General features: G+C 44.3%; 1 protein-coding gene across 1 annotated transcript; it reads right to left on the bottom strand.

Moving 5' to 3' along the window:
• Positions 1 to 46,570: 46,570 nt before the first annotated feature.
• STAT2 (signal transducer and activator of transcription 2) lies at positions 46,571 to 137,251 on the bottom strand. Its single transcript, XM_030196707.1, has 24 exons — positions 137,038 to 137,251; positions 108,713 to 108,899; positions 107,829 to 107,973; positions 105,099 to 105,197; positions 95,360 to 95,452; positions 94,310 to 94,388; positions 94,041 to 94,114; positions 89,293 to 89,441; positions 88,796 to 88,954; positions 83,938 to 84,030; positions 82,893 to 82,952; positions 82,595 to 82,615; positions 82,052 to 82,145; positions 81,906 to 81,962; positions 81,215 to 81,298; positions 77,642 to 77,740; positions 77,371 to 77,506; positions 74,464 to 74,501; positions 74,133 to 74,227; positions 68,819 to 68,958; positions 66,877 to 67,062; positions 57,452 to 57,506; positions 51,903 to 51,979; positions 46,571 to 47,947 (listed from the first exon to the last, which is right to left on the bottom strand). Exons 2-24 carry the CDS (start codon positions 108,859 to 108,861, stop codon positions 47,868 to 47,870), a joined length of 2,262 nt encoding a protein of 753 aa, XP_030052567.1. The 5' UTR covers positions 108,862 to 108,899; positions 137,038 to 137,251; the 3' UTR covers positions 46,571 to 47,867.
• Between the last annotated feature and the right edge of the window lie 1,946 nt (positions 137,252 to 139,197).

The following is a 139,197-nucleotide window of genomic DNA, read 5'->3' as shown; positions in this document are numbered from 1 at the left end:
CATGCTGCAGGTTCCATAATGCGTCATGATAGTAGTTGGTAAAAAGCTAGGATTGACCTCAAATCTCCCTCTTGTAACTTGGAAACTGTGCCTTTAAAAATAAATAAAAACATAATAGAAGACTGAACAACAGAAGAAAAATACCAAAAATCTAAATTAGGGGTCCTTTTACCAAGCTGCGGGGAAAAGGCCCTGCGCTGGCAGCGGGAGCCATTTTTCCCACGCGGCAGGGCCCTTTTTACCACAGATGGTAAAAAAGACCCCAGCACACATGGCCATGCAGTAAGAGAACTCGAACCGCACGGCCATGCGTCAGGGAACCCTTACCGCCATCCATTGAGGTGGATTATCGCCATGCAAGCCATTTCCGGTTGGGTTTCTTTTTCCCCCAGAAATGGTGGGCTGGCGGTAGTCCCAAAAGGGGCTTACCACTGCTCTATAAAAGGGCCCTTTAGATTTTGAGCCCTCCAGGGACAGGGAAATACCCAGTGTACCTGAATGTAACTCACCTTGAGCTACTACTTAAAAAGGTTCGAGCAGCATCTAAATAAAAATAAAATACTGCATTGCAAAAAGCACCAGTGCGCTCTAATCCTGTGCATTTTTCAGCACGGGAAGCCTGACTATGGGTGGGAGAGTATACATGCCCTGCTAGAGATGCCCACATATTCCTGTGATTCACTCAAGTCTGTCCCAAACAATCCCAACTCTTGTCATTCACACAGTCCAGAATCACATAACCTTTAAATCTTCACATTAACCTTGCTACTTTACTAACGGGGATCATCAGAGTAACTGACAGCATATACCATTTGGGAACAGTGTCCCATGTGCTCATGGTGCTGTACACATCGTCATCGATGTGTACAGCAGCTCTTGAATACTTTTTCTTTTTTGAACTTTTTTTAATGCAATCCTTAACAATCATATTCTAAAAAGCTTATATCTTTGACTTTTGAGATGCGTGTTAATACTACTTAACTTTGGCAGCGATTTTTCACCCGAGTCAAACCTCCGCCGATACGGCCAGGTTTCGTAATCCTTCAGGGAAGAGGTTCGCATCTCATAGTTTGCTCCTGCAAATGCAAAAAATGGGCATCTCTAGTGTTTAGCGCGATCTAATCATTAGCATGCGCTAAAAACACTAGTGCACCTTTTTGGAAAAGACCCCCTTCAATAGCAAAAATGAATGTGTGAAATGTGCAAAGGCTATACTGTTGGGGACATTTGCTCCTGCCTTGGTGGCTGCCATTTTCAAAATAGTACTGGCCATCCTGTACTGGTAGTAATGTGAGACTTAATTCCCAACTACCTGGAGATGTTTTATGTCCCTTACTTATCTGGCTAGTTAGTTGTATTCTGCTGATCACTGAGTTCTCATTAGATAACACACAATAAACATCGATATCAAGTCAAAAAAATAACACACACAAACAGTATCCACAGATTTCCCGTAAAATTAAACACCACCAACCTTTGACTCTAGAGGCTTCCACTTTCTAGCCACAGCCAATCTGGTTAGATTGATGTAGCTGACGAAGGCACCACTAGACAGAAAAGATTTCTTTTTCTCACAAAGGATCATGGTATTGGATTCTAATCTGATGTGAATTGATAAGAGTGTTTCAATACCACAGATCCGTCGTTGAAAGAGTGCTGCTGTTAGCAGGTGACAAGGAAATTTTGACAGTGAAGGACCTTTTTGGATGATAAAAACATCAATGAGTACAAAAGATGTAAAGATACAGGAAGACACAGGGGCTCTTTCACAAAAGGGTGGTAGGGATAGCGCTGGCTCGGCACATGACAATTTGGCCCTACTGCCGGGCTCCTGGGAGAGTCCAGTGGTAGTTCTGACTCCTGCCACATGCCAGTTCCGGCGCTAGAAAATATTTTTAATTTTCTAGTGCTGGGGGCGTGCGCTGCCCAGTTACAGCCGGGCTACTGCAGGAGCCCTTACTGCCTCCTAAATAGGAGATGGTCAGGGCTCAGCCAAGATATGGCTGTGTGGTCACCAGGGGCGTCGCTGCTATGGGGCCACGGGGGCCTGGGCCCCCGTAGATTTGGCCCTGGACCCCCCTACCAACAACCCTCTCGACCCCCTCCTGCCCGCTCGCCTGCCCGCTCGCTCGCCGTCGCCTACCTGTGCTGGCGGGGACCCCATCCCCCGCCAGCCGAAGTCTTCTTCCTTCCTTTCAGGTTTCTGAGTGACGCCCTGCACATCAGACTCAGAAACCTGAAAGGAAGGAAGACGACTTCGGCTGCCGGGGGATGGGGTCAACGTGCAGGACGTCAGACTCAGAAACCTGAAAGGAAGGAAGAAGACTTTGGCTGGCGGGGGATGGGGTCCCCCGCCAGCACAGGTAGGTGATGGCGAGCGGGCGGGCGGGGGGGGGGGGGGCAGCGATGATGGTGGCAGCGGGGGGTGTGGGCGATGATGATGGCGGCGGCAGGGGGGTGGTGGCTGTAGGGGGGGCTAAAATGTGCCCCCTCACCTCAGCTCTGGCCCCCCCTACCGCTGAAGGTCAGATACGCCCCTGGCGGTCACTAGCAGCGGTAAAAGGGGGCCTCGTGCGTGGCAAACCCGCACATTAATGCCACCGCAGGCCCACCGTTTGGTAAAAGCACCCCACATACAGTGAAACCTCGGTTTTCGTCGGTTTCGGTTTTCATTGATTTTTTTCAGTGAAAAATTTGTCTCAGATTTCGTTGGTTGCCTCAGTTTTCGCTGCTAATTTTGCGAAAACAAAGGGCAACCCATGCGTTCTCCTGCTCATTGGATTACATTGATTCATATGGAAATAATTGCCTCGGTTTTCGTCTGTTTCGGTTTTCATTGATTGTTTTCGGACGGATTATCAACGAAAACCGAGGTATCACTGTAGTTTTATGCATTTGAACAAAAATATTTACTTTTATCCAGTATCCTATTGGAAGCCAGTGTAAAGCAGATAATCTGAAGAAATGTGATCATGCAATTAAATACCTGCCCCTAAATGGGCAGTCATGTTGTATGATAACTGTAAAGCCTTTATCGAGGAGGATAGTTCATCGAAGAAAAGACCAACTGTTGCAAAACAGAGTGAAGATTGCTCATGGGAAGATAAGACTTTAGTTTATGAATCAATTAAAACATTTAAAAAGGTGTTCTTAACTAGCTGTCTGATACGTGAATTAAATATCAAAATAGCATCCAAGAAAATATCTAAATAGCAATCTTCCTGTCATACTAGCATACTTGGGCAGTGACAGAAGTTGTAGTGAGGATTTCAACAGAGACATCCTGATGGATGACTAATGCTTCTGTTTCTAACACATTTGGGTTCAGGCCATTTGCTCTAAACTGTTCTGACACTAACCCAATTTGCTCTGCTGGTTGTGAAAGTCACATTTGTCTCGTCATTTGTCTATTTTTCTATTTGTCTATTTTTATTCCAGTTTAACATACCGCCCTTTCAGGCAAGCGAAGCAAGGCAGTTTACATAAAATCATTATTTTAAAAAAGGAAAGGAATGGTAATCAAATATAAGACAGAAGAAAATAGGAAGCAATGTAGAAGGGAGAAAAAGCATATCATTGGCATAAAGATGAAATTACAAACCCAAGTCCCTGATTACATTACATAAAGGAGGCAGATTTAAGATTAAACAGAAATGCCAACAGAGCTGAACCCTGATGGACCCTCCTAGTCAAACCAAACCAGCTAGAAACTCCATCAGCAGCTGCTTTCGATTAACCAAATAGTATCTGAACCATGTGGCGTTAGTTCTTGGATCCACCCTAAAACCATATCAAAAATCATCAAGAACATTTTTTTTCCTTTCATGATATTCTTGGGCTTGTTGAAAAAAGTGCTTGCTCTATGATCCTTGCCAAATTAAGTAGACTTGAAACGGAGTGATAATTACTGGGATCGTGACAATCCACCATAGATTTCTTCAACACAGGACGAACATAACCTTCCAACAGAGAGGCATACTCACCTGGGTTAAGACTCTGAGCACGTTAAATTCTTTTGGCATTGAAGGACTTTTGAACTCAACATAAGCAGGCAGGATCCCCAGTAGGGCTAAGGACACATTGTTATCAAGAACTTTCTGTAAACACTGCTGATATATACAACATACACGTCATAGTAGGTGAAAGGCTGCAGTTTTTAAAAAAATCATAACATCCATGCTTAACAAGAGCCATATATGCCCCTACCTTATCAGGAATAGGTAGATGGGCCAGTCATTGCAGACGCATGGGTGACCCATTATACCTCTAGAAAAAAAACTGTGGGGTACGTCTTGTTGTCTGGGGCAGGACTGGTTCCCCTCTACTCCTACTTCCTTGTCTTCCATGTTCAAAATGATGATACCCCTAGCAGTAGTCTTGTGGAACTACCACAAGAGGTAAATCCGTCCAAAAAGGGCAATCCCCAGGCAAGTCCTGCAGGGGGTGGGGTGGGGAGAGGGGAAGGTATGAATTTGGTGCTTAAAGGGTGCCTTGGTCGAGAGGTTCATGGGGCAGGGGAAATCTTGAGGGAGGTCTTGATTGAGAGGACTGTCCGGGGAGCTGAATTGTTAGGGAGGTATTGTCTGAGGGGGTCAGATTCCAGTGTGCACCGAGGCCATTGTTACATGCCTTGGCAGATATTGTGGGTGCATCTGTACTGGCTGCCGAGGCGTGTAATGCAGGGTTCATGCAGTAAGTGTCTGCCCTTTGTGGTAAATGCAGGGCAAATGTTGCCCTCCCCCCCTGCATTTACCACTCAAATTTAAGGGGAAAGGGAATGGGACTTGATATACCACCTTTGTGCAACTGCATTCAAAGCGGTTTACATAACATACGCAGGTACTTATTTGTACCTGGGGCAGTGGAGGAATAAGTGACTTACCAGCTGCAGTGGGAATCAAACCCAGTTTCCCAGGATCAAAGTCTACTGCACTCACTACTAGGCTACTTATAGGAGCAAAAACATAGCTTGCTTTAGTAAACTGACCCCTTAATTAGCTCCCTTAACTCTCACACGTCGATAATGCTGATTTATAAGCCTCAAGATCATTCAGATTTTTGCCACCTGCATCCAACTTGTCATAAAAGGCAGTTCTCAAGTGGAGGAGTGGCCTAGTGGTTAAAGCACTGGTCTTGCAATCCAGAGGTGGCTGGTTCAAATCCCACTGCTGCTCCTTGTGATCTTGGGCAAGTCACTTAACCCGCCATTGCCTCAGGTACAAACTTAGATCTTGAGCCCTCCTGGGACAGAGAAATATCCAGAGTACCTGAATGTAACTCACCTTGAGCTCCTACTGAAAAAGATGTGAGCAAAATCCAAACAAATTATTTGAGATTCTGTTGCTACTATTGGAGATTCTACATGGAATGTTGCTATTCCACTATCAACATTCCATGTAGAAGCCTGCCCTTGCAGATCAGCAACGCAGTCACGCAGGCTTGTTTCTGTGAGTCTGACGCATAGGCGCCCCGTATAAGAGGCTTGGGGAGGCTAAGCCTCCCCAGCCCAACCGTAACCTTCCCCTTGCTGCTACCCCCCACCCCGCCCCCCAAACGCGAGGCTGCCTGGCACTGCAGCCAAGCAGTTCTCGGAAGTTTCCTCCGATCCTTCCCGCCCTCAGCTGAGCTTCCCGATGACAGCCGTCCTCTCTCCGTTCCCCCCCCCCCCCCCCCCGGCGCGTGTTTACCTGTTTTACTTTTAGTGGCAGCGAGTGGCGATGGCAGTGATAAAGAAGAAAGCACTGCGGGATCCTCCAGCTTCTCCCTTCCCTTCCCTCACATGTGTCCCGCCTTCTGCGATGACGTATTTCCTGTTTCCGCGAGGGTGGATGGAGGAGAGGGCAGGGGAGAATGGAGAGTTGCTGGAAGGACGGATGGATGGATGGGAGGGAAGTCAGGAAGGAGATGGACATGGACGGAGGGGAGGGAAGAGAGGAGAAATGCTGGACATGGATGGAGGGAAAACTGCTGAATTTAAGGGCTGGCTCAGAACACTTTGAGGGCAGACACTGAAACTGGAGGAAGGATAGGGATAGGGCTACAGATAGTAGACAGGACGCATAAGGACACAGGAGGATGGTGGACATGGTAAGAGAAAAAATATCAAATGGAAAGAAGACACTGCATAAAACAGAAGACACTGGGACCAAAGCGAATAGAAAAACTAAATGATCAGACAACAAAGGTAGAAAAGGGTATTTTATTCAGAATTTATTAATTGGAATATGTCAGCTTTTGGAAATGTGCATCTGTGATATCTTGCATGTAAGTTTCAATTTTTCTAGTATTGCTGCATGCTGAGTCTGAGTTCTTGAGGTAACTTTCCAGTTCAGTATTTTGCCTTCATATCTGTGTCATATGTTTTTCATGTGTGATCAAGGTGTTTTTCATGTGTGATCTAGCATGTAGTACTTGCAGCCCTTTTTGGGTTTTTTTTTCACTAGGTAGTGTACTGGTGTTTTAGAGCCTGGTGTAATTATAGTGCTGCCTTTCCATGTATAAAGTTGTAGCTCGTCCTATTCTTGGAATTAGTGCTGTAATGGTTTGGTAAGGTTATGAGTGTGTGTTTGCACAAGTTTGTGTATAGTATTTTGCAGTGGAGAGATTGTGTGTTGGCCTTACTGAGGTGGCACCAAAACATCAGAAAGGGTGTAGAGCCTAAATCATGACACACTACCTCTTGAAGGATCTACATATGGTCGCTAATAAAAGGAGCTCATTGTGAACACTATCCACCCTAAAAGGGTGTTTTGTGGCTCTACATGAGAATTGTGATATTATGATCCCTTGTTTCATATTGTTGAAGGTCTGCATTTTCCGTATGGGTGGTATATTGGTGTATTAGGGTCTGCCCAGTGTAATATTTATGCTACAGTAAAGGTTCTGAGTGTGTTTTTGCACAAATTTGTGCATAGTAACATAACATACATATAACATAACATACATAGAGGCATATTTTCAAAGCACTTTGGGAGGCTAAGTTCCATAGGTTTCTATGGAACTTTGGAGGCTAAGTGCTTTGAAAATGAGCTTTATAGTAGGTGACGGCAGAAAAAGACCTGTACGGTTCATCCAGTCTGCCCAACAAGATAAACTCATATGCGCTACTTTATATGTATACCTGACATTGATGTTTTGCAGTTGAGAGATTGTGGTTAGTATATGCTTTGAGCAACCACTTTATTCTTTGACATGTGATACATATCTAATATCTACATTTAATAAAAGGTATTAATTGTGACTTTTATTTTTACTTATTTTTTTTCTGTGTTGTCAGACAATTATGGATGTAAGCTCCACCCCTAACCCCACCCCCTTTAGCCTCCCCAAACAGTTGGGCCACCGACCGCCTATGGTCTGACGTCCTGCACGTATGTGCAGGACGTCAGACTCACAGAAACAGAAGCCTGCGCAGCCGCATTGCTGATCTGCAAGGGCAGGCCTCTACATGGAATGTTGCTAGTGGAGGAGTAGCCTAGTGGTCAGTGCAGTGGAACATTGAACATTGCTACTATTTGAGATTCCGTTGCTACTATCTGAGATTCTACATGGAATGTTGCTATTCCACTAGCAACATTCCATGTAGAAGCCTGCCCTTGCAGATTAGCAATGCAGCTGCGCAGGCTTCTGTTTCTGTGAGTCTGACCTCCTGCACATATGCTAGAAAGCCAAGCTAAGAACACAACCAAGACGCATTGAGCCTGCCATGAGTGGGAAAGCGCGGGGTACAAATGTAACAAAACAAAAAACAAAAATGTTCCACGCTATGTGAAAATGATTTCCATCAAAAAGCAAAAATCCTTGGGGAACGTTTGGAGCAAAGGGGGTACCCTAAAAAAGTCGTAAAACAAGCTTATCGACGAGCTAAATACAATCACCGTGACCACCTGTTACTACCTAGGGTTAGACCAAATTCGGAAGAGAACAACATGTTGACCTGTGTTTTAAGATTTACTCCTAATGCCACCAGGGTTACAGGATAATTAGGAACCACTGGAGCATCTTACAAACTTTACCAGCTTTTTCGGATATTCAAGTCCGTTTTGCCTACAGTTGTTCTAGAAATTTGAAAGAGCTGCTTTGTCCCTCTATCTTACCTGCTCAGATTGAAGATGTACAGATGTGGAATGGACACAAAAAAATGTAATAACTGTAATATGTGCCCCATTATGCAGGAACTGAGGAGTTTTAAACGTCCACAAACAGCTCAAGAATTTTCATTGAAGGTGAACACTGACTGTAGATCCAGCTATGTTGTATACTGTACTGTCTGTCCATGTGATAAGCTCTATGTGGGACAGACAACCCGCTCTCTATATATTTGTTTGACAGAGCATAAGAGCATCATCACTACTAAGAAGATTACATCACCGTTGCTCGGCCATTGCAACTTGTTGGGCCACTCTTTTGATCAGCTAAAATGTTTTGTGCTGCAACACATTAAGTTCTCCCAGAATCGAATTGGTGACAATAGAAAACATTGGCTTTTGCAGAACGAGCAGCGATGGATCTTTCGTCCGAACTCGCTAAGTCCGGAGAGTTTAAATGGCAGACTAGAATGGTGCCATTTTTTCTGAGGGTAAGACAGTCTGATGAAATAAACTTTTCTAAATTAGAAGAGTTTTCCTAAGATATTAGCCGAAATTGGGTGGCGGAGCCGGTGGGGGAAGAGGGGTTGGTGGTTGGGAGGCGAAGATAGTGGTGGGCAGACTTATACGGTCTGTGCCAGAGCCGGTGGTGGGAGGCGGGGCTGGTGGTTGGGAGGAGGGGATAGTGCTGGGCAGACTTATACGGTCTGTGCCCTGAAAAAGACAGGTACAAATCAAGGTAAGGTATACACATGAGTTCATCTTGTTGGACAGACTGGATGGACCGTGCAGGTCTTTTTCTGCCGTCATCTACTATGTTACTATGTATTATATTCTGAGGTTCTCTATGGAAAATTGTGGTGATGTCATGATACACACCCCCATACTGCCCTGTTTTGATTGGCCAGACTCTAGCACGGCGTCTGACGTAGCCGTCTATAAAGGATGGCCATTTTCTGCTTAGTTTTCTTCTTTGAATGTTTATGCAGTGCAGAGGTGAGATGACAATGTATTGTTATTTTAGATTCTGATAAGATGAACAGATAATGATCTATTTTCTCTGCTCCCTAGATTGTACACGGACCACAGAACACTGAGGCAGGTCTTCGAAACGGCGGCCATCGTTGGTCCTGGTCAGCGTGTAATAAGGACCCCGCACGCTAGAACACCTGAAAAAGCTAAGTACTATCGGGTGTGGATTAAATGTACTAAGCGGTTCAGTAAAAATTTAGAAAATATATAAAAAAATATGAATGAACTGAAAACTTTCAAGGAGGTTTTATGGCCGATGATGATGAAGTCCAGCCCCCCCCCCCCCCACCCCCGATGCTTTAAGTAACACTGGGGGCTTCTCGAGGCCTTTCCTCCAAGCAGTTTTACTGTTTCAGTTAATATTTTGACAAACAGACATTTTTGATGCTTATTCTTGTATTATCTCCTCACTTTTCTAAATAAAACTACCTGCAAGACCTGAGGGATATGCCCAACTGATCCTGAGATTTCTGTCCTCTTCCCCAAGGCATCAGGAGGAAGGCAAAGGTTGAAATGATGCCTACACTGGAAAATCACAGTGATTACACCACAGCGCACACCTTGAGGGCTGCCATACTGCTTTTGTAAAAAAAAAAAAACACACACAACAGACGGCTGGAAATGTTGACCTATTTCCGGGACAGAAGGAAGCTTTTCTTAATCTCTTTAGTGATGCCACTTTCCCTCTCTGCTGGATCCTGCAGTGGGGAATTTACGGGTCCTGTTGACTCCAGAGATTCCACGTGTGATGTCAGTGCAGGGGAGCGACAGGCTCTGCTGGCTACTTCCTGATGGGCCGAGAGGCGACAGCTGCTGGAATTTCACCGGGTGCTGCCCCTCCCCTGCACATGGTAATGCCGAGAGCCGGAGGGCAGAGAAACACAGCCTGTTCTCGCCACGGCTCTCACAATCCAGGGAGAGGGAGAGAGGGAGGATCGTGTTTGATGCGGAATTGCAACCTGTCTCGTGACCTCATGACGTATTAGAGGCAAATGGTAAACAGGGATCTCCGGGATCCTTAGAAAACCTCGAAAAGTTCACCTTTTTCTTACATAATGGTTGCCATTCGGACTTTTAACATATAATGTCCTTTCAAAAAAATCCCATTAGACCAGTCCTTATTTACAACTCCCATCCCAGTACATTCTGCAGAAAGTAGGGACTAGGACGTCAAACAGATAGCCAGGATTGGGCTCACAGCCTGGAAGATCTCTTGTGATGATCAGATGGAGATATGTAGGTAACTTTGGTATATGCGCGGTAGAATAGTCAAGATTTCCATGTCTGAAAGGGCAGGCTGATCCAGTCTCGTTGCATGCCTGCAGTTGAGGTCACACACCCCCTTCCCCCATTTTCTGTGGTGGGTTTGTTATGATTCTGCTTCAGAATTTGTAAATTCTGTCACATCTTCATAAATGTGACTTTACATTGCATTATGTACATTCTATTTTTAATTTTATAAAAATAACGTTTCTTGCTCATCCTGGTAATTTATTGCCCCTTTTTGTTCCACTTCTCTCCACCCGTGACCCTAGTGGCAGCTGCTCCTGTTCATAGTAATATAGTAGATGACGGTAGAAAAAGACCTGCACGGTCCATCCAGTCTGCCCAACAAGATAAACTCATATGTTCCTCCTCCTCGTTTTTTTTGGTAAGAGCCAGGTGCTCCTCACACAATTTCCCTTGATTCCCTAATTCACAGCATAGGCCAATGGTTCCCAACTCTGGTCCTGGAGGCACCCCAGCCAGTCAGGTTTTCAGGATATCCACAATGAATATTCATCAGATAGATTTGCATGAAGTGAGGGCAGCGCATGCAAATCTCTCATGAACATTCATTGTGGGTATTCTGAAAACCTGACTTGCTGGTGTGCCTCCAGGACCAGGTTTGGAAACCACTGCCATAGCCTCTCTCCCCACTCACCAACTCCATTCCCCATTCTCACAATCTTCTCACCCACTGTCCACTCTCCCATAGGGGCCAGCTCAGTGGGTGCTTGAGTACCCCCCCAACACTGAAACAAATCTCTTTACTATAACCAGGGAGCATCGCCTTGTGGTTCCTACATGCTCATTCCAGTGTCGTAGCTATGTGGGGCCTGGGCCCCCCAAAATTCCCTCTGAGCCCCTGGTTTTGCTGGCGAGGATCCCCAACCCCCATCAGCTGAAGCGTTGTCCAGCGCCAGTCTCTGGCACCACTGCTTTGCCTGCCCCGCTCTGTCTTCCCCTCACATCTGGCACGCTCCTTTCAGTGAAACTGAGCATGCTCAATTTCACTAAAAGGAGCATGCAGGATGTGAGGGGACGACAGAGCAGGGCAGGCAATGCAGCGGTGCCGGAGACTGGCGCTGGACAATGCTTCAGCTGGCGGGAGTTGGGGACCCCCGCCAGCCAAGGTATTTGCTGCAGCAGTGGGTGGGGAGCTGTGGGGGGGGGCAAGGTGGCAGAACAAAATATGTCCCCCTCCCACTGCAGTCTGGCTACACCCCTGGCTCATTCAAATCCTACATCCCCCTCCCTCCATATTTACTGTGTTCCCACATCACCCACACACAACCCAATCCCTTCAGTCTTCACCCTAAGGCTTGCCCCCCCACCATTTCCACATTCAGGCTTCCTCTTTCCCCACTCCTTCTCTTGAGCTCCATACAGTCCTTTGGTCCCCCTCCCCCAACACATATTTTCTTGTCCCTGCACTCACCTTCCCATCTGTTAAAAAATGTATTTTATATATTTATCTATTCATTCATTTAATTGTATTTATTTGATTATTTGCTATATATTTAAACAAAAGTTAGATATCATGGTGGCTGACAAATCCTAACAGTGATCAGGAAATTTCAGAGAGCACAGAACAAAGAAGAAGGAACACACACACACACACACACACACACACACACACACACACACACACACACACACACACACACACACACACACACACACACACACACACACACACACACACACACACACACACACACACACACACACACACACACACACACACACACACACACACACACACACACACACACACACACACCACACACACACACACACACACACACACACACACACACACACACACACACACACACACACACACACACACACACACACACACACACAAACAAAAAGACTGAATGAACAAAATGGAGAAGATACGAAAGGAAAGGGAGTGAATAGGATAAGTTCAGCAGCCTAAAGACAATGACGACAGAAGTCGGTGAAGGGAGGGATGGAGACAGATTCACCCAACCATTTTAAACAAGATAATTAATCCATAGGAAAGGAACAATGAAACAGATTTTGAATGTGGCATATGTCTATTAGATTGTAAGCTCTTTGAGCAGGGACTGTCTTTCTTCTATGTTTGTGCAGCGCTGTGTATGCCTTGTAGCGCTATAGAAATGCTAAATAGTAGTAGTAGTAGTAGCAGTGAGTTCCATCCAGAGTGAGGGAGCCAAAACATTTAGGAGCATAGTTATCAACCTGGGCTACTATTAAGACATGTTATTTTACCACAAACTTGTAATACTTTAGCACAGGTTCCATTTGATACACTGAGACTTAGATATGAAATTCATTTTATTTATTTATTTATTTATTTATTGCATTTGTATCCCACATTTTCCCACCGTATGGCAGATTCAATGTGGCTTACATATTGCTGAAAAGGCGGTTACAAAATTGAGATTTGTAGAAGTCTAGAATATAATACAGAAGTACAATAAACGCTTAGGTTGATATATTAGCATATTGTGAGAGAGGTTAATATTATTGTTTTCCATTTCTGAATGTTTCGTGATGTATGGTGGTGTGGGATTAGGCAGATGCAGGGGGGAAAGACTTCTTGAAAAGATGTGTTTTCAGTTTTTTTCTGAATCGTAGGTAGTTTTCTTTGAGTTTCAGGTCTTTGGGTAGTGAGTTCCAAAGTTGTGTGCCTATAAACAAGAGGCTGGCGGCATGTGAAAATTTGTATTTTATACCTTTGGAATTGAGGTAGTGAAGGGTTAGGTAGGTTCTTGCTGTTCTCGTCACGTTTCTTAATGGTAGATCGATAAGTTCCGTCATGTAATCTGGTGCGAGTCCGTATATGATTCTGTGGACTATTGTGCATATTTTGAAAGTTATATGAGCATTAATAGGAAGCCAATGTAAGCTTCTTAGGAGGGGTTTCGTGCTTTTGAAGCATGTTTTTCCGAAGATGAGTCTGGCAGCCGTGTTTTGTTCTGTCTGTAGTTTTCTTATGATTTGATCTTTGCAGCCTACGTAGATACTATTGCAGTAGTCTACATGTGGTAGCACCATGGTTTGGATCATGTTGCAGAATGAATCCGTGGGAAAGTAAGGTTTTATACGTTTGAGCTTCCACATAGCGTGGAACATTTTCTTGGTCAAGTTCTTAGCTTGGCTTTCTAGCATTAGGTTGTGGTCAGTTGTTATGCCTAAGATTTTCAAGTGGTCTGAGATTGGGAGGGATTGCCGAGGGGAGAACATTATTGTATTGGGACGACAGAATGAGACATTGGGTTTTATCTCTATTGAGTTTTAACTTGAATGCCAATGCCCAGGATTCCATGATGGTCATGCTGTTTATTATTTCCTTGGTGATTTCTGTGGGGTTCTGTTTGAAGAGAATATAGATGGTGATGTCATCTGCGTAGAGAAATGGATTGAGGCCTTGTTTGGATAGAGATTTAGCCAGTGGTGTCATCATTAGGTTGAATAATTTAGGTGAGAGCGGTGATCCTTCAGGTACTCCACATTCCGCTTTCCAAGGTGGAGATATATCTGAGTTTGATTTGACTTGGTATGTTCTGGATGCCAGAAATCCCTTGATCCAGGAGAGTACTTTTCCTGTAATTCCTATCTTGTCGAGGATTCTCAGTAGTATGTGGTGGTCGACCATATGGAATGCGCTTGATAGGTCAAATTGGAGTAGGAGGATGTTTTTACCCCTTGTTATTTCCTGCTTGAATCTGGTCAGGAGGGTGGTTAGTATTGTTTCTGTATTGTGGTGAGGTCTGAAGCCAGATTGAGATTCGTGCAGTATGTTGAAATCAGTGAGGTATTCTGTTAGTTGTTTGGCGACTATGCCTTTTGTCAATTTGGTTGTTAGGGGTATGGATGCTATCGTTTTGTAATTCGAGGTGTCTTCTGCTTTTTTTGTGTGTGTGTCTTTTGGGATGGGAGTTAGTAGGATATTTCCTCTGTCCTGTGGGAATAGGCCTTTTTTGAATAGATAATTAAGGTGGTCTGTGAGTTCTGTGACGTATTGATTAGGGGGGGGGGGGGTTCATTATATAGTTGGGCAGGTGTCTAGTTGGCAGTGGGCGGAGTAGAATTTTCTGAGTGCGTGAGCTATTATTTTAGTGCTTAGATGAGTGAAGTTATTCCAAATACGGTCTGCCAGGTATTCCCTTGGGTTTGGATCTAGTTCGTTTATGAATGTTTCTGGATTAATATTTCCCTGATGCAGATTCTTGCATAGATTGGTAATATTTTCTTCAAAGTATTTGGCAAGTTTGTCTGCATGTGGGAGGTTTGCATTCTGTGTAGTTACCATTTTGGTGTTAAGTTGTTTAATAGTTTGTATAATTTCTTTGTGTCTTTGTAATCTGTGCCTATTTGTTCTCTATAGAAGTTTCTTTTGGATTGTCTTATTTTATATTTGTATTTTGTTTTTCTTTCTAGGCATTTAATGATTGTTCGTTTTTGTTTTTTTTCCAGTTTCGTTCTAATGTTCTAGTTTGCATTTTTAGAATTTTTAGTTCTTCGTTAAACCAGAGTATTTTATTGGGTTTTGTGCTGATTTTGTATGTATGGGTGCTATTTTGTTGAGGCTTTCGTTGCATCGTTTGTCCCAAACAGTGAAGAAGTCAGTTGAATCGGTTTTTGGTGCCTGTTGTTATCGTATATTTCTTGCCAAAATGTTTTGAGGTCTATTTTACTTCTTTGTTTTATATAAGACCCGTTGATGTGTTTGGGGAAGACCTTCCTTCTTCCAGCATAAGGTCATAGTTAATTTAAAGTGGTCGGACCAAGGTACGCTTTTCCATTGTTGTTCCATTACCGAAAAGGTTCAGTCACTGGATAGTTTGTATGTTAATAGATCCAGTGCATGGCCATTTATGTGTGTGGGGTTGACTTGTGGCCAGTGGAAGTTCCACATTTGTAAGAACTCTTTGCATTCTAGTGTGTCATTTGAGGTTGTGTCCTCTAGGTGAAAGTTTATATCTCCTATTATTATTACGTTAGGATTTGCGAGGCATGTGTTTGATATAAAGTCCATGAGAATTGGTTGAGCATCTTTCCAATTTCCTGGTGGTCGATATAATATGATGCAAGTCAGGTGAGCTGGGAGGGATTTGTTTTGTAACCTGATTGCGTCGATTTCAAGTTGTGTATTAATGGATTCTGCAATGGGTTCTGAAATGAATTCGTCTTTGTAGATTAGGGGTATGCCTCCTCCTCTTTTACCTGTTCTGGTCCAATGGTTGATTTTGTATCCTGGAGGGCAGATGTCAAGGATTATGGTGTCATCTTGGTTATGAATCCAAGTTTCACTGATGAATATTAGGTCTAGGTTGTCCTGAGTAATCCAGTCTGTTAAGGTTTCCGTTTTGTTTATTACTGATCTAGCATTTATATATCCTATTTGGATCTGTTTAAAGGTTTTGTCTAAGGCTGGTATTAATGGAATATTTATTAGTTGACGTGTGATTGATGTGTAGGGTGTGTATGGGTTCTTTTCTCCTGTTTTCTGTTTTTGTTTGTGTGATGATGATTTTCCATGGTAAGGTCTGGTTTCGATCTGATGACAGTAGTTTAATCTGTTTGTGTATTATGGGGATGATATTCTGTTCTTCTTGGGATAGGGCATCTATTGTATGTACTAGGGCCATGATGTGTAATCCTAGGATTAGTTACATTTTTCAGCGCATCTGCAAAAAAGGCCTTTTTTTTTGCCGAAAATGGACGCATGTCCATTTTGGCCTGAGACCATACCATCACCCATTGTCTTAGTGGTAAGATCTCACGTGTTAACCGGGTGGTAATTGTCAGTGTTCATATACTGTTGACTACCACCCGGTTAGTGCCACGTAGTAGAAAATAAAAAATATTTTCTGCCCGCGCTTAGACATGCATAAAAAATGGAATTACCACCCAGGGCTCATGGTAGTTCCAAATTGATGCACGTTAGACGCGAATAGGCGCCTACACACTTTAGTAAAAGGGCCCCTTAGATTCTTTTATTAGTTCTGACCTGGAAATTTTGGTTTGCTAAGTGTCTGATTGCCATTGATTTTCCTTCCTTACATGTTTTGTGTTTAATTGCCCTCCTGGAAGTTGGTCCTTAGCAAAGGAAGATCGTTATGACTTTATTGCTAGGAATTCTTAACATTCAACGTGTAATTTGATTTTAGGAGATATAAATTCTGGAGAATTACACTGATTCTAAGGTTAAAGATCATGTTTTATCTTTGGATGCATTTAATTATTATTTACCTCCATCACAAACTACTCATGAGAAGGGTCACCATTTAGACATATGGTTCATCTGGCCTTAAATTAGGCGACACTATCTTCTCAGAGGCAGTTTGGTCAAAGGTGATTTGGTCTGACCATGTTATACTCCAGTTTAAAACCTGTTGGGCACGCCCTAAGGGGAAAATAGTTAAGCCTAAAGTACAATTCTCCTGTAGAGGGAAAATAGATGAGATTTTATTTTGGAATAAGTTTGATCAATCTTGGATTGCTGTGGATCCTTTCAGTTTTGAAGAAAGCTGGAGACAATTTAGTCAGATAATATTAGATGACTTTGCTCCAATCCATATTAAAACTAAGGGGTCCTTTTACTAAGATGCACTGAACAATGTCCTGCGGTAATGTAGGCGTGTGTTTTGGACGCACACAGAATCATTTTTCAACACGCCTGTAAAAATGCCTTTATTTACTTTGACTGAAAATGGAGGTATGGCAAAATGAAAATTGGCATGTGTCCATTTTGGGTCTGAGACCTTACCGCCACCCATTCACTTAGTGGTAAGGTCTCACGCGTTAACTGGGCAGTAAAAGTCTATGTGCATAGAATGCCTTTTACCGCCTGGTAGCGCTGTGCGCCAGAAAATACGTATTTTCTGGTGCGCGTAGGGGACATACGTCAAAAATGAAATTACCGTCTAGGTCACGCAGTAGCCGGCGGAAATCCCAAATTGGAGCGCATTGGGCACACATAGGCGCCCACGCAGCTTAGTAAAACTAGTAGATAGAGCAATGATTGGTTTGATGAAGAACTCTCTAGTTTTAAAAGAAGATGTAAACAGAGCTTAAATGGATTAAAAGTGGGACTTTAGAAGATAGATCCAATTGGAGATCAGCTGGTCACACCTGTAAAACTATGCTTATATCCAAAAGATGTGTCTTTTAAGAAAGTTGGACTGGATATAACTGATACTAAATATATTTTTCAGTTAGTTAACAAGTTAACTGATGCGGCTCGTTATCATTAATCTAATCTGGATACTCCCCCTACAGTTTTACAACTGGCTACTTTTTCCAATCAAAAATTTAGGTGGTAAGATCTACATTTTCAAATCAGTTAACAGAGCTTAATAGAAGTATTGCTGATATTGATGTAAAGGGCACCCCTGGTGATAGATTATGGGTTGATTTTTCTCCAATCAACTGGAAGACCTTTAATTCCTTCTTTTTACGATATTCTAAATCACATGGAGGTGTATTTTCAAAGCACTTAGACTTACCAAGTTTCATAGGAACCTATGGAACTTTGTTAGTCTAAGTGCTTTGTAAATGAGCTCCTGTTGGTTTTGGAGTGGGTGCCATATATGCTAATGGTCTTTTTTCAGAAAATTTAGGAGGTATTATTATTACTCCTATATTGAAAAACCTGAAGGATTCTATTGAATAGGTTTGAAGCTATAGACCAGTTGCATCCATACCAATGTTCGTTAAGATTTTGGAAAGTTTACTTGGGTTCAGTTAAACAATTTTTTATGGCACCATAATATTCTACACCAGTCTGTGCGGTTTTTGAGTGGGCTATAGCACAGAAACAGCGTAGGGGCTAGTACTCTCTCTCTCTCTCTCTTAATTCTCATATCCATACTGTAGTTAAAGCCTTGTTTTTCTTATTAAGAAAACTGAGACTGGTGAGATGCTGTTTTGAAATTGACAAATTCAGACTTGTAGTCCAATCGCTGCTATTGTCGAAGCTAGATGGGAGTGCAAAGTATAAGTTAAGAAAGCTTCGGACTACACAGTACACAGCGGTGCATTTAAGTTTTTCTTTAAAAACAATCAGACAAGGTCTCGAGGTATTTTGTAAAATTACACTGGTTGCCAACAGAGGCCAGGGTTGTGTTCAAGTTTGCTTGTCTTTTATTTAAGTTTAGAGGTGGAGCTATTCCAGTTTATACGTTGGAGAACTTTCAGTTCACATCTCCACTTAGATCCTGAAAAACCATAAACAGACAGTTCTCCTTTTCGCTGTCCTTCAGTCACAGGTTGTAGGGACATAAAAAACTCATGAACTATTGTTGGCTTATCAAGCCCCTAAATTTTGGCAAGAATTCTCACTATGTTTTACTCAATCTGACTCCTATGTTTTATTTAGGAGGAATCTTAAAACTTATTTTTCAAGACGTTTGTTTTTTCTACTAATTACAATTATTTGTTTTTTTTTATGATTTCAGTGTTGTAATTCCTGGGAGATTGCCTGGTTTCTTAGCGGATATTGGGGCACACTAAAAATAAGCTTGCGCTAAACGCTAGACACCCATACACTCCTATGAGTGTCTCTAGCATTTAGCACACGATAATAATTAGTGCACACTAAAATCGCTAATGTGCCTTTATAAAAGGCCACCATTGCAGTTATAGCAGTATACAAATACCACTGTTATGTTATACATATAGGTGTAAGTACATAAGTAATGCCACACTGGGAAAAGACCAAGGGTCCATCGAGCCCAGCATCCTGTCCACGACAGCGGCCAATCCAGGCCAAGGGCACCTGGAAAGCTTCCCAAATGTACAAACATTCTATACATGTTATTCCTGGAATTGTGGATTTTTCCCAAGTCCATTTAGTAGTAGTTTTTGGACTTGTCCTTTAGGAAACCGTCTAACCCCTTTTTAAACTCTGCCAAGCTAACTGCCTTCACCACGTTCTCCAGCAATGAATTCCAGAGTTTAATTATGCGTTGGGTGAAGAAACATTTTCTCCGATTTGTTTTAAATTTACTACACTGTAGTTTCATCACATGCCCCCTAGTCCTAGTATTTTTTGAAAGCGTGAACAGACGCTTCACATCCACCTGTTCCACTCCACTCATTATTTTATATACCTCTATCATGTCTCCCCTCAGCCGTCTCTTCTCCAAGCTGAAAAGCCCTAGCCTCCTTAGTCTTTCTTTATAGGGAAGTCGTCCCATCCCTGCTATCATTTTAGTCGCCCTTCGCTGTACCTTTTCCACTCAATGTTTTCTTCACTAGTAGAATTAATTAATCATTTAATCCCCATTTGTTACCATGACTTTTCAGTTCTTTCACAGTCCTCTAGGTCCTAAATAGCATCTTTCAACGTCCCCAGGTTTTTGACAGGAGGCCAAATAAATTAATCATTGGCCCCACCCCCAACTCTCTAGCTGCTGAGGGTGTGTTGGAAAAAATATTGGTCAGCAAATGACTTAACTAGTCATTCATCACCCAAGTTAGTTCTGTAATTATTTGTTTTCAAAGAACTCAGGGGTCCTTTTACTAAGCAGCTCAAAAAGTGGCCTGTGGTAGTGTGGGTTCATGTTTGTGGCACACACAGGGCCAGTTTTTACTGCATCTGGGAAAAAGGTTTTTTTTTTTTCAATGGGCCGGGAAAAGGGCCTGCGGTAAAATTGAAACCAGCAAGCGCCTCTTTATGGCCTGAGCCCGTAATGCCACCCATTGATCTAGCGGTAAGGGCTCACGCGCTACACGCGCAGTGACTAGTCAGCACACGCCAACTGACGATTAACGCCGGAAAGGCCGCGCATGGTAGGAAGTAAAAAAACATAATTTGTCCCAGCGGTATGGGCACATGCCAAATCTAAAATTACTGCCAGGGAGGTGCACTAGCCTGGTGGTAGTCTCATTTTGGCACATGCTGCACACGTGTAGAGCCTATCGCACCTTTGCAAAAGGACCCCTCAGTGAAACATATCAAGAACAATAGTGTCACTGGAAAGTAAAGGAATGCTAGTCAATGGAAATCACAGAAGGATCAAGTACGAAATGATCTGCCTAGACTTTCTCAAGTGACATTTAGTGCTCCTTTTACAAAACAGTTCTACCGATTAGCGTGTGCTGAATTTGAAGAAGCTGATGTGAATTGAATGGGCTTCTTCGCATTCAGTGCATGCTAATTGGTAGTGCCACTTTGTAAAAGGTGCCCTTAGTATTTTTGGCAAGTTCACAGTAGACAGAACTGGCTGTTCTTGAATTATAAGTGAACATAGAGGCACACACTTCAGTTTGTACACACATAAATTCATGCAGACACTCTCTCTGTGCTCCTTAATACTTGACTTCAGACTGTGACACATCGCATGCAGGCCAGAGAGCACTGATAACCTTCTAAAAGCTGTTTGAGGAACTGAGAATTTTTAAAAAAATATATAAAAAAAGCACTTAAAAATTATAAGCTAGAAAAACTTTCACAAGATTGCATCATCTGGATCTACCCACAGCTTTTGCATATTCATATTTTCTCAAGGGAGTTAACTTTTTTTTTCAGAAAGGTTCAAATTATTCTATAAGACAAGAATTGGCTCATTGGAAAACAAAACTTTTTTCCTCAGGAGAGAAGATGGTGGGTAGTGAGGTGGGGGTAGGGAAGAGGGGTGATCACATCTGTAAAAATCTCCCACACCACAACTTGCAAACGGGGATGTCCCCTCAACTCAATACCATCAAAGAACAAGGTAAAAAATACATATTAATAACAAAACTCCAAGCTCTGTACAGAATCTAGCCACAGGGATAGACCAGCTTCTCTATTTTTCGGCTACAGTTCAAGCACAGGGTTTGAGCTAGGAGGTGAGGACAGCTCTTTCTTGGTCTTGTGGCTGGGATTGGAAATCTGTACAAGCGCGGGAAAAGGGTTAATGTTCCTGCCACCCAACTCCACTGAGGATAAGATAATGCAAGAATTATTTATATTTCCTACTTACAAATATCTTAGCAAGTCAGGGGAAATTCAGAGACTCATAAAGCTTAAAGCCACAATCTAGAGTGTAACTACAATGCAATATTCCCAGTGCCTATTGTTATACGTTTACTTATTTATTTATTTATTATTATTTATTGCATTTGTATCCCACATTTTCCCACCTATTTGCAGGCTCAGTGTGGCTTACATAGTTTAGTAATGATATTGTCATTCGAGGATATCAGATACAATTAGTAATATGTAGAGATTAAGTAAGGGGAAGAAGAAGGAAGTGATTGGGCGGGTAAGTTTAGAAGGTGGACTTTCATAACTGGATGGATTGGTGAGGTGTATTGTTGGGCTATATTTTATTTGTTGCATTTGTATCCCACATTTTTCCGCTCAATGTGGCTTACATAGTACCGTAAACGGTGTTAACCGATTCTAGTGTGAACAATTACAAGGTGTGAACAATATCAAGGTGATATTATGGTAGCATGAGGTACATGTATGGTAAAGACAATTGGGGAGAACTTAGGGAGGGAGAGGAAGAGTTAGGATATGTCTTTGGTTACGTTGTGTCGCAAATGTCCAGGTTTTTTATGTTGGGTCGGTGGGGTATGCCCTTCTGAACAGATCTGTTTTTAGTGCTTTCCGGAAGTCCAAGTGGTCAAGTGTAGTTTTTACTGCTTTTGGTAGTGCGTTCCACAGTTGTGCGCTCAGGTAGGAAAAGCTGGATGCATAAATGGATTTGTATTTGAGTCCTTTGCTGCTTGGGTAGTGGAGGTTTAGGTATGATCGTGCTGATTTTATGGTGTTTCTGGGTGGCAGGTCGATGAGGTCTGTCATGTATCCCGGTGCCTCGCCGTAAATGATTTTATGAACTGTCATGCAGATTTTGAAAGTGATACGTTCCTTAATTGCTGTATGTGTTATTTTATTTTATTTTATTTTTATATTTATTGAAATGTTTCAACATAATACAAGCCAAGAATCTTCTTATACAGAAAATAAGGAAAAAGAACTTCTTCAAAACATAAATATAGGTTAAACAATAACCCAGAATTCATTAACCCTATCCTAGTCCACGACACTGTGGGGAGGAAACCAAGCAGAAAAACAAAGGAAATAAAAGCATTCAACATGCAACACAATGAAGGGAAAACGTCTTGTAACACAAGCTGCTTCTCTTACCAGCAAGCTAGAGATGACCTCCTGCTGTTAATAAAGGCCGAAACTGGTGAAGGTTCAAAAAACACATACTTCAATGACTACAACTTTAACAGTGTTCCTAACTGTAGAACACCTGCTTTAAGTAGTAGAAAACACTCGGGGGTCCTTATACAAAGGCGTGTTGGTGTTTTTCGCACATACTAAATGCTAGAGACACCCTTAGGAATATATGGGCGTCTCCAGCGTTTTGCCTACGCTAAAAACGTTAGCGTGCCTTTGTAAAAGACCCCCTTCTCTTCTGGGTTTCCTTAGTAAGGTCATGAAAAATCCTGACCCGGTATCCCAGAAACAAGACGTCCCTCTTTTTAAAGAAAAGGCAAAGAAGCCAATCACGGTCAGCAGGTAAAAGCAAGAGTAACTATCAAATGTGCAAAAGTCACCGATTCAGAATCAGAAGTCTACAAAATCTCTGTATGCGAGTGTTAGATGTGTTTTCTTTTAATTCCTAACTTACTACTTGCACCTTGAGGTAAATGCTGTGGCGTCTGATATCAAGACCTTGGGTAAACAGCACTCGGCAAGTGTCTGAAACACAAAAGGGTCCTTTTACTAAGGCGTGTAGGCGACTACTTGCGTCCAACATGCGTCAATAACTATTGCCCGGTTACCATGTTCCCAGGCGGTAATTCCATTTTTTACATGTGTCCAAAACATGCGGTAGAAAAAGTGGGAAGTGGACCAATGGACTCCAGGAAGATGAGACTCTGATGATGTAGTATAAAAAACTTTATTGTAGACTCGACACAGTACTGTGTTTCGGCCACAGGCCTGCCTCAGGAGTCTTGATTGATGTGAAATAAGTATTCAATTACAAGTAAGGAGTAGAATAGAAATCCCTGATTGTAACACTATGCGTCGGCTGTGCTTATTGAGGGAGCCTTCTGTTTTCAATTGTTGATTAATACTATGTAAATATTTCCTTGCTCTTGGATCATTTTGAGGCATATTTTCAAAGCACTTTGGGAGGCTAAGTTCCATAGGTTTCTATGGAACTTTGGGAGGCTAAGTGCTTTGAAAATGAGCCTCAATGTGGACTAAATATTGAAATAGTTTTCTTCATTTAATATTATAAGAGAATAATATTCCAGAATTACTATATGTTTATGTTATCACATGAATGTAAAATGAAAAATTCATAAATAAAAATATAAAAAAAGAAATAAGTATTCAATAGTAGTTGGTCTCGTTAAAAACCAGTCTAGTGGAGCAAATCTGCTTTCACCTTAGATTTGCTCCTCTAGACTGTTGTTCAAAAACATGAAGGTTTTTAACGAGACCAACTACTATTGAATACTTATTTCATATCAATCAAGACTCCTGAGGCAGGCCTGTGGCCGAAACACAGTACTGTGTTGATTCTACAATAAAGTTTTTTATACTACATCATCATAGTCTCATCTTCCTGGAGTCATTGGTCCACTTTCCACTTTGTTTATCTGAATTTTGACCTCGTGGGATTTTGTGTTCATCCACTCAGGTGGAGAGCCTATCCAAAACATGCAGTAAATGGGTGGTAATCGGCAGTGTACGCGCATTGATGCTTACCACCTGGTTAGCGTGTGAGACCTTACTGCCAAGTCAAGGTAGTAAAGTTCCAGGCTGAAAAACGGACGCATGGTCATTTAAATTCTGCCGTACGTCCATTTCCAGCCACAAAAAAAGGCCTTTTTTCCAGGCGCTCTGGAAAATGGACCTGCGCGTGTCCAAAACATGTGCCTACACCAGCGCAGGCCATTTTCAGCGGGCCTTAGTAAAAAGGACCCCAGAGAGCATAGCAGGAACTCTGGAGGGAGAACCCAGCACCAGCCGACTAAAGAGCATTACACCAGAAAACACGCCATGCTGGTACATCAGATCAACTCAGCATCCTCGTTCTATAAACTTGTGCACACAATTTGACGCTTACCCCCAATTCTGTAAAAGTCACCAAAAATTGCATGCGCAATGTAATCAAATAACAAGCCAATTAGCACCAACAATTGGCTTTTAAACAAGCAATTATTGACACCAGTGGCGTAGCTACTTGGGGCCATGGGGGCCTGGGCCCCCGTAGATTTGGCCCTGGACCCCCCTCCTGCCGCCACCGTGGCTACCTTTGCTGGCGGGGGACCCCAATCCTCGCCAGCCGAGGTCCTCTTCTTCCGGCACAAGGCTTCGTTCTGTTTCTGTGAGTCTGACGTCCTGCACGTTCAACGTCCCCCACCAGCAAAGGTAGGCGACGGTGGCAGCAGGGGAGGGTTGGCGGCGGGAGGGGGTCGAGAGGGTCGTCGGCAGGGGGGTCAAAGTTGGTGGCGGTGGGAGGGGGGGTCGGTGGTGCCAGGGGGGGGCTAAAATGTGCCCCCTCACCTTGGGATCTGGACCCCCCTCCCGCCAAAGTCTGGCTACGCCCCTGATTGACACTAATTTAAATTGAGTTTTATGTGCGATTTGAAAAAGGGGGTGCGCAAATGGGAGAGTCATGGACGGAACAGGGGCGTTCCTAAATTTAATGTGCGTGTTACTATGTTACTATGTTTGTTATAGAATAACGAGGCTACAGCCTAATGTAGGTGCATAGATTTGCAGCACATTTCAGCTGGTGAAAATGGCCACGCCTAAAGTTAGGGGCGATTCCCAGGCATAAGCGCTATTCTATAAATTGTGCCTAACTTTAAGTGAGACGTATGGAATAGCTCTTTCTTTGGTGGCAATTTTTTGGCCCCATATATAGAATCTAGCCCTTAGCGTGCAAAATTATGTGCACAAGCAGTGGTGTACCAAGGGTGGGGCGGTGGGGGTGGTCCGCCCCGGGTGCACGCTGATGGAGGGTGCAGAGAGCAGCCGCACGCCTGTTGGCTCCACTGGTTCCCTGCTCCCTCTGCCCCGGAACAGGTTTCCAGACAGGAAACAAGCAATGACATCAGCAAGGATGGGACATGGCAGATAGAAGCCTGCGGGGCCGGTGCAAGCAGCGGAAATGAATTGCTGCAGGTGCCGAGAACGCCTGTACCGACATCGGGGAGGGATGGAGTTCAGAGATGGGGGTGCAGCACAGGAGGAGTGAGTGGCGTTTAGTGACATACTGTGCAGTGGGGAGCGGGGGAGGAGAAGAGAGAGTGAGTACAGCTACTGCCGTGGCTGAAAATGAGAAGGGGCTAGAAAAAAAGGTGAGGGTGCAATGGGGGATTGGGGGCAGAGTAAAAGGGTGAATGTTCCATGGGGGGGGGGGTTGGTGGCAGACAAAAGGGGTGAGTGTGCCTTGAGGGGTGGGTTGGGGCAGACAGGGGTATGTGCCATGGGGGTGGGTTGAGGACAGACAAAAAGGGTGAGTGTGCCACAGAGGGTGGGTTGGGGGCAGACTAAAGGAGAAAGTATGCCACAGGGAGGGGGTTTGGGGCAGCCAAAAGGGGTGTGTGCCATGGGAGTTGGTTTGGGGGCAGCCAAAAGGGGTGAGAGTGCCATGGGGAGGGGGTTTGGGGACCGACAAAAGGATGTGTGCCACGGGGAGGGTCTTGGGGGCAGACAAAAGGGGTGAGTGTGCCATAGGGGAGGTTGGGGGCAGAGTAAAAGGGTGAATGTGCTATGGGGTGGTCCTTCCTGCTGAGCAAAGTAAGGGAAGGGCAGTGACATTCTGGGTGCGCCAGTTGGGGTTTGTGTGTGGTTTTTTTTTGAGAGGCCATTATTAAACATTTATCAGCACACCACTGGGTATGGGCATTCCAACTATTTCAGCACAGGCTTTAATGAATACTCTCAGGGCCTCACTGCTGCATTTAGGTACATCCATTTACACCTGCTACAGAGCAAGGGAAAGTCATGGCACCTCGTTGCTAACTTATGTCAGTGTTCCATAATGCATGAGGTGCACAAATTTGTGCCTGGATTTTGGGCACCTAACAATGCCCATTACAGAATCACCCCCTAATTAAACTTACCACCCCACTGCTCTCAGAAGAAGCTTCTACAACCTCACAATTGATCGTCAGATTTATGGATTCTTATATTTGGAGAGTAATAGGTTGAGAGGGTAAGAAGGCACCTATTTAAAAAAATGCTGGGGGTTCAGCCAAACTCAGTCCCAGAAGAGACCTACACGCAGGTCTTGTACAAGTAAGCAACATCTTTGGCACTACACTTATTTTCATGTGCGTAAGGGGGTAATTTTATAAATGTTATTTCATAAGTGAAAATAGGTTATAACAATACCCTCTTAATGAGGATGATTCCTAAATCCATTCTCCATATAGACCCTGCTGTTTGAAAATTGTTCACTCTGGCTGCAGGTAGAAGCACTTGATGATGGTGACTGTCAGGATCTTTTGCTTTGACTGCACTGCTGCTTAGGACCGCTGACATATCCGGCCGTGGGGCAGGACCGTCCCCCCCAACCCGGGCACTTCCGTGCACTGAGCGCCTACCTTTAATGTGCAAAATTTTCGGGCAGGTCTGGAGCTGTCAGTGTATGGGGACGACCTGGTGGAGCAGTCTGCTTGCACTACAGTTTGCTGGATGTAGAGTACTTGTGTTAAATTGCCAGCCCTTGGCAGACAATATGGGAAGCCATATTGTAGAAAATCCTTAGCCAAGAGTAGAACACAGCGAAGGCGAGAAGATGGATGATGCCAAACAAACTTTCACTGGACTCAGAAAAAGTTCACAGCAAGAGTTTATTCTTAAAAACTGGACTTGACACGAGTCGTGTTTTGGCCACTCAGGCCTGCCTCAGGAGTCCCTGTATGGCAAAGTGTTGTTGGTTCTCTAGGAAAAGTCTTGTCCAAATATTGAAGTTTACTAACAAGACCTTGAAAATGTTGAGAAAAGATCATCTCAACTGCTTTATACCAGTATGAGCGACACTGTTCGTAAAACATAGAAGCCTGTACAACGGATTGTGGGATTTATGTGCACCAAAATCTTTAGCATCATATCTCTGTCAGTTGAATGTTCTAATGCATGCTTATTAGGTGTATCATTAGTATTATGCTAACATTGTATTATATCTCTGGTATTTGAATTCCAGTGCTGTTAAATGTGTATATTTATTTTATGCTGTTTCACTGTAGTTCTATTATTAGGTTTCAATTTACTGGTTTCAAGTTTACCTCATTTAGGGTTTTTTTTTACAAAGGAACGCTGAAAAATGGTTTGCGGTAGTGTAAACACGGGTTTTGGGCGCGTGCAGAGTAATTTTTCAGTGCACCTGTAAAAAAAAAGCCTCGTTTTTTTTTTCACCCTGAAAATGGACGCACGGCAAAATCAAAATTGCCGCATGTCCATTTTGGGTCTCAGACCTTACTGCCAGCCATAGACCTAGCGGTAAAGAATGATCTGTGCGTGTCCGCTACACGCGCCAGAATATAAAAAATATTTTTCAGACGCGCCTAGCGGACAGACGCCGAAATTGAAATTACCTCAAAGGCCACGCGGTAACGGGGTGGTAGCTCCAATTTGGCGCACGTTGGGTGCACATAGGCTCCTACGCAACATAGTAAAAGGGACCCTTAGGGCCTTGTTTACTAAGGTGCACTAGCGTTTTTAGTGTGAGTCAACACTAGAGACACCCATAGGAATATATGGGTGTCTCTAATGTTAGTGCATGCTAAAAACACTAGTGCGCCTACAGCGCGGCTTAGTAAACAGGGTCTTTATTGTATTTAATGCTTATTCTTGGTTATTTTACTATTGTTACGCTGTTAAGAAAATCCGCCTTGGGTGAATCTCTTCATAAAGGTGGGTAACAAATCCCAATAAATATAAACAAAGGAAAAAACAACCCCCCCTCCATTATAATGCAGGGGCGTAGCTACGTGGGGCCACGGGGGCCTGGGCCCCCGTAGATTTGGCCTTGGACCCCCTGCCGATGACCCTCTAGACCCCCCTGCCGCCGCCAACCCACCGTCACCGTCCTTTGCTGGCGGGGACCCCAACCCCTGCCAGCCAAGGTCCTCTTCTTCCCACGCAAGGCTTCGTTCAGTTTCTGAGTCTGACGTCCTGTGCAGGATGTCAGACTCAGAAACTGAACAAAGCCTTGCGCGGGAAGAAGAGGACCTCAGCTGGCGGGGGTTGCAGTCCCCTGCCAGCAAAGGTAGGCAATGGCGATGGCAGGGGACAGTTGGCAGCGGGAGGGGGGGGGTCAAGAGGGTCATCGGTAGGGGGGATCAAAGCTGGTCGGGGGGGGGGTCATGGCACCGGGGGGGCTAAAATGTGCCCCCTCATCTCGGGCTCTGGACCCCCCCTCCTGCCGAAGTCTGGCTACGCCTGTTTCAATGGAGTAAGCGATTCGCGGACAAAGCACTTTCCCCACCCCACATTCTTAAGATACCACAACTGTTTTGCAATTGCCTTTTAAATGAAATAAACATGGTTAAACACACAAACACATTTTATGTTTTGGCTGGATGTGTGCCATAGGAGTGGAAAGCCGAGCTTTGAAGTTGGAAGGGCATGCACAGAGCATCAACGCTTACCAAGGGACTGGTCTGCCCATGTGCTAGGCGCTTTCCCTACTGAGCCGCTTGTAGATTTTTCTGTGCATCTCATTTGCATGCAATTTCCTTTATGTAGCGGTCACTGTTTCAAAATCGCTAAGTTCACCGGCAGATATAAACGTGCACATTGTTTACTAGTGACTTTTTGACATCGGGGCCTGACTGTCTATTTAGTCCTACCCTTTAGCCAGTTCCCAGTCCAGAGCAGGGTACTGCCCTCCTGTCCCTTGACTTTTTCATTTCCTCGGGAGTGTCTCATAAAGGGCTTTATCGAAAGCTTTCTGAAAATCCAGATATGGTACTATTAGCTGACTCACCCTTATCTGAATGTTATTTACCCCTTTCAAGAATTCTAACAGATTAGTAAGCCAAGGGCTTCCTCTGCTAAATCCCCATGGCCTCCCCTCATTAAGTCATATCTATCCACATGCCCGGTAATCAGTTTTTAACCATTGCTTCTACTATCTAGCCTTTATTAACATCACGTTTATTGGGCTCTAGTTTCCTGGATCACCCCTGTAGTTCCTTTTTATTAACATTATCAAGGTTAGCAAACAAAAGAAAAATGGAAAAAAGTACCCACACAACAGAGAAAAAGATGTTCCCCCTTCCCCCCGAAGCCACTGCTGTAGCTAAAGTTATTTTAAAAAAAACCTAACATTTTTAAAAACGATACACACACACACACCCTATTTTAATATTCCCTTGTCTCTTGTTTCTCCTGTTTGTCTGTCCTAATTAGATTGTAAGCTGTGTTGAGCAGGGACTGTCTCTTCGTGTTCAAGTGTACAGCGCTGCGTACGTCTAATAGCGCTTTAGAAATAATAAGTAGTAGTAGTAGTATTTTGAAAGGTGGCAGCAGTAGGCTGGAAGAAGAGGGGCATAGGGGGGAAGAAGAGGTCTAAAGAGAGAGTGGGGGGGAGGAGGGTTCATTTTTAAATAACTTTAGCAGCAGAAGCCGCTTTGGGGGAGGATGTCTAGACATCAGATGGCCAAGATGAAACAGAATGAAACAAAAAATTAATTTTTCTTCTTTGGTTTTGTTTGGAAACCAAATGACATGAAATAGGAAATACCAATGATGTGCCCTTGACGGCCAATCTCTTTCTGTTCCAGAACCACCGTTCAGCTTTCATCATCAATGTACAGTTCTGATCTCTAGATAATCTGAAGCAGACTCAGGATCCATTACATTAACACTGCATTCTCAGACTCTAACCATCAGTTCTGTTCTGCTACATTTGCAAGATTACCAGCTTGTTTTAGATAAAGTATGGACTCACTGAGCACTTAAAACACGGGCCGCCCAATATTGAACGGGAAATGACTGCCAAAATGGCACCTAACTGGCTATCTGGGGCTGAATATCACCGGTTTGTGGCTTAAAGATAGCCGGTTAGATCACACTAGTAAAAAAGGCCCGTTTCTTAACCGGGCGCTAGCAATGTAATGAGTTCCTGCCATTAATGTTTCCACGGTTGTATTCTGAATATAATTGTTGTTTACATGTGTAAGATTTCTTTATATACAATATTTTTTGTGTAAACTGTGTTACAATGTGGTAAAAGTTTTCCTTGTTCAGGCCCTTCAATCAGTTTAACAATCACATCAGAAGAGCTCCTTACGGGCCAGTCAAGATGAAACCGGCCAAGTTAAACCAGACAGTCATTGCTGGTCACTAGAAACGATCCGGCACTGAATATCCAGGTTCAGCGCAGAGCACGGGAGACAGCCCTACTACCTGCCGTGGTCTGAATACTGGGACCAGGGAGAATAAATTTGTACAGGTCATCTATCCAGTTTAAAAGTACTTTTATTAAGGGCTTAGCAAGTGCTGAGTCTTTTAGAGATTTGGTGTATCATACTGCTGGAGACACATTCCCCTGGATTCTATGTAGGGCACCCAAAGTTGGATGCAGATCCCACATACACATGCCAAGGGGGGGGGGGGCAGGATTACCCAGGCCTGGCCTCCCAGGGGGGCGCAGCGCTGGGGTCTGTCTCTCTGCTGCTCCTGTGTGTCGAGACCCATGTGATTGCTTTTAACATGATAACCCGGGTCCTGGCACAAGGGAGCAGCAAGAGTGACAGATTGAGGGAGGAGAAGAGAAGACACAGGAAGGTAAGGGGGTGGACCATTTCTTGAAAAAAACCCCCAAAGACCTGCTTTTACCCGCTGCGGTAAAAGGGGGCCTCAGAGCGCGTCAAAAACACACGCCAATGCCAATACAGGCCCCCTTTTGCCGCAGCTTTGTGAAAGGACCTCTTAGTGGTTTGCATACTGGGCTTGGCTGACTACCAAGGAAGCCCAGTTCATATCCCACTGCAGCTCTTAGGCAAGTCACTTAGGGGCCCCTTTTTACAAAATGGCAGTAGGGCCTACTGTGCACCAAATCGATACTACTTGTATCTCTCACTCTGGAAATGGCGATCGCCATGAGGAAACAATGTAAGCCACATTGAGCCTGTAAATAGGTGGGGAAATGTGGGATACAAATGCAACAAATAAATAAACACTACTACCCAGTTAGTGAGCCCACCTGGCAGTAATTTTGACGTTCGCACGTGCTGTTTCCCACGGTGGAAAATATTTTTCTATTTGAGGGCATCCTCGGCGGTAACGGCAGCGTGGCCACATTGGCGCATGCTGCATGAGTACCGCGCGTGAGCCGTTATCGCTAGGTCAATGGGTAGCTGTAAGGGCTCAGGCAGTACAGCACACAGACATTCACTGTACTTATTTTGAAAAGACCTTTTTTCTCAACCACGGTAAAAAATGGCCCAGCACGTGCCAAAAACATGTGCCCACACTACTGCAGGCCACTTTTCACCGTGGCTTAGTAAAGGGACCCTTTAATCTTCCACTGCCTCAGGTACAAAATTAGATTCTAAGTCCTCCAGGAATAAGAAAATATCTACTACAACTACATCTGAATGTAACTCACCTTCAGCTATTGCTGAAAAAGGTGAGTTAAATCCAAAATCCAACTCAGCATAGGGAATTTCTCAAACACTTTAAAAATGTGTGAAGTCCATTGACCTGGAACACATCTCTACCACTGAGAGGCCCAGAGCTGATGTGTCAGGGACCAGTCACACCAGTGTATTCCAAACACCCTATTCAGGCAGCATTTTGAGCCTTTCTCAATTTATTCTCTTGGGAGAGGAATAAATTTCCCTATTTTTAAAATGTCAGCAGGACAATAATGTACAAGAATGAATTCAGCATAGTAACGTGGAGGGGCATAATCTATATGGGCAGCCATCTCTAATGACGGCCCCGTTAAACAGCGTACCCGACTGTATTATCGAAACAAGATGGCCGGCCATCTTTCGTCTCGATAATACAGTTGGGGCCAGCCAAATCTCAACATTTGGGCTGCCCTTAGAGATCGCTGGCGTTAGAGATGGCCGCCATTGGTTTTCGCCGATAATGGAAACTAATGGTGGCCATCTCAAACCCAGCTAAATCAAATCCATTTGGTCATGGGAGGAGCCAGCATTTGTAGTGCACTGGTCCCCCTCACATGCCAGGACACCAACCGGGCACCCTAGGGGGCACTGCAGTGGACGTCACAAAATGATCCCAGGTGCGTAGCTCCCTTACCTTGGGTGCTGAGCCCCCCCCCCCCAGAAAACCCACTCCCCACAACTGTACAACACTTCCATAGCCCTTAGGGATGAAGGGGGGCACCTACATCTGGGTACAGTGGGTTTCGGGTGGGTTTTGGAGGGCTCCCATTTAGCACCAAAAGTGTAACATGTAGGGGAGGATGGGCCTGGGTCCACCTGCCTGAAGTGCACTGCACCCACTAAAAACTGCTCCAGAGGCTGGCAAAAAAATGTTTTTTAATTTTTTTTTTTTTTGGGTGGGAGGGGGTTGGTGACCACTGGGGGAGTAAGGGGAGATGATCCCTGAATCCCTCTGGTGGTCATCTGGTCAGTTTGGGCACCTTTTCAAGGCTTGGTCGTGAACAAAAAGAGACCAAGTAAAGCCGGCCAAATGCTCGTCAGAGTCAGCCTTCTTATTCCCATTATCGGCCGAGAACGGCCATCTCTTAACCACGCCCCCGTCCCGCCTTCGGTACACTGCCGACATGCCCCCTTGAACTTTGGCTGGCCCTGCGACGGAAAGCAGTTGAAGCTGGCCAAAATCGGCTTTTGATTATACCGATTTGGCCGGCTTTAGGAGAAGGCCGGCCATCTCCCGATTTGTGTCGGAAGATGGCCGCCCTTTTCCCTCCAAAATAAGCAGGATAGTAACATAGTAGATGACGGCAGAAAAAGACCTGCACGGTCCATCCAGTCTGCCCAACAAGATAAACTCATATGTGCTACTTTTTGTGTATACCTTACCTTGATTTGTATCTGCCATTTTCAGGGCACAGACCGTAGAAGTCTGCCCAGCACTAGCACCACCTCCCAACCACCAGCCCCGTCTCCCACCACCGTTCTGCCACCCAATCTTGGTTAAGCTTCTGAGGATCCATTCCTTCTGAACAGGATTCCTTTATGTTTATCCCACGCATGTTTGAATTCTGTTCCATTTTAATCTCCACCACCTCCCGTGGGAGGGCATTCCAAGTATCCACCACTCTCCGTGAAAAAATACTTCATGACATTTTTCTTCAGTCTGCCTCCCTTCAAGCTCATTTCATCTCCTCTAGTTCTGCCGCCTTCCCAGCTCCGGAAAAGGTTCATTTGCAGATTAATACCTTTCAAATGTTTGAACGTCTGTATCATATCACCCCTGTTTCTCCTTTCCTCCAGGATATACATGTTCAGGTCCGCAAGTCTCTCCTCATACATCTTGTAACGCAAATCCCATACCATTCTCATAGATTTTCTTTGCACCGCTTCAATTTTTTTACATCCTTAGCAAGATACAGCCTCCAAAACTGAACACAATACTCCAGGTGGGGCCTCACCAACGACTTATACAGGGGCATTAAAACCTCTTTTCTTCTGCTGGTCACACCTCTCTCTGTATAGCCTAGCAACCTTCTAGCTATGGCCACCGCCTTGTCACACTGTTTCGTCGCCTTCATATCCTCAGATACTATCACCCCAAGATCCCTCTCCCCATCTGTACATATCAGACTCTCACCACCTAACACATACGTCTCCCATGGATTTCTACTCCCTAAGTGCATCACTTTGCATTTCTTCGCATTGAATTTTAATTGCCAAACCTTAGACCATTCTTCTAGCTTCCGCAGATCCTTTTTCATGTTTTCCACTCCCGGGTGTCCACTCTGTTATAAATCTTAGTATCATCCGCAAAAAGGCAAACTTTACCTTCTAACCCTTCGGCAATGTCACTCACAAAAATATCCTCTCTCAGTGACTTTGACGCCTGGCTTGCCTTCTTCCATGATCCTTCCTCCCCCTCTCTCATCCTTGGTGACTTTAATATTCCTGCTAATGATCCTTCCAACTCTTATATTTCCAAGTTACTCGCTTTAACATCCTCCTTTAATCTCCAACTATGCTCCACCTCCCCACTCATCAAAATGGTCACTGTCTTGATCTCATCTTCTCCTCCAACTGTTCACCCTCTAGTTTCCTTGCCTCTGATCTTCCCTCCTCTGATCACCATCTTATAACTTTCACACTTAAATCTCCTCCCTCCCAGTCCCGTCCTATCTTATCTAATTTATCTAGGAATCATCACGATATTGACCCTTCATCTCTATCCTCCCATGTTTCAAACCTCCTCTCTACTGTGGCACCATCCACGTCTGTCAACAAGGCTGTTTCTTCTTACAACAATACTCTATCCTCTGCCTTAGACACTCTTGCACCTTTGATGACCTGCCCTGTAAGGCGTACAAAACCCCAACCTTGGCTGACTTCTAATATCCGCTACCTACGTTCCTGTACCCGCTCCGCCGAACGCCTCTGGCGGAAATCTCGGACCCTTGCTGATTTCTTACACTTTAGGTTCATGCTGACCTCCTTCCAATCTGCTCTTTTACATGCCAAACAGGATTATTATATCCAACTGACCAACTCTCTTGGCTCTAATCCTCGACTTCTCTTCACCACATTGAACTCTCTCCTCAAGGTGCCCCCTCCCCCAACTCCCCCTTCATTATCTCCTCAGACCCTTGCTGAAGTCTTTCACAACAAGGTTGAAAAGATAAACCTTGCTTTCTCTACCTCACCACCTCTCCCTCCACTAGTCCGTTCCCCTCTTTCTCCTTCCCCTCATTCCCTTTCCTCCTTTCCTGAAGTTACTATTGAGGAAACTACACTTCTCCTTTCTTCCTCAAAATGTACCACCTGTTCCTCTGATCCCATTCCCACCCACCTTCTTAATGCCATCTCTCCTGCTCTTATTCCTTTTATCTGTCACATTCTCAACCTCTCACTTTCCACTGCGACTGTCCCTGCTGCCTTTAAACATGCTGTGGTCACACCTCTCCTTAAGAAGCCTTCACTCGACCCTACTTGTCCCTCTAATTACCGACCCATCTCCCTCCTTCCTTTTCTCTCCAAATTACTTGAGCGTGCTGTTCACCGCCGCTGCCTTGATTTTCTCTCTTCACATGCTATTCTTGACCCACTACAATCTGGTTTTCGCCCTCTCCACTCAACCGAAACTGCGCTTACTAAAGTCTCCAATGACCTATTACTGGCTAAATCCAGAGGTCAATATTCCATCCTCATTCTTCTTGATCTTTCCACTGCTTTTGACACTGTCGATCACAGCATACTTCTCGATACCCTGTCCTCACTTGGATTCCAGGGCTCTGTCCTTTCCTGGTTCTCTTCCTACCTCTTCCTCCGCACCTTTAGTGTTCACTCTGGTGGATCCTCTTCTACTTCTATCCCTCTGCCTGTCGGCGTACCTCAGGGTTCTGTTCTTGGTCCCCTCCTCTTTTCTATCTACACTTCTTCCCTTGGTTCATTAATCTCATCCCATGGCTTTTCCTACCATCTCTATGCTGACGACTCCCAAATCTACCTTTCTACCCCTGATATCTCACCTTGCATCCAAACCAAAGTTTCAGCGTGCTTGTCTGACATTGCTGTCTGGATGTCTCAACGCCACCTGAAATTAAATATGACCAAAACCGAGCTTCTCATTTTCCCCCCCAAACCCACCTCCCCACTCCCCCCGTTTTCTATTTCTGTTGATGGCTCTCTCATTCTCCCTGTCTCCTCAGCTCGAAACCTTGGGGTCATCTTTGACTCTTCTCTCTCCTTCTCTGCTCATATCCAGCAGATTGCCAAGACCTGTCGTTTCTTTCTTTACAACATCCGTAAAATCCGCCCCTTTCTTTCCGAGCACTCTACCAAAACCCTCATCCACACCCTTGTCACCTCTCGTTTAGACTACTGCAATCTGCTTCTTGCTGGCCTCCCACTTAGTCACCTCTCCCCTCTCCAGTCGGTTCAAAACTCTGCTGCCCGTCTCATCTTCCGCCAGGGTCGCTTTACTCATACTACCCCTCTCCTCAAGACCCTTCACTGGCTCCCTATCCGTTTTCGCATCCTGTTCAAACTTCTTCTACTAACCTATAAATGTACTCACTCTGCTGCTCCCCAGTATCTTTCCACACTCGTCCTTCCCTACACCCCTTCCCGTGCACTCCGCTCCATGGATAAATCCTTCTTATCTGTTCACTTCTCCACTACTGCCCACTCCAGACTTCGCGCCTTCTGTCTCGCTGCACCCTACGCCTGGAATAAACTTCCTGAGCCCCTACGTCTTGCTCCATCCTTGGCCACCTTTAAATCTAGACTGAAAGCCCACCTCTTTAACATTGCTTTTGACTCATAACCACTTGTAACCACTCGCCTCCACCTACCCTCCTCTCTTCCTTCCCGTTCACATTAATTGATTCACATTAATCATTTGACACAATTAACCTTTGGTAAAACCATGTTGTCTCAGATCTTGATACCAGGAAATTCACTATCCTTTCCTTCAGTATCGCTTCCATTACTTTTCTAATAATGGAAGTGAGGCTTACCGGCCTGTAGTTTCCAGCTTCTTCTCTGTCACCACTATGACAAGGGACCACATGTGGTCTTCTCCAATCCCATGGAACCTCCCCCGTTTCCAAGGATTTATTAAACAAATCTTTAAGAGGACCCACCAGAACCTCTCTTCCCTCAGTATCCTGGGATGGATCCCTTCCAGTCCTGTGGCTTTGTTCACCTTTAGATTTTCAAGTTGTTCATAAACACTCTGTTCCGCGAATGGTGCTATATCCATTCCATTCTCATATGTACTTCCGCCAGTCAATCGTGGTCCTTCTCCAGGATTTTCTTCCATGAAAATGGAACCGAAATATTTGTTTAGCACAATTGCTTTTTCTTCATTTTCCACATAGCGGTTCGCAGCATCTTTCAGTCTCATAATTCCATTTTTAGTCTTCCTTCTTTCTCTAGTATACCTGAAAAAATTCTTGTCGCCTCTCCTTACATTTGTATCCATTTGTTCTTCTTTTTGCGCTTTCGCCAGATGTATATCTCTCTTGGCTTCTTTCAATTTCATTCAGTATTCCTCTCTGTGTTCCTCTTCTTGACTTTTTCCGTATTTCATGAATGCCAACTCTTTAGCCTTTGTTTTCTCAGCCACTTGCTTGCTTAATGGTTATTGTGAGATGGGAAACATATAGTAACATATAGTAGATGACGGCAGAAAAAGACCTGCGCGGTTCATCCAGTCTGCCCAACAAGATAAACTCACATGTGCTACTTTTTGTGTATACCTTACCTTGATTTGTACCTGTCCTTTTCCGGGCACAGACAGTATAAGTCTGCCCAGCACTATCCCCGCCTCCCAACCACCAGTCCTGCCTCCCATCATCGGCTCTGGCACAGACCGTATAAGTCTGCCCAGCACCATCTCCGTCTCCCGCCACCGGCTTTGCCACCCAATCTCGTCTAAGCTCCTTAGGATCCATTCCTTCTGAGCAGAATTCATGTTTATCCCACACATGTTTCTTCTCCTAGTCAGCGGTAAATGTGTCATTTATAAACTGCTTTTAGCTGTGGATTATATAACGTGACCAAGGTTCCTATATATTTAAACTTTATCTTAAATATTTTCTGTATATTTTAAATATTTAAATATTATCTTGTGGACATTATTATGGGTCCATATATGTTTTCTGTTTTCACTTATGAAAATTGTGACTCCTGCCCTCTCTATATTGTTTCTATTTAAATAACCAAGGACCGGTGTTTCATGCCGCTGATTCTGCAATGAGAATTGATCATTTATGTGACCCAGGCTGATAAGCGTATTGCTACTTAGTTAATCTCTTTTTATCTTTCCACATAAAATTTTTTTAAAGGTTTCGTGTGCCCTTGTTCTCGTTGCTTAGTGACAACAGCTATATAGTTTGTAGCATTTTTATGCCAGTTTTCATCGTGCTGAAGTTTTATAGGTATGCATTTCATATTTTTGTTATTATTATATATCGGAGTAAATCAATTAATATCTATTTTAGACAATTTTTTATCAGGTTGCATTTACTTTTATCTTTTCTTTGGTTTTATAGTAACATAGTGATGGCAGATAAAAACCTAAATGGTCCATCCAGTCTGCCAGTTTCATTCATTCTCAATTCTACATTAAATCAACAATGAATGTGATATTATATACTTGATCAAGGTCTTTCTTTGTTGTTTCTGGGGCACAGACTGTTCAAGTCCACCCGGCTTCATCCTTATGTTCCAACTACTGGAGTTACTGTTAAATGCAGGGAGTGGCCTAGTGGTTAGAGTGGTGGACTTTGGTCCTGGGGAACTGGGTTCGATGCCCACTTCAGGCACAGGCAGCTCCTTGTGACTCTGGGCAAGTCACTTAACCCTCCATTGCCCAAGGTACAAATAAGTACCTGTATATAATATGTAAGCTGCATTGAGCCTGCCATGAGTGGGAAAGCGCGGGGTACAAATGTAAGAATAAAATAAAGTCTATCCAAATCTGTCTTCTCATTTATGGGACACAGACCATAAGTCTATTCGGCACTATCCTCACGTTTATAGTTCCTGTAAATCCACATTAGGATTACTTTTTACAGTAGCTCACTCTGAGTATATATTTTTTTCATATATTTTTCTATTTAAATGTATTTCATCTTTCTCATGTATACTTTTATATTCAATTGCATTTTATCTTTATTGTATTTTGAGAGACACTCATTTTCTATGAAGTGATTGATTTTGTTTCTAATGTGGTTGCATTCATATTATCTACATGCTTTTTATAGGTCTCTTTTGTGTAGACCACATGACTCCTGAAGCAAGTGATTGTTCACAGAAACACAGGGCCAGATGCACTAAACTTAATGAGCCATTAACCAAGTAGTAAACCCTGGCATGCACTAAAGGCCATTTTCCGATGACGGTAGCAGCTAACGAAATGGAATGCAGATGAGCAAATTGTGTAGAAACCCCATTGTAATGAGATGCACTAACCTTTTCTGATTGCCTTAACGCTGGAAAATCTAACGAGAGGTCTGTACCTGTCGTTGGGGCTGTGCGGGATTGAAATGTTACAAAAAAAATCGGGGGAAAAAGTGCTTGTCAGGGTCGTCCTTTATGGATGTGCTTCAACCAGCTGAGAGACCTGGAAGTCTCTCACAGCGCATTTAGCTCAGCCACCCCCCCCCCCCCCCGAGGTCGTCCTTCACTATATATTAAAAAAAAGATGATCTGTGCCTATGGACGTCCTTGAAGGACATCCTTCGCCTCCCCCAAGAGCGCCGCCACTCGAGATAGCCGCCCATCCCCCTCCCCCTGCATTGAAATGACAGCTTCCCAAAACTCCGGCCTCCCCACCATCCGAGGCACCCCAGAGGTGCCACCCCCCCTTGAGGTCATCGCCACCGCCGCTCCCCCTCCCACCGGGCCGGGCCCTCACAGCGCCTCTTGGTGTGAAGGCGCTGCAGCAGGTAACAGCTGATCACCTCCCTTCAGACTTCCCTCCTTTCCTCCCTGGCCCACCGCGGGGGCGGTGCCTCTGGGGTGCCACAGATGGCGGGGAGGCCGGGGCTGCAGGAAGCTCTCATTTCAATGCCGGGGGAGGGGGATGGGCGGCGATCTTGGGGGGGGGGAGAACGACGTTCATAAAGGATGTCCTTGGCATGCGCAGATCAGCCATCATAATGCTTGGCTGCTCTGCGCATGCTCAACCGGCCGACTGTTTAACGATGGAATAGAGAATGCAAGTGAGCTACAACGAGCAGCTCATTTGCATTCCTATTCCTTGATGCATGCCCATTCCTTACCGATTCGCTAAGTGAATCGGTAAGGGAAGGGCTCTAACGATTGTTTAGTGTATCTAGCCCACAGTCCTGTGTTGAGTTCTTGTACTCTGTCTTCAATAAATTTTGAGATCATCACAGTGCACCTGGACTCCTCCTTTGGATTACCATTGTTCTACCCCAACTCTGTTTTTTTTTTTTTTTTTTGGGGGGGGGGGAGGGAAACACACAGAGGAGATGCTGAATGGCTTGGGGGGGGGGAGAAACCATGGAGCAAAATAGGACAAAACAACCCTACCTGTAAAGTCACTGCAAAAAAAAAGTAAAGATGGATGAACAGCTTTCAAATAAAATCCAAAGAGGACTTAGAGGTAGCCGGAATGAATACTTTATTTGTAGCTTCTACTGTGTCAGGATTGTACAAACATCAAAATGCAAATGCACTCAATACAGAACCATGTTTCAGCACAGCAACACCTATGTCAGGAGTCATGCGATCTTGAGAAGCTTCCTTTATGGATGTACATCAGAGTGGGTGCTTCAAACAGCACCAATTATAACAGCAAAATTGTAAGCTCGTACTATCAGACTTACAACCACTTTGAACACAAAGACACACACACAGAGGAGATGGTGCATGGCTAGGGCAGAGAGAAATTGTAGAAATGTGAATTGGACAGGAGACCCTAGCAAATGAGTGAAGAGAAGACTGAGTAAAGCAGAAACCAAAGACTGGGACAAACATAAATAAAATGACCAGACAACAAAAGTAGAAAAATAATTTTATTTTCTATTTCAAGATAAAAATATGACAGTTTTTGGAATGTGTGTGTGCCAGAGCTGATCAGAGCTTGGGGGGTATTCAGTTAAATTTTGTTCAATTTAGGGAGCACTTGACTTGAAGTTGGGAAAAACTTCTACATTACTTGCTGTGCTGACTTTTCATAGGCATGATTTTGTGTAGTTTGAGTTTTTAGTGCTGATTCTGAGTATTTGTAAGCAAAGCAGAGGTGGACTGTCAGTGATCTGGCCCCTAATCACATATCAAAAATGTTTAAAAATAGACATTAGAGGAGATTGGGGCCCCCTACTGTTGTGAGCCATTGGGCACTTCCCTATTGTCTCAATGGTCAATTTGGCCCCTGAAGCAAAGTTTTGTTACTTCACACAGTATTTGGAAGTAGAGGGTGTTTGTGTTGCTGTCACTGATGGAAAACCAGAATTGGAAAATAATTTGTTGGGATGTTGGGTTGTAAAGTCAAAGATAGATAGATAATACAGGGCTAATTCAATTTCTGAAACAACCATACTATTTGTGGGTCAGGTTAGGGGAGGAGCGAGGATGGGCCAAAAAATGATCTCCATAGTGGCGATATTCAGCTGCCCAAAAAGACAAGTCTATACTAAACAGATAATGCCAGCCCAGTCACTGCCTATCCATATATTTAGTGCTGCTACCTATCTAGACAGTGGTACTGAATATATGGAGTTTGTTAAAACAGTGACACTGCTTTGCCTAGGAGAGAGAGGTACATGCCTCATACCACAAAATTCAGCCATGGATGGGGATGCAAAATGAAAAAAATTGGCTCATAGCACTACAAGCCCTTGAGCGAGGCCTGGCATTTCTGAATAACCTTTCTAGTGTTTCACACCACCATAAAGAGCAGCCAGCTTTCTTCTTTCAGAAAGCTGGATATTTAGGAAATCTAAGGTTCATCTGCTAGTTATCCAAAGTTGCAGAGTTGAAGCGAGCCACCACTCAGTCCGATAATGCATTCTAGGAGTCTGAGCCAGTCAGGCCTAACTGCCGTGCTAGACCCTTAGTTCCTGGCTGGTTGCTGCTCTTCAGCATTTAAGTCCAAACCTTTTCAAACTCCAATTTCCCCATTCACTATCTATCTTTTCACTACCACCTCCATATGGATGAATTGCAGGACTGTGGAGTCAGTACACCAAACCTTCAACTCCTACTATGTACAGTAACTCTAAGACAGGAGAAAGTAGAGGTAGGCCAAAAAGACCATCCACCACAGGAGATGTAGCTTAAACACACTTTATTATTTGACCAGTGCGGATTTATTTCCTTGCTTTCCTGTTTCACAAGAAGTTTTGTACCAGCATCAGCATTTTATATACGTCCCTTGCCTACAGAAAATTTAATTATGACCCCTGAGGCAGGCAGGTTGTTCCATCGAAACACAGACCGTGTTGGGTCCTTCTTCTGGTCCTGTGAATAAAGCACGACTAAGCTACATCTCCAGTGGTGGATCATCTTTTTGGCCTGCCTCTACTTTCTTCCCGGATCTGCTGCCAATAAGTACCTGAATATATGTAAACCGCTTTGAATGTAGTTGCAAAAACCTCAGAAAGGTGGTATATCAAGTCACATTTCCCTTCCCTTCCCTCCTAGAGGTTATTTTTGTTTGCTGTGCCTACTAACTCTAAGAGAAACTGATTAATTAGGATATTTCATTATGCATAAAATTAGGACTAATAAAAACTGACTAGTTGGGGGGGGGGGGGGGGGAGAGAGAGATTCCAGGGGACAGGGTCAGCATTTGGCTAGTTAAATACTGATATTCAGCAGGTAACTGGCCAGTGTAACCACATAAAACACAGTCAACTTAACCAGCTATATGTTATCCGGTGCCACATAAACCAGATATTCAATGCTGAAGACTGGATATGACCCAACACTGACTATTCAGGAATAATGCCAGCGGTGCTCAGCAAAACACTCACTGTCACTGGCTGAATATTTACCCCTATCAGTATAAAATAATAAATTTACCATATACTGTATTATAATATTGTACATTTTTATTTTAAAGCTGGATTCAGTACATTTTTACCAACTCCAACTCTGCCGCCACTCAAATTGCTTCTGACTCTGGGCCTGATGCACAAAGGCAGCCGTAAAATAGGGCTGCCTCGGTAAAACTTAGTGAATCGCAAACAGTGTGCCATGCACAAAGGGGTTCACATGCACATCCGCTGCACGGATCCCCCTTTGTGTATCGCTCGCTGTTTGCGAGTCCGAGCTGTCAAATGCATTTGACAGCTCTGATGCACTGACCCCACACTTTTTAAATTTCCCTGAACCGGCCCTCTCCCCCCCCCCCCTTGTACCTTTAGAAGGTGGAGGCACTGGGTGGGGCTAAACACCATATAAGGAGATTTTTTTCCTTATATGGTGCATAGTCCTGCCCAGTACATCCCATAATGCTCTGGGCAGGGCCTGGGTTCCAACATTTTGTTCTGGGCAGGTCTGGGGGGAGCTGTTGCTCCTGCTTCACCTTCTAAAGGTACGAGGGCTGCGGTTCACTCAACTACCAGGGGAAGAAAATGATTCGAGGAGGGCCTGGAGGGGAGGAATCAGGGTCCACTGGACCACCAGGGAAATTTAAAAAAAAAATTCACAGAGGGAGGGGTTGTTCAGGTCCACTGGACCACCAGAGAAATTAAAATAAATTTGGAGGGGGGGGGGGGGCAGGAGCACACAATGGGGCTTGGCTGGGGGATGCTAGGAGGTGAGAGGTAGGAAGCACAAGCAGGAAGCCTCTTGCAGCTGCTTGCTTGTGCTTCCCTCATCTCCAACAGCTCTAGAGCAGCCATAAAATTTTGTTAAATTACGCTGCTCTGGAGCTGTGCATCCCATGAAATAGCCATTAGAATACTAATAAGTTCTTTAGAATACATTTGCATGGGGTTCTCAGTGGCTGCTCTCATTAGAGCCATGGAAAACCCCTTTGTGCATTACTAGCTTGCTGATTGATTGCCTTAGACTGGCTAGAATTAATAGCATGATAAGCTTTGTGCATCTGGCCCTCTGACTCTACAGCCCTGACGACTTGAGCCCTATGTGCTTTACTTCCAAGGTTCCATGTTAGGCAGGCCTGGGAGGAGAGTTTGTCCCTGCTACAGGGGTGGGGAAGGGTTGGAGATGACATACAGTGGGTAGCTACTGTACCTAAGCTTAGGGCCTAATCCTATGTGAGCAGAGCCCCCTAGAAGAAGCAGAACTGGATGGTCTGGGATAATATGTCAGCAATGGCTCAGTAATGAAATCCTGTTACCATGACTGGGTTAAGGAACTACAGAAACCAAGACAATATTCCAGATTTAAATTACCCAATACTGCAACATCATAACCAGAATTTCTGTAGCTTGTAAAATTTTATTTTACCAACAAACTTAATGGCTTTAAATATGAGTTACTTTCGTATTTACATGTAATGCAACAGCGCAGGATGAAGGCGCAGAGCACGAAATTACAAGCGATGACAAAATTTGTGAGCAGATGGGTTGGTTCGGCAGGCAACAAATACAGTAACAGTTAGAAGCTCTGGTGAAAGTACAGGCTATGTGCTCACTCCTTGTGCTGACCAGGTCAAAGCAACAGGCTGGTGGTGATTAAGGTTAAGGCCTTTGAAAAGGCCACTTGACCCCAGAAGGCTTAATTTTAAAATGAAAGCCATGTTGCTTTTGCTGGCAATTTGGATAATCGGGGCACCATGTGACTGGACACAGAAGGTGAGGGGGGCTGGGTGTGAGCACAGGCGTGTGGAGTATAATGGAAGGAGAGAAAGAGAAAGGCCTTGCATAAAGAGGTAGCCATGCTCTAGGGCTAGCCAAGTTGTGTGCACAAGAATAGATGAGCCAACTGGTCTTGTTCTACCATCATCTACCATGTTACAGACAGGAAAATGAACACAGAGACTTCGCCCAGAGGCTCCATGAGCATCTAAAAGGCAGTAATAGTAGATTTTTGTTTTAAATTTAGCTCACACCTTTTCAGTAATAATTTAAAGCGAAATAGGTTCAGGTGCAGTATATAACTTGTTTGCTCCTGAGGCAGCATATGGTTAAGTGACTTGCCCAAGGTCTCGAGGATCATCAGTCGGATTTAACCCTGGCTTCCCTGGTTCTCAGCTTGCTGCTCTGACCACTAGAGGTTACTCCTCCATTCCCTATTACTTTCTGCTTCGACCGTCATTAATAAAACTAATGAGTCAATATTCAGCCTGCAGAAGTCAGCATTTTTTTTTAAACAATGGAAGCCACAAGCTCAATTAAGACTCATATTTGGCACTGGAATATATCAAGGCTTCTGAAGCTGTCTGAGTACCAATATTCAGTGCTGGTACCTGGACAGCTACCTGGCCAAGTTAGGACTACCATGTACGCAGGCTTCCTTGTCCAGCCAGTTCAGGGTTTCCTAAACCTGTCCTGGGGGAAAACCCAGCCAGTCAGGTTTTCTACAATGAATATGCATGAGATAGATCTGTATACCAAAGAGACAGTGTAGGCAAATTGATCTTGCGAATATTCATTGTGGATATCCTGAAAACCTGACTGGCTGGGATTGCCCCAGGACAAGTTATGCAGGCCTTGGAACTGAATTGCTCAGATACCTCCTGGCTCTGCCTTTACACCACTTCCTAGAGCATCCCGGCACTAACCGGAGAGAGCTGGGGTGGTCTGTGCTGATATTAACTGGAGATTGTTGCTGGAATATCAGTGCCAGACTCGTCAGCATGATTTCACTGGGTAGGAGTCCTCCTGGCCGGTTAATACTAATATTGACCCCCCCCCCCCCCCCTATGCTTTATGCAGCGGCAACTGGTGAGAGATATAATTATATTAGAGACTTGGAAGAAAGACTTATATATTACGTACAAAGTAGGATACACCTAATACAAGAAATAAAAGGGAAAGGCCGGCAGGGCCCTTCTTCAGACACAGGCTTTAATGGCTCAATGGTTCTCGTTTGGTCACAGGCTGTGCGTCACAAAAACACAGATGAGCTCACGCAGGGTGCTTCAGTTTCTTTCCAAAGTAAGTGATTATTTCAGTTGTAGAAACACGTTGTCTTTCTTTGAGTTCTACTGCACTTGGATTTGGGGGGTTGGTTTGGTTCTGAAAGAGGGCAGAAGGCTACAGCTTTACACTATGTAACTGAATCAGTGGGCACCGGAGAATGAAGCTGCGAAAGACAAGTTGCTCTTGCCAGCAGATTGCAGACGTTTACCAAAAACTGATGCTGAAAATTCAGGCTCTGGGTCAAATGTATGTTACAGAAAAAAAAAAAAAACATGATCATGGTAGTTTAAAATAAAAAAAGTGATGACAATTCCTTAAATCTGAATTTTTCTTTCTTGCTAATGAGTAAACTTGGGTACGAGAAAAAGGTCAGGATTGTTGATAGTGCTGGTATCATGAATATTCATGACATTGCAATATTGCTACACCTAAAAACAAGGATCCCCCCCCCCCCCCCCCCCCCCCCCCCCCCCCCCCCCCCCCCCCCGGAACCAGCGCACCACTACTATATTTCAGCACACAAGGGAAGTCTCCTTTCAGTCTGGTGTTTGGCACTGCTCTGGAACCAGCAGGAGTCACTAGAATAGCAGCAGCTGGCCCAGCATGGACTGGAGTGTACTCCCTCACTGCTGCAGTCAGAGCACATAGTCTACAAACAGCACTGGGGCAGGCCTATAACACTAAACATGAGCACATGTGTGACCATCTCTGAGAAAAGGTGACTAGAAGTCACCAGAAACAAAACAAAAATGACATTTTAATGAATTCTGCTAGAACCAACAATTTGTAATAAAAACTGGCAATTCTCAACGTTTTGGATTAGTTAGTCATTTTTTTCCCAGAGATGGTCCCATTGTCACTTAACTAGGGACAGAAACATTTTCCCTCAGAGAGTAGTTCTGGCTTTTTGGATAGAAAACTAGACATTGAAAATTCCAGTATTAACTACAGGCACTTAAAAAAACAACAACATTTGAATCCCTTTTCAACACTAGCCTTGTTTTAGTGGCTGCAGGGAACAGGGGGAGGCTGCTTACTCTTGGATGCAAAGCCCCTTGAAGACCTGTCTAGCTGTGGCCATGTTCATCCACTATTAAAAGCTCAATGTTCACAGACTTAAGACATATTAATTCAAGGCTTCCTTCAATCCTTATCTTCTTACACAGGCAGTTAATTCTTTACTCTGTTCTTAATCCTTTTAGAGAAGATGGGAAAGGATTGTTTAAGGAAATTTAGATTACGCAGAACAGCAATTTACATTTAGCTAAGCTTTTAGAGCGATAACGGTTGCAGTTACTAAGCTTGTCCCTACAGCAGAAAGAATGTGCGATTTTCAAACAGCTCATAAATTTTCACTCTTGTCACTTGGTTAGCGTTTTCATATTCAACCTTCTACCCTGCTCCTGCTTTTAATGAAAAGAGCCTGCACTAGTGAGAAGAATCTGGAGAGTAGCAGGACACAGGGGGGGGGGGGGATCTTTCTTTAGAGAATGTTATTACATCACTGCCCTCATTCTCCTGGGCCCAGAACTATGAACGTCACATCCTCCTTGCAAGAAGAAACAGAAGCAGTCTCCTGTGCCACAGTACATGGCACTCTTAACCAAGGCCCCAGGCCACCTGCTACTGCCCTCTCTTAGTTTCAAGCAGGGCTAGGCAATGGCAACTCATCAGTTTGCTGGAATAGTATAGGAGCCAGAAGGGTAATGGTTGAGGAGCAGAGCTCCCAGGCTTGGTCAAAGATGGTGGCAGGGGGCAGGCTTTTCCACCGTCCCTCACTTCAGTCTTCTAAAGAGTCAAATGGGATCATAGGCATCATGGGGTCACAATCATGTATCAAAAGAGGCTCCAAGCTCGGCACTGCAAAAAAGAAAAGAGATGACCAAAATGGTGGGAAAGAGGGCTACAAGTTGCTCAGACACATATATACATACACCAATGGAGTCTGCATGGCTACCAGCAAAGATGAGCAGTAACAAAGTACTTGTACTTCATTACAGTACTTAAGAACAATTGTCAGTACTTGGAACGAGTTATATTGTAACTTGTTACAAATAAGCAGAACTTTTGTAATTTACAACGAAGTAGAATTTAAGAAAGTACTTTTTTAAAAGTATTTTCCATGTCTCTGCTTGCACCTGATTGGATACCATGGGAATGGAGGCCACGATTACTTTATAGGGATAAAAGGCATGCTAGCTGGCCCACCCTGCTTGCCTGCCATAATGTGCCCTGATGGGCTAGTGTCCTCTTTGGGGCAGGAAAGAGCCCCAGTCTTTCCTACCCACTGTAATGATGAAAGGATGGCTACCCCTCCCCTGCCCCTTCACGGTGTCCTCCCCAAGCCTACCTTTACGTGCCCTGGTGGTCTAGTGGCCTCTTCAGGGCAGGAAAGAACCCCACTCTTTCCTGCCTGCTGCTCTCCTCGATACCACCACACATTCAAAATGGCTGCCAAGACTTCAAACGGCAGTCTCGCCAACCATATTGAAAAAGTGGCGGTATTGAGGAGAGCAGAGGTAGCGGGCAGCAGAGTGGGGTTCCTTCTTGCCCTGGAGGCCAGCCAAGCTTAGCCGGCCAGCGAGTGTGTGTGTGTGGGGGGGGGGGGGGGGGGGGGGAAGGGGGAGGCCAGGGGTCTGAAAAAAAAGGTGGATGGAGTATAGGTTCACGGAGGTAGGGGCTGAAACATTAAGGGGAGGCCTGGGGCCTGTAAAAAATTATTGATGAGGTAAGGCTGTGATGTGTGTGTAGGGAGGGGGGGTTCTATAAAAAGTGTATGGAGTGTGGGTGCAGGGAGGCTGAAACATTAAGGGGAGGGCTGGGGCCTGTAAAAAAATTATTGATGAGGCAAGTAGGGCTGTGATATGTGTGTAGGAAGGGGGGGGTTCTATAAAAAGTGGATGGAGTGTGGGTGCAGGGGGGCTGAAACATTATGGGGAGGCCTGGGGCTTGTAAAAAAAAACAATAAGACATGGGATGGGGGGGCTGTGGTACATATAAAGGGAGGGGGGACTATAAAAAATGTGGATGGAGTGGGTGAGGGAGGAGGCTGAAACATTATAGAGAGGCCTGGGCCCTATAAGAAACAATGGATGAGACAGGGGAGGCTGTGGTATATGTGAAGGAAGGGGGCTGTAAAAAAGGTGGATTGAGCATGTGTGCAGGGAGGGAGCTGAAACATTATGTGGAGGCCTGGGGCCTGTAAAAAAAATGATGATGAGACATTGGGGGGGGGGGGGGGGGGGGGCTGGAAAAGGTGGATTGAAGTCCCTTAATTAGAGATTCTTTTACACAAGTTAGCTAATGTAGATTAATTTTACTTTTATAAATATTTTGCCTTTTAATTTTAGACAAAATAAACTGGATTAGTACAGATTAGTCCTGCACAGACATTTGACGCTAACAGAATATTCGGCCTCTTTCACACATGGACAGAGGTAGACTCTCATGAACTACAGAATAAGTAACCACAAACTGAAAATACAAATACGTAAACAAAAATTAAACTGAACCAAGAGGAGGAGCAAGATGGCGGCTTGAAGGGAGAGCTGTGAAGTTGCTCCGATCCTACCTTCATTTTCTTCGAACTTGGAAGTATTGTTTTCTTTCCCTATGCCTAAAAGTAGAGGCGTTGGCCCCACTGCGCTACTCATGCTGATGGTGGGGGCCTATGGCCCGCTTCGCTGTAGCAGGAGCAATATTGGGACCTGTATCTTCACTGCTGGAGGGAGAGGGGAGAGGTGAGCCGCTCCCCCAGCTTGAATCAGAAACAACTCTAAGCCCTGAATTAGGGACACCGCCACCCATGCCGGCGGACGAGCAGAGACGGGAGCAGGGAACTCTGTGATCCCAAGAGGTTGTGGAGCAGGGTCAGTCTCTAGCGATGCACCGCCGAGCACTTCCGCACAGATGGGTGGACAGATAGATTCAGTGGTCCAACATGTTAAGAATACTTTGTAGTTAAAAAAAAAAAAAGTAGTTTTAAGAGCTGTACTTTATTACTTTTACTTGAGTATTTTTTTGGATGACTTTCTACTTTTACTTCACTACTTTTGAAGCCAGTACTTTTACTTTTTACTTAAGTACTTTTAAAAAAATAACAACCTATCTTTGGCTACCAGCACCCTCAGGCAGGCATAAGGAGTGGTATTCTAGAGTGCCAACTCCATACACAAGACTACACAAGGCAAACATCCCACAAGCCAACAGAGGTATATAAAGAATAGCACATGCCCCATAGCCATGATACATCAAGAGAGAATTTATATGCTACATCAGTTTCATAAAGGCAACTGGTATTCTATGCCTGTTCCAGTATATTTTATAAAATACACCACAACTCTACCTTCGTTCCATCCCAAACTACGCCCCGAGGAATGCCTATGAGCAGACTGCATAAAATCAGGCACACAGTGGCTGTGATTTTTTTTTTCATACGTATGCAGTCGTGCAGTTTTACAAAAGCTCTTCTGCATGTGTAGAACAGGCTTAACACACCAAAAAGCTGCATAAAATTACTCCGCACTCCTCTTAATTCTAGAAAGTTCTGCACCAGATTTCTGACTAGCATAAAAATTTGTGCGCACAAGTTATATAGAATAAGGCCAGTTACCTGCCTAACTTAATAAATTAATTCACTTTTAATTGGCCTTAACCACTACTTATGGGCTATAATTGGTGTTAATTGGAACAGATTATCACTAATTGGCAGTTAGATGTGTTAACTCTCCTTAGTCGGTATTCTATAAGTTGTGCGCTCAAATTCCAGAGTGCGCAACTTCAAGGGGGGAACGGACCTGGGAGAGGCATGAGTGGATTGAGGACGTATCAGGCAGTTATGTGTGTGGATTATAGAATACTAGCATTTATGCACCTAACTGTCTATAGCTGGGCATGAGCTTTTACGCCATTCACTGAGCTAATGTAAGTGCCTGCAATTAAAGTCAGGTGTATAAATGAAGACTTTTGGTAATATTTTATAACAGCAGTCGTGCACACAACTGTTACAGAACCCATCTTGGCACATAAACTTAGACAACCTATAAAGAATTATCCCTACTGTGTATAAACCTGGGAGGCACAAGGTCCAAATCCATGCAGAGTGGACACCATCATTCAATCCTCCCTCCTCCTCCTCCTCCCCCCCCCCCCCCCCCCCCCCCCCCCCCCCGGTTTAACTGGACACCTGCAGAGCAGATTGTGAAACTTGCCTGTAAATTGCTCTATGGGCTGCTCCACCTGTAAGGAGCTATTTGTAAAATTTGCATAATTTCTACCAGCTGTCCCTTTTTTGGTACAAACATTGTTTTACCACAGCTGGGTTTAATTAATTCGTCTAGCATTTCTGGGTGGTCTGAGGAAATTTAAAAAAAAAAAAAGAGGAAGACGAGCAAAACAACCAGAGCAAAGAAACAAGATGATAAGAGTTTCAACGTGAATGAGGGATCACCCTGGTGCAGGTGAGAGCCACCATCCAGATTTGCAGGGTGAATTGCCTCAATATTTGACATGTTCATTAGGGATTTGCTTACTATCGAGGCAGTATACACACAAATCTCTCATATGCATATTCATTAGGATATCCATAAATTCAATCATTTGGTGGACATTGAGGGCCCAAATTGCCAATTTATGCCGTAGAGGACCACAGATGGCTCAGAAAGGATGGATATGCAGTGAAATGTATATGCAGAGATTTACATGCATGTGGGCACATGCAAGATGCTAACCCAGTTCTGTAGGGTTATCTTACAGGGATCCCTGCTTTCATGCCCTCTCCCCACTAAGTAGAGAGACCCTCTGAAGCAATACTCACAGTTTACAGTACCAAAATCAGGCTGGTCAAGACCCCATTCGTTATCCACCTGGGGCATTTGGTTATTGTCTGTTTGTCTAGAGGAAATGAGAAGTTATATATTGTGAGTTGTCTTAAGTTCCCTTGTGGAAGAGAAGAGACTGTATAGATATTATGGGCCCAATATTCAGCTAGCGTTGTGCCGATTGCTGCTGCTGTTATCTCTGGAAATTCAACGCCAGGCATTGTCTGGGCTCCAGCATTGAATTTACAGGTTTGCAGAGCCAGTGAAAACATAGCCGGCTAAGTGCGATAGCACAACTGGCTATGATAGGGCACCACAAGAAGGTAAGACTAACTTGTGGTCCTATGTATATGGTGACCTTTGCCGGTATCAGCACTTAACCAGCCAAGTGATGACTCCACTTCCAGAACGCCCCCAAAATAGCTGGTTCTGTGACTAACTGGACATTTTCAGAAGCACTAACCAGTTAAGTGCTGCTGAATATGATGACCAGTTAGCTCCGAACAAATGTTTAACCAGCCAGGAGCCATTTCTGGCAGTTTAAATCACTTTGAATATTGACCCCTTCATTCCTAAACAGCAAATGCAGACTGACTGCTATCCCCAACTGTACTGAAATCCTAACGCAGAAAAAAAAAACTTAGAATGCTTGAATGTGCTGTGACTATATTTTATTTATTTATTGCATTTGTATCCCACATTTTTGCGGGTTCAGTGTGGCTTACAATATGAGTTAAATGTTGGAAATACAATTTGTTACAGATTGGTTATGGATTACATTTTGCAGAATTATGCAAAACAATTGAAGTGTCGTTAAGGAATGTAACACTGGAGCATAAACATTGAAACATTGGAAGGAAACAATGGGAGCTTAGAGGGCGATAAAAAGGCATAAAGACATATGATATATATCTTTCTGTGATTGAAGGTATGAATGATGTGATGTTACAGGAATGAGAGTTCAGAGGTGAATGTGTGATGCATTCGTGAACAGTAGGTGTGGACTTTATGTGTTTTGGTTCTTTCCGTAAATCTTTTTGAAAAGATGGGTCTTCAATGATCTGCGGAAGAAAGCTTGCTCGTTGATTGTTCTTAAGTTGCGTGGCAGTGTATTCCAATACTGCGTGCTCATGTGAGAAAAGGTAGATGCATGTAGCGCTTTGTATTTCACGCCTTTGCAGTTGGGGAAGTGGAGGTTTAGGAAGGTTCGGGATGATCTTTTGGCGTTTCTGGGTGGTAAGTCTATTAACTCAGACATGTAGGCTGGGGCTTCGCCGTGAATGATTTTGTGGACTAATGTGCATACTTTAAAAGTGATGCGTTCCTTTAGTGGAAGCCAGTGCAGTTTCTCTCGTAATAGTTTTGCACTCTCATATTTTGGCTTTCCAAAGATGAGTCTGGCTGCCGTATTCTGGGCTGTTTGAAGTTCTCTCAGTGTTTGTTCTTTGCAACCTGCGTATAGTGAGTTGCAGTAATCCAGATGGCTGAGCACGAGGGATTGCACTAGGCTGCGAAAGACGGATCTTGGGAAGTATGGTCTTATCCTTTTCAGTTTCCACATGCTGTAGAACATCTTTTTAGTTGTGTTGTTAGCATGAGTTTCGAGCATTAGGTGGCGGTCGATAGTGATTCCAAGGATTTTTAGCGTTTGAGATTTGAAGGTTCAGGTTTGGTGTGTTTATAGCTGTGAATTCTTTTGTGTTGTATTGGGAGGTGAGTATTAGGCATTGAGTTTTTTCTGCGTTTAATTTCAGACGGAATGCATTTGCCCATGTGTTCATGATGTGTAGACTTTGATTGATTTCATTGAAGATTTCGTTAATGTCTTGTTTGAAGGGGATGTATATTGTCACATCATCAGCGTATATATATGGGTTGAGGTTATGGTTTGATAGGAGTTTTGCCAGAGGGATCATCATTAGGTTGAAGATGGTTGGTGAGAGAGGTGATCCTTGTGGTACTCCACATTCAGGTGTCCATGCCTTAGACGTGGTCGAATTTGATGTGACTTGATACGAACGTTGGGTTAGGAACCCTTCGAACCAATTCAGGACATTTCCTCCAATGCCAAAGTATTCAAGTATGTGTAATAGGATTCCGTGATCAACCATATCGAAGGCACTTGACATGTCAAATTGTAGGAGGAGTATATTGTTGCCGGTTGCAATATCAAAGCATATCTCTAATGATCTATAAAATATTTTAAAGACCACTGTGGCAAATTGTTTCACATGAGATCATGGCTCACCAAAATCTTCACTGGTCAAAAGATTTTTTATATATTTTTTAAACAAACATGACTTATATAATAAAGTCTCTTATGCAGTTTTAATTTTGTAAGAAAAATTATAGTACTTGGCTTTCACAAAGCAGGACCCATGTGCCAACATAGGCTATGTTTCGTGATAATTTGCGCTGCATCAGGGCAAGGTCCCGAAAAAGAATAAAAAAATATAAAACAATGCATTACAAAAAACATTATCCCAATGTGCTCAAACAAATCTTACATGCTACTCCACCCCTAATTGTAAACATTTCCAAAATGGCACCTGTTACATCAGATGCTTAGCTTTATAGTCACATGTCTCGATCAGTCCAATAGAAGTTGAAACAAAGAACCAATCAAATGAGGGAGTTCCACTCTAACTCCAAACTGAGGTGCTACTGTATTCAATGTAAAAATCCACCGCTGTTCTTTATAATTTAACAATGTAGTAGGATCGCTGCCTTAATGAACAAGAGATCAATGACAAACATTGCTTCACAGGTCGCGATGTCCTGCCCATCAAACATATAAATGGCAAGTGACCGACTCACCTGTAAATGCGCAGTAGAGACTTCCCTCTCTGTCCCGCCCTCGTGTCAAGATGTGATGACGTCAGAGGGCGGAACAGAGAGGGAAACGGAGTCGGACGCTGCTGCTGGAGCCTGGAAACAAACATTGCTCGCACTAACCTCCACCCTCCCCCCCATTGCCGCCGCTCCTGCCCCCCTCTGTATCGGGCCCCCTGCACTGACCTGACAGTGCCTCTCACCTCCGTGTGGAAGCGCTGCAGGCAGCAGCAGAGCGATCTGCTGCTGCCTGCAGCGCTTCCACACGGAGGTGAGAGGCGCTGTCAGGTCAGTGCAGGGGGCCCGGCACGGAGGGGGGAGGGAGCGGCGGCGAGGAGGGTAGCTGGACATGGGGGGAGGGCAGGGGGGAGAGGGCATGGTTGCTGGACATGGGGGGAGGCCAGGGATACAGGACGGCTGCTGGACATGGGGGGGGAGGGCAGGGGAGAGAGCAGGGTTGCTGGACATGGATCGGGGGAGGGGAGGGGAGAGAGGAGGTTTGCTGCACATGGATGGATGGAGGTGAGAATTATTACATTTTGCAAAACACAAATCTCGCCCGTTTTAACGGGCTTAACAGCTAGTGTAATATAAATTACAGGGGCACGGAATCAAATAGATAACATTGGCAGAATCATAAGTGATCTTAGCTCTTGAATCTCACATTTCATCTGGAAAGCAAACTGCCCCTTTGGTAGCGCATTGGGTGACAAGAATAATTCTGTCCAAGATATTCAATGGCGATGCTACTAAATTGTTAAATTATAAAGAGCAGCGGTGGATTTTTACATTGAATACAGTAGCACCTGCCTGTCTCAATTTGGAGTTAGATTGGAACTCCCTCATTTGATTGGTTGTTTCACCTTCTATTGGACTGATTGGGACATGTGACTATAAAGCTAAGTGTCTGACATAACAGGCACAGTTTTGGAAATGTTTACAATTAGAAGTGGAATAATCCAGAACTAGCATGTAGGATTTTTTTGAGCGCACTGGGATAATGTTTTTTGTAATATCTTTTATTCTTTTTTATCAGGACCTTGCCCCGATGCAGCGCGAACTGTTGCAAAACATAGAATATGTTTGCACACAGGTCCTGCTTTGTGAAAGCTAAGTACTAAGTTTTTTGTTACAAAATTAAAACTGCATAAGAGACTTTTTTTTTTTTTAATTTAAATCATGTTTCTTACAAGAAATAAAAAAAAAAAAAAAATCTTTTGACAGATTTTATTTGTTACATTTGTAGCCCATATTTTCCCACCTATTTGCAGGCTCAATGTGGCTTACATAGTACCGTAAAGGCGTTCGCCAACTCTGGTATGAACAAATACAGTAATGTTGTGGTAGAATAAGGTTCGTGTGTACAGACACATTAGGGAATCGTAGAGAGGAAGAGTTATTATATGTCCATTACAAGCTTTGGTTTCGTTGTGTTGCAGGGTACAGGCATTTAAGTTGGGTTGGTAGGGTATCCTTTTTGAACAGGTTAGTTTTTAATGATTACCGGAAGTTTAGGTGATCATAAGTTGTTTTCACGGCTTTTGGTAATGCGTTCCAAAGTTGTGTGCTTATGTAGGAAAAGCTGGATGCATATTGATTTGTATTTGAGTCCTTTGCAGCTTGGGTAGTGGAGCTTTAGGTATGTTCGCGTTGATCCTGTTGCGTTTCTGGTTGGTAGGTCTATGAGGTCTGTCATGTATCCCGGGGCTTCGCCGTACATAATTTTATGAACCAGGGTGCAGATTTTGAAAGCAATATGTTCTTTGATTGGGAGCCAGTGCAGTTTTTCTTGGAAGGGTTTGGCGCTTTCGAATCGCATTTTCCCAAATATAAGCCTGGCTGCTGTGTTTTGAGCGGTCTGAAGTTTCTTTATAATTTGTTCTTTGCATTCCGCATAAATTCCGTTGCAGTAGTCTACATGGCTTAGTACCATTGATTGTATCAAATTGTGAAATGTTTCCCTCGGGAAGAATGGTTTCACACGTTTGAGTTTCCACATTGAATGGAACATTTTCTTTGTTGTAGATTTCACTTGGTTCTCTAGTGCGAGGTTACGGTCCATTGTAACACCAAGAATTTTCAGGCTGTCTGAGATAGGGAGGGTATAATCTGGGGTGTTTATGTTTGTGGGTTTGTTCGTATTGTATTGGGATGACAGAGTGTGTTTTTTTTGTGTTGAGTTTTAGTTGAAATGCGTTTGCCCATGAGCCCATGATATTCAAGCTGAGCTTGATTTCATTGGTGATTTCTGTCAGATCACGTTTGTAAGGAATGTATATTGTGACATCGTCTGTTTAGATGAAAGATTGAAGATTTTGGTGAGCCATAAGACGTAATCTCATGTGAAACAAGTTGGCACAGATGTCTTTAAAAGATTTTATAGATTATCAATATACTTTGATATAGTCACAGTACATTGCAAGTGCTTTGTTTGTGTGTTGGGGATTTCAATTGTTGTAACATTGTATTACCACTGCTAGTAGACTTGACCTTTAATTTGAAGTATCCTCAATTGTACTGGGCAAGTGCTCTGTAATACTCCTGTCTATTTTGATTTGTGTCACTTCAGTTGCAGGATGCTACTGTAGAAAGGATAGGTTCTGGTTACCTTCTCCCTAACATGAGTTAGAGCAGTGGGGTTAGGGGGTACCTGCAGTAGAAAGGACTGAACTGGAGCGTAAGATGGAAGAAGGTGCCTCTAAGCCAGCCTCACCTGGCAGAGACCATGATCAAACGGCGTTCCAAATACTTCTTATATTCGTTGGTCACTACCAAAGCAAACAAAAAACATAAGGCACAGCTGGTTAACAAAGCATTTTCAGTGGTGGGACTTCATCCTCAAGGCTTAAGTTTCCTAACACTGCATCACAGAAAAAAAAAAAAAGCTAAGAAAAATTATTGATTTCTGTTTTCCCGGTATGGCAATAAATTACCAAGTGACTTTTTCTGCATAGTGTATCCTGTACGTAACCAGCCTTCTGTCTTACCCTAGGCAAAGGCAGAATACTAAAACGAATATTAATAAATTCTTTGCACAATGGAGCTATCTGTTGACAGAAAAGAGTGCAGTCTTCCTTCCAGTACATTGCGCTGGAATCCCAAACATGTTGATCTAGTGGGTGCTAATCCCACTGAAAAATCAACTATAACATCCTAACGCCCTGAGCACAGCAACTTGCTACACTGCTGGAGAGAAGATGCAACCGCTCTTTTCCATATCCTACTGAGGAGACACTACTTTCTAAGGAGGCAGACAGGATAGGAAGAGACAGGGAATTTTAGAAGAGTGAGTAGGAAGAGAGAACTGGCTGCAGAGGTAGAAGAAAGGCAGAGACTGCAGAATGGTGGAGGGAGACAGAACTGCAAAAAAGTGGGCGCGGGAAGGGGAAAGAGGGTTCCATTGACAGAACAGAGTGTGGAGAGAACAGAGGAGTTCAGAGGCAAAGAAAAAAATTTAGGGGGTTAGGAAGGAGAAAAACAAGATTACAGATAAGTGGTGTATCAGGAAGGGGGAAGGGGAAAAGAAGAAAAGACCGAGCAAGAAACTGGGGGGGGGGGGGGGGGGTAAGATGGAAAACATGGGCTTAGGAGAAATGATAAGGGAGCAGAACTGGTTTGGGGAACAGTAAAAGCAAGGACAAGCAAGCATTTCAAACTTAAAGAAGAAAAAAATGTGTCAGCCTTCTGCATGTGTTGATGCGATATGGGATGCTGCAGGGAGAGTGTCATGGATATTGTGACACCTGACGGCTAGATTTAGAGCTATGATACAGGGTTCCAGATGGCCTCACAACTATGCTAGTATTGTGCAGAGAATCCTTATCACATTCCAGATTGGGGCTCACCTTCACCTCCACTACAAGTTCCTCGGTGATTCCAAAATCTACTTGTTTCACAATATTTGTTCATGTTTTATGAAGAGAGAGATGTAGGAGCCAATGTTTCAAAATGATTGGGGGAGCTGAAAACAACCCAATATTCTCCCTCTGCCTGCCACCACCAAAAAAGAAATGGTCTTTGATTGCATTCAACTTTCTGTTTATTGCTAGAATGAAGCACAAATGGGCCTTCAAGACTGGAACAATAGAGAGTCCTTTAATTAGATGGACCCAATACAAGCTGTTTTTTGGCAAAACTACGTCTGCCTCAATGGTCAAAAATGAACTCAGCAAAAGCAAAGAAAATACGACAAAATCCTTCAAACAGCACTGCTAGGCAGGTTGAAACAAATTGTAAAAGGGTCAAAAGCACCTATGAGTGTCTGGTCCAACACGGGAAATTAATCCAAATGTAAGGTAAGCTGGAAGACAAAACGTGTTCTTGAGCAACTGTGATTTCCGTTTGTTGGAAATCACAATTGCTCATGAATGCGCTTTGTTGGAAGGATTTTGTTGCATTTTCTTTGCTTTTCCTTGCTAAACTCCTAACTTCTTTTCCCTGTTTTAAATCCGCCCCTGTTGTCACTCACATTTTATGCTCCTAAATTTGGATATTGGGCACTTTGTATTATGTATTCTTCTTGTCTAGGCATTATGCTAATTGACTTTCCTTCAGTCCCTCTAGACCGGCACAGATGGGTTATGCACTCTGACCAGCAGATGGAGACTGAGAACAAACTGAGCTTCAAGTGAATCTATAAGTGGGCTGTGAAGTCCTCAGGAAACCAGTCTATGCCTATCAAAGCGGATGACCCACAGGACTAAACAACAAAGAGAAAACACTCCAAAAGTAAATTAAAATCTCCATCCAATTTCTCCACCTCGATCCCCTGACCCAGGCTGTTTGCACTGACTCGGTGAGGTCTGGAGCTGAGCAGAGGCCACAATCCCCTGCCGCATCCACCCCCAGCGCTAGCAAACTGCGCAGCGCTTAATGCGCTGAGACATCACTGACAAGAAATAAAAAACCCACGGGAACTCCACGGCTCCCCAGAGAAGAATCTGGCCAGCAGGTAAACAACTGCCGAAGGGAAAAAAAAGCAAAAAAAATAAAGTCTGCTACTCTGTTTGTTTCTTTTTCTTATACATGGCTTCCCCGCGGTAAATCACTGGTGACACTTGTTACTTGTTTTACTGACACTCAGGCCAGAAAGGGCAGACCCCCCCCCCCCCCCCCCCCACAGAACTCCAAACTGCCGGACTGCCCAAAGACAGAGCCAGACAGGTGAGGCTGACAAACCAAAGGTACCCACAGCAGGATCCAAGTGGGGAGAAGGACCCGACCACCCGGGTTTAACACCCCCAGGGCAAGAGAGACCCCCGCAGGACTCAACCCCTATCCAGCAGGCAGACAAGAGGGAAGCAAAACCCAAAGCTACCTCTGGTGTTTTTAGTTCCCTGTTTTTGTTTTTTTAAATAAAGAGAGAGTGTTTTCTCTTATCCAGTAGCCCCAGGAAGAAAACTCAAGACAAAAAAGAAATCCCAGGGCCCACAAGTAATCAACTGCACAGGTTTACCACTCCATCTGCTGAGACTGAGAACAGACTAGTTTCCTGAGGCCTGCACAGCCCACTTATAGGTTCACTTGAAGCTCAGTTTGTTCTCAGTCTCCATCCGCTAGTCGGAGTGCATAACCCATCTGTGCTGGTCTAGAGGAACGCCATGGAAACAAACTTTTCAGCTAATCTCCTGAATAGTTCACAAAATCATAGGAGACCCAAGGATATTAACTCCTTTTGCATCTGCAACAACCACCTGAGCAGGAGACAGTTTGGGCAGTCACTTTTTAATCACATAGCAAAATATAGTACATGCTCAAAAATATATTTGACATCCTTGAAGTTGATTATACATTTACAATATTCTAAACAGAACTGAAGATTGGTCCCAACTTTGGTTTCTTCTTTCTTCTACCTTCTTCTCCAGGGTCTCTTGCTTGCCCATTTATCATTTCTTCTTTTTCCTCTTATCTTCTTCCTTTCCTACACTGACATTGATTTTTCTCTGTCTTGCTTCTTGTCTCTCTATACCCTTTAGCCCCATGATCTTTCAGTTCACATCACTTACTTACACCTTTTCCACTACTTCCATCATGGTTGTTTAATCTCTTTCCGCAAATTTCCAGTCTTTATTCACTCCTGCTTTTCCCAACTCTACTTTCCTCTGCCCACCAGCGCCTCACCTCCTCTCCCCAGGCCTTGTCCTTTTGTTTTGTCTTATTTCCTCCCCAGACTTCCTTTCCATCAGCTCTAACCCCTTTCATGGCCTTACAGACCCTTAAGACCACCACTTATCTTTCAGCAGCCCCTTTATACCCATCCATAGCTCATTTCAAGGCACTTATTTATTATATGCTCTTAGCCCCCCCCCCCCCATTACCATCACACACACAAACCCTGTGTCCACTCAAGTCCTCACTCACCCTTAGTACCTCTCCGAGTCTTCACATTTAAACCCTCCTGACCGAAACTGGTACCCCACCCCCTGTCCCCTCACCTTCTCTGCTCCCTGAAAAACAAATGTCACCTGGAATTTCCTATAATAGTCAGGAGTGGATAAAGGAGGAGGAGCAGTCTATCAGTGAATCAGGAGGCTAGGATGCTGGCTGCTGCTGCACTGCACTTGTGTTTAGCTTTCTGGGCCCCGGTGTGAAGCAGCCAGGAAACTGTTTTGGCTCAGAACTTCCAGCTCTCAGTGTCACCAACCTGCCCTGACACACGAGTTTTCCTTGTGCAGCAGTGCAACCAAGAAACAGTTCCTGCTCTCTTTCTATTGGCTGCAGACATCACATTTGCCTCACTTTCAGCTGAGCTGCATATAGAGTGCTCTGGGATTTATTTTTTTATTAGCTTCGGGTCAAGCGGGGGAACTCAGAAGGAGCAAGCAACAACATTGCCGGGTGGTGCTATTGCCGGGTCGGCATATACACATTAACAGAGGTAGAGCAGAGCTCCGTTCTGAGTTTTCCCATTTTGGATGACTGCAGGCTGGCAGTGGTCTGAGGTTCTAAATATTGGGGGTGCTCGAGTACCCAAAGAGCCGATGCCTATGGAGAGAGAAAACCAAGAAACTGGACTGCTACACACGGGTCTATACCATATCTTCTACCTCCACAAGCTTTGGTCACACCTCCCACCTCCAATGCTACATACGACCAGGACATGGATCCTACAGACCAACATCCTGCTTTCACATGCCTGTGCCGGTACCTGGTCAAAACAAACCCAACAAAAAACAACCACCACCAAAAAAAAGCTTCTGACAAAAGGGCCCACCCCCAAATATTTTACCTGCGCCTGCTATAACCAAGGAGGTTTGATTGACAACAGAAAGTTGAAGCCACTTAGGTTAGTCCATGTTTCCCTTTCCCCGTGCAGGTGTCGTTCTGCGTGCACTCAAAGCAAACAAACCTGCATCTACGCTGTCATTCTTTAATGTTGGCAGCATTTTTATTTATGTGCCATGATTCTTTTTTCAAATGACATTTTACTGACAAGAAATGGGGAAATGGGGGGGGCAGCATAAAAGTAATGGCGACTTACCATAGGCGGTCGGTGGCCCAACTGTTTGGGGAGGCTAAAGGGGGCGGGGTTAGGGGTGGGGCCAGGGGTGGCGCTTAAATCCATAATTGTCTGATCACACACAGAAAAAAAAAAATAAATGTCACAATTAATACCTTTTATTAAATTTAGATATTAGCTATGTATCATATGTCAAAGAATAAAGTGGTTGCTCAAAGCATATACTAACCACAATCGCTCAACTGCAAAACACTATGCACAACTTTGTGCAAAAACACACTCTGAACCTTACTGTACCATAAATATTACACTGGGCAGAACCTAATACACCAATATACGGAAAATGCAGACCGTCAACAATATTGAAACAAGGGATCATAATATCACAATTCTCATGTAGAGCCACAAAACATCCTAATTCATGTTTAATGTGGGATAAAATGTCATAAATAAGTAAATAAACTTTTAATGTTGAACACCTAATTCTCAAAGTGGACATATTCCAAACACTATAATGAAAATAAAATGATCTTTTCTACCTTTGTTGTCTGGTGACTTTGTTTTTCTGATTGTGCTGGCCCAGTATCCGATTCTGCTGCTATCTGTCCTCTTAACTCCGTTTCCAGGGCTTCCTTTCCATTTACTTGTTTACTTTCCGCCTTTCTTCTTCATTTCTTGTCCTACATCCATAAGTAAAAGCTGGGTCCTCCGCAAACTTGACTGTCCAGTGGATCCAGCTTTTGCCTATTTTCTTCATCCATGTGCAGTTTTTCTACTCTCTTCCTTTTCTGTTATCTCATCTCCTTCCTCACTCCCCCTCCATGTCCAGCAACCCTCCTCTCCCTCCTACCCTCCCCCTCCATCCACCCATGTCCAGCAACTCTCCTCTCCCCTGCCCTCTCCCCTTCTTCCACCATGTCCAGCAACCCTCCTCTCCCCTTCCCTCCATCCAGCAACCCTCCTCTCCCCTGCCCTCTCCTCTCCCCTTCTTCCACCATGTCCAGCAACCCTCCTCTCCTCTTCCCTCCATCCAGCAACCCTCCTCTCCCCTTCTTCCACCATATCCAGCAACCCTCCTCTCCCCTTCTTCCACCATATCCAGCAACCCTCCTCTCCCCTTCCCTCCATCCAGCAACCCTCCTCTCCCCTTCTTCCACCATGTGCAGCAACCCTCCTCTCCTCTCCCGTCTGCCCTGTTTCCTTCCTGCCCCCCCCCCCCGCCGTACCTTTAAATATTATAGTTTTGCTGGAGTCGCGGGCAGCCAGCATTGAAGACATCGGCAGGCTTACGCCGGTTCCAGCAGCCTTCCCTTCCCTTGTTGCAAGTCGGATGATGGCTCCGCCCTCGTAGAAACAGGAAATTCGTCAGAAGAGGGCGGAGCCATCATCCAACTTGCAACAAGGGAAGGGAAGGCTGCTGGAACCGGCGTAAGCCTGCCGATGTCTTCAATGCCAGCTGCCCGCGACTCCAGCAAAACTATAATATTTAAAGGTACGGTGGGCGGCGGGGCGGGGCAGTGGCGGGCTGGGGAGGCTTAGCCTCCCCAAGCCTCTTATACGGGGCGCCTATGTGACTTACCAAAAATGCAAGGAACACAAGGGTCAAACAGCTTCTGCTGTGAAACAGCATCCCCCGTGCTAGAAGCACAACAGAGAGGGGCTAAACCAATTGAACAGTGTCAGCCTGGGATGTCCCACCCATTCACTACTGGAGGGGGACACCAGGAAGTTTGGATCCAATCAGCTCACAGTTCTAGAGTGATGTCATCAGGGAAGCCCTGCAGGGAGAAAGAGTTGGGACAGCAGCCAGCCAATGAGAGTCCATCTTCTGGAAGATGGGCGTTCCAGGATGTCAGCCGGCCAATAGAAGGAAGCAGCAGGAACAGCTAGGGGTGGAACCAAGCCCTGATGCTGATTCCTCAGAGCCCAGAGCCGAGAGCAGCAGAGAGCCCAGCAGCGGGGAGGCAAGGAGCTCCCCAGGTCTGTCCGTCCAAAAAAAAAAGGGCTACATCTACTGCTTTCATACACGCAGCTTGTCTGCACGTACGAGAGCCATCTGTAGTATGCGCAGAGCAGCCACGCATAGCAATTTGACTGTCCGGCACATGCTCTGCTCACTGACTGGCTTCCCCCATGTCTCATGCAGATGAGCTGGGTCGCAAAACTACTACTACTACTAATCATTTCTATAGCGCTACCGGACGTACGCAGTGCTTCACACTTGAACATGGAGAGACAGTCCCTGCTCAATAGAACTTACAATCTAATTATGACAGGACAAGTAAGGGATAAGGCAAAAGCAACGAGCAGCTTATTTGTATGCAATTCTCTTTGTGAATCCCTCTGTGTTTGTAAATCGGTAAATTTTTACCAATTTGGAAATGGAGACAGATTTTTAACGGGACCTTTGTGCATCTGGCTCTTAATCTCACTTATATTTTCAAACATGCCAGCTTGTGCAGCAAATGGATATACACAGAGGAAGTATAATAATGGAATAACTTTTCATAGGTAGAGTAGTAATTTGTTATAAATTGTGATCAGTGTGTCATTTGGAGGGGCTGGTTATAAGGACACCCTATCAAGTGTTATATCTGTGCAGAGATTTTTTTTCTCTTGGTAAAGGGACACTAAAACAGACATCATATTCTGAAAATCAGGTGCTCAACATTCAGAGTTTCTATCTATTTCTTTATGGCCGTTATATCTTACATTAAACATGAATTAGGTTGAAACCTTTTAAAATCGTATTTTTCCTGTGCCTAGATCAAAAGAGAAAGATGGTTTGTGGAAACTTGCTCCTTTTGTTTTGTGAAATGCAGTGGTACATTATAAAAATGTACTTAATACTGTTTATTACAACTATTTAAAAGAAAGATATTAAATAATGAGGGCAGAGCTACCTCCATGCAGAAGTCCAGAGTCAGTCTAAATGTGCCAACGTTTTCTAGTTCTGTGACATATATTTATTTCTTCTTCAAGTTAATTTTCAACAGCATAATCTCAGGTATTACTCAAATGCAAACACAATTATAATGTTAATTAATAATTTTTAGATGTTACTGAATTCTATTATTCTATCTCACTGTATTTCCAGTTTTGGCACAGTATAAGCCATCACAAGGACAAAATATAAGAAAACCAACGGACTGTATTATATTTTGACTTATAAAAACCACTTGTCCCTGTAACATGCTCAAAACAGAATAATCCATTTGTACAAAAGAGATGAGGTGAAGATGTGACTGAAAGGAGAGTTTAACTTTACTTCCAATCTTTATAACACCAGGCTTCCCAAGGCAGATTATAACAGTTAAGATGAACCCTCAGTACATAGGATATCCTCACTGAAATTTGACCATGCATTACTGTTTTGTATAGAACAGTGTAGAAAAATGAGAACAAAATACAGCCTTTATTAGTGCTGTTTCCACCAGCTACAATAATTTTTGAAGCTGTTTTAGTGATATTCAGTTTTGATTTCATGATATTTATATATTTATATGGGAAGCTTTCAAATAAATTAAAAAGCTTCAAATAAGTAAAAAAAAAAAGCAAACAAAAAAACACCAACTTTTGTCCTCTACCCTCTAAGGCACTGCCTATCCAACTGGAATAGCTTTTTGACGTTTTACAAATGGACCATGCATAGGCACTCCATTATTTCTAATAATCTTTTACTATTGCTTTCACTAGCGTTTGCTATTGTTTTGGGTGTACATGTGACTACGCCTACTGCCAGCAAGCTACGCCTACTGGCTTCAACCCATATAATGGGCTAGATAGCCTCATACCATCTCCTGTTCTCAGTCTAACCTTCTTAGCTACAACTGTGTGTCTTTATGAGTCCCATTGCTGTTTGAGCTGAAGTACGTCTCCCCTTTGTCACCCAGTTTCAGCACTCACTGTCTGGAATGTCTCCCTCTTTCAACTGCCTGCCCTGTGTCCAGTAGCTCTCACCCTTTCCCCCCCCCCCCCCCCCCCCCCCTTGGCGATCCTTCAACATTCCTGTGCATCAACAAGGAAAACAAGCTGCTTCAGTAGTACCCAGAAGGCTATTTTGTCGGGGTACCGCCTGTGCCATGCTTCCATCCATCTCGCACCACACCCCTCAATAGGATAAGGGCCTTTAATACACAGGGTGACCGACTATACACCACTTTATCTTGTTTAACTGTACAAAGATCTTGCCTTGAATTTAGCCACCCATCTTGTTTACCCCAACTGGCTCTGTACTACCCATCTTGTCCCCGTCTATATATCTGTACCTTGGCCACGTGGTAAGCTGTATTATAGAAAAGCATTAGTATCATATCTATGTTAGTTGAATGTTCTAATGCGTGCTTATTAGATGTTTCATTAGTATTATGCTGACATCCTCTGTTATTTGAATTTCAGAGCCGTTAAATGTGTTTATTTCGGATACTGGTTCATGGTATTCCTATTAGGTTTTAATCTGATGTTCTCAAATTTACCTCATTTATTTATGTTTATATTTTGACATTTTTACTATTGTTATGCTATGAAAAAAACTGCCATACACCCCCTTACATGAATCTCTTCAGAAAAGCAGTTAATAAATTCCAATAAATAGCCCCCACCATCTCTCAGCTGCCCCTGTCACAGCAAAGCACATGTTTCACGCCTCACCTCTCTTTCACTTGGAACATGCTGCTCACCTTCACTCCTGTGCTCATAGTACTTCCCAAAGGCTATGTCCTTCTTTATATCAGGATACAGATACTTGAGCGGGTTTTCAGGGATGTTTTCCTCAGCCATCAGCTGAAAATTGCGGATGATCTCCGTCAGCGGAATCGAACTCAGGTCTGTTTTGGTGTAGGGCTGTACTGAGCGGATGTTATATTCTGGATTGGAAGAGGAAGGCTGTTTAATATCCCTTCAACCCTTAGAAAAGGAATCTATCTTCACTAATGGGATATTAAACAGTTTTAAGTGATGAGTGGATTGGACTCAAACAATGCCTTCACTGGGTAAGTGCACTTGTAAAACTTTTTTATGACGTATTTTTCGTCTGTTATGGGATATGTGGAGGGACATTTTCAATAAAAGTTTGAAGTCCAATTTTGGACATTTTGCTAGAAATGTCCAAAAATCAAGTGGTGAACATAGCCATTTTTGAACCTGAAAAACATCTATCACTTTGGTTCAAAAATCACCTTTTTCCTAAACGTTTTAAGCTCTGTGCATTTTTCTTTTGGAACCAATTTGGCTAATAAGATGCCCAAGAGAAAAACGCCCCCAAACCAGCTATTGGGATGTCTGGGGGACCATTGTTCTTAGTAGAATGGCCAACAGACATCCCAGCAGAGCAGTGGGGCAGCCTAGGGGGCACTGCGGTGGACTTCACATAAAAAGTTCCAGGTACATATCTCACTATAATCCCCTTATACTGCATGGTGAACCCTCCAGGAGCAGAAAAATATCTACTATACCCGACTGTACACTACTACAATAGCTCTCAAGCTTGAAGGTGTCACCTAGATATAGATACAGTAGTTGTCTAGTGTTTTTTTTGGAGGACTCACACATTCCACCGTAATTGTACCAATTACAGTGGGATATGGGCCTGGGTCTCCTTCTCTACAGTCCACTGCACTGACCACTAGTCTACTCCAGGGTCCTGCTTGCTGCTCTAATAGGAATGAACATCATATGTAAAGCTGTCACAGATCCTGGTATGTACTGTCACCGTCACATCTTAAGGGACCGGGGGAGGGGGGGGGTTGGTGACCACTGGGGAGTAAAAGGGTATTATGCCATATTCCCTCCAGTTGTCATTTAAGGCACCTTTTGGTCACTTAGTCGTGATTGAAACAGGTCTAGCCAAAAAGTCTTTATTTTGGCTCCAGACGTTTTCATTGTGTTCCATTATTACAGAAAAGCGTCTACCTTTTGGTGCTGCCCATGTCCTGCTCAGTTCCTGCCCCCAACACACCCCCTTGAAATTTGGATGAACTGTGGAGCAAAATGTCTACAATTGGGGTGTCAAAAATTGCAACTTGGATGTTTTTGAGAGAAAAATGTTCTTCTGCCACCTTATGACGTTTTATTTGTTTTGAAAATGAGCCCCTATATGTGCTATGATCAGGGCTTTTTTTGAGGGGGTACTTGGAGGTACTGAGTACCGGCACCTTTTCCATTGTCTGCTAAAATTGACCCAGGAACCCCAAATTTTAATGAAAGAGCTTAGGCTCTACACACCAATTCTGCCTTGTTATAGATTCTGTGACTGGTTGCAGGGGGCCTGGCTATTATGGGGTGGGTCCCACAGTGATCACCCCACCCCTGAAGGGTGACCTAGCATTTGAGTACCGGCACCTTTTTTGCTAGACAAAACGCACTGGCTATGATTAAAACAAGTTGACTCTCAACTATTATGAGCACACAATAAAAATTTAAAGGACTTTATCCTGAGCATATCATTCAAGATATATTGTTTTTTCTTCCTGTGGGTTTCTCGGCGTTGATTTATGTTCAAATTTACCCCATTTTGTTTATTTCATAACCTCATTTATTCTTATGTGAAGTGTGGCAGCTTGCAGCAGGTTAATCACAGATGCTCTGCTTTGCTCTGGACCTGCATGACGACATCAGGCTTACCTTCGCCCTGAAATTCGACCCAGGTAAAGGTGATACCCCCATCACGGCAACTCTCACTGAAGCGCAGCAGGAAGGTTCCATCCATTTTTTTCTTCAGCAGCGACTTCTCCTTCTTCCGGCTCACAAAACCCATCACGAGGCTGAAGCACACACAAGAAAGGCATGATATGAAATGGCCCCAGTCAAGCAAGACCTCTGCTAGTGCCTTCCCAGTCCAGTCTCATCAAGGTAGCACTTCCTCAATATCTCTCACCCACCAAGGAGTCCAACAAGGAGGGACCCATCATAGCACTTGAGAACAAATAAGGGTAGTAAGGACTGTCCACAGTCTGCCCATTGCTCTAGACGCCAACTTATCTTTGCTTTTCCATTCACAGGTAGGGACTCCTCTTTGCCTCTCCTGAGCTTTCTTGAATTCTGTTGCTGTTTTTTTTTTTTTTTTTGGGGGGGGGTGGGGGGGTGGGGTTGTCCCTGCCTCTCTGGCAGGTTGTTCCATGCAACCACTACCCTCTTCATGAACAAAATATTTCCTAATGTCCATCTCAAGTCCGACCCTTGGGAGTGTCATATTTGTTACAACTGAACTGAGCCTGAAGACTATGGAACTGCTCTGAAGACACTGGAAGACAGCAGACAGAAGCCCCTTTGAAAATAAAATATCTTCTGAACTGGAAGAGGTAACTAGGTAACCAACAGCCCATGTTATCCAGAAAATGAAGGAAAAAAATAAGGGAAAAGGAGAAGATAGCAAACAAGTATTTATGTAAAGTAAAATGGCTTATATAAATAAGCCAGTGATGACAAATAATAATAATAATAATAATGATAAATTAACATACAATGTTGCCATGTTTTTGGCATAATGGCTACTACTACTACTACTATTTAGCATTTCTATAGCGCTACAAGGCGTACGCAGCGCTGCACGAACATAGAAGACAGTCCCTGCTCAAAGAGCTTACAATCTAATAGACAAAAAAGAAATAAAGTAAGCAAATCAAATCAATTAATGTGAACGGGAAGGAAGAGAGGAGGGAAGGTGGAGGCGAGTGGTTACAAGTGGTTACGAGTCAAAAGCAATGTTAAAGAGGTGGGCTTTCAGTCTAGATTTAAAGGTGGCCAAGGATGGGGCAAGACGTAGGGGCTCAGGAAGTTTATTCCAGGCGTAGGGTGCAGCGAGACAGAAGGCGCGAAGTCTGGAGTTGGCAGTAGTGGAGAAGGGAACAGATAAGAAGGATTTATCCATGGAGCGGAGTGCACGGGAAGGGGTGTAGGGAAGGACGAGTGTGGAGAGATACTGGGGAGCAGCAAAGTGAGTACATTTATAGGTTAGTAGAAGAAGTTTGAACAGGATGCAAAAACGGATAGGGAGCCAGTGAAGCGACTTGAGGAGAGGGGTAGTATGAGTAAAGCGACCCTGGCGGAAGACGAGACGGGCAGCAGAGTTTTGAACCGATTGGAGAGGGGAGAGGTGACTAAGTGGGAGGCCAGCAAGAAGCAGATGGCTCTATCAAGGAAGTTGATAAAGCGGAATAAAACTAATTTTTTGACTCGGTGTGGTTCTCGTCTGCTTAGCTGGAAACAGGTTGATAATCTGGTGCCATAAGCTCCCACCCACTGACAACAGGAAGTTCACTTCAGAGGGGGTGGACCCAGAGAGGGCCTTCAGGAGATGAAAGTGCACAATTGGACAGCGTTTTGATTGCTGTTGCTGCCAGCAGGCCTGGAGGTTGAGTGGCGATACCGATACCGGCAGTGGCAACCACAACCGCAAAGGCAGGAACAGGAAGGGAGACAAGCAAGGGCCGGTGCAACAGGTAAGCGATGCTTGGCTTCTGGCAGCTTTGGCACCTATCGAAAGTCAATGCCCCTCCAATTATCATGTTCAGTATTTGTTAAATAGTAATAATAAATAGTAAAAACAATCAAGCTGAGCTGCCGGAAGTTTGATGACAGACAGCTGAGGTTATTACAGGCTTTTTTCAACAAAGAAACATTTGCCCGTGTGGTTCAAATGATGATATTATCCCACCTTGACTACTGTAATGTTTTGTACCTGGTGCTTAACATCAAATATCTTAAGAAACTCCAACTTATGTAGAGAACCGCTGCGAGATTAATTTTCAGATTAAACAGATTCACTGGTGTCTCTAATTATATGAAGGCACTACACTGGCTACCAGTTGCTGAACACGTCCTATTCAAAGGTTTTTGCATATTATACCAAATAATTCATGGTTCAGCACCTTGTTTCTTAATTAATATGATTTTCTACATCCCTCTTGGTTCCTCTTCTAGACTGATTAAGCAGCAAATCCTTTGTCCTGTGTTTCATATGGTTTCTTAGAATATTTAACACTATTTTTGCAATAGTACTAATACCACTTTGGAATTCTCTTCCATTACTTATCAGAGTGAAAGCAAATTATTTAAATTTTCGAAAGCAATTGAAAGGATATTTATTTGGAAGATGTTATTAATCATCATATTTATTACATAAGTATTGTGTTATTAGGATTATTCTTATCTGTACATCGCATTAAACCCTTAATTCAGGGGAAATAGTGATTAATAAGAGTAACATTGACATACTGGTAACTTATTACCATCATTATCTTTTATACAATTCATTTTGCTCTGGATGTACATTAATAATTTACTACCCTCTCTTTTTCCTTAAGATTTGTATCTGACTCATTCTTCTTGCTTTGGATATCATCCGCTGATTAACACTTTTGACCCAGCAGTTTCTTCTTGCTCCTTCAGTTCAAGCAGAACCAGGGCAGGGATCTGATGTTATACTACTACTACTTAACATTTCTAAAGCGCTACTAGGGTTACGCAGCACTGTACAATTTAACATAGAGGGACGGTCCCTGCTCAAGGAGCTTACAATCTAAGAGACAAGTGAACGGACAGTCCGATAGGGGCGGTCAAATTGGGGCAGTCTGGATTTAGTGAATGGTAAGAGTTAGGTGCAGAATGCAGCATTGAAGAGGTGGGTTTTAAGCAAAGACTTGAAGACGGGCAGGGAGGGGGCTTGGCGTAAGGGCTCAGGAAGGTTATTCCAAGCATAGGGTGAGGCGAGGCAGAATGAGCGGAGCCTGGAGTTGGCGGTGTTGGAGAAGGGTACAGAGAGGAGGGATTTGTCCTGTGAACGGAGGTTACGGGCGGGAACATAGGGGGAGATGAGGGAGGAGAGGTAGTGAGGGGCAGCAGACTGAATGCATTTGTAGGTAAGAAGGAGAAGCTTGAATTGGATGCGGTATCTGATTGGAAGCCAGTGAAGTGACCTGAGAAGAGGGGTGATATGAGTAAATCGGTTTTGGCGGAATATGAGACGTGCCGCAGAGTTCTGAACAGATTGAAGGGGGGATAGAGTTATGAGTCTTTGTTCCCAGCTACCTGTTTTTTTTTTAATTTCCCCCCTCCCCCACTTCATATGCTTCCCAATTTGCTTTTAGATAGTCACTGCCATGACAACTTCATTCTGGAACCCTGCAACACTGGGTCCTAAATTGTGCACCTCTCAAACATCTCCCATACGGCGATCATCAAGAAGACAAACACATTCCTCATCTAGCTTTCCTCAGGTACCTACAGGGCTTAATTTGTGCCAGAATGGACAGGAACAGCGTTCCGGCACTTCTTTTGGCTCAGGAAGTGATGTCACCAACCATGACTTCCTTCACCCCACAAGCTTCTCTCCCTTTTGCTCCTTCTCCAACGCTCCCCACCCACCCCATACCTTTTCAAAGATGTTTTCTTGTTTTAGAGTTTGTCAGCAGCGATTCCCAACGTACTGTTCGTGCCAACATCAGAGCCTTCTGTCTGATGCAACTTCCCATTTCTGCATAGGTGGCAAGGTCAGAGAGAAGGTTTTGATGTCAGCATGAGAAGTGCGTTGTGGATCACTGCCCACTGTCGGCAACCTCTAAAACAAGAAGACAAGTTTGAAAAGGTATTGGGGGGAAATGCCATGGCAAATCAGAGAAGGAGCAAAAGGGAGAGAAGCTGGACTGCAAGAGGCAGGGGAAAAAAAAGAAATGCGGGACCAGTGATGGGTAAGGGGAAAGGTGAAAAACTGGACCAATGGTGGGTGTGGAGAAGCAGAAAAGCTTGGTTGGTTGGTGGGTAGAAGAGAAGAGCTGGACTAATGGTGAGTGGATGGAGGAGAAAAGCTGGACCAATGTTTGGTTGATTGATTGGTGAGTGGGATAAATAAGGAGAAAAGCTGGACCAATGGTGAGTGGGGGGGAAAGAAGAAAAAAATCTGGACCAATGGTGGGTCGGGAGAGAGAAGAAGAAATACTAGACCACTGGTGAGTGGAGTGGGCATAATGGTGAAAAGGAGAGAGAAGAAAGTGGGCTTCTAGATATGAAGTGGGAAAGAGCGGTGAGATGCTGACTATTGGGAGAGATGAAAAGAATGGGCAAAAGGTGTCTCTGTAAGAACTCTCACCAAGATTAATACATAGGAGCTCTGCAATAGAGAATGACACGGAGAAAGGGACCCATGGTAACGGAGGGGATGGGGACAGGGACAGAGCCACGGGCACAAACTTTGTCCCCCTGTCGCTTTCTACTTTGAATCCTGTTAATCAACTGGACTGTTATTTATGTTTGACTGATGCAGATGACAATATTTTTATTTTTTGGATAAACAGGCAAATATGCTGGCCACAACTAGCAAAATTTGCATGGGGGATCCTGTACATCCTGCTACCACCAGCACATCTTCTAAGAAGACATTTTCTATTGCAGGAGGGACTGTGGAAGACAGGAGAGCTAGACTGAATTCTGAGATTGTTAATGAGTTCTAATTCATCCACAGATTTAAAAAATCATAACAGTGCTTCATAGGGCGTATTTCTCCCCTCTAGGGCAAACAGAAAGGGGTGTATTTTGTACCCCTGGACATTTTAACAGGGTGGATTAGGATTCCTTGGGGTAGTAGAAATCAGCTTTTGTTCGTGTTGGAAGAGTAGAAGGTGATGGTGGTGAGAGGGTTTATTATAGTTGCTCATTGTTATTATTGTTTTCTATTTGTAATTTATACACAACAGTTGCACAGCATATTGTTCGTTTTTATACTTTAATAAAAAGATTTAAATATAAAATCATAAGTGTTCGAGGCTTCTGCAGATGAGAACAGAGCCCACAGGGACGGGGCGGGGCCAAATTTTATCCCCGTAACATTCTCCACTCTGCACCCTCAGAAACCACAGACTCCAACATAAACTGCATGCTCCCTAGTGCCTCACACTTCCTGTGACAATCTACACAGCTCTGCACCCTTAATCTGTTCACATACCCATCATTCCAGATGTTTTCCAGATGGGTTTGGATCAGTTGCAGAATACCATCAATCCATGTCCAGAAGGTAAATGAACTGTTTGGCATGTTGTCCTGCAACACAAGGCAGTAATAGGGAGAGGGAAAAATAAGGAGAAAGAGAGAACAGATTTATCAAGGAAATTAGCAATGAGAAGGGGAGAAGGACAGGACATGGAGCAAAGGGTGTTGTGAATGGAGAGAGAAACAGGACAATTACCATGAAGAGGAGGAAAGAGAGGAAGGGCAATAACACGTCAAAAGGAAAGAAATGTACAATGAGACTGAAGGAGGAATAAAATTAACTTTACCTTACAGAATTTGGACCAGGATACAGAGTTTTTGTTACCTAACAAGAAAGAAAAAGTGATTCATGAAAGAACTGTCATGCAAATTCCTTGAGCTGTGGAAGAATAGTACAAACAGAACCAAGGCACAGCGTCAGCCACACCATGACACTGACGAATACTTTTTTTGACCCAGCAGATTCTCCCTGTTCCTTTGTATTTCCAATTTCTTGTTCTATGTTCTGTTTATGCTTATGTTTATTTATTTGTTACATTTGCATCACACATTTTCCCACATGTTATGACTAAAATCAATAAAAAGGCTTTTAGCTTTAAAAAAAAAAATCAGGGCGTGGTTGCCTTATGCCTTCATACACAACTGCCCAGGAATATTACCCCTTTTATCCTTCACCCACAGCATACCTACGCCTACGTTTACTAAAAGTGTGCTATGGGCGCGTTAGCGTTTTTAACGCGTGTAAATGGTTTACGCCCGTTAAACACCAACGCACCTTAGTAAACATACCCCCTAGTCTGGTCACTGCAGTGGCTGACCAAGGCAATGCACTGAGGCTCTTTCCTGCACTGTGATTCTGAATCTAGCCACTAGGTGGCAGGCTAAAGCAAAGCACAGAACTATTCCCTTCCTCCACCCCTCCCCTCCAATTTGGCACTACTTAATTTAGTATAGCCTAGTTATTTATCATAATATACTTTAAGCCTCTTTTCTAGAAAATTTGAGAATTTCAGGTCATACAATGGCTTCTCAACAAGTGGTTGTATGTCTGCTCCCTGGCACTGTGCAGAGTGCCATTTTACCAATCCCAAAATCATCTCCTTAGGCAAGGGTGAGAGACTAAAAAAGTCAGGTGAGATGGAAAGAAAGAATGAAGATGACAAAAAGGAGAGAAATTTGCAAGAATGCAAGTGAGGAGAATGCTGATAATGAGGCAGACATGTGAAAGAGTGGAGGAGTGGCCTAGTGGTTAGGGTGGTGGACTTTGGTCCTGGGGAACTGAGGAACTGAGTTCGATTCCTAGCACAGGCAGCTCCTTGTGACTCTGGGCAAGTCACTTAACCCTCCATTGCCTGCCGCGAGTGGGAAAAAGCGCGGGGTACAAATGTAACAAAAAAAAAAAAAAAAGAGGGGAGGGAAAGTAGAAGAGCATGAAACACCAATGGGCCGATGCTCAAAACGTCCACAGTAAGCCAATAGCGCAGAAACAATATCGTCAGACCAATGCAGAAAATTAGGAAATGGTATGCAAATCATATGCGCATTGTTAAAGTTTGTAGTGGAGGAGTTGTAGTGGAGGAGTGGCCTAGTGGTTAGGGTGGTGGACTTTGGTCCTGGGGAACTGAGTTCAATTCCCACTTCAGGCACAGGCAGCTCCTTGTGACTCTGGGCAAGTCACTTAACCCTCCATTGCCCCACGTAAGCCGCATTGAGCCTGCCATGAGTGGGAAAGCGCGGGGTACAAATGTAACAAAACAAAAAAAAAAAAAAAAAAGAGGGGAGGGAAAGTACAAGAGCATGAAACACCAATGGGCCGATGCTCAAAACGTCCACAGTAAGCCAATAGCGCAGAAACAATATCGTCAGACCAATGCAGAAAATTAGGAAATGGTATGCAAATCATATGCGCATTGTTAAAGTTTGTAGTGGAGGAGTTGTAGTGGAGGAGTGGCCTAGTGGTTAGGGTGGTGGACTTTGGTCCCGGGGAACTGAGTTCGATTCCCACTTCAGGCACAGGCAGCTCCTTGTGACTCTGGGCAAGTCACTTAACCCTCCATTGCCCCACGTAAGCCGCATTGAGCCTGCCATGAGTGGGAAAGCGCGGGGTACAAATGTAACAAAACAAAAAAAAAAGTGAAAGCAAGGGGGGGGGGGGTACATGCTTGGCGCATGCGCAGAAGTTTCACAGTAAGCCCAGCTCCTGTGCGCATGCACTAGGTAAACCCAATTGTGAAGCACACATTGGCTTCTGTTTTCTGCACCTTTAAATACAAGCTTTTCCATTTTTTTTTTAAACTTGGAAGGCTTTGTTTAAAAACACAAGAAACGGGCACCAATGTGCATTTTCACTTTTGGGTTTGCTCAGACTCGCGCACATGTGTTTCTCACTACTGGTGCTTAGGGGCTTGCACAGGCTTCCTTGTGCTTTGAAATTAAAGAAAAACTGACATATTTTAAAGAATGAAGAGAAGATTTATCAGAATTCTAACAACCTAACGCCTGCTCTGAGCCTGGCGTTATTTTTTCTGCAGTTTAAGGCAACTTTGTTTTGTGAGCTGTTCTCTGAGCATTGGGAGGGAATAGGAAATGACCTCATAACATCTGTTTGACTACATTTGCATGCTATTTGTGCATATCTTTGGCACGCGTGTTGTCTCCCACATTAGAGAACTCTCATTTTGCGCCAACGCTAGTCCGGTGCTAATGGCCCTCTAGCGCCCACATTTGAGTTTTGAGCATTGGCCGACAGGAGCAGGACAGAACTGTGTCGTAGTTCTGTCATTTGTTTTTAAAATTTTATATGGTTTAGCTCCAGAATATCTTCAAGACATAATTTCCCGTTTACTCTCTTCTAGGGTGATACATTCCATTAGATTGCGTATTCCAACGAAACTAGCTTGTTGAAAATCAATTACTAGGCAGAGAATGTTGACTGGTAGGGGTCCGGCGTCCTGGAATGAACTACCATGCTATATTTGTAATATTACTTGTTATAATTCTTTTAGGAGTGCAGTTAAATATTTTCTTTTTGCTTTATATTTGATAGGCATTTGACTTGTAGAACTTATGAGGGATTGCCTCACTGATTCTCTTCTTTTCGATGGGAATTCGCCTGGAGCCTCTTTCAGTAAAGCGGAATAAAAATACCAAGATTAGATTAGATTAAAGTGAGCAACTGGAGAAAGAACAGGTACCACAGAGCTTCTCAGCCAGCATGGACAGTTGATCCTCATCAAGCCCTCGCTTGGTGGTAGATGAAAACTGCCAGCTCAGCACTTCTCCCAGCTGTGTCCAGGAAGCCGCAGGAGGATTGCTGAAAAACAACAGGTTCTGCAAAGGAAATGACAGCAAGGTGAGAGTGAGGTGTGCACTCAGTAAAACAAGTCTGAGGGTACGGGACTGCATACCATCACAGCATATGGCAGGATTGGTGGGAAGATGAGGGGCAACATGCAGAGTACTGACCTTGGTGTCCGAGCAAAGCATATTGAACCAAAGCATTGAGGCCCACCCACTGGGAATCTGGCTGACGTTGGAGATGATGACCAAAGGCAAGGTGCTGGTCTTGAAGAAGGTGAAAATAGAAAGTATTAATGCCATTACATAAAGAAGGGGTGGGATGGAAAGAAAGAAGAATATGCTAGAAACTCTATGTGACCTCAAAGGGATTCCAGCAGACCCCACAGAAAAATGCGCAAAGAGAAAGGGGAACCTTGGATGTTCTAGACTCAGAAGTTGAAGATAATACGGACAAGATTCCATTTCACAAATAAATAAATAAATAAAAAAGGCAGAGAAAAACATGAAGAAAAAGATATATGTACATGATAGGCCCTCAGCTATCTCGCAGCCCTCGGAAATCAGCCAAGTAAATACCCCTGGTAATGGTATAGGTTCCATACTTTGCTGTACTTTTTTTTCCCACTTTACATTTTTACTAATAAATCCAAAAATTACAATGCATGAAGGCGTATTTTCAAAGCACTTATACAAAGTTACAAAATTCCATAGTAACCTATGGAACTCTGTACATCTGTGCTTTGAAAATGAGCCCCTAGGTAATACATATCTGGCAATAAAACACCAAACTGTAGACCCAATTACATGCAAAACTTGATAGACCTCCTGACACAAATGCTACTTCGGGCGCCAGAGACTCTCTCATTCTGCATGTCCCTAACTAGAAGAAAAGCAGGTACAAATCTATATTTACCTCCGGCTTTTCATACTTGGGCACAAACAGGCAGATGATCAAAAGCCCCGCGCTGTTCCAAACAGCGCTCTAAACTAGCGCTGGAACAGCATGGGGCGCTATTAGACCTATGATCAGAGATAATACATGCAAATTTAAGCAGCGCAATTATCTCTGATCATGGGGTAGAAGTGCAGGCGAATAATCCTCCCGCACTTGTTTGACAGGTCAAACACAGGGGCTGGAGGTCCATGGGACCACCAGGCCCTGACTACCCCTGCCCCTCTCCCCCCCCCCCCCCCCCCGAGCAACGGGGGCTGGAGGTTTGGAGGACCTCCGGTCCCCCCGACGATCCCATCCCCCCATATAAGCGATTCCCTTATATGGTCTGTGGCCCTGCCCAGTGCATCCCAGGATGCGCTGGGAGGTGCTGGGCGCCGCCATTTTGCAGCGGCGTCAACCCAAGGAAGAGGAGGGAGGCAGGCTACCTCCCTCCTCCAACTAAGGTACGGGGGGCCGGGAGGGGGTTCTTTTTAACGGCCACTTTTTAAGCGGCCACTGGACCACCAGGGACCATTTTCTGGGGGTTTGGGGGGGGCTAGAGACCCACCGGATCTCCAGCCCTCCCTGAACCTGGGGGGATGGGATCGTCGGGAGGACCGGAGGTCCTCCAAACCTCCAGCCCCCGTTGCTCCCTCCTCCAACTAAGGTAGGGGGGCCGGAGACCCACCGGATCTCCAGCCCTCCCTGAACCTGGGGGGATGGGATCGTTGGGGGGACCGGAGGCCCGCCGGACCGCCAGCCCCCTGTTGGCAGGTTTGCTTTGGGGGGCACGGGGGCCTGCCAGCCTGCAACTGCATGCTGGACAGGGCTCACCATTCCTCCCCAATGATCTGCAAACCCTAACGCCAGCTCGGAGCTGCTATAGGGTTTGCCGTGGCTAGCGACCCAAATTTTGGCGTGCTGACCGCTGATCATTGGCGATGAATGTGCTAAGCCCTGTTTAGCATGCATTAGCATGCTACTTGCGCAAAGAGCCCTCGAGCGCATTGTTTCACGCGCTTGAGGGCTCTCATCATGGGGCGGTAGCAAACGCCGGCACTAGCAGCCTCTAGCGCTGGCATTTGCTTTTGATCATCTACCTAAAAGTGGTGGAACTCTCTTCCAAGAGAAATAAGACACAACCCCTCCCTCTTACAAAGCCGCGAGGTAATGCCAACACAGCCCATTCACTTTGAATGGGATGTGTCGGCATTACCTCACCAGCAGTCACTAGTGCGGCTTTGTAACAAGAAGGGGAATGATAAATATCTGTCCTCCTGCAAATCCCTAAAAAAAAACTTTCCTGTTCATAAAGTTTTTATCTCAAGACACTAATTAATTTCAGTATTTCCACTGATCATCATAACACTGCACTACTTGTAAAATTGTTCTCTTGCTTTGTAACTTTCAAATCTCACTGAATGTAATTCAACTTTTGTAACGTATGTAAGCCACATTGAAGTGAAATTGTTTTTGGATAATGTGGGATATAAGAACCAATACAAAAATTCCAAAGTAATATCCTGAATCCTTAAGACCCATCATAACAGCCATTACATTCCCTTATTACTCCAATCCACCAACCCCCTTCCCCACCTCCCCCACCATCAAATCACTTTGCTGTACTTTGGTATGGGGTTCAAAATCTAGGCTCTAGGTGGTGATACTTAAGGAATAATTGTAGTGGTGTTCACTGTAATAATATTACTGTATTTGATATTAATACTATTTAGTGGTTCTATATTTATAATTAATTCTGATAAGACTAAATTACACCTTAAAGTTATCTACTAATTTCCTTTCCTTGAGTCTTAGTACATTAGTCCTGACAAGTATGCTGAGGCTCCCCTGCCAGCAAATGGAGAAAGAGAAAAGCTCCTGAAGCTGCGTTCCCCCCTCCCCCACTTCTTCCAAAAAGACTGGTGTAAGCAGAGCTCCAGTCAGTATTGCTCTAGCTATACCAATTCTTGCTTTCTCGTTTCTTTATTTTTTTTTTTTTGAGACAAAAAAAAAGAGAGAGAAGGGTTAGGGCTCTTCAGTTTTGAAAAGAGACAGATGAAGTGCTTTTTTTCTGTCTCCATTGGCTGGCAGAAGAGCCTAATCTCATTTTACTGGACTGAACTGGTAAGGGAAATAAGAGCTACTAAAATGCATTTTGGCTAAAAGTAAACTAAAAACAATGGAGTTGATATTCAAAGCAATTTAATCTGCCAGAAAAGGCTCCTGGCTGGTTACCTTGCCTGTTCGGGGGCTAATCACCAATTTTAAGTGAAACTTAACTTCTTAGTGCCGCTGAAAATAACCGGCTAATACCAAACTGAAAACCGGCTAGTTTGGGGATGTTCCAGGGCAGAATCGGCACTCGGCCATTGGAGTGCCAACATTCAGCACTTAACTGGCCAAGTTAACCGCATAAAAGTCAGTCCTGTCTTTATACGGTAATCCATACTGGTTAACTGCTGAATATCACACTTAACCAGTTATGAGTTCGCCAGCTCCAGAAACCTGGAAGTTCAATGCTGGTGCCTGGGACATGCCCCAGCATTGCATTTCCAGGCTTAACACCGCAGTGGTCAGCAAAATACCGATTACCACCAGCTGAATATCGGGCCTAATTCATTCCACTCATCATTACTTGAGCATTCTGAAAGATTTCTGCAAGGACATCTTTGCCCTCAAACTTACACGCAGGAAGTGCCTGTGGACATGAGATTTCCCTGTCCTCTTGCCCCTCTTCCTTTCCCCAATGGGACAACACCTATGCCTCTAAACAAGATAGGTGTGGGGGGGGGGGGGGCACTCACCTCCAGGTCCAGCAGCAGTCCCTGGTAATTGAACTTCATGATGAAACTAATGTTGTGCAGCTCTTCTGTGACTGCCAGCGAACTCTAAATTATAAGAAGGCCACAGAGGGAAGAGATAAATCCAGATTCAAAACATTTTACTTTTGTAATTTTTCTCCCCCCCCCCCCCTTTCACAAAGCCGTGCTAGCAGATGTCTGTGCAGTAATGCCAACACAGCCCATTCACAGCAAAAGGGCTGTGTCGGCATTACCATACGGATTTAAAAAAGGGGGGGTGGGGGGTTATGGCCTTTTCCAACTCATCAGTCATTAGCAATGTTTTCTCTAATATCCAAGAGCTTTTGTGCACAAAAAGTTTGTATAACTTTTTTTAAGCAGAGTTCAAATTCGTGTAGTACCAGCCAAGTGTACCCTGGCAAACAGTACTGAGATTTTAGAAGTGTTATTTAAGTAATTGGTTTAATACCAATATAGTTATAAACTGCTAATTTCCCTAAAAGGGTTCATTGCATTGTATAAAATATTAAAAATTAAAATAAAAAAAACATATCGCACATTACACAGACATAGTATAAAACTATCCTAAACTAAGCAGCATCTGGGCAATTTGAATCTTTGCTCAAATCAAAAGGAGTGTTTGCAATTTTTGAATATATAAAAATTAATAAGTGCAGAATACACTAATACTTACATCATTAATTCCTTTACCTCCTTTGCCTCCCACTCCAGCTTTCTGCTCCTTCAGTGTCTACAAAATAAAAAAAAGACATGGAGTAAGGGTGAGCGCTCAGCCAGACCCTCCCCTGGGCTCTCAGCGAGCTAGCAGGCAGCACTCACCAGATGCTTAAACTCGGCAGTCAGCCCTTCCTTATGTACATCATCCATGTTTAACACTTTTGACAGTGTTCCCAGTACGTTGAATCGCCGATATCTTCTCAGAGAATAAAAATAACATTTTTTTAAATGAAAAAGAAATAGCACCCCCCTCCCCCAAACCATTTACAGAAATGACAGAGTAAAAGCCAGCCAAAACCAAGAAAACTCACACAGTAGTCTCTGTAAATGGTCTCCCACCCCTTCCCCTTGCATGAGGCGCCCTCCCCCCCCCCCCCCAACTCTTCAGAACATGGAGCTCTAAATACAGACACTCCTCACTCTGAGATGCCTTATTCCTTTTTTTTGGGGGGGGGGGGCAAAGGGAAGGGGAGACAATTATTCAGGGATAAACGAAAGGTAATTGAGCTCTGTCTGCTACTCTGGGCCAGGGTCTTTCGGTCTTTGGACACCTGTAGTAACCCTAGACTAGAAAAGAAGAAAGGATAGAGAGAGTACTTTGACCAGTAGCATTTCTGTATAAAGGAAGAGACTGTGGTTTCTTACCCACTTTCTTTTGGAGGATTTCTGCAAATACAAGAGACAGAATAACATCGGATCAGAAGGAATATCTACAGCTGAACTAATAACCCACAGTGGTGAAGGCGGGTAAGATGGAGCATATTCTGAAGGGCATACTCTCTTGCGAGAGCTTAAACTTAGTTTGGGATTCAGTGAGGCTTTAGTACTCAGGAGGTCTCAACTTGGAGGCCCCGAGTGCAAAATTATTATCAACTGCCCAACAGAGTGTAATGTGAGCAGCCGTGCTGTACAGGCTGCAGCTTGCGAGATTTCTGAAACCTACTTGTCAATGACAGCTGTCACCGTCATCACATGGTTCAGTTCCGGAAGCTTCACAAGGAACCTGAAAAGAGGAAATAATTTTACTGCCCCCCAAAAAGGCTCTTTTTACTTTACACTGGTGACCTCATGGTGACCTCACCAGGCAACATTTGACATCTGCATTGGGTTTCTATCAGGTACTCCTGACCTGGATTGGCTAGATAGACCATTAGTCTACCCCAGTATGGCTATTCTTATATTCTTATGTTAATTATAGGAAGATTAGAGGCAGTGGTGTATTCAGGGTAGGTGCATCATGGCATACTTCAGACCCGGCCCTCCTCCACCTTAAAACCCTCTTGGCTTTAGTCATTCCCGGGCAGCAGCAGCAACACTCATAGGCTGCCTGTGGCCTACTCTGGGACGGTTCAGGCAGGAAATCCCGGAGCAGGCCACAGGCATCCTACCAGCGCTGCTGCCACTGCCCGGAGGGGGGAGAGACATCCCCCTCTGTAAAATGTTCCTGGCTAGGGAACTATAACAGCCCAGCCTCTGACCATTCCATAATCTAGACTGTTGATATTCTATTGAGGATTTGGACTGGTGGGGAGGGTTGATTTAGAGTTCTGTTTTAACTGATGCTTTATGTTACTGTTTATACCAAAAATACCTTTATGGAAGCTTTACATTTTGTAAAAATTGCTCATTTTACTGACTAAAAAGATACTGAAATAATTAAAAGAAAGCCTTAAAATGGGTCAGACAAGTATGTTCACGACAGATGCACAAATGGAAAACCAGGTTCCAATCTTAACCCTACCGTTCATCCAGTGACTGTGAGCAGGTCATTTCATGCCACCCTGTGCACAGGTTCAGACCGAAAGCCATTTACAGCAGGGACCCTGCAGCCACGCGATTGCTTGTGTCTACGAATGTGTACAGAAGTCAACACTGCACAGGTGCCACAAACAGAAACCCCCTTTCAAACTCCTAGTGGTGGCGAGATATGCTGGGATATCACTTCGAGTCCTGTGGGAACTTGGACTTTATTCCTGTATACAACTCACCTGGTCCGAACAGAAAACTGGACGTTAGTTTTTAAGACCAGGGGCCTTTTAATAGGACTGGACATGATGGGTTGGTTTTCCACCACAAACGCACTAAAAAGGGGGGAAAAATAGATACATCTCTTTACAGGTGTAACATGGTTGATTTCAGCAAGACAGGCAATAGAGGTTAATTCTAACACAGGGTGCTTATGGTGCCTATTTTAAGCCTATTCTGTAAGCTCCTACTTTACTTTGTAGAATACTAATGCACATGGCAGAGAATGCACACACATCTACACCAAGGCTGCCAACTGGATCCAGATCTGAAGGACAGGGTTGATCCAATCCTGGGTTTACCCCATTTCATGCATTCCCTAAAAGCAAGACTACAAGTCCCAGCATGCACTGGGGTAAACCTAGGACTGGATCAACCGTGTCCTGCGAATCTGGATCCAGTTGGCAGCTTTAAATCTAGGCACAACCACTTACATGAGCCCTAAATGCCCTCACCAGGAAATATGCATGAACTCAAATTACAGTAGTCTATAATTTACCTACATACACATGTGCTGTGCCCACACACTGCCCAAACTCCACCCATGCACACACCCACCAAATGCACATACAGTCAAAGCATGACATGTAATTTTCCACAAATTGGAATTCTATAGGAGATCATGTATGTGAGTGGCCATCTATGCATGTAAATGACTAGGAAACCGCCTTTTACATGCCTTCTTACCACCACACATACATATACACACGCACAAATAACAGTGGATCTCCATGTATGATGTTTGTTGACATGTGGCCTTAGCTCTAGTAGGGGTGTAAGCCACACTTCGAGATGGGATGGGGGCCAGAGCCCAAAGTGAGGGGGCACATTTTGGTCCCCCCCTCCCCGCCACCCACCCACCCACCGTCACCGCTACACATACCTTGGCTGGTGGGGATCCCCAACCCCTGCCAGCTGAAGCGCATTTTCCAGTGCTGGTCTCAGACACCGCCGCATTTCCTGCCCTGCACTCTCCTCCTCTTATGTCATGTCCGGAATGCTCATTTTAATGAAATTGAGCATGCAGGCATGTTCAGTTTCACTAAAGCGTGCGTGCTGGATGCAAGGGGAAGAGAGAGCAGGGCAGGAAATGCGGCGGCTGGCCACTATAGTAGAGGCCAACCAAATTTCAATTTCTGTTTTGATGCTGAAACGGGCCCAGAATCCAGGTCCGGCCATGATTTAGTTTCAGCCGAAAATGCCATTGCATTTTTGGATGAAAGCAAAATTTCCCCTTTCCCCTTGACCATTCTCTTCCACAAGCTCAGACCTCCCACCACCCGTAGTGCTTCCTCAGGCCTACCTTAAGGAGCCCTGGTAGTCTAATGGCTTCTTCGGGGCAGAAACGATCCCCACTTGAAAATAGTTGCCACGAATTCCCGAGGCAGCCTCATGAGACAGCAGTAGGAGACCGCGGCAGCCATTTTGAGATAAGCAGTAGCAATCTCTAGTTGCTCCCACCTATGTTGGCTCCAATCTCAAAATGACTGCTGCAACTGAAACTGCCTCAGGAAGTCACAGTAACCATTTTGACTGCGCAGCCAGAATGGCCACTCTACCACCAGGGCTTCTTAAGGTAGGCCCAGGGGGATTTGCTCTTTATCGGGGGGGAGGGGACTGTTTTAGATTCCGTTACAGTCAGAAAAAAACACTTTCTGTCACCCTCCACACTGTAGAAGCTATGAAAAACATGAGAAGTACATAAGTATCGCCATACTGGGAAAGACCAAAGGTCCATCAAGCCCAGCATCCTGTTTCCAACAGTGGCCAATCCAAGTCACAACAGTTTAAAAAAAGGTTTGGACAGCTTCCTAAAGGAAAAGTCCATAGACCATTATTAAATAAACTTGGGGAAAATCTACTATTTCTGGGATAAGCAGTATAAAATGTTTTGTACTTTTTGGGGATCTTGCCAGGTATTTGTGACGTGGATTGGCCACTGCTGGAAACAGGATGCTGGGCTTGATGGACCTTTGGTCTTTCCCAGTATGACAATACTTATGTACTTATGCCCCCATCCCCGTGGGATCTGTCCCTGTCCCGTCCCATTCTCTAGTATTGCGTTCAATTCTGGTCGCCATATCTCAAAAAAAAGATATAGTGGAATGAGAAAAGGTTTAAAGTAGAGTGGCCAAAACAATAAAGGGGATGGCTCCTGCCATACGAGGAAAGGTTAGGGCTCTTCTGCTTGGAAAAAAGACGGCTAAGTGGGGATAAGATTGAGGTCCAGGGGCGTATCTGAACTGCGGCGGTAGGGGGGGCCAGGGCCAGAGTGAGGGGGCACATTATAGCCCCCCCCCCGCCGCCGCCGCCGCCGCCATTGCCGATCCCCCTCCCCCCAGCCGCTACCATTGCCAACCCTCCCCCTCCGTTGCTCGCTTACCTTCGCTGGCGGGGGACCCCAACCCCCGCCAGCCGAGGTCCGCGTCCTCCTGCCGCTGCCGCTGCCGGCTGCCTTTGGTGCTTTCATTTGTCCACTGAAGCTGGCGCCAACTAAAGTTTCTTTTGACTCTGACGTCGCTGCACGTTGTACGTGCAGGACGTCAGACTCAGAAAATGTTTCTGAGTCTGACGTCCTGCACGTACAACGTGCAGCGACGTCAGACTCAAAAGAAACTTTCATCGGCGCCAGCTTCAATGGACAAATGAAAGCACCAAAGGCAGCCGGCAGCGGCAGGAGGACGCGGACCTCGGCTGGCGGGGGTTGGGGTCCCCCGCCAGCGAAGGTAGGCGAGCAACGGAGGGGGAGGGTTGGCAGCGGTAGGGGGGTCCAGGGCGAAATCTGCGGGGGCCCAGGCCCCTGAGGCCCCACGCAGATACGCCCCTGTTGAGGTCTATAAAATTCTGAGTGGTGTAGAACCGTAAAGAAAAGAACTGATTTTTCACTCTTTCAAAAAGTACAAAGACCAAGGGACACTCAATGAAATTACATAGAAATACTTTTTTTTAAAACCCTGAAAGCCTACCTTTTTGAGCTTGCATATTCCACAACTCCCACCCTAGCTGAGATAATATTTAACCATCTCTCTGACCTCACATGCAACTTTCTTCAAATCAATCCCCTTACTTTCTAATTCTTCCTACTTTCTTACTCATCTATATGTTACAACTTTGCCTTACCCTTCACTACCAATTATAATGTTCTAGTACATATTGTGTTGTCATTGCAAGTAGTATACCATGCCATACTTTGTATTGTTGTTCGAATATTTTTACTGCTCTAATTGCCTCCTGCTCATGTTTGATCTATTCTTACTGTACACCGCCTTGAGTGAATTCCTTCAAAAAGGCGGTAAATAAATCCTAACAAATAAATAAAATAATTATATATGCTGTTCTTCCTACTCTCTTCTTTGCGGCCTACTCTGATTTATTGTAAACCGCACAGACACCAACTTTGGCCTTTTGTGGTATATCAATAAATTGTAAATAAAATAAAAACAAAACTACCACTCCACAGAGGAAAGGGTACTACCAAAACGAAGTGGATAAAGCAATGGGAGTGAACAGAACATATCCCAAGATATTTAGGAAGCTGAGAGGTTCTGGCAGCTCCACAGACAGTTCTTTTCAATCCCTATTTGTGATGAGTTCTGCCAGATTAGATGTCAGCTTTCTTCATAAAGGAGGAGACAGGCTTGTGGTTCCCAGCCTCCTCCCTGTTAGGATGATGGTGGTGGTAGGCGGGTAAATTAACGGAGTTACAACTAAACAAACGGGTAGTGAAATATCTTCAGTCTCACACTGGCATGTTACAGCACTCAAGGCAGCATGGTTTTACGTCAGCTTTTTGAAGAATTGGTGACTTGTGTTTTATGATTTATTTGGATGTTTTATTTATTGCACTGGCTGTACTGGAGGTTTTTTTTATTTGTTTATGTACACAGAAAGCAGTGGCAGCCATAATACCACATATTCCTGATGCAGCCCTACATCCTCTGCTTCATCTCAGCTTCAGGCGGCTCTGGTACTGCATCACGAATGGTCAGGCATATCACATTCATTCATTCAGATTTTATTATACACAATTCCCTTTAAAATCAAAATGAGTTACAATCTAAAATACAACACATAATGCATTATAATACCGTCACAAAAATAATAACAACAAAAATATACAAACTTGACACATAAAAGTAAGATCATGAATTTTTACAAAATTGCTACAAAGTAAAAGTGCATCTCAATTGCTCTGTAGTTACCCAGGACTGAAAACCTTTGAGCTTAACCAAGTAGCTCAATGCCCTACAATACAGTCCCCTTGATCAAAAAGCCAAATCTAGGCCTCCTTCCTAAAGCTCAAATAATTTATCAGGAGTCACTTTCTACGTGATAGGCACTTTTTTTTTTTTACCTCACTTACATAAGTACATACCATCTTCTTAAGTTCCCCCATGCTCCTTCCTCCTGTGGTCTTCAAAACTTAAACCAAGCAGAAAAGGAGCTCAATTCACTAACGGGTCACATTTTCACTTCAGGCTTGGGTAGCTTACAGAAGCAGAGATCAGTCAGTTCTCAATACAACTGACTGGAATTAAAACGATACCCCTCTTGTAGCCAGTAGCTAGTTCAAAAGCCCCAACTCTCAATTTCTAGCAACTTCAAGATGAATGGGTCGAGTCCTAAAACTACAGTCACTTCCACAACTCTGAGCTGTGTTCACTTCTCACAGCACAGAGAGAAACAAACATATACAAACCTGCATACTGGTTCTCATACTCGACATATCCCAAATACATTATGCAGATTTGGAAGACCTTATGTTTACCAACACATGCACACCTACAGCTCCCATCGACGCCCCATGTGCCCGCTAGATACCTTGCCAAGAGGCAGGAAATGAGCTCTGTGGTACGGCGCTCCAAAATAGCAGGATCGAGCTTCAGTGGGTCATTATCATAGGTCAGCTTGCAACTCAGCTCCATCAGGCTCTTGAGCACTTGACGCAAGTGAAACAGAGACACTGCGGTTGCAGTAATCCTGGGAATGGGAGGGAACAAGAAAACAAAAATCAAGAACTCGCTATTTTTCAACCACAGCACTTGGGGTGCAGTGCCTGCCACGCAAAGCCTCAGAAGACAAGGTTTGGGATAATTAAAAAAATACAGAAAAAACCCCCCCAAAACATACAGATGAAAACCTGTTTCAAAAAATCTGGAGAATTTATCAGATTATTACAGTAAACTAAATGACTGAAGATAAATGGCACTCCACTGTTAGAAAGAATGACCACTGACCCTGCCTGCAACATTGTGCTTTGGGCTTTCACACAACACTCCCTGTGCTCTTGGCACAATGCTGAAAGGCAGATCCCTTACCATGACTCCAACTGGGTCACAGAGGTGCTGACAGGGGCTCCAATGTACTGCCGCTGCTGCTGCCTTGCCCACTCTCCCAATTCCTCCCGCAGGAAGTTCAGAAGTGTCTCGAACCGTCCCAGCAACTCCTTCAATGCATCCACAATATTCTGCAGGTCAGTTAAAGAATGGGTTAGGTGGTAACCGAGCCAGACTGCGAAGGGATCAAACAAAAACCTGCCTCTGCAGGAAACAGGCAAGGTGTTAAATTTTTGTTTTTTTACCTACAATAATTAGCTAGCATACATGATTCTGAAGCATTATGTAACTATTTTGTGGATCTGAAGTTATGCTTTCAGAACAGATTCATAGGAGTATAAATTATGTTACAAATAGGCTATAATATTCATGTGGTCCGCAGAAATTGACTTCTGATCATGTGGCATGGCACTAGGCAAACCTTCAGCCTTGAGCCCTCTCCAATTAATTTTCAGTCTCCTAGGCCCTCTCTCAACCATCACAGTCACCCGACACCAGCAACGAAACAACATGCCCCTTAAAAACAACAGGTCCCTGCAGTACACTGGAGCCCTAATGCAGAGAAATCTTGAGCGCCATATTTAGAAAAGTACATGGAGAACGTTGGGGTTGATGTTCACAATGATTCAAATGGCTAGAAATGGCTCCAGGCACTTTAAAGTTGCGTGTCCGTGGCTAACCGGGTATATTCAGCGGCATGTAACCAGATAGTGGTGCTGAAAATGCCCGGTTACTGGCTAAGCTAAAACTGGCTATTTTGTGGGAAATCTGGGGGTGGAGTCAGCATTTATGCGGTTAAGTGCAAATATTCAGAGCTTAACCGCGTAAGATAACCACACAAATCACTGCCCTATCTTTATACAATTCAGTGCTGAATATTGCACTTAACCACCTAAGTTTTAACCAGCCGTGCATGTCCAGTTATTCGATGCCAGTGATCAGGCATGGCCTGGCATTGAATATCCAGGAATATAGCTGGTGAGCAAAAAAAACACGCTTCTAAAAAAACAGATGGGCAAGCGATCCGCTAATCCCAGTAAAATGGAAGATGAAGAAGCTTATGAATGAGCAGAGACTTTGTTTGTTTGATGCTCTGTAACACCTGGGAGTTGGTTACACTACACCCTAATTCTCCTACCTTGGGGAAAGTGAGAGGATAACTCCTTGAGGTATTATATATATTTTTTTTTTTGTTACATTTGTACCCCACGCTTTCCCACTCATGGCAGGCTCAATGCGGCTTACATGGGGCAATGGAGGGTTAAGTGACTTGCCCAGAGTCACAAGGAGCTGCCTGTGCCTGAAGTGGGAACTGAACTCAGTTCCTCAGTTCCCCGGGACCAAAGTCCACCACCCTAACCACTAGGCCACTCCTCCACTGAGCGCAACATGGCCGTTTCGGGCATCCTTTTACCTGCTTTCCACAATAAAGACTTGTAAGTTCATCTTCTCTGTGTCTGTTTCTTCATCTTCCAAAAAAGCACGCTGACTGGTGCCAGCTGAATATCTATCCCCATTACAGAAATTCTGATTTAAGGACATATTTAGCCGGCGATGTTTCACTGTGAAAACTGACGAGCAGCATCTTACAAGAAATAGGGATACCTAGGTACCGCAGACGTCGATGCACCGGGCGAGGCCCCGAACAAAATGTTCCACTGGGCCAATCTCGCTACCTGAGTTCTCTTCTTCAACAGAAGACAGAGAGTGCAGGCCTGGGGACGATGCCCGACCCCCAGACACTGAAGACACGAAATGTGCCTATCAGTGAGCGAGATAGCCCGGCTGCACTTTTTGAAGCCGCTGGGAGGCTTCGAGGACATGAGCGGAAAAATCATGCCAGCGAAGTCAAAATTCGCAATGATGACAATGGGCACAAAAAAAGAAGGGAAAAACCCATACTGGCGGCAAAAAAGCCGCTCACGACAGCGAAAGGAAACTCGAAGAAAGGGTTTTTTTTTTTTTAACGCAATGGAGAAAAATCGCAGACACTTCCAAACGGAAGAACGCGGCAAAAGACGCGAGGGGTCTCCTTGAGGCACAGACCGACCAAAAAACAGCCGTCCTGAGCCGCGGAAAAAAGAAGACTGACGAGCACGCTCGCATTCGGGTGGGAAGATGGTCGCTCATGCGCACGGTGCATGCACACGCAAGGGCTAGCAAACGCTGTTGTTAGTGAAGATCTCCGATCCGAGGGGCTGCCGTGGACGTCACCCACATGTGAGAACAAGCAGCCTGCTTGTCCTCGGAGAATGCTTTTAAATTAGCACAAGAGCAAATGTTGTCCTATTCATAAGGCCGTTAACATCATAGGCTACTAGGTAAGACATAAGGTCATTCAGGGCGTATACCAAGACTGCGGAAGGCAGCCCGGCTAACTCCCGTGTTCGTCGGTGAACCCAGAAATTCAATGCCAGGCCTTATTCGGTGACCAGCCTTGAATTTCTGGGGGGGTGGGGGAGGTTGGTTTGGCCACTGTTGGTGGAGGTGTACATTGTACTTATGAAGGCCTGAACCAAGCAGTTTCAGTGCTGCTAAGTATCTAATATCTAAGAATTAATGTACAGACGATGAGAAGTGGAAATTTCTCTTTTTTCTGTAAATTACAATGATATTAAGCAGGTCAGGTAGAGCAAGTACCCCCCCACCTCTTTCCCCCACCTTCCTCTGACCAAGCAAGTGAAAGACAATGAGCTCCTGCCATTTGTTGTCCATTTGCTGTTCACATGAATGTGTGTATTAGCCTTTGAGAGACTTTTAGGATGCAGATCAAAGGAAGTTCCAGGTGTAGGGGGCAGGGCTGACAGAGGAGAGAGAGAGAAATCCTGTAGTAAGGACTGGATAAGAAATATTATTGCAGAAGGGGGAGAATCTCTCCCTTTGAATATGGCCAAGAGACAGAATTCTTTCCCATGAAGTAAGGCTACTATCCAGGACAGAATTACCCTTTTACAACCATGAATCAGGTAACACCTTATTTCCTTCTCTGCCTAGAACAATTCAAACACTATCTCCCTGGTCCCTGGAGTCAAAAGCAATAGTTCTATTGACAAGAGAAACCTAACACCTCTATAGCAACTGGAACCAGTAAACTTTTGTCTCCTCTTTTAGAATAGGGGAGATATTAAATTAAAGGTTTGAGAAATGTATGTCCAAAACATTTGGACAACAGACCAAATGCATCTTCAAAAGGAAATATAAACAGATGCTGTGTATTTTATTGATACTAGAGATCCTGACTGACTGTAAGGTGCTAACTAAGGGGGTGTGACAACCCCTCCCCCTTGTGCTCCCTTTTTGTCTTGTAAGGGAAAAGAAACTCTATATATTATGTCTTTGCCAGATAAGAAGTTGGTCAGTGTCTAGTGCACTCTGCCCCATGCCAGGGGATGGAGAGCCTGACCTGATCATTTCCATTGTCCTTTCGTGTTTTCTCTCTTCTTTTCTATACTAGACTATACTTGAATATTTTCTTATTTTTTTATCCTAATCTCTGGATAATTAAATAAACCTGTGTTAACCCCAGGAAGCGCTTCCTTGGTCTCTTTTTGTCTTTGTTGCAGTCTAAATAGTGCTACCAGTTGTCTGGATCTTTTAAGGTACCGGGGTCGAGGGGATTGCATTTGTGTGAGTAGTGCCCAGCCGTGATTAGAGACTCTGGAGGCATGGCACAAAAAGCACAAACACCACTGTGCACATAGAAGGTTAAGTCAATATTCATCGGCTGACTGGCTAAGTTATAGCAGCCAAAGAGAAACCTGCTATTAATGCAGGTTTGTTTCGCTGCTATAACTTATCCAGTCAGCCGATGAATATTGGTGCTAACCGGCTATGTCGCGCAACATAGCTGGTGACTGGGCCAGTCGTTAAGCGTTAATATTCAGCCATGATAGCCAACTATATCACGCTATTAGTGCTTAGCCAGCTTAAGGCTATTTAACCAGTCAGGAACTGATCCTGGCAAGTTAAATAGTGCCAAATCGGTAAACGACTGATCATATCTTTAAAAATTTAATAAATTAATTTTATTATATACAACTTGTGAAATTTGAAAGAGCATTGATTTTGATACCGATGGCTCAAGATCCTTTGTCTCCCCTGCCACCCCCTCGAAGCTGCCATCCTTGGCAACCACTAGTCTTGACTAATGGTTAACCCAGCCCTGAGCGCATACAGTCTCTTCATGCCCAGTAGCTTTTCACCCATATAGCCTAATACTAGGGGCGTAGCCAGACCTCAGCGGGAGGAGGGGTCCAGAGCCCGAGGTGGGGGAGGCACAGTTTAGCCCGCCTCTCCCAGCCACTGACCCCCCCCCCGCCGCCGACCCTCCCCCATCGCTGCATGCAGGACGTCAGGAGTCAGAAACAGATCATCAGCGAAGGTGCCGGAGTCGACGGCGTTGAAGAAGACTTCAGCTGGCAGGGGGTTGGGAACCCCCGCCAGCAAAGGTACCTGGCAGCAGCAGCAGCGGGGGGGGGGGGGGGGCGGTTGGCGGCTGGGGTCAAACATAGATGGGGCCAGGGCTTAATCTGTGGGGACCCATGCCCCCGTGGCCACACCTAGCTACGCCCCTACCTAATACCCATTGCTCACGTGTGATCCCTTTCAGCATGACACATTTACTTTTCAGATTAACAGACAGCTCACACCTGCCTTGGGCACCACCTTCAAATTCCCCCTCTCACCACCCTGAATAAGGAACCTTTGCATCACCACCCCTCCCCAGTCACCTTTCGCATTTGATCCAATTTATTCAGCGTTGCTTGCAGCAGGACTTGAATTTCCTTCTGTGGCTCCGTAGCCCCTGTAGAGAAGGGTCATAAACAGCATGTACGCATAAATCAGTGACGTCCTGTGCACCTGTACCATGGAGTAAAGGTTTATCAGTGTTTTTGAATGTGATCTTGTGGGCATGCACCTTCTAAGTCTGTGCCAAGAATATTTCACACCTCCTCCAAAAGAGTGCAAGTTCTGACAGTTCAGGAGGTCTTTACCTCACCTTGAGCCTTGAATGTGTTGAATCGAAAATCAAATGCCTCCTGAGTTAGCTCCATAGACTTCACTTCCTTAATCACTGTCTACAGAAGAGACAAGAGGAGAGAAAACCTTCAATGTTTCCCTCTATTCCATCATACAAAACTTTTCCATCCTCTCCCTCTCCCCAACCACATCACAGGTGATCAGCAGAAGTGTTTGGGGAACTGCACTCCAAACCAGAACAGCTGGAACCAAGTGCAGCTTTGAAAGAGGGGGTATGGCTGCCAGAGAAGCTGTGGACATATGCCAGTTCACAGTCCAATGCTCAGTGACACTGCACCAATCTGATTTTGCAGCACAAATACACCTCAGAGAGGGTGCCAGTCAGCAGTGTGGCAGGGGAGAACTAGGACTGGAATATGGGATTATGAACCTCTAATCACATCCACAGGTGCCAACATGTCAAAATACTAGGGGTGCTCAGAACCCATACAGCGGACATTATGTTTACATGAGGATTTTTTCCCCTCATCTTATTTCCTCCGTTTATTTATTTACCTTTGTATTTAGGCTATGCCTTTCCAGGGGTAATTCAAGGCGAGTTATATTCAGGTACAGCAGGTGTCTTCCTGTACTTGAAGAGCTTATGATCATTTAGTTTAGCCCTGTCACTGTAGCAACTGTCTTGGGCTGGGGGCCATGCGCCAGGGCTTCTTCCTGAATCATGTGTCCTAATCCAGGTCACTGGGTGTCACTATTCCATGTCAACTGGGCCTCCCTCCCTTAAAGAGCTGTGGATACCACCTCTACAGTACTACCACCACCCCACCTGGGAAGCAGAAGACTTGAGCTGGGATTAAACCCAAGTCCTTTCACTGGGCAAAATAGTGCACCTGAGCCAACAGGCCCATCTGTGGTGGTATTCTTGAGGACTGCCAAAAGACCAAGTTCTATTTCATCATTTTCGGCACAAAGTCAAGACCAACCCGGAAAGAAAAGAGAACTCGGCCCTCTCCCTTTGTGAGAGCGCAGGCCGGGCACTAGGAACCTTCGCAACAGCGTCTGTACTCGCCTGCATTCTGTTCCTCACGTCTACTACCCGATTCCTGATGTAAATCTGACTTCCGGTTTCCATGGTGGTTTCCGGCACCTCATCTGCTTGTGCCTGTGAACAACAGTGAAAAGCTATTATTGTAAATCCTGACATGGTGCTCCTGACATAAATATTTCTCCAGGAAATAGGAAGAGCACGAAGTGTTTACTCTACTACACCCCCCCCCCCTCCACCTCCCCAATACACACACAGAAAATGTCTCAGCAATTCCAAGAAAAAAAAAATATTTCCTGGTCTGCTGATAAAAACGCCTCCATACTCAGCCACAAGGTCCAACCACATGAGCTCCAAACCAGGGACATAGCCAGACTTAACGGTGGGAGGGGGCCAGAGCCTGAGGTGGGGGGGCACATTTTAGTCTGCCACCCTTCTGCTCCCCACCCACTGCTGCAGCAAAGTGCCCAGCTGAAGCCTTCTCCAGCACTGGTTTCCAGCGCCACCGCATTGCCTGCCCTGCCCTCTCTTCCTCCTCACATCCTGTAAGCTCCTTTAAGTGAAACTTCAATTTCACTAAAAGGAGCATGCAGGACATGAGGGGGAAGAGAGGGCAGGGCAGGCAATGCGGTGGTGCTGGAGACCAGCGCCGGACAAGGCTTCAGCTGGTGGGGGTTGGGGACCCCTGCCAGCAAAACCATAGGCCTGGAGGAAATTTTGTGCCCCCCCCCCCCCCCCCCGTGGCCCCATGTAGCTACACCACTGCTCCAAACCCTTGTTCCACTGACAACTTCCTAATTTCCTGTACAGATTGCATTGGCCTTTTCCTGATGGAGGAGCAGTGTCTCTATACAAAATGTCCGCCCTCCTATTCCTCCCCTCGTGGATCCTGATGCTCCTTGTGCACTTCATTGCTGGTGTTGGTGCTGCTGGTGGGCACAGCAACAGTGGGAGAAGCAGGCAATGAAGGTGGGTGGTAAACCAGGCCCCACCTCCTGCATGGAAGTCAGGAGAAGGCACAGCAACTGAGAGGCCTACAAGAATGTTCTAGGCAGACCTCCAACCTCAAATGTTGCAGGTGCTAATGCTGAATTGCCTCCCCTCCATCTACTGCCATTAAGAATTCCTGTCTCGTCCCCCCACCTCCCCCAGAGTAAGCACACAAACCACACTATTGTCTCATCTTCACTGCCTGACGTTATCACCACTATCATGCCCAGAACCACTACCAGCAGCACCCACAATGGCAAGTGGAGAGTTAGTGGGTGCCAGCCTCACCAATGAGCTTTGTGCTTTGAAGGGGTCAGGCTACAGATTTCTAATTTTTGGACTGGTTAGAATCCCTAGAAGCCCTCTTAGGGCTGCCCATAATGCCCCAGACAAGTTAGAAAATCAGAGAGCCCCCAGACCTGTGGGACAGCCGACTCTGAAAACCTTGACATGAACACACACAGTGCAGAGCTATACCCAGCGGTCACCACAGCTCTAGAACAGTAATCCCCAAACAACAGAATTAGAGGAGAAACAAGAAAAGTAAAGTTTCATTTCCTTTTGCAGCTGAAAATGAAACTTGACAAAATGCCTAGAAACTAGTTGTGCAACAGAATATTTTACTGAACTAATAACAGGGAAAACAGATAAGCTTGGTTATAGTACTCCTAAAGCTAACAAGAACTACAATACACGGGGCACGAGGAGGGTACTGGAAGGCCAATTAAATGCCTATTTTGGGTTTATTTTATGAAACATAACCAACTGAATTTTTCTCAAACAGCCTCACAAATGCAGCAGGAAGGCTAGGGAGATATAACAACTCAGACGTGTGTGAATAGACAGGTGTAAGATTTATACACTTGAAGTAAGCAAATTTTATTATTTTTTTTTTTTAACTTACATACTCTATGATTTAACTCATGCTCCGCTCAGACTCCTCCCCCCAAACATATCTACACTCTGGTTACGTGCAATTAGGTGCAAAAGGAGGAGGAGAAACTCTTTTTGTGTGAGAATCCCGCTGCTAGCTGCTGAGCTGTTTTCTTTGCTGCTTTTGGTTTGGACTAGTCTACTAACTATTAGGTATCTGTGGCCAGGGCCGGTCTTAGCAAGTGCGGGGCCCTCTGCAGACCAATTTGGTGGGGCCCCATCCTAGCCCCGCCCTAGCTCCACCCCCACCCTAGCTCCACCCCATTGATAAGATTATTCCATTTTTAGAAATTTTTTTTATTTATGAAATTTCAAATAAAGACAAATGAAGCTAAACTTGTACAAAAAAACTGATTGAAATAATAAGCACAATGCTATCATGAAACCTCCCCTCTCCAGAAGTGGAGTGGCCAAGCCACGGGATCATCATGAATGATGTGGACGGTCATCCGAAGCGAGCGGAAGTCGGAGCGGAGGCAGAGCGGGGCCCCCTTAGGCGCGGGGCCCTATGCGGCCGCCTTGGTCGCCTCTGCCTAAGACCGGCCCTGTCTGTGGCCTTTGGGACCCTAACAGACCGCTGAGGCAGGCAGCTTTGCCGAAACACGGACTGTGTCAGGTCTGCCAACAAAGTACTGAGTTGTTACCCCTATTCCTGAAGACTCCTTGTGCTTTTGCTTTTTGCTCCCGTGTGAGTGTACTTTGGTTTCCCTCACCTGGGGTTAAAAAAAAGTTTTGGACAAGTTCCTGGAGGAAAAGTCCAGTCTGCTATTAGACAGACATGGGGGAAGCCACTGGTTGCCCCGGGATTAGTAGCATGGAATGTTGCTACTATTTGAATTTCTGCCACGTACTTGTGACCCGGATTGGCCACTGCTGGAAACAGGACACTGGGCTAGATGGACCATTGGTCTGACCCAGTATGGCTATTCTTATGTTACATGAAAATAGGCAAAAGCATTCTCCATGCCTACTTTATGTGTAACCCTGTGGGTGATTTTATGGGAGCTCTTTTACATGCATAAAATAGGAGCTCACATGCAAAAAAAAAAAAAAAAAAAAAAGTTACCTCACAGGTGCAAATATGCACATATGTATTTAGCCTCACAAGTGCAGCAGGAATAGTAGATATCTTACAAAGACACATGGGCACCTGTATAAGAAAGCCCCAAATATGCACCTAATAGGCCTTCCAGAGTTGATAACTTGTTATAAAGTTACCTTCTCATACAAAGCTGCTTTTATGCACAGAAAGGGCCTTTTATAAAATCGTGCAGCCATTTATGCACTTACTGGAACCTGTGCTGACAAAACTCACTCCTACTTATAGACACCCCTGACAGACTCTGCAGCCAGAAATAACTTGCCACAGATGCTTGGAACAGGGCAAGAAACTTTCTATCCCATGAAATTTGAGGTCTTGATCTACTTCAGCAGTTACCAGTCAATCACAGTATGAGTACAATTCTGGCCCCCCTCTCTGGCTTGACTGGATGGGCCATGCTAGTCTTAATCTGCTATCATTTACTATGTTACATACTGCTTATCGGCATTCCCAGGGACTTAGGGCTCCTTTCACTAAGTTGCAGTAAGCGCTAGCGCATGTTTACAACAGGTTAAAATGGCTTACCATGGGACATGCCGAAGACATCCCACAGTAAACTGGCCTTTTGCGCATGCAAACTGCATTAAAAAATTATTATTAGGGTTGCATTTTTACTAAAAAATTTAATCATGATTACATCACACAATTAAATGTTGGTTGGTTACTTATTTATTTCTCACTGCAGCTCCTGTGACTCTGGGCAAGTTACTTAACCCTCCATTGCCCAAGGCACAAAATAAGTACCTGTATATAATATGCAAACTGCTTTGATATCAATCGCATCCCCCTTCCCTAAAAGGTTGATAATCTTCCCCTCCCTCTATCCCTCTCCCCAGATCCAACATCTCTTGCTTTCTCTTCCTTCCCTCCTTTAACTCTTTCTCCAGATCAATTATCTCTATTTCTTTCCTAGTGTCATTATCTCTCTCTTACCTTCCTACCTCCCAGCTTTCCCTCTACCCCTGTGAACAGGTGACACAAACTTGGTGGTGAGCGGCTCTAAGCTCTTTTTGTGGCTGCTAGAGCTCTCAGCCTTGGTCATAGCTTTCATCAGTGGCCCCTCCAATTCTGCTCACGCCCCTTGCCCTACCCAGGGTTCAGCATCTGCCCCCCCCCCTCCTCAATTCCCCCCTCCCCACCAGTCTACCTTTTGGTCCCTGGAAGTGGCAGCATTACACATATGCTACCCTTGGCCTGCTCTGAAACTTTCCCTCTGGTCCATCCCGCCTCCTCTGACATCACTTCCTGTTTCTGCATAAGCGGGATGGGTCAGAGGGAAAGCTTCAGACAAGGCTACAGGCCAGGATGGATGATGCTGAATCACGGATTTTGAATCTATAGCAATTAAACTACTTCACAGTGCTCACAGATTTGATCATGTTACTCCATTGCTTAAACTGGAACTTTGGTTACCCATCTCAGCTCGTATTCAGTTCAAAATGTTAACACTGGTATAAAAAGGTCTAAGGCCCAATGCACCTGATTATCTTTCCAATCTTCTCATTCCCTACACTCCCAGTTGTTCCCTCCGATCTTCCCAAGGATCATGCTTGGATATAACTCGTGAAACTGCATTTTCATATATGGCTCCTAAATGTTTGAATACATTGCCTTAAAATATCAAAAGAGTATCTTCATACTCCATGTCCAAGAAATTTCTCAAGTCCTGATTATTTACATGTACATTTGCTGCATAACCAAGTCCTGATTATTTACATGTACATTTGCTGCATAACCATCTTTATTTACTTTTTTTATTCTTCTCCTGTTTCTTCCCCTCTCTTGGGCTTTTAATTTTGTAAACCATAATCGGACCAAACTACAAGGACACACACAAACTTTTCCAACTCGTGAACAAACTGACACCACACCAGTCACAACCAACAGCAAAGATACTCCGGGAACAGACAATCTCGAGAGATACTTCAACGAAAAAATAGTACAACTATGACTTAAAATACCCGTCAGCACCACCGACTATGCTGAACTCCTCAAATGCCTAGACCCAGCCCCTGACATTCACCCAATGGACAGGACATGGACCAACTTCGAGATACTATCGGAGAACATCATCTCCCAAACGCTCAAAAGGTTTGCCAAATCTCACTGCAAACTAGACCTATGCCCAAACAACCTGATGACATCTGCCCCTCAACAATTCATAAACGACATAACGAAACACCTGAATTACATGTTACAAAATGGATTCTTCCCGAAGGAAAAAGGAAACATCTTACTCACCCCCATACCCAAAGACACAAAGAAGAGTGCTAGTGAACTAACTACAGACCGGTAGCATCTATTCCCTTAATAACCAAATTAACCGAAGGGTTGGTGACTAAGCAACTTACAAATTATCTAGATAAATTTTCTATACTTCACGATTCCCAATCAGGGTTTCGGTCTAACCACAGTACTGAAACAGTATTAGTAACCCTCATGACTAAATTCAAACAAACGATTACATCTGGTAAGAACATACTACTTCTACAATTTGACATGTCAAGCGCTTTCGACATGGTTGACCTCGGAATCTTACTACACATCCTTGATTACTTCAGAATTGGAGGCAATGTCCTCAAGTGGTTCAAGGGATTCCTAACCGCAAGTAACATCTAACTCGACTATTTCAGCCGCATGGGTACCTGAATGCGGAGTACCACAAGGATCCCCCCTCTCGCCAACTCTATTCAACTTAATGATGATACCCTTGGCAAAATTACTAGCAAATCAAAACCTCAATCCATACATTTATGTGGATGACGTAACGATCTACATCCCATTCAAACAAGACCTAAAAGAAATTTCCAATGACATCAACCAAAGTCTCAATATCATGCATTCATGGGCGGACGCATTTCGGCTGAAACTCAATGCAGAAAAGACCCAATGCCTAATACTAACCTCCCAACACAACAAGAAAGAATACACCGCCATCAACACACCAACTCTAAACCTTCCTATTTCAAAAACCCTAATAATTCTTGGAGTCACCATTGATCGACACCTAACACTAGAGAACCACGCGAGAAACACAACCAAGAAGATGTTCCACTCAATGTGGAAATTAAAAAGAATAAGACCTTTCTTCCCAAGGAGTGTTTTCCGTAACCTGGTACAATCTTAGTGCTCAGTCATCTAGACTATTGCAACACACTATATGCCGGCTGCAAAGAACAAATAATCAAGAAACTCCAGACAGCCCAGAACACTGCAGCTAGACTCATATTTGGCAAACCAAAATTTGAAAGTGCAAATCCCTTACGAGAAAAATTACACTGGCTCCCACTTAAGGAACACATCACGTTCAAAATATGTTCACTAGTTCACAAAATTATCCATGGAGTCGCACCAGCTTACATGTCTGACCTAACAGACCTACCACCTAGGAATGCCAAAAGATCATCCCGCACATTCCTTGATCTGCACTTCCCCAGTTGCAAAGGAATGAAATACAAACTAATGCATGCGTCAAACTTCACCTACTTGAGCACACAGTTATGGAACGCACTGCCGCGCAACTTGAAATCGATATACGAAATAACGAACTCCCGCATACTACTGAAGACCCATCTCTTTGAAAGAGCATACCAAAAAGATCAACCCAAGTGAATATGCACAACTCACCTATTTAATTTCAGAACTGTTTCCTAAAATCTGCTTGTATACTACTACTTTGCTTTTATCATCATGCTGACCAAGAACATGCAATACTAAATGTTTATATTACTAACATTCTTCCACTATTCATGATGTATTGTAAGCCACTTTGAGCCTGCAAAGAGGTGGGATAAGGTGGGATACAAATGCAACAAATAAATAAATAAATAAATAAACCACTTTGCTGCAATCCCATGCAATACAGCAGTATATCAAGTTATTGTAAATAAATAAAACAAATAAATGTCAGACTGCGCCGAGGACATGGGTTGGAAGTGGAAGAGAGAAAAGATGTTTGGCGGAGACAGGAGATGCTACAATGTGATAAATTCTGCAAATCACAATTAATGCAGTAATTGCAGAGTTAACTGCAATTAAAATGCAACTCTAATTTTTAATATTCTGTGGAGGGGGCATGTCTGGGGGAGGTGGACAGTGGGTGTGACAGCATGAATCAGTTAGAACAGCTACAATATTGCACGTTGATCAGTGTAAGATTAGTACGTGAGCCCTTGCTGCCTGAACATAGGTGTCGGTAAGTGCCCACACGCTAGGGGCGTAGCCAGACTTCGGCGGGAGGGGGTCCAGAGCCCGAAGTGAGGGGGCACATTTTAGGCCCCCCGGCACCCCCTCCCGCCATTGCCGACTTTGCCCCCCCCTGCCGCCGACCCTCTTGACCCCCCCTTCCGCCGCCAACCCACCGTTGCCTACCTTTGCTAGCGGGGGACCCCAAACCCCGCCAGCCAAGGTCCTCTTCTGGTCGCAAACGGCTTCCTTCTGTTTCTGACACGTTGTATGTGCAGGACGTCAGAAACAGAAGGAAGCCTTTTGCGAGCAGAAGACCTTGGCTGGCGGGGGTTGGGGTCCCCCTGCCAGCAAAGGCAGGCGACGGCAGGTTGGCGGCGGAAAGGGGGGGGTCGGGCCCCCCCTAGCTACGCCACTGCCACACGCTAATCTTTAATAGATGCGCACAAAAGGCAAAAGTAATGCTCGGCCATTAATTCAGAAAATGGGGGGGGGGGGGGGGGAATGGTCTTAGCACATAGGAAAGACCCGCATAACGGCACATTCAGGCGACTTATTACCATCACAGTAAAAGGGTGGAATAGAGGCAGGGTTGCAGTTTACATGCAGCATTTGTATAGTGCATGCAAACATTCATGCCTTTTCTCAGGAGTGTAAATATGTACAGCAGCATTTGCGCTTATATGGCTTTTATAAAACACTATGATCATTATTACACAGACCAATCTGAAAAACCAAATCTATAGGAGTGGGAAGGGTAATGTTCAATGCATAATAGAGGGACATGTGTATTATTAGATAGGAGAACAATCCTTTGAAGGAGCACATTAAGAGGACCCACCAATAAATATTGTTGGGATAATACACTGAGTAAAACACGAGTTATAAATATTGGAGTTTCATATAAAAGTTTATTGTTAATAGTTATGCAACTGCACAGTAATTATACATGTACACATTATAAATATAGGAGAAGACAAGAAGGAAGGGATAGGGGAGAAAAGTTTGGAAAACATTGATGGACGTTTCAGGTTTAGTAATGTGTACTAGACTTCGCTGTTATACGATTTATATTGACTGAGATGGAATTGGATACCATGTGACCTCATCAATAAAAATTGTTGAAACATAAAGCAAGCCAGAGGGCTACAGAGGTGGTGCGCATTCAGGTACAGCAGGTAAATTCCCTGTGTCTGGAGGGCTCAGCATTTAAAATAACACAGTTGCAGTGGAATATGAACCTGGGTGCCCTGGATTAAAATCCACTGCACTGGCCACTAGAGCTGTCCCTCTGCTCTGCAGGGACGTCTGTGTGGTCATTTTCGTACAAATGCTGCCAGACAGACATCCTTGTCCCTGTTTTTTTTTTTTGGCATTCATAATTTGCATGTTTTATTTTGGAAAATGGCTGTTCATTTTGGATGTTCTCATGTAATTTTGAACAGGAAACTCTGAGGTTTTTCCTGTTTGAAAATGGCTGCAAGATGGGCTTTTTTTTTCTTTGGAAATTATAAGCAGGACATCCGAATTCTGACTTGGATGTTCTTTCAAAATTGCCCCTCCAGGTCTTTGAAGGCTACGACTTCACCCTTGCATATTAATTGGTCAACCCCGGTATTGTATTCATTCAGAAATAATCTAGATATTGCAGACAATTCAAGATATAAATAGCTCATCTTTGAATCGTGACCCCAACAGGATATCATATTTTGAAATATATCTGCATCAGAGAAACCGCCTCTTCATCAAAGCAGATTTTAGTCCTGCTGCGAGTTCAAACTTTGTCACTCAATTTTAGATTATTTCTGAATGAACACAATGTCTGGATCATATACGGTAGACTGACCGAATGACACTGTGAGGATGAAGTCCTAAAGCTCTCAGAGAAAGGATGTGTCAGTTTTGATGGTCCAATTAGTTATAATTATCTGTAGAGTGATTGTTGAAGTGACACTGTCACAGCACGGGCGTAGCTAGGTGGGGGCATGGGCCCCCACAGATTTAGCCCTGGCCCCCTCTACTTTCGACCCCCCCCCCCCCGCCGCGTTCGCTGATGTGTATCTGTGAGTCCTGACTCCTGACGTCCTGTGTGCACGTCCTGTATGTAGTCCCGGGCAGGACATCAGGAGGAGTCAGGACTGACAGAAACAGATCAGCGAACGCACCGGAGACCAGCGCTGAAGAAGACTTCGGCTGGCGGGGGTTGGGGACCCCCGCCAGCAAAGGTACCTGGCGACGGCGGGGCAGGGTCGGCCGGGGGGGGGGGGGGGAAGTCGAAAGTGGCAGGGGAGGGTTGGCGGCTGGGGGAGGTGGGCTAAAATGTGCCCCCCCCACCTCGGGCTCTGGATCTCTCTCCTGCCGTCTGGCTATGCCCCTGCATCACAGAGCTGCTACAGACGGGCCTTTAGAGACTAGACATAAGAGGAATCCTGTTTTCATACCAACTACTAAGTGGCAGCAGCCAATATGCAGTCAACATTCAAAGCAGTACCATGGTGCCCAAGTGCAACTTTGCCAGCACTCAATGTTCACATGAGTCCACACCCCACACACCTGCTGCACCTGCCGGGCTGAAGACAGAATATTTTCCTCATCCTTCAGGATCCTCGAGATTATAGCAGCTAACTGTAAGGGAAACTCCTGATACTTGGCCTGAAAACACAAAACAGGGACATGCAAAAGAGAAAACTGAGACACAAAGGGCACATTAGGGTAACTTTTTTTTTTCTCTTTATTAACTTCACTGTGAATTACAAATGTTAGAAACAGCAACTTACAACAAGCATCAATTGGCAAGGCTACAGTTACATACTTCCCCCACCCCTGTGAACAAGAAAAGAGACAGTGGGTGCCCTACCCATCCCCCGTCCCCCATATCAAAGAAACAATCCTATCAACTGGAGCCTCCATTTAGACGTCAATTCTAAAATAGCATCTGTTCACACCTTCCACTCACATAACCTGCACATAAGCTCTCTAAGAGGCATAGTCTGGGCAGATGCATGCACAGGAGTGCACGAACAAGCGAACGCACGCATGCACACACACACACCACTTTTTCAGAGCAGGGTTAAATGTCTGCATCTACATTTGCACACTATTAGATCTGGTTCAGGGGCCGATGCAGAAAGCTCAGCCGTGCTGTCACCACAGGGTATATTCGCATGATACTGGCCGAGCAATGCAGTAATAGAGTTAAGCGTGGGTTTAACTCCCGCAGTATATACGGCTGAATGCTGCATTCAAACAAATGCGTACGAGGCCATTACTACTACTACTACTACTACCATTATGGGCCAGATTCTATATTTGACAGTGAAAAAAAAATTGGTGCGGATGAAAAATGCGCCTATACATATTTCTATAAACCGTACCTATACGGCGTGGGTTATAGAATACGCATAGCGCTGTCCAGGTGACTAAAATTTAGGCGCGGTCATTTACACCAATGAAAAGCTGGTTTAAATGCCCACACCTAAACTTTAGGCACGGAACAGTTTGGGAACAGGTTGTTCTGTAACACTGTCCGTAAATTTTAGCAACGCCCACAACCCGCCCATACTCCTTCCATAGCCACATCCACTTTTGAAATCCGTGCAGTGGAACTCACATGGATCATTTTATAGAATACGCTTAGCGAGTAGTGCGCATAAATTCTAATTAGTGCCAATAATTGCTTAACACCTAATTATCAGCGCCGATTGGATTAACAACCAATTGAATTGCGCACGCAAATCAGAATACATCCACATTTGTGTGCACAACTCGTCGCAGTATGTAGAATTTGAGGGTAAGTGTGTCACAGCAATGCAGAAAAGAAAACAGTGTCCTCCGATGCATGGCTACCACAAAAAAAAAAAAAAAAACTTTCCCTGGCGTCTAGTGGCACCCCTCTCTTGCCCCCCTCCCAACCTTATTTGTAAAGTCTCTATGTCTACTGGCACCATCCCGCTCCCTTGCAAATAAACAACCTCCCTAAAACATCCCCGGTCTCTACTGGCACACCTCACTACCTCCCCCAGACCCCACTTGACAGAGGGGGTGTCAGGTCGGAAAAGGGTGATGCAAAATCCTATGGTATGCTTTGTTTGCCCACAGCTTCTTTCTTAAAAAAAATAATTTTAAAAAATCACCCTGTCCAAGGTGACATTCAGCAATGAATTGCAGATTACTGCTGTAATTTGCTTGCTCAGGTGGCTAATTACGATTGCTAATTTCACGAGCCGAGGCTTTCTGCATCAGCCGATGACCCTATTTTATAAAGGGTAGATACCAACCAAAAGGAAAGGGAAAAAAAGCCCTATGGTGAAAATACCAAGAAACAGATTAGGGGTGAATTCTAGAAGCAAGCAGTGGGTCTATTCTATTGACAGCTTCCAGGTGACTTCCAGCTGCTGCTACAATTGGATTCCTTTTTAATAACATCTTTCAACCCCACAATACACTTGACAGCGCATTTCAGACCTCTGAAGCAAGCAGTTCACAGCCGAAACACGGCCTGTGTCGGGTCCTTTTAAGTTGGAGCTTTGTCAATAAAAAAAAAAAAAAAAGTTTTTTTAATACTTGCTTGTTGATCTTTTTTTGGTCCGTCCCTACTCTGTTTCTTCCTATTTTATAAAAGGTACATAAATGCCTATGTTGCATTTATACACAGTTGACATTCTACTACTACTACTACTTATCATTTCTATAGCGCTACTAGACGTACGCAGCGCTGTACACTTGAACATGCAGATTCTGGATTTCTCACATAGGCATCCTACTTTAAAAAATTATAAATAGGATAAAAATATTCCCAGAATGGTACAAAAAAGGGCTTGTGGTACCACAGGCCAGGGCTGCCAAGAGGGGGTGAGAAGGGGGGGGGGCAACATTCCCCAGGTCTGGCCTACAAGGGGGGCCCGGTGCCAGCAAAGCTTCCGGAGGCAGGCAAAAGGATCTGCTACTTCAGTCCGTCTCTTTCCTGCTCCTGTGTGTTGGGACCCAGATGATTGAGTTAACATGATAACCTGGGTCCCGGCACAAAGGAGCAGGAGAGTGACAGTCTAAGGGAGAAGCAGATGTAGAAAGGTAACGGGGCAATGGTGGCCCTAGTGGAGGGAGGGTGGCGGCTGTGGCGGCCTTGCCACAGGCTAGCTGAGTTTTGACTGAGCCTGGAATCCAAACAAGCAGTACAAAGCTACCAGGCTCTTTGATCACGCTGGAGACTAGATCAGATCTCCTGAATATCCCTGCAGGAACAGCCTGCACATGTTCACATACCGCTTCTCACAGCAATGGTACCTGTATATCATGCTTGAACTTGCGGAAGTTGTGCTGCTCTAGGATCTCTTGCTCCTGGGTGAAGTGGTTCAGCTGATCGTCTACATGCTGTAGAAGGTTCTGTAACAGCACTGTGGCGAGTGACACCTCCCTGGACGCCTGATCCCTGGAAGGGAACAGAAAGGAGACGAGACAGGAAAAAAAGTAGGTTGTGCGTCAGTCAAGGTCCAAGGTCACCTTTTGTATTTTTGTTGTCAGTTCATCTAGCTTCCCCAATCCTTTTTCTGGGAAATGATGACACTGCCTAGAATCTTCCTCGACAGCTGGACAGCAAACCTCAGATATTTCTAATGGCCTCCGTAGGTGAGCTGCAGTCCTGTAGGACTGTCTGCAGAAGACTGGGCAGAGAACCACCGGGACTCACAAGGGCCCTATCTCTACCCAAGATGAGAAAACAAGGCTTAGACTGCAAACTTAGACTCATCTATTAAAATATTCATGAACTAAAGGGTGCTCATTTGAAAAAAAGGGAAAGATATGCATAATCTCACTTTGCAAACAGGTCCACACTGATCTGTCTCTCTCTCTCTCTGCATTATCTCTTTTCAACATCCTAATTTGGGTGCCACTTAGTGAATCTACTCCTCTATGACTAGATAGAGAATTAATGTAAAAATGAATAGAAATTGTTAAGTGACGGCTATCTTCTCCTAAAGTCTTGCACAAAATCAAGCTTTGCAGGAAGACACCCTGCTATATCTATCTGCACCTCTGTTTTTTTTCCCCACCTGCAACTAACTGACAATAATCCCACCCACCCCAGGTCCTTCCCTTTTTAAAGATTTGTTTCCGTGTATTTTCTCCAGCAATGAAAATAATAATCCATGGGCAGAGGGAATAATTACCAATCCTGTGCTTCTATCCAGTGGGCTAAGTAATGTCGCACATTCAAAGGGAGCAGGTCTGAGTGGTACAGGTTCATTAACTGCTCCTTGAAATTATCATCCAGGCACTGCAGGTCTTGCCACCTAGTCACCCGGGTATCCGACTCCATGTCAGGAGCCAGCCGGCCGCCTCTGGATATGTTGTTCTCTATAGAATGCAAACAGGAATTTTACGTTATCACCAGCACGATATGTATGGTACATGCAATCAGAAGTACTCTGCGCTGTACACAGACATGCAGAGGATAATAATGTAACTGGTTGCCTATGTGTGAAACCACAAGCAGAAACAGGATGCAGACGTGGTCAGGAGAAGTGATGAAAGAACAACCAACTGCTGCCAAGAGCTTTACTGTACAAATTTTATGAGTGGTTATAACCGCTTAGATCATTTATTTGTATTATGTAGCAGTATATAAGAATTTTAATAAACATAAAATGACTCTACAAGGCAATATTGCCTGAATCAAGGGTTTGGTCAGTTGTGATTAGGGGCTCCTCGTTAATGCCAGAGTCATTTTCACGTTTCTCATTTAGCGCCTCTTCCTCTTTTTCGTGAATCTGGAGTTCTGCCTTTCTCTGCCACCACCCAGTTGTGATTTGGATTTTCTCTCTCTAGAGTCTGGGTAGTTAAACCCTACCTTTCCCTCTCTTCTGACCATTTCTGTATCCTTTTTACAAAGGCATGGGCATTTACATCTGCTCAAAGCAAGCAGATAAATGTTTGAGTGTAAAGTACAGTGTATTTTTATAAATAATATATATAAATTGCAACTCTACCTCTCAACTTTGATTCTGCCTAACAACTTAAAGCCCATACAAAAGGCAAGTTGCCTTTGGGATATGGGTGCATGTTCCAAATACCATTTCAGTAGTACATAAGTACATAAGCACCGCCATACTGGGAAAAGATCAAGGGTCCATCAAGCCCAGCATCCTGTCTCCGACAGCGGCCAATCCAGGCTTCAAGAACCCGGCAACCCCCCCCCCCCCACACACACACACACACACACAAAAAAAAGTTTAATAATGTTCAGTGGACTTTTCCCTCAAGAATCTGTCCAAACCCCCTTTAAATTCCGTAAGGCCAACTGCTGTCACTACATTATCCGGCAACGAGTTCCAGAACCTAACTACAGGCTGAGTAAAGAAAACCTCTCTCCTATTTGTTTTAAATCTACCATATTCTAGCTTCATCTTGTGTCCCCTGGTTTTGTTGTTGTTTGAAAGTGTAAACAAACGCTTCACATCTGTCCGCTCTATTCCGCTCATTATCTTGTAGACTTCTATCATATCACCCCTCAGTTGCCTTTTCTCCAAGCTGAAGAGCCCTAACCTTCTCAGCCTTTCCTCATAGGGAAGTCATTCCATTCCCTTTATCATTTTTGTCGCCCTTCTCTGCACCTTTTCTAATTCCTTTATATCTTTTTTGAGATGTGGCGACCAGAATTGGACACAATACTCGAGGTGCGGTCGCACCATGGAGCGATACAACGGCATTATAACAGCCTTGTGTTTGTTTTCCATCCCTTTCCTAATAATACTCAACATTCTGTGTGCTTTCTTAGACGCAGCAGCACACTGGGCAGCCTCAACGTGTAGCAAATGTCATTCCCTTAGGGAAATTCCAAGACAGCAACTCAATCTACACCACTTAGGATTTTATAGTCCTCAATCATATCCCCCCTCAGCCGTCTCTTTTCCGAGCAGAAGAGCCCTAACCTCTTTAGCCTTTCTTTATATGAGAGACGTTCATCCCCTTTATCTTGGTCGCTCTTCTTTGAACCTTTTCTAATTCCTCTATATCTTTTTAGAGATATTTTTGTAGCTTTTCTTTGCATCGCTTCCAGTCTTTTTACGTCTTTAGCAAGATATGGCCTCCAAAACTGAACACAAGGCCCCACTTGGAGTATTGTGTTCAGTTTTGGAGGCCGTATCTTGTTAAAGATGTAAAAAGACTGGAAGCAGTGCAAAGAAAAGCTACAAAAATGGTATGGGATTTGCGTTGCAAACCGTACGAGGAGAGACTTGCCGACCTGAACGTATATACCTCGGAGGAAAGGAGAAACAGGGGTGACATGATACAGACGTTCAAATATTTGAAAGGTATTAATCCACAAATGAAACTTTTTTGGAGATGGGAAGGCGGTAAAACTAGAGGATATGAATTGAGGTTGAAGGGGAGCAGACTCAGGAGTAATGTCAGGAAGTATTTTTTCACGGAAAGAGTGGTAGATACATGAAATGCCCTCCCGCGGGAGGTGGTGGAGATGAAAACTGTAATGGAATTCAAACATGCATGGGATAAACACAAAGGAATCCTGTTTACAAGGAATGGAACGACAAAATCTTAGCGGAGATTGGGTGGTGACGGTAATTGGAGAGTAAAACCAATGCTGGGTGGACTTCTGTGGTCTGCACCCTGATCGTGGCTAAATAGATATGGATGGGTTGGAGTGTAAATATTAAGGGGCTTCGACATTAGCTTCAGAACTTTTAGTACAGGAACAGTGCTGGGCAGACTTTTACGGTCTGTGCCCTGAGAAAGGCAGGGACAAATCAAACTTGGGTATACATATAAAGCATCACATACCATGTAAAATTAGTTTATCTTATTGGGCAGACTGGATGGCCCGTACAGGTCTTTATCTGCCGTCATTTACTATGTTACTATGTCACCAGGAAAGATCCCAGAACAGTAAAACAGATTTTATGCTACTTATCCTAGAAATAAGCAGTGGATTTTCCCAAGTCCATCTTAACAATGGCTTATGGACTTTTCTTTTAGAGTTCAATTACATGTTGAGTGAAGAAATATTTTCTCCAGTTTGCTTTATGTTTACTACTTAGTAGCTTCATTACATGCCCCCTAATCCTAGTATTTTTGGAAAGAAGAAACAAGCAATTCACGTCTACCCGTTGCACTCCACTCAGTATTTTATAGATCAAAAACTGGCACTTTTAGCAGGTGTTCGTTCTACATAGGGGGTCTGACCAAGAAATTTAGCAGTCTTTTTGACTTGCTATGTACAGACTCTGAGCAGTAGCAGGGAGCAGTGTACTACTCCATTACTTTACTTTCCTCTTCTGTGCCTCCTTACTGTTTTTTTTTTTTCATGACTGCAACTTACAACTGCTATTTCCCTCCCTTTCTCCTGGTCTCCATGTGTTGCAGGAATTACCACTATTGTTAGCAGATTCTGTGGTACTTCAGGAGTCAAACACCACACACCAGAATGAGAGAGAAATCTTCTTTATTTGCCAGCAAACAAAGTAGGACATCAGCTCTAGCTCTCTCTGTGTCCTGTCCTTCTGTGTCTCTTCTTCTGAGCTCTCTCTGTGTCTCCTGTCTTCTCCTGTCTGTTGTCTCTCTCGTCTCAGCTCCTCCTTCTAATGTAAGCTGCTTCTGCTCTCAGTTATATAGAGTCCTACACCCTTCTAGCCCCCCTTTCTCACCAGATGGTAAAGAATAGATTGATTACCCTGTCTTGAACTAATTATCTCTATACATTTACTCAAAAATATCAGTTACATAGGTTTGAGATATTTCCTAAACTGACCTATGACCTGGGGCCTCTCAAACTAGACAATGTGGCACCTATCTCCTGCATTTTATTATTATTAAATTCCCAGCTAACTTCATAACTTAGGTTCATTGAGGGGCTAAGGGCCAGTCTTGCTTAATGGCACACAGACATGGTTTGTTATTACTTTCAGAAGACCAGTCCTACACTTAGCTAATCAATCAAGGAGAAGACTTGACTTGTCCTGACCTCTTTCACCTATTAGTTTCATACACAAAACTAGCTAGGACTGTGGATAATTCAAACCAGATGATGACCTCTTAAACTGCAGACAAAGCTCACTTGAAAATCAGACACTGGATTGAAAAGATATTCTACACAGAAATAGAACTTATTAATTAAACAGAATAAAACATATTCTAAAATAAGCAGAAATCAGAATTCCTTATAAGACAAAATCTAACTCATCTAGAATTATTTAAACCTACACTATCTCCTTCTAAACATCATTAGCCTAATCTTTTAAACTGCCTGCGAAACTGTCCAGTATGCCTTGCTCATAATGGCATCCAGATATGGTAAATAATACCCATGAATAATCCATCACTCAAAAAGGGACAAAGAAAGTTTCATTTCTCTCTGACCTTTCTAACCTCTAGTCTAGCAAAAGCTAGACATTTGAGCAATTAAACCCAGATGGCATTCTTCCACTTTACAGGACTGAAAAGTTAAACACCAAATTAATATGATTTCTATGCCCAGGCTGCCTCACATGCTTGTAACGCTAACCTTGTTTCCATAATTTTAACCTGATTCTTTATATCCCTCCTTTCTCCTTGTCTCCGTGCTTGTAAGCTATCCTGATTCCCATGATTGTAACCTGATTCTTTATATACCTCCTTTCTCCTGGTCTCCATGCTTGTAAGCTACCCTGATTTCCATGATGTAACCTGATTCTTTATATCTGCTCTGAAGTGCTTTGATGTACTGCTGGAAAAGCAGTCTAGCCAGAATATTAAACAAACTACACTTCAGCTGACAGAGCCAGATGGTGCCTGCTGTCCTGAGCACAGTTACAGGGCTACAGGTAGCAGGACCAGCAGGGGTGGAAATTGGACAGCATGGGAAATCCGGGTCTACTGCCGCATGGGACACAACTCTAGCTAGCGTTATAAAGCAGAGATAGCAGTGTCGATGCATACTGAGAGCACAACTGGAGGCTCTCAGGCCAGATGTGCCATCTTTGTACATAGAGGGGTGGAGCTCCCAGCCCCATGTGCAGGGAGATGGGGGGGGGGGGTAGAGTGTGAGAGCAGTAGAAGGGCACCGCACCTGCTGCCCATCCTCAGGACATCTAATCTTTAAGCTGTGTGAATCTGTGCCATGAAAGAGATGGAAAACAGCCTGGTAACATCTAACTTCCCCCCCTCCCCCCCCCCCCCACACACCTTTCCTCACCCTGTCACAAGCTGCCGTGACTGTGCCAGGAACCAGATGCATCAGCATCTCTCTCTCTCTCTCTCTCTCCCATATACAAAATACAGCAGAGGGCCAAATCTTTGATGTCCCAGTGTAATACACAGATTAATACAGTGACACATCCAGGCATATATACACAATGTCATACTCATAGATCTGCTTCTACAGGTTCTCACAGATTGTACACACCCATACAGTAGTCTCTCCCTCTACCTGGAATGCTTGGGCAACGATTTCCTCTATGTGTAGCTCTGGTCCAGGCTCTAAACTCAGGCAACTGTTCCTGAGTGAATCATTCTGTCTGCTCTCAGCTGTGACTGGGAACAGGCTGGGCCATATTAATACTGTACTGGGACCTAGGCAAACACATTTGTAGGTCCCCAGTATGGGCCCCCATGTAACTTTCTTTCTCACCGCCCCCAAGTCACATTCACTTTTCTTCTTCTCTCCCCCCCCCCCCCCCCCCCCCCAGTTCTTACCCATAACTCTAGGCGGTTTCCAATGCATTAAAACTAGTAACTAGCTTCTGAACTTCAGCAAACTTTCCAGCACATGAGAACTGCACAGTAGTCAGAATAGTGAGTCATTTCCAAGGAAGGCAGGTGGATAAGTGACTGCATCTTGTTTGCCCTCAGAGAAAGCAAAGTCCCCACAAATGAGATTCCTTAGCTACAGTTGGCCTTCCAAACAAACAAAACAAAAGCAAAGGAAAACCAGAGGGGAAAAAAACAGTTACCAATAGGCAACAACTTGTTTCTGCTGACACCAGGTCTTTTGATCTGGTTTTTAAAAATTCAAATCCATAACAGTCCTGAAAGGAGTGCTGGAACTGAATTCTACGCATCAATGAGATTCCACAAAGCAAACTGATCAAATCTCCTACTGTGTATGGAATCCTTCTTCGAGCAGTAATGAGATGCTACTCCTGGGGAAATGCTGCACAATTATTTATTTATTTAATTAATTCTATACAATTTTGGGGGCCCTTTTACTAAACTGCGCTAAAAAGTGGCCAGCGCTATCCCCAGTGCAGGTCTTTCCCGCACGCTGAGGCCACTTTTAGCACAGCTGTAAAAGGGCCCCACTTTCCATTTTGTCTATTAATGGCCACGTGCTAATTACATCATTAGGACCTAAGGCCCTTACCGCCGCCTATGTTTCTAGGCGGTAACCACTCACTAATCGGTTATGTCCCTTTTTGTCAAGCTGTGGCAAAAGAAGGCCTACGCTGGCATCGGCGTGTGTTCTTCACGCACACCAAGGCCACCTTTTACCGCAGCGGGTAAAAGGGAAGTCTATCTTTCCTGCAGGAAATAGCCATGTGGCAAGTAAAGTACTTGTCGCGAAGCCATTTGGGGGGGGGGGGCGAGCCCTTACTGCCACCCGCTTGAGGTGGCGGTAAGGGTTCCCACACTAACCCGGCGGTAACTGGCCAGCGTGCAGCACTGCCTGATTACTGCCGGGTACACTCTGGCGCTACAGAAATAAATATATTTTTGTAGCACCGGATATGATGGTGCACTAGGGGTGGGAGGTACCGCCGGGCGAGCAGTAAAAGCGGCCCTTAGTGTGCAATGATATAGCTACTCTAACTGCACTGGACATTTTCTACTCTCCACCCCAGCACTAAAAATATTTTGTATTTGCTAGCATGTGGGTAGCGCGCGCGGAACACAAAACTACTGCAGGATGGCTGAGTGCACCCCGCGGTACTGCCTTTTACCCTGTGGTAAGCACTCATTAGTGCTTACCACAGCTTATTAAAAGGGCCCCTCTATTTTGAATTCTGCATTTCCCCTCCTCAGGCTACGGCCTCCCCAGTCCCACCTGTCAATCCAACTGCAGTTCTCTCTCCCTCTAACTCCCAGCAACACCCCTAATTCTGTCATGCTCCCACAATCTTCTCCTGCAAGCAATACCCCAACCTCTCATTCTCCCTCCTCCCAGGCACATAACCACACCTCTCATTCTATCTCCCTCCCACCCTCCCCATGGCGATGGCACACCCTCAAGCTTAAATTTCCCCCATGTCAGTGGCACAATCAAGTTTCTTCTGCCTCCACCCCCATGGCACAATCTCATCTTTCTCTCTCCTCCCTCACCCAACATCCCCAGAGCATTCTCTCAGCTTTCACTGCCCCCCCAAAACCCAGAGAACATACTCACCTTGCTCTGTTCCTCTGCCCCCTTCCTATCCTCTCCATTGCACCCTCCCCTTGCTCTGCCTCCCTCCCCCCTCCCCAGTGCACACTCACTTTGCCCTGACAGAACACCTCCAGTTATCAGTGGCTAGTAGAAATAAGAGGATTTCCATTAGTAGTAACAAAAACACAAGAATAGCCTTAATGGGTCAGACCAATGGTCTATTTAGCCCAGTATCCTGTTTCCAACAATGGCCAATCCAGGTCACAAGTACCTGGCAGAATCCCAAATACTAGCAAGGTTCCATTCTATTAATACCAGGGCAAGCAACGGCTTCCCTCACATCTATCTCAATAACAGACACTACAGACTTTTCCAAATCTTTTTTAAACCCAGATATGCTAACTGCTGTAACCACATCCTACAACGAGATCCAGAGCTTAACTATTCGTTGAGTGAAAATATATTTCCTCCTACTCATTAAAAATAGTAACTTGTGTCCCCTAGTCTTTGTACTTTTTGAGGAGTTAAAAAAAAAAAAAAAAAAAAAAAAAAAGATTCACTTTTACTCATTCTACATCACTCAGGATTTTGTAGACATCATAGCCCCCCCCCCCCCCCCCCACCCCCAGCCGTGTCTTTTCCAAGCTGAAGAGCCCTAACCTCTCTAGCCCTCTCTCATTTTGGTCACCCTTCTTTGAACCTTTTCTATTTCAGCTATATCTTTTTTTGAGATATGGTGACCAGAATTGCATGCAATACTTGAGGTGAGGTCACACCATGGAGTGATAAGAAGGGTAACTTGGAAAAGAGATGGATGAAGGGAGACACAATTGAGGTCTACAAAATCCTGAGAGGTGTAGAACGAGTAGAAGTAAATCTCGATTTTTTTACTCATTCCAAAAGTACAAGGACTAGGGGACACTCAAGTTACACAGAAATACTTTGAAAACAAATGGAAGGAAATATTTTTTCACTCAATGAATAGTTAAGCTCTGGAACTCTTTGCTGGAGGATGTGGTTAACAGCAGTTAGTTATTTATTTATTTATTGCATTTGTATCCCACATTATCCCACCTATTTGCAGGCTCAATGTGGCTTACATATTTTGTTAGCAAAGTCACTGCAGGGTGACAGATACATTTAATATTGTGTCGAGGTTAGGTAAGGGTAGGAGGAAGAAGAAAGGGGTGATTAGGTAGTTATAGTAGGTGAGTTATCTTGGCTAAGTGGTAATTATAGCAGGTGAGTTACTGTATCTGGGTTAAAAAAAAAAAAAGGTTTGGGCAAGTTCCTGGAGGAAAAATCAATATTGAGACAGACATGGGGAAGCAACTGCTTACCCTGGGATTAGTAGCATGGAACATTGCTGCTATTTGGATTTCTGCCAGGTACTTGTGACCTGAATTGGCCACTGTTGGAAACTGGGCTAAATGATCCATTGGTCTGACCCAGCTTGGCTACTCTTATGTAGGTTTCCCCTGGATCTTAGCCTTTTTGACAGATTTCCTAATTATTACCCTGCTGAAACTCTAAAATTTGAAAACACCTTAAGATCTGATTTTTATTCTCAATGGATTAGTAGAGCCTTGAATTGACCATGGGAAATTTTTTTTCCTTCAATTCCTATTGAGCCACAATTATTGGTGTTACTCTATAAATTCAAAGCATTTTCGTACCCTCTTAAGTGTACAATGGCAGACTTTTACCCTCCCCTCCCCCGGGTTTCTAATGAGCATTGTTAAAATTATTAGGAGATTAGTTAGGTAACACATGTAGGCTGAAATTAAGTCTAATGAGCATCATGAAATTTAACAGATAATATAAGCAAATATATATACTGAATTGTGACACATTCTTTAACTATGGATATAATCCCTGAATGCTTAAATAATGTCTAGTTTTTCCTGTGATCCAAGATGTCAAGAAGCAGAGTATAGATTTGACTAATGATCAATCCCTATCTAGTTTGCCATTTTTGATATAAGTGCTAGAAAGGGTTTGTTTGTTTTTTTAAATCAGTTACAGTATTATCTGGATTCAAATAATCTTAGATCTTTTTCAGTATGGATTTTACAAAACTCATGCTACAGAAAAATCTTTACTGGTCTCAGTTATCGATTCTATGCAATGGAACGTAAGTGCCAACTCTTCTTTAATGATTTTATTTAGACATTTCAGCCACCTTTGACACCATTTATCATTTGCTATTACTATAAAAAGATTGAGTGATAAAGGTTAAGACAAACAAAAGTCAGTTTATGCACTAAAATACTCATATCCTCCTTGTGATATCTTATGGAAATGTGAGGCAAGTTTCCAATTTTATGCTGATGATACTGGGGTTTTAATTTGTTGAAAAATAAAGTTTGGGTAACGAAGTACCAATTGTGGAAAATTGTTTGCTGTGGGTTTCTAATTAGTAGCTATGGATTGCTTAGATTGAATGCAGTGACTTCTGAAGCCCTACTTATATCGAAACTGCCAAATAGATGATTTGACTACACCATTCCTATTAAGACAGGTAGAGCATGAAGAAACAGCAGCACGGTTATGGATCAAGGGATGTTGTTAAAGGTGAAGGCCGACCAAACTAACAGACATGACTGTAGTTAGAGTGGTATGTGCACAGGAGTTCAGGAAACAGAACATGAGGTAATAGATAAAGTAGCAGGGAGTTTTTGGCTGTAGAACATAAGAGAAAAAGTCAGATAAGTGAAAAGAATGAACTAATGTTTTCTGAAAAGGCTTTGTGTAGAAACAATATATAAGTAGCAGCATGATTAGTGAATGTTGGAGACAGTTCCTAGCCAATACTTTTGTATAAGCAGAACTGTACTCCTATGAGAAAATTTACCTTAATTCTGTATACTCTATTGGTAAGTTAATAAATTACTTTCCTCATACGTGGCCTGGTCTTTTATCATTCCAACCTTTTCCCGGGATATGTATGAATATTGGGATGGCGGTAAAAAGGCCGAATTCTAATTTACAAGCATTATTGGAGTATAATCTTCGGCAGATGGTGAAATTAATTTGTAGCTCATTTTTCAAGTTGAGAATTTTGCACAAATTAAAACCTTATTTAGGATGTCATCGGAAGAGCTTTGGGCTTGGCAAGGAACTCCTAATACAATCGAGATAAATACAAACCTTCCGGAAGTGGAAACATACTACCCATGTTTATCAAATAGCACCAAATTGAGAGAGGATTTCCTAGAAGAAAGCTAGTGAACTGAAAAGATAGTCATTCTAGTGATCGGAAGGCTGGGGACAAACGCAGGCCTTGACCTAAGGCCTACATGGGGCATATTGGGAGCAAAAACAGAGCAGTCCAAAAGATGCAGAAGGGCGACCTGGTGCAAACAATCACCAGAGCAGATATGTAGAAGATGTTGGCAGAGCTAGAGAGAGAATTGCAGAAAGATTGCACAGAATGCTCAAGAGGTAAAAAGCATGCTGACTGAGCTGCATAATGAGCTAGCAGAGCTGGAACAAAACCCTAAGCAGATTTGCTGATCAAGTAAAAGGATTGTACTATGAAACTGGAGATGTAAAGTGGAACTCTGGCAAAGAAAAAGGACCTGGCGAAGAGGAGTGCAACTATACCAATATTCACAGAGGGTAGAACAAGTTTCCCGGGAGTAGCAGCACACAAATGCCTAGATTTTCAATATCCCCCCTTCCCCCCCCCCTGATGTCATAATCCAGAGGTAACAAGGCCTATTTAAAACAGCAGCTATGGCATGTACCCGAAGGGGCATGACCAAAGGTACAGATCATGTCCCTTTGGAGCACATCAGAGCAATAACGGTGCAATTTTGGTACAACTGGGTTTTACATATTCTCATCTATATAACTCCAGGTAAAATAATTTACACATTTTTGGGGGGGGTGGAGGGTCACAGAGAAAATTGTGCTTGTTGCTGGAGCAGAGAGAAGCCCACAGACACAGTGGTGGAAAAAGAGGGCACAATGCATGCTAGGACCCTGCAGAGCCTGAAATGTCATGAGATATCATTGTTTGCATAGTTTTGCTATGACAGAGGCAATCTTAAGCACTAAGCGAGGCCCAAAAAGTAGGTAACCTAATATGGAATGAGTTGTGACTGGACCTCAATGGAGCACCTTTTTGGGTGAGAACTCCTGGGGAAGCAAAATGCCTTGGTTAAAGCTGAATCACTCCATGAGGCAACTGGGAAAGACACAGAGGCATACCCAATAGAGACAATGAAATGTCAGAGACTTCTTGTTGCTGAGAAAAGCCTGAAGAGACAGTAATAGTGCTAATACCAATAGGGAGGGCTGGAGAGGACTCTGGTTTCGATATGGCAAGAATATTGGTTGCTATACATTAAAGATTGTCAGAAATAGCTGGATTGAGTGAGGAGTAGCAGATATGGTGTGAGTGGAAGAGACTGCATGGATGAGATTAAAAGGACAATTTGAGTTTGAATGGGAACAGACTCCTGGGATTCTATACAGATCACCAAAATTTGGCCGTGGATCCCAGATCCGCACACAAACTAATTTTAGATAAGTATCAATTTGGGCTTTAAGTGAGCACGATACAGAAACTTTATTGCTTTCATTGCTGAATACTGTGTATGCTGGATATGATAAAAGTTTATAGTTTATTGATAGGAGTTCTGAAAAAATTCTTAAAATCTCTTCAGTCCACACAGAATGACTTTGCAAGAATAATCAAAGGTGAATCAAACTTTGAGCATATTAATCTCTCTATCTCTAGTAGCTCTGCAGTGGTTACCTATTGAAGCGCGTATTTGTTATAAAATACTAACGTTGTTTTTAAAGTTTTAAGTGGTAAGTTTTCTCCAGTAATTGCGTCTTCTCTACAACATCTTCAACAACCCTCTTCGTTCCTTGTGATCATCAGCTTTAGATGCTCCCCTATTTTTGTTTAGTTTACCTGGAGGAATATAGGAATTCCATCTTTTATATAAAAGGTTCACAGATGAGTGGAGGAGTGGCCTAGTGGTTAGGGTGGTGGACTTTGGTCCTGGGGAACTGAGGAACTGAGTTCGATTCCCACTTCAGGCACAGGCAGCTCCTTGTGACTCTGGGCAAGTCACTTAACCCTCCATCGCCCCATGTAAGCCGCATTGAGCCTGCCATGAGTGGGAAAGCACAGGGTACAAATGTAACAAAAATAAAATAGCTACTATTGGAGATTCTACATGGAATGTTGCTACTATTGGAGATTCTACATGGAATGTTGCTATTCCACTAGCAACATTCCATGTAGAAGGCTGCGCAGACTTCTGTTTCTGTGAGTCTGACGTCCTGTCAGACTCACAGAAGCAGAAGTCTGCGCGGCCACATTGGTGATCTGCAAATAGTAGCAACAATGGAGGAGTGGCCTAGTGGTTAGGGTGGTGGACTTTGGTCCTGAGGAACTGAGTTCGATTCCCGGCACAGGCAGCTCCTTGTGACTCTGGGCAAGTCACTTAACCCTCCATTGCCCGCCGCATTGAGCCTGCCATGAGTGGGAAAAAGCGCGGGGTACAAATGTAACAAAAATAAATAAATCTCTTTGTGATTGAAAGCAGCAAGACCTTGTTATTTGAAGAAGCCTATATAACATCAATGTGTCATAATTAGGCTGATTCTGTCCTTACAAGGTACAACAGACTGAGCTTTAAACTGAGCTGTTGAAAGAGAAAAGAGTTTTGAATGTTGTATGTGATGAAGGCTACATGATTGAATACGCTGTGTGGTTTTATGTTTTTGTTGTTGTTTTATTATGTTATTTTTAACTATTATGTATGTGCTGACGTATTCCATCTAGAACTGGTAGATAGTGCAGACTATAAATGCTGAAATACATAAATAAATAGTTAATGGCCCACTGACAATCAATAGTTGGTGGTAAATTGCCACTCATTTGGGTTTACGCGTGGATCTGCCCTGTGCCCTATTCTAGAAAATGTGTACCAAAATTTTATAGTTTACAACTCAAAAGAGGTTGCAGTTGTGGTGGGGGCACAGGCGGATCAAGGGCATTCCTGCTGACAAAGTGCCCGATAACTCCAATAATTGATTGTTATTACCCAACTGACTGTTTACGCACAGAAGCCCTACACAGAATCCAGGGGTAAATCCAGACAGACTACTGCAAAAAGCAAGCTAATCCTTCTACACCTCTTCAGTCCTGGTGTTCAAACTCCTGCATTGTTCTCGCTTTAAAAGACTTCTGCACTGTTCTCTGCACGGGCAGAGTAGCTAATAGTCTCATTACTGTTCATTTTAGAAAGCTGAGCACAGGTGTCTAACACAAGGTTTTGCACAGGGTTAGCTTTGCCAGAACCCCTTAATTGTGAGCAGACATCATGCTAACCTCTGTGCTTTCTGCATCAACTCCCTTAATGAGCAAATGCAAAAAGCGACACATCCTGAAAGTTCCTCTTTCATTACCACTTGTTTTTCCCTCCCCACACTTTTAAGCTTTTTTTCCTTCACCACATGCACCCTCCAAATCACAGTTTCTCACTATTTTTTTTTTCTCTGGAGTAAAAAAGGGAAGTCTGTTAGCAGACCATGCCCAATGGGTCTGCTGAGGGGGGAGGGGGACCCAGCACCGTGGTCTGTTTCTTTCTGTGTGTCAGGACCCAGATGACTGTGTTAACCGGATAACCTGGGTCTGGGTCTCGGCCCACAAGAGCAGGAAAAGCGAGACACCAAGGGAGGAGCAGAGGCAGGAAGGTAAGAGGGGCAGCAGCGGTGGTGACCCTGCTGCCCAATGTGATTATTAGAAAATCTGTTTATTAAAAGAATAAGTGAACAGCAAATTGTACAAACACTCAGCAACACCCACCCCCAACAAGTAAACAAACTAAATTCAACCAAACCCCCCTCCCCTCACATCATGGCCAAATATGTTTAACTGGGTTCTCTTAACACAAGCTGCCCCCCCACCCCCGTTCCTACACAGCCAGCCCATTTTATTACTCCACTGTCCCAAAAGTACACCAGGGGGTCCCATAGCACTTCCCCTAATAGCAGAACCTGTCCCTTTGCTCCTCTCTGTGGCCATTACTACACCACAGTAGTGGGAGCAACAATAAAGGCAACTGGTTCTTTCTAACACCTCCAGAGCCGTTATACAGAAGTTCCCCATGAACCCTATCTGCAGCCCAAAGGACTACTGAATGCAACAGTTCCCCTCAAAGGACAGCAAATGTCAGCATGATTTCTTTTAAACTTAAGGGGGGGGGGGTTCTATATATGGCAACTAAAGTGGCAAGTGCAAATCACTGCGCATTGCCGATTTGCGCATGCAACTTGAAATCTTCTGCTCAGTATGCAGCGGCGGCCAAAAAAGGGAAACGGGACTTGATATACTGCCTTTCTGAGGTTTTTGCAACTACATACAAAGCGGTTTACATATATTCAGGTACTTATTTTTGTACCAGGGGCAGTGGAGGGTTGAGTGACTTGCCAGAGTCACAAGGAGCTGCAGTTGGGGAATCAAACTCAGTTCCCCAGGATCAAAGTCCACTGCACTAACCACTAGGCTACTCCTCCACTAGCAACATTCCATGTAGAAGCCTGCCCTTGCAGATCAGCAATGTGGCTGCGCAGGCTTCTGTTTCTGTGAGTCTGACGTCCTGCACGTATGTGCAGGATGTCGGACTCACAGAAACAGAAGCCTGTGCGGCTGCGTTGCTGATCTGCAAGGGCAGGCTTCTACATGGAATGCTGCTAGTGGAATAGCAACATTCCATGTAGAATCACCAATAGTAGGAACAGAATCTGAATAGTAGCAACATTCCATCTAGAATCTCCAATAGTAGCAACATTCCATCTAGAATCTCCAATTGTAGCAATATTCCATGTAGAATCTCAAATAGGGAAAGGGAAATGGGATTTGATATGCCGCCTTTCTGAGGTTTTTGCAACTACATTCAAAGCGGTTTACATATATTCAGGTACTTATTTTGTACCAGGGGCAATGGAGGGTTCAGTGACTTGCCCAGGGTCACAAGGAGCTGCAGTAGGAATTGAACTCAGTTCCCCAGGATCAAAGTCCACTGCACTAACCACTAGGTTACTCCTCCACTAGGAATTATTAGGAAAGGGATGGTGAATAAGACCAAAAACACTATAATGCCTTTTTGTATCACTCCAAGGTGCGTCCACACCTTGAGCATTGTGTTCCGTTCTGGTTACCGTATCTCAAAAAAAGATATAAAATAATTAGAAAAGGTTCAATGAAGAGCGACCAAAATGATAAAGGGGATGGACCTCCTCTCGTATGAGGAACGGCTAAAGAGTTTAGGGCTCTTCAGCACGGAAAAGAGAAGGATGAGGGGAGAGATGACTGAGGTCTACAAAATCCAGTAAAAGTAAATCAATTTTTTACATGTTCCAAAAGTACAAAGACTAGGGGGACACTTGAGGAAGTTACATGGAAATACTTTTAAAACAAATAGAAGGAAATATTTTTTCACTCAACGAATATTTAAGCTCTGGAACTCTTTGCGGGAGGATGTGGTAACAGCTGTTAGCGTATCTGGGTTTAAAAAAAGGTTTGGACAAATTCCTGGAGGAAAAGTCCATAGTCTGCTATTGAGACAGATAGATATGGGAAGCACCTGCTTGCCCTGGGATTTGTAGTATGGAATGTTACCACAATTTGGGTTTCTGCCAGGTACTTGTGACCTGGCGTGGCCACTGTTTGAAAAACAGGATACTGGGCTAGATGGACCATTGGTCTGACCCAGTATGGCTACTCTTATGTTATGCTGTTAATGTGCCTATCAGTGCCAATAACTGGCTGCTAGAAACCAATTATTGGTGTTAATTGGCTTTAATTGGGATTTACTATTCTATAACAATCTGTGCGTAAATCCTAGGATGCATATTTTTTTGGAAGGCATTCCTACGAGTTATGTGCATTTTTATAAAATACACCTAATCCGTGCCAAATGCGGGCAACTTAAGTTTGACACAGATCAAACTTTTATGCGCTATTCTAGAAAGTGCAGATGCCCTTTACGGAATACCGCTCGACGCATAATTCTTTTCAGCGACGTAAGTACATGTATTGCCATACTGGGAAAGACTAAAGGTCCATCAAGCCCAGCATCCTGTTTCCAACAGTGGCCAATCCAGGTCACAAATACCTGGCAAGATCCCAAAAAAGTACAAAACATTTTATACTGTTTATCCCAGAAATAGAGGATTTTCCCCAAGTCCATTTAATAATGGTCTATGAACTTTTCCTTTAGGAAGCCATCCAACCCTTTTTAAAACTCCGCTAAGCTAACCGCCTTTACCACATTCTCGGGCAACTAATTCCATTGTTTAATTACATGTTGAGTGAAGAAAATTTCTCCGATTCGTTTTAAATTTACTACATTATAGCTTCATCGCATGCCCCCTAGTCCTAGTATTTTTGGAAAGCGTATACAGACGCTTCACAATATACTGAATCTAGTACTCCTTACCCACATTACAGTTTTTCCACTTCTTTACTTCTTTCCAAGGAACTCTTATTTTATTTAGTTATCTAGAACTTCTCTTTTCAGTTGTCCTTGAAATATTTCTCTTTTATGTTGCAACCTAGTTTCCCTGTTTACTATGTCCCATTAAACCCTGAACAAGAAGAAACTAGTGATCTAGGCAGGAGTGACTTCAGCATTCTTGGGCAGTTGCGAGAGATCCATTGTGGACAGTGTGGGGGGTGAAGCAGACTTGGAGGAAAGAAGAGCCAGAACAGAAGTCACCTCACCCTATGCTTGGAACAACCTTCCTGAACCCTTACGCCAAGCCCCCTCCCTGCCCGTCTTCAAGTCTTTGCTTAAAGCCCACCTCTTCAATGCTGCGTTCGGCACCTAACCCTTACCGTTCAGTGAATCCAGACTGCCCCAATTTGACTGCCCCTATCGGACCGTCCGTTCACTTGTCTATTAGATTGTAAGCTCTTTGAGCAGGGACTGTCTCTCTTTGTTAAATTGTACAGCGCTGCGTAACCCTAGTAGCGCTCTAGAAATGTTAAGTAGTAGTAGTAGTAGTAGTAGTATAGAGTACATAAGTATTGCCATACTAGGACGGACCAAAATGTCCATCAAGCCTAGCATCCTGTTTCCAACAGTGGCCAATCCAGGTCATAAATACCTGGCAAGATCCCAAAACAGTAAGGAAGAAAAGATTTATTGCTCCCGGAAGAAACATGCAAGACACACAGGTAGCTGCTCCATTAAAAGAGGACCACTGCAAACCCTCACTCCTAGAAAATCAAGTAACATAAATTTATCATTTTATTTTTGGTTTACTATGCTTTTAGCCTCAGTATGCTTATTATGCACTTTGACTAGATTTGTATTTCTCTCTCTGGTCAATAGGATATTTCTACAAGATTTTGGTTTCTCAAATATTTTATTTAACCATCAAAAACAAGAACAAAAGTGTGCAGGTCTCAACCCAGTCAGCCAGGTTTTCAACATACCCACAATGAATACACTTAAGACAGATTTGCCAGCAATGGAGATAGTGCAATCCCTCTTGTGCAATGCCTCTTGTGTATCCATTTTGGATATCCTGAAAAACATGACTGGTTGGGTGTGTCCAAAAGGACTGGATTAAGAACATCTGCACTGGAAGCATCAGGATGACTTTTCTTCTTTTACAAATGTTGCAAAGCAACTAGTATCAAAAAGAAAAAAATACTAAATACAAATTGAAAAATGAACATGACTGAAGGAAAAACAAAATCTTGCAGAAGGTTTTATAAATATTCAGGGGCAGAGAAAAACAATCCAGTACAAATTACTGGATAAGAGATCAGCAAAGACTATTACAGCAGCTGAAATGGATATTGAAAAGTGCTTTAAACGAATACGGTGAGCCATCAATCAGCTTGTACTTCTATCCCCATAAAGATTTTGAAAATGGATGTAGGACAACACAACAATGCCCACATACCTAATTTATAAGAAGTGGTATATGTTATGACTGCAGAATTTAACAGCTGAAGAATGGGCCTTATAAAAATAGAGTATTTGTACTGTCATAGGCCTCCGGGCATACTTATAAAGCATCAACAGATCCAAATATACAAAAAGGAGTGAAACATCTTAAATATGGACAAGCATTGCAGCGAATATAAGCAATGACTTCACCAATACATGTGGGGAAGCAAACAAAAGAATTTGCAAAAACCAGAGGGTGGGGGGAGCTCTTTACAGAATTGAGATCAGCAAACAAGTAGCAAAAGCAAAAATAGAGCAAGAAATACAAAATTACTTGAGAAAACATATGTTGGTCAAAACCTGACAGAAGAACCCTTAAGGAACAATGAACGCATGAAGATGAGCGATTGATAATAGCAGAACAGGATACTGAACTACAGTATATGGATAAGATGGTTCACAGCAAGCATAAAAATAAATGTTAGACATGCAGAGTCAATAAAACACAACTGGAAACAGTTGAACGTGTCACTGCTAGCTGCGTTGTGCCGATGTGACAAGAACAGTATACAGAATGCAGAGCTTTAGTGCGTTAGCCTGCAACAGTAGTGTGGCAAATTTGATTTTTGTGTTGATTCATAAAGCTTTAAACAAAGAGGCTCCTTTTATTATGGCTGCGACTCCTAAACAATTTATCATCCACTCAGCAGATAAAGATCTGTTAGATATCTTGTCTTTTCATGAAGTTTGGCTTGATGAATACTGATTACAAATTTTTCACGCTGTGGGACTAGTGGAGTGGAGGAGTAGCCTAATGATTGGAGTGGTGGGATGAAAACCAGGGGGTACCATTCCAGTTCTATTGCGGGTCCTTGTGATCTTGGGCAAGTCATTTTAACTCTCCATTGTCTCAGGTACAAACTCAAGATTGTGAGCCCTCCAAGAACTGGAAAATACCTACTGTACACCACTTTGATAGCTTTTGGGCTTGCAGGAGGTATATAAGAAATGCTTTGGAATGCCTTGCCTGCCGAATTGCGTAATACTGAAACCATGGTACCCGTTCGGAAACATATGAAGATGTATCTGTTTAAACAGGCCTTTTCCTGAAATGTTGAGGGTTGGCAATTCTGTACCATAAGCTAGTGCTTGGACGCACTGGCCTTTTGAATCCAGATCCTGGTTGGCGCTACACTCATAAGGAACGATGCTCAACTGATTATACAAGGATTCTCATCAAGATTTATCATCTCTTTCCAGGGATGTTTCCTGCTGCACCCAATGTAGCACCGCAGCACCTCCCTGGCTTGCATCAAGCCATGGCCAACAAACTTGCAGATGAAGTTGTCCTTGGATGCGCTGGCCTTTTGAATCCCCTCCTTTCCCCCGAGGTGTTTTTGTTTGCACTCACAGCTGTGAGTAAAAAAAAAGAACCTGACAAATATTGCCCGATTCATAACCTGTCATTTCCTGAGGGGAGTTCTGTCAACGATTTCAAATCCAATACTGTCTCCTCAATACAATATATGTCCTTTGATGTGGCGCTTGACTCGATCAGAGCTATTGGGCAGGGTGCTCTGATGGCAAAAACAGACAAAGTCCACTGTCTGTTTCTCTTTAATGGCTCTTGTTTGGTTAAACTGTGGTTATTACACAATTTGAGTGGATGCGTGGTTTTGTTTACATTTTTATTGTGTAGGTTTTATTTGTTACCTGCCAAGGATAGTAGATTTAAAAAAATTGTAACCTGCAAAAATAAATAACTCACTCAACTGGAAAGTGACATTAATTTGAAAACCAGGTGCTAAAGAAGCAAGTAGCTGCCTGTATGGTACCTATAGAGTTCCACAACAAGAAAAAGAAGGACGCAAAGCTTCCACAGTAAATCAAAGGAAATCAAAAAGGGTGGAAGAAAAATGCTCCAAGGAAATCAGACGAAAAAAGAAGTCCAAGCTTCTAAAAAAAACTTTATTCTTCAGGGTACAATTTGACCCTCAAAAGGCATGATCGTCAACGAAGGGCCAAGATTGAGGACCAACTCAAGAGGCGGGAGAAGCAGTCATCAGTATTCACACAGGCATTTGCAACGGGGATCAAGGCAGAGGAGGAGTCAACAACATAGCTGCTCACACAGCGAATGTCAGTAGTCACCAAGGGCCACCTCTTCACACCACACTCAGCCATGCCAGGCAGCTCAGATGAGGATTCCAGAGTACACAACTGCTATTCCCAGCACCCAGTGCTGCTGCATCGGCAGCACTCCCGATCCCTCCATTGGGGCCTGCAGCTGGAGTCTCCAAGGTGACAGCGGTCACTAAGGTGACTATAGGACAGACACAAGCACAAGGGGAAGGGGAAGAAAGCAGCAAAGCGGTGAGTGGAGGAGTGGCCTAGTGGTTAGGGTGGTAGACTTTGGTCCTGGGGAACTGAGGAATCGAGTTCGATTCCAGCTCCTTGTGACTCTGGGCAAGTCACTTAATCCTCCATTGCCCCATGTAAGCCGCATTGAGCCTGCCATGAGTGGGAAAGCGCAGGGTACAAATGTAACAAAAATAAAATAGATACTATTGGAGATTCTACATGGAATGTTGCTATTCCACTAGCAACATTCCATGTAGAAGGCTGTGCAGACTTCTGTTTCTGTGAGTCTGACGTCCTGTCAGACTCACAGAAGCAGAAGTCTGTGCGGCCACATTGGTGATCTGCAAATAGTAGCAACAGTGGAGGAGTGGCCTAGTGGTTAGGGTGGTGGACTTTGGTCCTGGGGAACTGAGGAACTGAGTTCGATTCCCACTTCAGGCACAGGCAGCTCCTTGTGACTCTGGGCAAGTCACTTAACCCTCCATTGCCCCATGTAAGCCGCATTGAGCCTGCCAAGAGTGGGAAAGTGTGGGGTACAAATGTAACAAAAAAAAAAAAAAAAGCGGTGTCATGCAAGGGGAAAGGTAAGAAGTGCAAGTACTCCAAGCACTCAAGTTCATTTTCCTCATCATCATTTCCCTCCTCTGTGTGCGATCTAGGAGCTCAGAGCGCAACCTCGGTTGAGGCCATTGCCTACACAGTCCCAGCTTATGCTGTCCCACCTAGATTATTGCAATTTTATTTATGTTGGATGGAATGTGCAGCAACGACTGCAGACGTTACGGAACGGCATAGCAATAGCATTTGTATACTGTTATAACTGCAATGCTCTAAGCAGTTCACAACACTTAATTAAGAAGCCAGGACAACCTCCCAGGAGTTACAATAAAACATAATCAACGAGAAAAACAAGAAGAAAGTTCTTGCCAAGCTTAGGATTCTGGTATGCCAACAATAACTCATGGAGTTTTAACCTCTTGCATCCTTTAACAGAAGGAAAACTAAAAAGACAGTTATTGTTAAATTTGCCGAGGCCTAGACATGGAAACATGACGGCAGGCCTGTGGCCCATCCAGTCTGCCCATTCTCTGTAACCCCTAACTCTTCCTTTTCCTAAGTGATCCCACATGCTTATCCCATGCCTTTTTAAATTCCGACACAGTCCTCGACTCCACAACCTCCACCGGGAGGCCATTCCATGCCTCCACCACCCTTTCCATGAAATAATACTTTCTTAGATAACTCCTAAGCCTATTCCCTCAACTTCATCGTATGCCCCCTCATTCCAGAGCTTTCCTTCAGTTGAAAAAGGCTCACCTCCTGTACATAAATGCCTTTGAGATATTTAAACGTCTCTATCATGTCTCCTCTCTCCCAGGGTATACATGTTGAGGTTCATAAGCCTGTCCCTATATTTTTTGTGTCCAAGACCGCTTACTAATTTTGTAGCCGTCCTCTGAACCGACTCCATCCTGTTTATATATCTTTTCATAGGTGCGGTCTCCATAACTGCACACAGTACTCTAAATGGGGCCTCACCACAGACTCTGTCATCCCTCTTTTTATGCACCCAAGCATCCTTCTGACTTTGACCGTCACTTTTTCTACCTGTTTGGAACCTTTAAGGTCATCAGACACAATCACCCCCAAGTCCCACTCTTCCTTTGTACACTGAAGCGCTTCACCCCCTATACTGTACAGTTCCCTTGGACTCTTGCGACCTAAGTGCATGACCCTGCATTTTTTGGGATTAAATCTTAGTTGCCAAATATTGGTCCATTCCTCCAGCTTCGCTAGGTCCTTCCTCATGTCATTCACACCCTCCAGGGTGTCCACCCTGTTGCAGAGCTTGGTATCATCCGCAAAGAGACAAACCTTACTAGACAGCCCTTTTGTAATACCGCTCACAAAGATGTTAAAAAGAGCCGTCCCAAGGACTGATCCTTGCAGTACTCCACTGACAACATCCTTTTTCTACAGAGCAAGCCCCATTTACCACTACCCACTGTATCCTTCCATTCAACCAATTTTTAACCCAATCACTTACTCTAGGTCCCATACCGAGGGCACTCAATTTATTTATCAGAGTTGCCTGTACGGAACATGACTACCAAGTGACTCCAACAACTTGGTAAGCAGAGAAAACCCCGCTATAGGTCTAAAACTACAAGTAAGAGATAAGTTCTGAGCTTTTGGTTTGAGGGTAAGTGCAATACAACCCATCTCTGCAGGAAGCTTCTCAGACATCAGCAAACTGTTACAAAATGCGCCTAACCAAACTATAATATTTGGTAAATTAGAAAACAAATTAGAAGGACAAATATCCAACACACATTGACAGGATGACATTTTTGGAAGCAATAAATGGAAACTTAAACAAAAATGAGAACTGTATATTATCCAGCATGTAAGTTGGAACTGCACTATCTAAAATTTTAAATAAAAAAAGCAAACAAGCAAACCAAATCCTTGCTTCAATCAGTAACCAATGTAATTTAACAAAATAATCCGAAATCCTATCAGATATTTTAAGGAAAAAATTAGACGCACTGCTATATTCTGTATTGTCCGATGCTTTTTAACTTATACTTGGCACTTTCTAAAAGAATCAGGTTGCAATAATGTAGTTTCGATAGGATCAAGGCTTGAACTAAGAGCTTAAATTTATCAGTTTCAAAATAAATCTCACCTGTCTCAATTTTCTTAATACTGATCTGTAAGTCTTCCAGATTTGAAAGCACTAATCCACAGCTTCACAGTCTTCGTTGGTTACCAGTTTAGGCTCACTCTATTTTCAAACTATGCGGTTTCGCTTTCTTGATTTTGTACAGACTGGCCTCAACCTATATGGCTCCTCTGATTTTTATACTTGATAAAAATTGTGCAAGCAGCTCAAAAAACTCCTCTTAAGACTTCAATTCCCTTCACCTCAAAGAGTAGTTTATAAATCAAAATTAGAACAAACATTTTCTTACCAAGTCGCCATGTGCCGGAATAAGTTACCGAAGTAGATCTGTCACCAAACTAATTATCTGCTGTTTCAAGGATCGCTTAAAATTTAGTTTTTATTTTTATTGTGTATTTGACGTTTAACACCTGATTTAATCCACTGCATACTCTAGGGAAATACCCTACTCTTGACTGTGAACAGGGCCAGTCTTAGTAATTGCGGGGCCCTGTGCACACCAGTTAGGTGCAGCCCTCTGCCCCCACCCCACCTAGCCCCATCCCTTGTTGACAAAATGTCTTTTAAAATGTTTTGTTTATGAAATCCTATATAATATAACTCCCCCTCAACGTTCTGAAGACACTGACGTCAGTGAAGCCAAGCCACTGATGTCACTTCCTTCAAGGCTGGTTCGAAGGGTTCGTGGTGGTGAAGCCACCGAAATCGCCAAGTCTCGGGGCCCCGCCCTCGCGTCAAACGAGACGACGTTGAGGGTGGAGCAATGGTGTCACACACCGAGGGCGGAGCAATGGCGTATGGAGGTGCCGAGCAATGGCGTCAGAATGATGAAGGGGTCGGCAGGTAGGTAGGGAGGGAGGGAGAAGGCGGGGTGTTGGGGAGGAAAACCTTGCTAGCGCCCGTTTCATTTGCTCCAGAAACAGGCCTCTTTTACTAGTTTCAAATAAAAGGCAAATCAAGCAAAACTTGTACAGGAAAACTCATTCAAATAAGCACAATGCTATCACAGGAAACCTAGTATTTTTTTTTTTTTACTGTTCACAATGAGCTCCTTTTATTATTGACCAGATAGTAGAGATAAAGAGTTTTCAGTTTTGGCACCTAAGGAGCCACTCCACCTTCCTGTCATGCGACTCCTTCACTGTCATTACTCCTTCTACAGGAACGGGTGTTTTTTGGGGTTGTGTTTTTGTTACGGTGGCTATCAAGACGTACATGTCCCTGAGCTGTGGCAAATGAAGAGCTAGTGGTGGAGGCTGGGGAGTTAGAGTGGTGGTGCCAGTAGGGAGAGGAGGGAAGGAAGGGGGAAAAAAAAAAAAAAAGAGCCCCCTGGAATGGACTCAAGATGAGGCAAAGCCCAGTGGAAGGACTGCCAGAGGGTTGGGTTTAGGATGCTGGTGAGGGCTGCTAAATCGTGCTATTTGTTCTGGGCACAATTTCAGCTATTTATGGTCTGACAGTCTGTACAATGGCGTTTGTGACCCAGAGCATTCCAGCATCAGGAATGAACTTGAGGAAACACGACTTATTTCAAGACAAAAAAAATTTTGAAAGAGTCGAGGTAAAGATAATCATCTGAAAGAAATACTAACAAACTGCAAATACAGGAAATTAAATCAGTTTCCAGTAAAGCAACTGATACATAACAACCCTGATCAAACAATCTCAGCAGGGAAGTTTCTTTCTCTATTGTTACATCCCTGCAGCGGTTTTACATTCACATTCAGGCTACAACCAGCTAGAAAAATCTCAAACTGGCAAATCTCCATCCAGAGAAGATTGCAGGCAGTTCTGAGGAGGAGGAGGAAGCATGAAGCAAAGTGACAGGAGCACAGCCCAGGGCAGGAAGCTGCTGGTGCTTCCTCTCTGCTTTCACTTGTTGCTGCACCTCTACCTACTACTATTACTTATCATTTCTATAGCGCTACAAGGCATACGCAGCACTGTACAGGGTTTCTACTCTCACTGGCTCTTTAATCCAGTGCTACCAGGGACCCTGTGGGAAATGCCTCCTGCTTCTCCTCAGGAGTCTGAAACACTCTTGAGAGCCATGGGATAATCCCCATGGCTCAGGGACAACAGGCACCAGCCATAAACATGGAGCAAGATCTGCTACAGTTGCTTCATGCCCCTTTCCCGATACCCGCTGCAATTAAGACATGCTGCTGTGGCCAGCGTTGGGGCCTTTCCTCTGCTGGTCCCACCTTCTGGTTGAGGTAACTTCCTGTCCTATTTCCGCACAAACAGGACCTGCAGAGGGAACGCTCCAACTCCAGCCACAGTAGCGTGTCTTAACTCACAGCTGGCATCAGGGAAGAGGATGAAGCAACTTTAGTGGATCTGGGAGGGAGGGAGAGACGCTGGATTTCAGATGGGGAGAAGGAGAGAGAGGGACATGCTAAGACCGCTGCAGAGTCTCTGGGAGCGCGAGGCCCTGTGCAACCATCCCCGTCACCCCTGCTTAAGACAGGCCCTGATTGTGAGCCATGCAGATCCAATTTTTTTTTTTGGGGGGGGGTGGGGTGGGGGTTGTGCAGCATAGAAGCATTGTATGCAATGTAATGTAAAATTATCCTGAGGCTCTGCTGAACTGGCTAAAAGATTTGGGCCAGGAGCCTAAGAAATGTGAACCTCCAAGTCGGACGGTAGAACACGGGTGGAAATCTGGCAGTTATAGGCTATCCCTCCGATCAGCGAGAACTTCTTACCCAATCAGGTTACATCTTTCAGATATGGCACTGGACCTACTGCTCAATTATTTCCAAGAATTCCTGGAAGCACACATTGGTCAAGCTTCCTAGCCTAGAAATACTCTGGTGTTTTGTTCCTTCATTGTTTTATATTAGGGGGACCTGAGCCAGCCTTGCTGCTCTGGGTGTGGCAGAGGCACCCAAGCCCAGATAAGTTAGCATCTGGGAACGCCATCCAGAAAATGGTGTACGGCCCACCAAAAGAGAAGACAGATTATCAACGGACAGTGGCCATGGTTCACTCATCTAGCTGGAGTACGGCGGGCGTAATGACTATGGCTAGAAAACTGGAGCACTTCGTGGCCTAGCTGGAGAGGAGCCCAAGGCAGGCCAAGATGTGCGACAGCTACGGCATACCTCCCTAGCTGGTGCAAGGCAAGGTGTGGCACCAGTCGACAACCAGCTACACAGGCTCGGGTGCTTCCTTAATTTTCATTTAAAATTGTTTTCAATAAAGCTGTGGCCTAGTATCCCACAATTTTCACCTTTAACCTCTGTGATGCTGTATCACTTATGTGGAATTTTGCCATATTCATCTAGCATTGCCTGGTCTCGAAGGACTGAGCGTGCTACCTGCCCATGTTAGCTAAGGCATGCGAGAGCATACGAGCGTGGCAGCTCGATCTGGTGCTTTGCCCTCCCAAGCTGGGACTGGGTCAAGTAGGGGGAGGAGTTGAGTCCTGCAGGTGTCACTGCTGATGTCAGCATGACATCTCTGGACACCATTAGTGGCTCAGCCTTGTGGAGGGCTTCTGGGTGGATTTAAATTGTCTGTTCCTCCTTCTTCTTCTTCTTGCTGGTGTCGGAAAGTTTCCTACCCTCCTTTGCTCACTCTCTGCTTGCTAACCCAAGCTGCATACGATTAGGAGTCTTCTGTTAGGAATCAGTGAGTCTGTTAGTGCTAGCCATGCTCACCCAAATGATTTGTTTATCACGGTGCCCAGGCACTGAAGCCCAGATAAGCTGGTGTCTGGGAACAGCATCCAGATAACGCTGAATGGCCCACCGAAAGAGAAGACCACGGTCCCGATGCACAAACCTCCGGCGCTGTAGGAAACAGCAATGGAAAAACACTGGCTCAACACCAAGTTGAAATTACTGACCAATGCTCAACACTAAGAGCAAGTAAATTAAATGCACGAAGTTACGTTTTGAGCATTGATCGGTAGGAACTGCTGTATGTCAGAAAAATCATTCAGACTGCAATCCGAACGCTCCTGGCGCACGCTCAGCTCTTGTACGTCCAGTAATGATCCCCCCCCCCCCCCCGACACACCCCAAACCTTTCAAAACTCCCTGGTGATCCAGAGGACCTCCTCCTGGCCGCCCCCAAATCTTTAAGTCATCCCTGATGGTCCAGCGGACCCCTCCTGACACCTCCAGACCTTTCAAAACTGTCTCGTGGTCTGGCAGATCCCCTCACGACTGTCCCTCCCAAACCTGTAACAGGTCTCTGGTGGTCTAGGGTAATCCCCCCCCCCCATCCACATACCTCAGTTGGAGGCAGGGGCAATGCCTACTCCCGCTTGCCTCAGGGCTCACCCTTGTCAAAAAGATGGCACACATTGAGGCATATTTTCAAAGCACTTTGGGAGGCTAAGTTCCATAGGTTTCTATGGAACTTTGGGAGGCTAAGTGCTTTGAAAATATGCCAAATTGGGTTTCTTTTATGCAATCCGCTTTGGACTTTTTTTTAGGGAGAAGGTAGGTTAGAAATGCATAAACTAAATCAGACCATCACCAAATTAAAAAATAATAAATGACCTGCCAAAAAATCTAGAGTGTAAATACCCACCCACATACCTATACGACCTGTATAATCCTCTCTGTTTTCACTATTTCGTCTTTCTTACTATAATGTTAAACATAAGAACAAGCACCTAAGAATAATTGTAAAAAAAAAAAAAAAAAGGCACCATTCTAGGAAGACCATTTCCTTATACTGAGGTAAGGAGTGCGATCTCAGATTCCAGCGATTTAGCATCCAAAATATAGTTCCACGGGAAAACCACATACAAAAGGTGATAAATAATTACAACGTTGACTGTGAGCATAAGTTTCAGGCTTAGGTGCCAATTTTTTCGACAACATAAATTGCCCCTTCCTAGGCACAATAAAAGAACTTGCTCAATATTGCGGGTGCTCAGCACCCACTAGCACCGACAGACACGAGTGCAGGCATGAAGACAACCTATAGAAAGTAAAACGAAACGTGCATCTGCATCTAGAAAATAACATATCCTGTGTTGCGATGGTAGAAGTTACCTTTATTAAAAGAAAACAATGAAACGAAAGCTTCCCTCCAAATAGAAATAAATCCAGAGCTGCAACAAGCGAAGGAGGCGGGGGGGGGGGGGGGGGGGTTCGTGCTCGACCCCCGGAGTCTCGTACTCCCGTGCGGCACTCTTACCTAGCTCGCTCGCTCCTCTTTATTTGCCCCGGAGCACGGATCAGCAGCGCTGGGTGATGCGGGGGGGGGGGGGGGAGCCCGGGCTGCAGCCGAGGCTCAGTGGTAGCAATGTAGCATTAGAAAAGAGTAAAAAACAGAAATCAGTGGTCCTGCAGGTTTCCACCCTTCAGCACTTATTCAGAGCAGTACAGCTCTGCCGCTCAGTGCTATCCACAGTCCACAGATAGTCCTTAGCTTCAACTCCTCCCACCCCACCTCCAGGCTGTGGCGAATAAGCAAAGATGCGCGGCCGTCATTGGTCGCCTAGCCTGCTTATCCTCCTGCTACTAGGGCCTGCCTCGCAACCGGGGCAGGCGCGCCCTGCTATTTGTCTGGAGGAGAGATGGGGCGGGACGGCGAGAGGGCGTGAAGGAAAGAACGCCCCTTTTTATTGCCATCTGACGGCTGACACCAAGGAGGTTGGTTGAGAGGAGAACCTCTTGTTTTGAGACAAGTGCTCATTTCCGAGAAATTGCGTCGGAAACAGAAGAACCTGAAAAGCAAACTAACTGGAGTCTCCTCTGTCCCTGCCCTTCCCCTCCCCATTTAAAGGTACAGGAGCAGCAAACAAACAAAATAATTGTGCACGTGATAATAGATTTTTTTTTTCTTTTTACCAATATGTTTGACTTCTTCCTGTACAGAATGACACGGGATGGGACGGGGGAAAACTATCCCCATGTCGTTCTCTAAAAGCTTTAGACTAGCCTTAAACAGGCTGTTCCAACTAGATGGAACAGAATCTATAAACCGCTAATATTAATATGTAAAAATATAACACATCTTACACACCTGGCAACTGAATTCAATTTAAAAAATTAACTGCAGAACCTGCTTTTGGATTTAAATGAAACATTCTTAAATTACATCATTTTTGTCTTGTCTGCCTTTGATGTGGCAACAAGAATCTTGCCTGCTGATCAGACGCCTACCATTAGTAACAGAGTTTGCTTGGCAAGCATATGGAAGCAATTTCAAGAGTGTGTTGTTTTTGTCTTGCTATGTCTTTATTGAATTATGTATGTATTTTTCTTTTGTAAGTGGGGTAAAAAAATTTTAAATAAATAAATCACGTGTCCAGTTGCTGAAGCATCTTACTGTTAATACTGCTACAGATTCATCTATTGTTGCTTGCATCAAGGAGCATTTCCAAAACTTGATACTTATTTTCCTGTTCATCTAGTACACAGTGTTGGTTCTCTTCTACACCCACATCTGAAAGACAATCCATTTATCTTCCCAGATGATGTAAAAACACAGGCTGCCAAATCTGTGAGAAGATTGTTCCAAAACCAGATCATCAACATCAATAACTCAGAAAACTCCACAATCCACATTCCCAGGAAGGCTCTCATTTGTGGAAGAGCCCCTCTTCAAAGGAATGAAAATGGATGTTTGCAGTTTTATGAGCGACTTTTATGGAACAATACCTCCTTTGAAGGCTGTTAATTAATTGGACAGTTATTTATGGTCAAGTGATGCAGATGACGATGTTTTCGGGGGGGTTTTTGGAAATGCAAGCAAAAGTGCTGGCAAAACTTGCAAGGGGGATCCTGTGCATTCTTGCTACCAGGGCTGCCGAGAGACTGAACTGGGCCCGGGGCAGGGCTGCTGTGGTCCCCTCCTCCACAATCGTCATCCACTTCCGCACCCCCACGATCGCTGCCCTCCAAGGGGGGGCCCAGCCACGGAGTTTTCTCTCTCCTGCTCCTGTCGGGACGTGATCACTTGGGTCCCGTCAGGAGCAGGAGAGAGAGAGAGACCCTGGCACCGGGTCCCCCTTGGAGGCCCGGGGAGTTTTACCCCCCTGCCTTCCCTCTCAGTGGCCCTGCTTACTAACAGCACGCAGTGGCAATCCTTGGTTGGCTGCTGCCCGAGGCGGATCACCACTGTGCACCCCCCCCCCCCAGTGCAGCATGACACCCCCCCTGGCGCATTTCCCCCCCCCCCCCCCCCGGCGTCTCACCCAAGCCTCCCCCCTCGGGTGCATTCTTACCTGCTGGGAGCAGCCGCGTGGCTGTCGGCTCTGCTCGTTCCCTGCTCCCTCTGCCTTGGAACAAAAAGTAACTTGTTCCAGGGCAGAGGGCAGGGCTGGTCTTAGGCTGAGGCAACCGAGGCAGC

Source organism: Microcaecilia unicolor, chromosome 3 (genome assembly GCF_901765095.1).
Source record: "Microcaecilia unicolor chromosome 3, aMicUni1.1, whole genome shotgun sequence".
In the NCBI taxonomy this organism is placed as follows: domain Eukaryota; kingdom Metazoa; phylum Chordata; class Amphibia; order Gymnophiona; family Siphonopidae; genus Microcaecilia; species Microcaecilia unicolor.
Note: the sequence above shows the minus strand (reverse complement) of the source record. Positions and strands in the feature narration are given on the sequence as shown.

Coding starts and splice junctions, on each gene's coding strand:
- STAT2 (XM_030196707.1), bottom strand. CDS start 108,861: ATGGAGTCGGATACCCGGGTGACTAGGTGGCAAGACCTGCAGTGCCTG. Junction 94,389..95,359: donor ACGTGAGGAACAGAATGCAG/GCGAGTACAGAC, acceptor TCTCTTCTGTAG/ACAGTGATTAAGGAAGTGAA. Junction 57,507..66,876: donor CTATGAGCACAGGAGTGAAG/GTGAGCAGCATG, acceptor TTGCTTTGGTAG/TGACCAACGAATATAAGAAG.